The sequence below is a fragment of the Magnolia sinica genome, chromosome 19 (genome assembly GCF_029962835.1).
Source record: "Magnolia sinica isolate HGM2019 chromosome 19, MsV1, whole genome shotgun sequence".
In the NCBI taxonomy this organism is placed as follows: Eukaryota; Viridiplantae; Streptophyta; class Magnoliopsida; order Magnoliales; family Magnoliaceae; genus Magnolia; species Magnolia sinica.
This window is the reverse complement of record NC_080591.1, coordinates 51,620,943-51,765,121: the sequence shown is the minus strand read 5'-3', so window position 1 is coordinate 51,765,121 and position 144,179 is coordinate 51,620,943. Positions and strand designations below refer to the sequence as shown.

The window sequence follows — 144,179 nt, the reverse complement described above, 5'->3', positions numbered from 1 at the left end:
GTATGGTTTTTTCAGAAAATATGGGACATATGGATATTAAGCTAGGGGCGATCTGACTCCTTCCAAAATTCTATGGACTTAAATCTAAAAGTCCATATCTACACTTGAAAGAGTTTGACAAGATTATAGCCACTTTATATTTTCCTAACGTGTCTGAGGACACGGTCAGACTAAAGCTCTTTCCCTTTTCTTTGAAAGAGAGAGCTAAGATGTGGTTGTACTCATTACATCCCCGATCTATTGGCACATAAAATGACATGATAAGGGAGTTCATAAAGAAAATTTTTCCACATCATAAAACGAACACCCTTAGAAAGTCAATCATGAACTTCACCCAAAAGGAGGATGAAACATTCTTACAATGTTGAGAGCGGCTCAAGGATCTTATTAGTTCATGCCTACAATATAGTTTTGAAACGTGGTGCATTACACACTTTTTCTATGATGGTCTGACATCTTCCATGTGCCAATTGTTTGAGACAATGTGTAATGGGGAATTTATGAATAAAAATATCGATGATGTGTAGGACTACTTGGATAGACTTTGCTAAAAATGCACAATTATGGGACACATACCCAAAATCAAGTATCACTTATAGGCCCACTCAATCAAAGAAAAGGGGTGGATTATACCTTCTGAAAGAGGATGATGATATTAATGCTAAAGTGGCTAATCTCATAAGAAAATTCAAGGCCATGGAACTAAAGAAGGATAAGGTTAAGGAAACTTTCTATGGTATTTGTGCTTGCAATGTTCACGCAACTGAAAATTGTCCAACAATACCTGCCTTTCGAGAGGTGTTGAATGAGGAATATAATGCTATGAATAATTACCAAAGACCTTTCAATGGACCTACCTCCAATACATACAATCCTAGTTGGAGAAATCATCCAAATTTCAGTTGGAGGAATGGACAAACTGCTACCCCTCAAGGTTTCTTTAATCATATTCCAAATCAAGGGAGACATCAAGAAGAACCGGTTCAAAATTCCACACAAACTCAGGAGCTTACTTAAGCAATATGAGAACTTACGAAATTTATGCAAAAGATGGATTCACATTTTATGGTTATAGAAAGGGGGATGCTTCCTGCTCAACCTCTCCCCAATCCTAAATCGCAATATGAGATAAGTGATCCAAGCTCTTCAAATCAGATGAAGCAAACTAAATCTATCACCACTCTTAGGAGTGGGAAGACCGTTGACAAAACCATTCCGGTTAGGGTTGAAAAGCCTAAGGACCCGAAAGATAACAACGATGATAGATCTATCACTGCTCCACAAGAATTGGAATCGAAACTTCAATGCAAGCTGATTGCTGCATTCACCCAATAGTTGGTTGCACCAAAATCTCTTTTTAATTCTTAAGACATTCTAGAGGTGTTGAAATAAGTGAAGGTCAATATTCCTTTACTGGATGCGGTTAAACAAATACTTTCATATGCCAAAATTTTGAAAGATAAAGACTTGTGTACGACTAAAAGACTACAAAATATTCAAAAGAAAATCTTTTTAACTGAAAAAGTGAGTGCCATCCTAAAGCAAGATGTGCCACAAAATACAAAGATCTTGGTAGCCTAACCATACCTTGTGTAACGGGAATTACTGAATTGAGCACGCACTTCTTGACTTAGGAGCAAGCGTAAATCTGATTCCTTACTCGGTCTATAAATAGTTAGGTTTGGGTGAATTAAAACCCACCTTAACCACATTACAACTTGCTGATCGCTCAGTTCGTGTACTGAGAGGGCTAATTGAGGATGTATTGGTCCAAGTTGACAGATTCTACTACTCGGTGTTCATAACCCCAAGTGTGTCATGATGTAGTAATAATCTCGGTAAGACTGAGGTCGAATCCACAGGGACTGAACCTTGTACGTAATCTGAGGGTAACTAGAACTAGAAGAAGATGTAAACTAAATTAGAAGAATTTAAGAGAATAATGGTGAATTATTAAGCTAGAACTTGTAAAATTCAAAGGTGGGAAATTAGGGTTTCCAAGGATCCACTTGTAGAGATTAGGGAGATCTATGCTTGATTCATAAACACAACTAGAATTAGTGTCCCATCTTCATCCAATTGAAAGATAATTCCTTAAAATTCAATTCTGAACTTCCTTTGATTTAATTTTCAAGAGATGAGAGGTATGAGAACTAGAATTGATTCCATCACAAAACCATGCCCATGAGACAAAGCAAACAACAGAATTTAACCAATCCACAACCAATCTAAGAGAATTATGAACGTTAGGAAGGGTTCCATCATCCAACCATGTCCAGGAGATAATGGTAAACAATAGAGGTTCCTAAGTTCACAATCACAATAATGAAAAGAACATACTCAAAGCTATCGTAGATCTATTGTAATTCAAGTCACAACAAACCATTAAAAACTATGAATATTTCTTATAATCAAACCGAAATCAAAGAGAGTTTAACTTAACATGAATCAAAGCCATAGAAACATCCCATCACGCTACAAGCTTCACCTCTTAGCCCTAGCTAAGAGGTTTAGCCAACCATGATCATGATGAACTAAAATCTCTTAAAGAAAAAACATTAACAAAACTAGGAAGGGAAGAAAAACTCAGCCAATGGCTGGCCGTCCCATGCTTTTTCTCTCTCTTCTTCTCTTGATGATGATATGCTTAGGGAGATGGGGACCATGCTGAATACTGTGCCGGTACTTGAAGTTAACTAGTGGAGGCTACAATTCGAATAATTGCCCTAAATTGATGTATTGCCTCTACCGTTTAACCTTAAGGCATTGAAGCTTGACCTAAAACCTTTGCCCTTTGATTTGAAATATGTCTATTTAGGTCAAGGTGAGACATACCCGGTGGTGATTTCTTCCCACCTTGAGCAATAACAGGAGAGTATGCTCATCTCTACTCTCATTGAGCATGAAGGAGCCCTTAGATGGTCAATTGCAGACCTTAAGGGAATTGACCCTTTGATTTGTACTGACCACATTCATCTAGAGGATAATGCGAAGACCTCATGACAACCACATCATAGATTAAATCCAAACATGAAAGAAGTGGTTAAGGCTGAGGTTCTTAAACTATTGGATGTGGGTATCATATATCCTATATTTGATAGTCAATAGGTGAGTCCAACTCAGGTGGTTCCTAAGAAGTCCAGAATCACCATCGTAGCCAATGCCAACAATGAACTCGTGCTAACTAGGATTACTACTGGTTGGAGAATGTGCATTGACTGTAGGAAGTTCAATACCGTCACAAGGAAGGACTAATTTCCTTTGCCCTTTATCGATCAAATTTTGGAAAGGCTAGCTGGTCACTCTTACTATTGCTTCATCAAAGGTTATTCGGGATATAATTAGATCGAGATAGCCTTTGAAGATGAGAAAAAGACCACATTTACATGTCCTTACGGCACCTTACTTACTGAAAGATGCCATTCGGGCTATGTAATGCCCCGCCACTTTTCAGTGATGCATGTTGAGTATTTTTTCTGACATAGTGGGGCAATATTTAGAGGTCTTCATGGACGATTTCTCAGTATTTGGTCCATCATTCAGCTAATGTTTAGAAAATTTAAAAAATGTGCCCAAGTGATGCGAGGAAAGAATTTGGTACTAATTGGGAGAAGTGCCATTTCATGGTTCGTTAGGGAATTGTCCTTGGACACATCATGTCGTTAAAGGGAATTGAGGTAGATAAGGCTAAAATTGATCTTTTCTCTAACCTACCTCCACCCAAGAACGTACGAGATGTGAGATCCTTCTTAGGATACGCTGGGTTTTATAGAAAATTCATAAAGGACTTTATTCACATCTCTCGTCCTTTATGTAATCTACTTCAAAAGGATGCACCATACGAGTAGACTGAGCAATGCCAGGAAGTTTTTGCTAAGCTTAAGGGCATGTTAACCACTACACCTATTATGTAGCTACTCGACTGGAGCCTTCCTTTTGATCTTATGTACGATGCGTCTGACTCTGCTCTTGGGGCGGTTTTAGGCCAGAGAAAAGAAAAGAAGCCCTACGTTATTCATTATGCAAGTAGAACTCTAAATCCTGCCCAAGTAAATTACTAGACTACGGAAAAGGAACTCTTATTCGTAGTGTTCGCTTTGGACAAATTTAGGTCCTATTTGATCGGATCCAAGATCATCATTTACACAGATCATACGACGCTCAAGTATCTTCTTTCTAAGAATGATGTTAAGCCTCGCCTGATAAGATGGATCCTCCTACTCCAAGAATTTGATTTGAAAATAAAAGATAAAAAGGGAGTAGAGAATGTAGTGGCTGACCATCTTTCCCGCCTTGATCTCTTTGATTCCCTTGAGACGATACATATAAATGACATGTTCCTTGACAAATAATTATTTAAAGTCTCTCATTCACCTTGGTTTGCTGATATTGCTAATTATCTTGCCATAGGTTTCACACTAACACATTGGACTGCGCAAGATAAGAAAAAATTCTTTGCCGAGGTTCGTAAGTTCTTTTGGGATAATCCATATTTATTTAAATATTGTCCAGACTAAATCTTAAGGAAATGTGTGCCAGATAATGAATACCAAAGTATCATCTCCTTTTGTCACTCTTAGGCCTGTGGTGGTCACTTTTCTTCTAAAAAGACCACGGTGAAATTCCTGCAGTGTGGTTTTTAGTTGCCCACTATGTTTAAGGACAGTCATGAGTTTTGCAAAGCTTATGAGCATTGTCAGAAGTTGGGAGCATTGTCCTATCAAAATATGATGCCTCTGAACCTCATTTTAATCATTAAAGAACTTGATTGTTGGGACATTGATTTCATGAGACCATTCCCCCAATCCTTTAGGAATTTATACATTTTGCTTGCTGTAGACTATGTCACTAAATGGGTCAAAGCGATTCCGTGCTGGAACAATGACTATCAAACGGTCATTAAATTCTTAAAAGAGAATATCCTTTCCCAGTTCGGAATGCCTCGAGCCATCATTAGTGATGAGCGCTCACATTTTTATAATAGGCCATTCGCGAACTTAATGAAGAAATATGACTTCTCTTACAAGGTGAGCACTCCATACAACCTACAAACAAGTAGGCAAGCTAAGATTTTCAATAGGGAGATTAAACACATTTTAGAGAAAATGGTTAACCTTGATAGAAAGGATTGGTCAATCCGATTGACCGATGCTTTATGGGCTTACTATATTGCATTTAAGACCCCTATAGGAATGTGTCCCTTTAGACTTTTCTATGGGAAGGCCTGCCACTTGCCTGTAAAGTTAGAATATAGAGCCTACTGGGCTATTAAAAATCTGAATTTCAACTTGGACAGCGCTGGCTCGCTACGCAAACTTTAGTTAAATGAACTTGAAGAAATTCAGAATAATGTGTTCGGGAACTTGAGAATTTACAAGGACAGGATGAAGGTGTTTTATGACTAACACATTCTTTGAAAATCATTCACACTAGGTCAGAAGGTCCTTTTATATAATTCTCGGTTACATCTCTTTCTGGGCAAACTCCGATCTCGTTGGACCGACCCATTCACTATTACCAATGTTTATCCCCATGGGGCTATCGAGATTTAGAATCCAAATAATGGCAATGAATTCAAAGTAAATGGACATCGATTAAAGCCATTTGTTGAGAAATTTGATTAAGAGGACATGTCCATACCTCTAAATGATCCTGTGTACCAGGATTGATCTCTTAGTTTGATAGAGGTATAGGTAGGTTTATCGTTTTCATAAGAATAAGATAGTTTGCTTTCCGTTGTTTTAGGATAGTATGCTTTTTGTTGGTTTAACTCTTGTGCTAACCCACTTTGACGCTGAGATGCTTTGGAAAAAGCCTCAAAATTCCTTCATCAGGTACTTTCTTTCCATCACTTCTCCTTTAATTACATTGTCTCTTTTACAAATCATGCTTATTTCTTTTACATTGAGGACAATGTATATTTTAGGTTGGGGGTGGGAGATTAGGTAAACTAATCAGTGTTTTTCAGTTTTGAGTAAAATTTATAAAAATTTTAAAAATTTTCAATGTTTATTTATTTGGAAAGCGATAAGTTGTGTATTTAAGAATGTTTTGAGTATGATGATAAATTAAATTTTAAATTACTGAAGTCTAGTCATCTCAGTAATTTATCACCTAAGTTCTTGTGCTCAATTGATTAAGAGGAAGTTTGAATATCATGTTAATCTAAATCACGAGACACGTTCAAATTATTTTCTATGAATAATGCTAGAATTTTTGATTGTTAGTATGTGAATCATTGATAGATGGTGAGAATCAAGTTTGAAGAATTTTATCCACCTTAAAAGATGAAAAGAACCAGTTAAAAAATAGGAGATTGACAAAAAGGGTCATGTGTGGTGAAAAGATTAAAAAAAGTTTGAAAAAGAATGAAAAAAATCTGAAAGAAATGAGAAAAGACTGAAAAGACTGAATGAATATAAATGACCGTCGATATAAAATAAAAAACTGGAAAAAAAAAGGAAAATGGGATAAGTTCGGAATCAGTACTCGAGTTTTCAACCAATCTTAAAGTGATGAGTAGGGCTAACATGATGTAATGATAGTACCCTTATAGAAAGTAAGTTGATCTTCAGTGCGCACATTGAAAAGCTTGATATGTGAACTATGCTCTGACTTAATGGATAAAGAACTTATTTGATTGATTTCGTATGTGATTCAATTCTAAGTTTTCAAAATCTCACTTTCTCATCATTGAGTCTACTCATTCATACTTGATTACACAAAAGATTATTTTTTGAAAAAGGTTTGAACATTGCGTATTAAAGTTCATTTCACGCATACTTTGCTCGGGACTAGAAAAATGCTGGTTGGGGATTGTGTTGAGGGTCAAATATTGTATATTATCCCCCATTTAAATCTTGGTTTTATGAACATGATAACGCTTAATGTTCTATTTTGCTCATGTTTATGTTGCAAGGTGAATTTAAGAACTTGGATTGAAAAGGGTACTAAAAGCATGGATTTGATGCTCAAGAATCACCAAGGCAAGGGATGGATCTTAGAAGGCCAAGATTGAAGAATTCACATGCTAAAGATCTAAGAAAACCAAGTGAGGAATGAAGAGAATCAAATATTTGAAGTAAAGAAAAGGAATCCTGAAATTGTCCTGAAAATAAACATATTCCTGAAAGTGTCCTGAAGAAGCATATTCTGAAACTCTGGTTCATTCTGTGAAATCACGTAGAGTGAAGTCTATTTTGGGAAACTACATAAATTTGAGGCGCTTTCTAGATTTTTCCAAGTCAGTGCGAAAGAAGGTGCTGCAAAACTATAAATATGAGTCCCTAGGCATCATCTAGGGTTTGTGGAGTGGAGGAAAAGCATGGAGAAGCTGTCACTAAGAGTTTTTCTCTCCTTTCCTTAGTTGCTTTCATGCTTTTCTTAAGAGTTTTTAGTTCCATTATGTCTATGGTTGGCTAAACCTCTTAATTAGGGCGAAGAGGTGAAGCTTGTAGCATGATTGGGATGTTTTCTTTGTTTTGATTTATGTTTTATTGAACTCTCTTAGATTTTAGTTTGATTATGAAGGAATATTTTTAGTTTTTAATGGTTTGTTGTGACAAATTACAATAGATTTGCGATAACTTGATATATCTTCTTTTCTTGAATTGAGATTGTGAAATTAGGAGATCCTGTTGTTCACCATCGTCCCTTGTGCATGGTAGGATGATTGAATCCTTCCTAACCTTCACAATTTTCTTATAATTGGTTGTGTGATTGGTAGATCCTGTTGTTTACTTTGTCTCCTGGGCATGGTTAGGTGATGGAATGACTTTCAAATCATCACAACTCTCATCCATTGATGATTAGATCCATGAGAAGTTTAGAGATCTGACAAATCTCTTCATCCTTAAATCAAGCAAGGTAGCATCCTGAGAACCTACAAGTGGATCCTTGAAAACCCTAGTTTACCACCTTTGATTTTCTTAAGTTTTTCATTAAATCTCTCACAATTATTCTCAATCACTTTAGAATTAGGTTTACATCTTTTTCTAGTTCTACTTTTAGTTGCTTTTAGAATACTCACGAGATTAGTCCTTGTGGATTCGACCTCAGTCTTACCGAGATTATTACTATATCGCGACCCTACACTTGGGGTTATGAACATCGAAGGCAGTTTGCATATGGGTAACATGTGTGGGCATTTATGACAATATTAATGAAGCGTTAAACATCGCTGTCACTTTCTTTAAAAGAACAACGATGAGGGGGCCCACCTATTTTGTATTTGGGGCCCATGTGATGTATTTGAGGCCCATGTGCGGGGCCCACCTATTGTGTATTTGAAGCCCATGTGATGAGGCCCATCGTGATGTATTTGAGGCCCATGGGTTATGGCCCATTATGACGCATTTGAGGCCTAGGTGGTGCGGTCCATTATGATGTATTCGAGGACCATGGGACGTGACCCATTGTGATATATTTTCAGTCTATATGATGAGGCCTGACTTGATGTATACAAGGCATGTTGCGATGTATATTAGGCTCGTGAGATGCGACCCACTTAATGTATATGTGGCCCATGTGATGCGGCCCATTGTGATGTATTTGGTCCATGTGCCGAGGCCCATTGTGATATATATGTGGCTCATGAATGAGGCCCATAGTAATGTGTATTAGGTCCTTGTGTGAGTCCATGGGCACACAATACGTTTGACTCTATGTGGGCCACCCCTTGGGAGCAATGATGGTTAAATGTCCATATTGATGGGCGATGATAGTTAAATGTCCACATTGTAACCTTCCCTTAGGTCCTTTGTTAGGCCAATTACTGATTCCGATTGTCGATTCTGATTGTCGAGGCCGATTTCGATGGCCAATTTTGATTATCGAGGCCGATTTTGATTATCGAGCCCGATTCTGATTGTCGAGGCCGATTCCGATTGTTGAGGCCGATTCTGATTGTCGAGGCTGATTTCGATTATCGAGGCTGTTCCATTGTCGAGGTGATTGTATAGGCCGATTATCGATGCTGATTATCAGTGCCGGTTGTCGATACCGATTATGAGTATGTGACAGCATAACATCATGATACATGCCCATACGCATCATCTGCGTGTTTGTTATGAGATGTGGTTGACCATTACATATGTCATTAGGCAGGTTGTTATGAGTTTCCCTGATAGGTGAAAATTATCTCACATGAGTGCACGGTATGCGCAGGATGGATGCATGACTGGATTGTATGACTCATGCATTTTGCATTGTGTGTTGTGATTACTATACGCCCTAGCGACATCAAGGCCGTAGCCTTCATAGGCATGTCGTGGATAGCCAGATGGGATACCAAAAATTTATTATTAACATTAGGGCACCATAAATGTCCCTGGGTGAAAATTCCTAAACCTTCGTAGCTAGGAGACACCCCAACGTCTAAACCAAGTGGATTCATGAGCGCCCGAGTGCCGAATACTAATAGGCCACGTCTCCCATTATGTCATGGTCCGTTGGGAAGGGGTTGTGGCCTTACCCACCCGAGGGTAGGGGGTATAGCTAGGCTGAGTTTGACTAGATCGTAATTGGGTCCGCTATTGACGTGTTGGGTAGATATTGGCTGACTAATGGTCAGGCGGATAATGAGGTCTCTTCCACTTGCATGGTTGCGCGTTCAGTGGGTGGCGATTGCATGTAGAGTATACTAGACTCTGGTGAAGATCCCAGAGATGTACGGTTCTGATATGTGGACTTATTGAGCAGGAGTTGCATACTCACCATTTGACTCATTTATTCATTCACTATCCACTCGGGCTGGTGGTGTGCAACTAATTGTTATGTGTACCTTCACAATGACTAGGATTTTAGTTGGGGCGTGACCAATCTGAGATTAGCAGTTTACTACATTGAGTCTGACTATCCAAATTTAGGTATGAGACAGTTTGAATAGAAGTCTCTTGTGATGGATCCCATAGCCTGCAATTCTACGTATTATCATCCCGACTTCAAACTCCAGCTTGGTCATTTCGTTCGCACCGCATATTGCATTACATCCATGGCATATGGCATTCTAGGTTGATACGTTTCTACATTTATATATCTTAGATAAGGTTGACAGTATTTGTGGACTCAATATATGATATTTAACTTACTGTGTCTCCGCATTGCAGAGCTGTTCTACATTGCTTCTTCAGTATATAATATTGACTTATTATGTTTTTTTTTTTTGCATCGCATAACCTGGATAAGGCTGATGGTATCTATAGACTTTCCAGCATGTTTTCGCATTACTCTGTTATTGTACGATTTATGGATTGCTAGTATTTCCGCTTACTCTGATATCTATATGCTTGGCACGTGCATTACACACACTTACACCACCCTCTAAGCTTTATATAAGCTTATGCACGATAGTTGCGTGCAGGTGCCGTTAAGTCACAGCAGTGTTGAGCTTAGAGCGTGTAGCTGTCTTCTGGAGCTTTAATTATTATATATGTATTTCCCCTTCATGTACTGTATTCAATTATTTATATTAGTGAATATGTGATGATGATGTTGCCTTTGTGATTTGGGTATACCTGTGGTTATGCTTCTTATGATATAATGTACAGTGGAAAAAAAATCCTCCTTGTAGGATCCCATGATCGGAATCTGTCGCATAGGTGTTGGGAGCTGAGAATGGGGTACTACAGAGGCTGTCGGCACTGGATTCATCAATTGGAAATTTTGTGAGCATGGTTTCTGAGTTTGGGGTATGACAGAAGTTGGTATCATAGCATAACTTGGGAACACCTAAGGATAACTGTTTAGAATAAGAAACAAATGCGTTTTTTTTGAAAAATTTCATTCACTTGAGAATTAACAAAAGAAGACCAAGAAGACAATCACATAATTCATTTATTTTAAGTTCCTTTACATCCTTTTCTCCTTTGATTCCAAAACAAACTTATGATAATAATGGAAAATAAAGAATGGTATAAGCTAAGGCAATAATTGATGGAAGCATCATGTATTACAGATTTCCACCCAAGCTTGCTACACACCAAAATCCTTATATGTTAGGAATTCATTATGTGCCAAAATGCATTGTGCGCCAGGGGAAATGCACTGTGCGCTAGACTCATTGTGCACTCGGGTCTATTGCGCATTGACACCCTTCATGCACTAGGGCTCACTGTGCGCTGAGACCTGTTGTGAGCTGATGGTCATTGCATGGCAATGTTCGTTGCTCGCTAATGGTCATTGCGCGCCAATGTCCATTACGTGCTGTAACGCCCTAAAATTCGGGGGTCGAGCATAACTCAGCTCCCGAGTTCCAAAACATCACTTATATAACATAATTAATGATGGATGTATGTTGACTGTATTAGTGCATAAAACATGGAATAGATTAAGCCAAAACACAGATATGATTCAGGGATAAGTGAATAAAGCAAGCGGAAGACTTATAGAAAAATATGTGTACAAGTGTAAATCCCTGAAGTACATATATAAACCAGGTCGCATGAAAGTGTTACTTAACAAAATTTAAGTATCAAGTTACATCATTTAAATTCCCAAAAATAATCCCAGAGATCCCGCGCATCAGACCAAGGCCCGCTAGAACCCGTCTGAAAACTGCATATAAGAGAACGCAGCCTCATCATCATCCAGCTCCCGCTCTGCCTCAGAAGCCGCATCCACATCTGCAACATCAGAGCCTAAGACAGAGTTTGGTGGGTGTTGAACACCGCCCCAGAACATGGGAGTGAGTGATCAACTCAGTGGAACAATAAGGCACTGGTTAACATGTTATCAGTTCAATCAAACAGTAATGATAAAGCAGAGCAATTAAATAAATCCTAAGTACTCTTGTTAATGTAAGGATGTATGCAACATGATGCGTGCCCTCACGCGTACACCCTCAGCGTCTTCATCTTATGTTACGCATGACATCGCCTCAAAGTGCGCCACATCTACAAAGCACATGCAAATGCGGTGCATGAATATGATTACCAAGTTGTTATTAGTCCATTTTCACACAACAGGATTGGGAAGCTAAGATACCTTCCTCATATCACCATCCAAACAGTAATCCATACTAGGGTCGTCAATCCTAGACATCTCATACGATCATATATTTGAGGTCGTAGCAAAGGGCTCGTCACCAATCAATGCACGCCTTTCATACCTTTACTACCACAATTCGGCTCGTCACCTCCTTGCGGTATCTAGGTATGCTCGAGGTCACTACAAAGGGCCCGTCACCAATCAATGTAGGCCGATAGCACGAATATAGTGTCACATACTACCATAATCGGCTCACGAGTTTAGTTGCTCACTGGTCACTACGGGGAGGCTCGTCGCCCCAGCGTAGGCCGACAGCTCGACCACAGTGTCCCATACCACCATGTTCGGCTCATGAGTCTTAGCGGATCAAGTACCATAGTTAATAGGATTTCACTGGTAAGTTCAGTACCTTAGATTCAAGTAATAGCGTCCATACATGGTGAACATACATCGGATAATCGGGTTACTTGACGAACTCGACTAGCACGAGCGCACGTTGAGTTGAGCGACATAGAGTGCGCAAACACTCCGCGTGGCCAAACCACTGCCGACAACTCTAATACGGCTCGGGTTCGTCTCATACGTCCTACGTGGCGAAAGCAACCTCAACCACGAACATAGAGTCGATTACCGATTTCCTGGACTAAGGCATAGTCCCAAACACCTTACACTACTGCAGATACTCATATGGATTGTAAAACAGTAATGGAACAACAACTTAAATCATGGTACATACGCATCCGAAGAATATCAACTTAACATAAATGTAAGCATAGGAATGCTTGAATTTAAATAACATGGAATGTAACTTGCATAAAGGAAATCATGTACATCAATAGGAGTGTTGAGAATCACTTCTCAATGCCCGCAATTAGTGTAACAAATTACACTTTAGATCATTCATGCATTTCTACAAACACTTAGCATACATGGAACAATACACATGACGTATGTTGAAATACATGCATTTAGACAATTCCTTTTACCAAGGAGTTGTTATACATGCATCTAGCATACATACATGACAAATAATCATGACAACCACAAGTGCATATTTTGTACGTATACGGTACTTTATACATACACATAGAATACACAAATCTCAATATAACACATGCATAACAGGAAAGCAACGTACACACAACATTTGGCATGCAGGATCTCATCCATAACAAGAATAAATCATTCACTGGCATTGAAAGCCTTGAAAACCATAACCTATACACTTAAAGTCCACACCTTAAGCAAGGAAAGAACACCGAACTGATTTAGACGAGTTGTCTTCGTCAACGGCGAAAGAATACCCTAAAACAAGGATAGAAATGAGATACAACAACACCAAGTCTAATCTAAGCTCTAACACAGGTTAGGGTTAGATTAACTTACCCCAAAATGAACTCAGAACCGTCAGAATAACGATTCAAAGTGAAGGTTCAAAGATGAAGAAGAACAAAGAAGAATCCAAGATGATTCACCAACTTATCTCTCTCACTTCCTCTCTCTTTTCCACTCTCTTTCCAAGTTAGGGTTAGAGAAAATTCGTATGGAAAAGAGGGCTAGGGTTTAAGGACTATATATAAGCCTCAGAATGATGGAAATAACCCCAGGGATAAGGTATACCTAGGTTATAACCAAAACCCGCCTCTTACGATCCAACGAAGCACTTCTGGTGGGCGTAAAATCACGAAAGGTCGGACTTAAGCTCATTGACCATGGATCTAGGTCAGGCTGAGTTTTCATACCGACCGACTCTTCAGATCAGCCGTGGCAGACCACACTCAATTCAACGGTCACGGAATCTCGATTAGGTCCACAAGCATTAGGATATGCCTGGGCCAACTATCCTGATCAGAGGGTGAAATTGGGTCAGAATCCAACGGCCAGATAGCTTAAAATCATCGCGCAAGTGACACGACTCAGATTTCATAAAAACTTATTAAATTCCAATCGTTCTCACACTCTTTACTTCGAACTCAATCAAATCGACCCAGAACATCAGATGGACTTGATTTTCAAGGTGATGGTCAAGCCCAACTCGGTGATCGCAACAGCCTAAGATCATCGCCATCGGACTTTCGACGCGCGGTCCAGGTCCGATCCATATCTTCCAAAAATTCCCCAGAACAACTGGATTTAGCGATGGATCCCAGATTTCAGAGTAACGTAGCGCTAACTAATCTACAAGTTTCAAGCCATGTAGATACAATTTAAAGTGATTGATGCGAATTTCACAAGCAATCGAGTATAGCGCTAATTACCCCAAAAACAACTACTTAAGGAAAGATTAGCACAAAATTCCAAGGTCGTTACACGTGCAGATGGTGTTTGTGCACGAACAGTGTTGTGCGCCGTGCAACACCTATCCCGCACAATGAGGACAGAGCTCTACCTCTCTCTCTCTCTCTCTCTCTCCTTGATTTCTCCTTTTGCTTCTTGATTGGTTGCTTCTGACCACTTTCTGACGGGTCAAGAGTATTTATAGCCTTCTCACACATGCAAACATGCCTCGCAGTCATTGTGCGGTCCCCTTTGCGCGATCCTCCTTTGTACGGACGCCTTTGTGCGGAATCCTTTGTGCGAAATCCTTTGTATGGTCATCTATATTTCAAGTTCTATTTCCACACAACGTTCTGCACACAACACTTATTTCTGCTCAACCAATTGTGCACAACAGTTTGCGCACAAAGACTCACGTGCAACAGTTTGCGCACAACGACTCGCGCACAATGCTTTTTTCTGATACCTTTTCTCTTTATTTTTGTGCCTCAACAGATGCCCCCTTGATCCTGCATTTTGTTGTTTTTACACCTACAAAATAAACATGTAGGATCAATAACAATTCTTTCCAAATATCACTCCTGCCTTTCTTTATTGTGCGCATGACTATTTTCCCTATTGTGCGGATACCGATCTGTGCACAACAGATTCCGCACAACCTTCAACGCGCAACAATTTCAGCACAACGGCCCAAAACCGCCTATAAATACAAGACTTATCTTCATTTCAGCCATTTCTCTGTTGCTTCATACTGTTTCCTTGTCCAACCGCATCTTTATGCGCTAACCACATTGTGCTCCGCACAAGAACCTTTCCGCACAAAAACCTTTTGCGCTCAACATCTTGTCTCGCACAACACTCTGAGTTGGCAATACTCATTTGTAGTTGGCCAAAATTTTGCGCACTACAGGTAGCGTACAATGCCCTCATTCTCAGCTTTTTGCGTGCAATCAATTTACGCATAATACTCTGCGTGCAACAGATTATGCACAATACGTTGCGCACAATAGATTACACACAATACTTTTCGCGCAACAGATTACGCACAATACTTTGCATGCAACAATATAATCCAATCTTGAACATTTTATACTTCATGTTTATCTGTCCCCCCCTAACAATCTTTTATACTTCTCTTCTTAACAAACCTTTTCTTCTGACTTTAATTTTTATCAACTCTTGTATAGGTCTCAAATGGCAAGCTCAAAAAGACCTCATACTTCCCCAAGTATTGCTGGCTCGTCTGACCCACAATCTGTCGAGACTCATAATCAGAAAAGGCTCCGTTCCGACAAGAACTACAACTCCTTTTTCAAAGAGCCGACTCCTGTCATCATTAATTTAATAGACCGCATTTAACGCTTATCCGAACACATCCGCATGGCCATAGTAATGAAGGAGATAGAGGGACCCCTCCCTTTCAAGACAAGAGTCTGACTGGGATAATTGGTTGAAATGCACAACCAACTTTGACACAGATGACACTCGTCCTTCTACTGCAGAAGCTCCTCCTCCTCCAACTATTCCAAAACAAACAAGAGAAAAGAGCCAAGATGAAGCTTTCCAAGAAAAGATTCGGGAACATAATCGAAGATGCTTTCAGAATGCTTGGGATTCAGTCAAGTTAAGTACTGAAGTGATTAAATTCTGTAACCTGTATAGAGATGAGACTATTGCCCTACCTCTGCAACTTCAGCGCCATCGATCCATTCTCTAGAGTGAACCGACGAACTACATGACACAGAACAAGCTCTTGTATGTGTCCAATTGGGTGATCAAAGAGCCGCAAATTCTCGAGGGCTATGTCATAGGCAAAGTCTTAACCCAAAAGACTGGACAAGTAAGATACATGCGCTTTCTCGCATCGTGTCATGACCCTCATTCCTTATATTATACTCATTTCTTCAAGACAATTCAACAACGTTTTCATCATCGTGACTCTTTGTGGGGTAAAGATGAATTTAGAACACGGGGTCTTGGGATGGCTCATTCGTATTATAGTGCTTGGACCAAATGATTTTGTAGAAACATAAAGACGTCCTTTTTGCGGCAAGGATTTATCATGCCATAGAAGCCACATCAGAATTCTTTTAAAAAGACAGGATCATCTATAAAGGCTTTCTGAAATATTGGTCTTCTACTACGAATTCTTTCCATCTTCTGGTAGGGTAAGTGAGTATCACCTTGTGGGATTTATATAGGATGGCTGGTTTGCCTATCACTGGATCTTTTCTTGATGAATATGTTCCTTTGAACCAAGAGTTTTCCTATGTCGCATCTAATAGAGTGCCCAAAATTACAGCAATGACCATCGAGCTCTTTTGGGAAACCTCTTACTTTGCTGATGTTCATAAGATTTCTCCTCTTCAATGGCTAGCCCATTTTTCCCGATACTTAGTGTAAGCATTTTAACATTTTCCTTCTCTTTCAAACAATATTTACCATATGAATTGCTCACTAGTCTTAACCCCTTTTTTTATCGGGTTTCCCGACAGTCATTGTGCTGAACTAGAAGCTAATTGTAAAAAAATAAGAGGCCCGACCGAATTTACTGCTGAAACTGAATTAGCCGCTTTCCTAGCTTACTAGTTGAGCTTAGTTGTGCTTCCCAGTTCAAAAAGTTCAGACTTTATTCGACCGACTTTATTTGTGGCAGTGGGTGCGATGGAAGAAGGCAGAAAAAGATATTCCCTAGCTCCCCCTGTCTTATGTTCATTATACAGAGCTTTCGGTCATGCTGCAGCGCACTGCTCAAGCCCGGCGCTAGGAGTTTCATCAGCTTTCACTCCACGACATTACTTCTCCAGATGGCTCGGTATTTATTTCCCCTGGACATACAATGATCCGGAGAAAGCTTATGTCCATCCTGATCATCTACCCTTGTGGCATTTTTTGAAGCGAAAAATTATAACGAAGGGATATGAATGGATAGTGGATAAAATTGACAATATAGAATCCATTGATTTTTTTTCCCTTTTTACTTAGATTATCAACTGAAGACAGAGATGTGGAGGATAACCAAGACTTGGATCCTGTCGAAAGGACTTTCTTTCTCTATATTCATTCTTGTAGTCTTCCATTACGGGAAGGATTAGAATTCTGGCGAGAACCATATTTTCTAAATCGATTTGCCAGACAATTTGGATATGATCAGGCCATGCCCCAAGCAAATGAGGAAGTCATTAGAACAATAAGGAGTTATGGAGTCAGTCCTTATAACTGGGCTCTGATATGGAAGCAACTCTTAGCTAGAAATTTTGGTTCCCGATTTGTCCTCCTGGGGTACAATCGCAGAGTAATAGCTTCATATACCTGGATGTGATGGTGGAGTCATCATTACTATTTAGTACACAATTGTTTTTCAGTGGATCACCCTATCTGGGTCCCTCCCCCATGTTTGAGGAATTACAGACCGGAACAAGGGATTTGATATTTTTACAAGAAAGATCAAGCCGCCGTTCCAGGGCAAATTTGTCAAAAACTTTCTGTGGAAGAACCCATCAGAGAGATAAAACCTCCAAACACTTTAAAAGGTTGGATTGCTAGTGGTTGTCCTTTGTATTTGATAAATCGAGGAGAAAGATCAACCGCTCCTCATAATGAATTTGAAACTGCAGGCGGTATTCTGCCTTCTCCTACTCCCGATGGAGAAGATCAGCCTGCATGTCCTCCTCCCGTCATTCCTCTGGTTACAGAACCTATATTTTCTACAACTTCTCAGCCTGTTGAACATACAACCGGCACGGTGATCCCTACTGTGGATCTTACAGAAACCGCAGCCGATCGTACTACAACTACAACTTCCCCGGCTACGCGTCAAATTGTCATTGCTACATCTCCCATGACCCACTCTCGTGCTAAGTCACTGTCTCCTGAGGTTTTGGCACAACTAATTCCTTCTCCCTCTCAAGGTACACGTCTACTTCCTGTGAAGACTACCTATAAAGGAAAACACACCATATTGGAGGAAGACATCTCATCAGAATATTCGGCAAACACTGTAAGCGAAGATACGTCTTCTCCCACAAGTCTCAAGGATGAAGGAGATGCTTTGCTAAATGCAGATACTGATGCCGAGGTAGACATTGGAGAAGAAAATGATGTTGGAATTAAGTCCTCTCTTCCTAATGCTCTAATCGCTCACCTTGATACCTCTTTTCCAATTCTGGAAACTTCCTTAGATAATGAAGAGCAACTTGATTATGGCGAATATGGTTGTTCTCCTGGTAGGAATATCTTTCTTTCCTTTAATTCTTCGTATTCCCCTTGTATCGTGGATGCTGCTGATGTAGTTGCTCGCGGAACATCAATTACAAGAGACAGAGAGGCTCAATCATCAGAACTTCAAGCAATGATGTGGAATGTACCTCTTCTTCCTAGTCCAGAAGAAACGTTGCCACTAGTCCCTCAAACATCTGATGCTCTCATTTAGACTAGCAAATCCCCTTCTGTGTGTCCTTCCCCTATTTAGCCAGTAGCTCGAAGTTTGGAATTTCTTTCTGATCTGCCTGACGTTCCTGCTCCAAGTACTCTTGACTTAAGTACTGCGGGAGCTCAAGAACTCTCTTTTAATGCCATTATAGTTACAGAAGTCCCCAGATCTATAACACTCATAACCCATTTTGTTCCGGTTGCCCCAGATGTTGTTCCTACTCCAGGTATATATTTTCTTTTCTTATTTTATATCAGCATTGAATATGCATGTATTTTCTTTTCGAACTTATATCCCCTATTTCTTATTTTTCAGTTTCAGTCGTGCCAACCCCTAGTGGGTCTAAAGGATCTAATTTAGTGACTGCGGCTTTTGATAAATTCTCTTTGGAAAAGGTGCCACCTCTTATGTTGGGGCTCTTCAAGCATGCGATTTCCATCATTATCAGTGCTTTTAAAGATCCAACTCAATGGCCCTTTTTGGATAGTGCTCTAGCAGTTCTCGGGCATTCAGATCACTTGACACATGTTGATGTTCAGTGTCTTTACACTTCTTTGTCACAATTTTACGATTCTACGAAGAATTTAGAAGCTGAAGACACTGAAGATTTGTAGGCATTGTTTGTAAATATTCCTTTTGTGTTATGATATAAATTTTATTAGAGATATTTCAAGATAATTTGATCTTTCATAAATTTCTACACCATGAATCATTCTAAGCATATTTATCTATGCAATAGTCTCACCATGATATTTTAATGAAGACTGCTAACAAAATCTTCACATATTATGATTGTCAGTATGGGATTCCCCTATGTGATTTTTTTAAAAATTCTGATAGACGGTGCTAGGTTTCGGTTTAGTTAGATAGCCACACATAGTTTAAGCTCTTGAGTAGTGGAGTGACACAGTTTAGACTCTTGAGTAGTGGAGTTGGGTCTCACGTGATGGTCTCTGTAACTCTCATGAGTTCACTGGACTTCTCACAGCCTGGTGAGTTCACAAACCACGATCCATCAATTTATGCACAGGGTTGGCCGCAGTAACTCTTTAAAGTTCACGGGGCTCGCAAGGCAACCTTTGAGGTATCAAATTTGGGGCCGCTAGTTCATCAATGAGTAGGTTTGAGCCCTTCCTCATGAGTTACTACTGATATTAAGCCAGAGATTAGGGGGGTCTTATGCGTGGTTGGCTTATCTATGGACATGGCCAAAGAACTCACACTGCAGCCCGCGTTTTCTTCGTCTGCAAGGTCAGACCCATTCACGGGAGGGCATTTTCCTCCACTCCCCGTGACACTGTTGGGAAGCTATATAGGCGGCATTGGTATTATGCGTGACTGGCCATTGATGACTTTTTGGCCTTTTAGGGCTTTAGTTGCTTGCTCCATCTGCTGCCCGCATAGGTATGCATATGATGGCCTTCACGGGCTTTTTAGGGCCATTGGCTTCTCACTATTGCCCGAATGGCGAAAGTGATAGGTCTTATACGTACCTGGCCATTTTTAGGGCTTGACTAGGCTGCCTTAAAAGATAATAGTAGGCGGCCATTGTTGTCATAAATCTCTGCCTGAGATTGATATGTCACTACTTCTGTTAATATCTTCAATGATATTCATATGTGTTGATCATAATGCGTCAGCTTGGTGACTACCAATTATCAACAAAATTTTACAGAGTGCTTGCTTAATTCCGATAACGATGGTCTCTTTTTATAACACTTGTTAATACATAGTCTTGATGTACTTGCAAATTTCTTCTTTATTCATTCATCTGACAGTACATAGCCATGATCTTATTCATTCTTACCCCCTTTTGATATAGAATCATTATGCTGATAATATTCTGAATCAAAATCATCACTATCTTCAAGGGCGATATGTTTTAATGAAGCGAGCATTGACCGGTATACTGATACCTTGTCCATCTTAATCCACTACTCTATATGCCCCATTGGAGTATACTTCTTTTATTATGTATGGCCCATCCCATTTGGGCTCGAATTTGCCACCTGTCCTGCGGGTGACCACTATTGGTCTTTTCAACATCAGTACCATATCCCCTTTCTTAATAGAGCGATATTTGACTCGTTTATCAAAGGTGACCAATATCCTTGCCTGATACGATTGTAATCGCTGTTGAGCTGCCAGGCGTTTCCTGTCAAGAAAATCCAGCTCTTTCAGCCTTATTTTTGCATTTTCATCATCTGTAATAGATTGATGCATTGCCACCCTAAGCAATGCTACCTGTATTTTAATTGATATCACTGCTTCTACACCGTAAACCAGCGAGTATGTGTTGTTATTGTTACTATTTGGTGGGTAGTTCTATATGCGCACAATGCTTCTTGTAACTTTTCATCCCAATCACGCTTGTTTCCTATCACTGTCTTCTTCAGTATCTTGACTATTGTTTTATTAAAAGCCTCTGCTAATCCATTGGCTGGTGGATAGTAAGGTGTTGAAAACGAATGACAAATGTTGAATTTCTGACATAGCTTTTCCATGCTTCTATTTTTGAAAGGAGTGCCATTATCTGTAACAATCTTCTTTGGAATACCATGGCGGTATATTATTGCATGCCTGATGAAATTAACCACATCTTTCTCTTTAACATTGAGTAATGCGACTGCTTCTGTCCACTTAGAGAAATAATCTGTCGTTGCCAAGATATATTGCTTTCCTTTAGAAGAAGGTGGATTTATAGGACCAATGACGTCAAGTCCCCAGGCAAAAAAGGGCCAAGAGGTGACTGATTGATGCAGGTCTTCTGGAGGAATATGTATAACATCTCCATAAATCTGACATTTATGACACCGGTTTGCATAATCTATCGCATCTTTGAACATGGTAGGCCAATAATACCCCATTCGATGTATTCTATGGAATAAATTTTGACTAGCTTGATGGGCCCCACATTCTCCTGAGTGTGCTTCTCGCAATGTTTGGTCTACTTCTTGTTCGTCTAAGTAACATAGCAGCATTCTAGTGCAAGATTTTCTATCCAGTACTTCGCTGCATATGATGAATCTGCTCGACCTTTGCTTGATTTGCTGTCTCTACGCTGGATCTTTTAGCAAGATATTATATTTGAGATAATCTATGAAAGACTGACGCAAATCATTTGTCATTACATTTAAACACGATATAGGAAGTGTCTCCACAATTTCATCGATGACCTCTGAAGATGGCAAAATCTTCGTTCTTCTATAGTTACTTGGAGAGGGCTTCGATTTGGGCAGGACAGATCCGCTGCCAGGCTGGCCAAAACATCAGTTCTCGTATTTTTAGATCGCGGTATGTGCTTGATTTTGACATGACAAAACTATTCTAGCAATTGCTGTGCTTTTTGGCAGTATGGTAAAAGCTCTTGCTTTCTTATCTCGAATTCAGTTGTCAATTGGTTTATGATCAATTTAGAATCCTCGAAGATATGCAACATTTTTATCTTCATTTCCCGAGCTATTTCCATTCTAATGATGAGGGCTCTGTATTCGGCCTCATTGTTTGTGCATATAGTTCCCAATGTGAAGTTGTAAGGTAACAAATCACCTTGAGGAGTAATGAATATTACTCCTGCCCCCGCTCCTGATGCTCGAGAAGCACCATCAAAATACATCTGCCATGGGCTTTGTGACTCAGCCATTTTGTTTCGAACAAGAAACAAATGCATTTTTTTTAGAAATTTCATTCACTTGAGAATTAATAAAAGAAGACCAAGAAGACAATCACATAATTCATTTATTTTGAGTTCTTTTACATCGTTTTCTCCTTTAATTTTAAAACAAACTTATAATAATAATGGAAAATAAAGAATGGTATAAGCTAAGGCAATAATTGATGGAAGCATCATGTATTGTGGATTGCTGTCCAAGCTTACTACACACCAAAATCCTTATATGTCAGGAATTCACTATACACCAAAATGCATTGTGTGTTAGGGAAATGCGCTGTGCGCTAGACTCATTGTATGCTTGGGTCTACTACGCGTTGACACCCTTTGTCCGCTCGGGCTTGCTGTACGCTGAGGCCCGTTGTGAGCTGATGGTCATTGTGCGCCAATGTCCGTTGGGAGCTGATGGTCATTGTGTGCCAATTTCTGTTGCGCCTGATGGTTATTGTGCGCAGATGGTGTTTGTGCATGAATGGTGTTGTGCGCCGTGCAACACCTATCCTGCACAAGGAAGACGAAGCTCTACATCTCTCTCTCCTCGGATTCTCCTTCTGCTTCTTGATTGGTTGCTTCTGACCCCTTTCTGACTGGTCACTTCTGACCCCTTTCTGACTGGTCGGGATTATTTATAGCCTTCTCACATGTGCGAACATGCCTCGTAGTCATTGTGCGGTCCCCTTTGCGTGATCCTTCTTTGTGCGGACGCCTTTGTGCGGGATCCTTTATGCGGAATCCTTTGTTCGGAATCCTTTGTGCGGTCATCTATATTTCAAGTTTTATTTCCACATAGCATTTTGCACACAACACTTAATTCTGCTCAACCAATTACACACAACAGTTTACGCATAAAGACTTACACATAACGACTTGTGCACAACAGTTTGCGCACAACGACTCGTGCACAACACTTTTTTCTGCTATCTTTTCTCTTTATTTTTGTGCCTAAAAAATGACATCACTTATTTGCTAATAGCTACCCCAAACTTTATAATTGTTGAAAACTTAGAATGGTTAGATCCCCGAGTTTGAATAACTTAAGAGATTTTCTGATATAGCTCCCTACCATTGAGATTGTGAGGCTGCATAGTATTCTAGTTTCGATCATTTCTGATCCGGGATCTAAGGTCAGCATTTACAAAACCCAGGAGAAACTTTCAAATTAATCCCATCAATTAAGTATACATTACCTCACATGTCAAGTACATGTCCCATCCCCAAGCAACACTTAAAGTCAACTCTCTCTCTCTCTCTCTCTCTCTCCACCCATCAAGTACACCTATCACTCACTCACCCATCACTTCCCATCACTCCATCACCCATCCCTCTCTCTCCTTACAACCCTCTCTCTCTCTCTCTCATGTCTCACTCCATCTCCCAAGCAACAATGTTGGAACCGTCCAAGGGAGAGGAGAAAGCTAGTATGGCCCACCTTCCTACCACCCAATCCCACCATCCAAAGTCCATCTCGACCATTGAAATTCACCCTTTAGAGCTCTAGATTGCATCAGTGGAAGGAGGAGTCTAAGATCTAACGGTGGGTGTTCATAGCGCTAGATTTTTTATTTTTTATTTTGATTTAAGGTTCATACGATTTTAGGACCCATTTTCATGTATGTGATTGTAAGCAATGAGGGGCCCATAGTGGCGGGGTCCCTCCATCTCACCGCCCTATCTCTCTCTTTCTCTCTCTACTTTTCTTTTGTTGATGGTGATAATGATAAGTGGAGTGGGACCCACCATGTTGTACGTGTGAAATCCACATTGTTCAGGCCATGAGGCCATGTGATATATGTGTTTTACCCACGCTGGTCATCATCCATGGGGCCCACCTTGATGGCAGGTGGTGTCCACGCGTGTGGACCCACCAATTCTGCACCGTCCATCCGTTGGGCTGCTGGATAGCAGCTCAGCAGCATATAGCTATTTAATTGACATCAGCAAGCTCCGTGGGCTACTGTGGTGTATGTGTTTTATACACACCGTCAATTATGAGACCCACTCCACTCGTGATATAATATAATATAATATTATATATATATATATATATATATATATATATATATTATGATGGGTCCCACGTGGGACCCACCATGATGTACATATTTTATATCCTCACGTCCAGATGGATGTGAGGCAGATTCAAAACTCTGGTGGGCCACATGTGTGCAACCCACTGTGATAATGTATATATCATCCATGTCATCCATGTGGGGCCACCTTGATGTTGTGGTCCATCCACACTGACGTTCATGGCCCTCACAATGATGTATGTATTTCAGCCACGCTGTCCATCTATATGGGACCCACCTTGATGATGTGTTGTATATCCACTCTGTCCATGGCAGGTGGGACCCACCTTGATGTATATGCTCTATATCCACCCGTTCATCTGGACGAGTGGCGTGAGGCCACCATGATGTATTGTTATATCCAACCGTCCGTCCGCTTGAGGACATGGACCCCACTTGAATGTAAGTGGTTCTCCAGCTGTCCGTATGTTTAGGGTGGTGTGGGAACCCACCGTGATGTATGTTTTCACCACGCCACCCATAGGCATGTGGGGCGCACCATGATGAATATGTTTCAACCATGCTGTCCATCCGTTTTGCTAAACCATGAACTGCCCCATTTGGCCCACTTAATATATATGTGGCCCACCTGTTGTATGAGGCCCATTGTGTAGTATTTGAGGCCCAAAAATTAGACCCATGTGATGTATTTATGGCCTTTGAATGAGGCTCAATGAGATATATTTGTAGCCCATTTGATGAGGCCCATGTGATATATTTGAGGCCCATGTGATGGGGCCCACCTGTTTTGTATTTGAGGCCCATATGTGGGGCCCACCTGTTGTGTATTTGCAGCTCATTTGATGAGGCCCATGTGATATATTTGAGGCCCATGTGATGGGGCCCTCCTGTTTTGTATTTGAGGCCCATGTGATGTATTTAAGGCCCATGTGCGGGGCCCACCTGTTGTGTATTTGAAGCCCATATGATGAGGCCCATCGTGATGTATTTGAGGCTTATGGGTTATGGCCCATTGTGACGCATTCGAGGCCCAGGTGGTGCAGCCTATTGTGATGTATTCAAGGCCCATGGGACGTGGCCCATTGTGATATATTTTTAGTCCATATGATGAGGCCCGACTTGATGTATATAAGGCCTATTGTGATGTATATTAGGCTCGTGAGATGCGACCCACTTGATGTATATGTGGCCTGTGTGATGCGGCCTATGAGTGAGGCTCATGGTGATGTGTATTAGGTCCTTGTGTGAGGCCATGGGTCCACGATACGTTTGGCTCTATGTGGGCCACCCCTTGGGAGCAATGATGGTTAAATGTCTACATTGATAGGCGATGATGGTTAAATGTCCACATTGTGACCTTCCCTTAGGCCCTTTGTTAGGTCGATTACCGATTCTGATTGTCGAGGCTAATTTCAATTGTCGAGGCTGATTTTGATTATCGAGACTGATTTCGATTGTCGAGGCTGATTTCGATTGTGGAGGTCGATTATTGAGGCCGATTGTCGAGGCCGATTCCGATTGCTGATTCTAATTGTCGAAGCCAATTTCAATTATCGAAGCCGATTCCGATTGTCGAGACCAATTCTGATTGTCAAGGTCGATTTCGATTGTCGAGGCTGATTCCGATTATTATGAGATGTAGTTGACCATTGCATAAGTTATTGGGCAGGTTGTTATGAGACTCCTTGATAAGCGGAGATTATCTCACATGAGCGCACGGTATGTGTAGGATGGATGCATGACTGGATTATATGACTCATGCATCTTGCATTGTGTGTCATGATTACTATACGCCCTAGCGACATCAGGGTCGTAGCCTCCACAGGCATGTTGTGGATGGCTAGATGGGACACTAGAAATCTGTTACTAGCATCGGAGCGCCATAGATGTCCCTGGGTGAAAATCCCTAAACGTCTGTGGCTAGGAGACGCCCCAACGTCTAGACCGAGTGGATACATGAGCACATGAGTGTGAAATCAATAGGCCGCATCTCTCACTGTGTCATAGTCAATTAGGAAGGGGTTATGGCCTTACCCACCTGAGGGTAGTGGGCATAGCTAGGCTGATTTTGACTAGCTCGTAATTGGGTTCGCTATTGACATGCCAGGTATATGTTGGCTGACTACAAGTCAGGCGGATAGTGAGGTCTCTTCCACTTGCATGGTTGCACGTCCAGTGGGTGGCGATTGCATGTAGAGTGTACTAGACCCCGGTGATGATCCCAGAGATGTACAGTACTGATATGTGGACTTATTGAGCAGGAATTGCATACTCACCATTTGACTCATTCATTCATTCATTCACTATCCACTCAGGCTGGTGGTGCGCAACTAATTGTTATATGTACTTTCGTGGTAGCCAGGATTTCGGTTGGGGCGCGCGATCAATCTGAGAACAGGAGTTTACCACATCAATTCTGACTATCCAAATTTATGTATGGGATTAGTTTGGATAGTTGTAAGTGCTATGGTTTCTAGCTCCTATAATTGTCAAATTTTGTAGTGCCAAAATATCTTGGAATTTGTCTTGTGTAGCGTATCGATATATTCAAGACAGTGCAAGGACATGGTCTTTACTTCAAGAACTTCAAATGCAAGAATACATGTTCATGTTCGAGTATAACATCAAGCGTGAATTCAAAGTTTCAAGATTCATAGTTCAAGCTTCAAGTCAAGACAAAGTTCCTATACTTTGAACTTCAAGCTCACGTTTTAATGTTAGTCAAATTCTAGCTTCAAAAGGTCTCAAGTTCAAGCTTCTATATATGTCAAGATCTTAAGCTTTGTGAACTTTAAAGATCATTTATCAACCAAAGGAAAAGAAGTTTCAATGTTCATACATTTTGTGTAAGGTATGAATGACCCTAGATTGACCATAGGGTAGGTCATTTTGAATACATAATTTAATTTGGATCATTTTAAAAGTGCATAGACCTGTTTCTCGACTAGTCTTGGACTATGTTCGACTAGTCCTAGTACTGGCTCGACTAGTCCAAGAATTCCTTGACCAGTCCTAAGTTTGTTACTGATTTTCAGGAATTTTTGTTAAAGCCTTGACCAGTCCTGGAGATTGCTGGACCGGTCATATGAACAGTGCTCAACCAGTCCTGCAGGCTCGACTCAAAGTCCAGCAACTAAATTGGGTTCCACACGACTAGTCGTGGATAGGACTCGACTGGTCGAGCAGACCCTACGACCAGTCGTGGAATGACCTGATCTTATCGCACCCAAAATTTAAAAGTTTGTTGATCGTATGACCAGTCGTGCCGACCTCAGGACCAGTCGAGAGTGCGATTTCTGCAACTATAAATAGAGCATGATTTTCAGAGTTTGATATCCAATTCAAGCAAAACTATATGCCACTCTGAGAGATAAGTTAGTGATATTCTTAAGCTATTTAGTGCTCATTATATATTCTTTTTAATTATCTTTCCTTATATTTGATTTTGTATTCTGCATTCTAATTTTATTTGAAAGAGGAATTGAAGTATTCCCATTTCTTGGAATCAAAATCAAATCAAGCCAACCCAACGTGATTTAATTTAAAATCAATCTAGAACTAAGAACCATTTCATAAGTGAGTGTGGACATTGAACTTCTACGTTGAACTTCAACTCCAATTTAGTTCTTCCGGGCTGCATCAAAAGGAGAATATCCAGGTATTTTACAGCTTTGTAAATTCTTTATTTTAGTTTCATAGAGATTGTGCCAGAAAAATCTCTTTGTTTTGGTTTGTCTGAGATGATCCAGAAAACTCAGTGTGGGGTTTTTAGAATTGTGTAAGCCCACTTAAAAGACACAATTGTGAGGATTTTAGGTGAACCTTGAAAAATCTATTTTTATAGTGAACGCTAATATCCATTGTGTGGGGATATTAGGAGTGGAGTAGTTGTGTGGATGTTGTTTAACAGTTGGTGTACACACAAGCGAACCACTATAATTCTTTGTGTTTAGTGGATGTGTTGTTTATTTTCTTTATCTTTTGTGATTTAAGATTGTAGGATGTATTTGTGGATGTGAATGTTGTAATCTTTATATTTCAGCATTGTGTGGTGAATGTTGTAATAGATTAGTTTCTATTTCTTTTATTACCTCTTTAGTTTTAGTTTTTGATACTCACCCACGTTCTAGTAAGGTTGTCCTGCCATAAACCATTGGTTTTTAGTGTCAGGTTGTCCTTAGAACCAAGTTTGTATCAACCTCTCAATACTAAATTTTTGAGGTTGTTTTATATTTCCACATTGTGGATTGTTTAAGTGCTATCTTTATTTAATTGTTTAAATTCTGCTGTTAATTTTTAAAATTTGGCATAGTCCTATTCACCCCTCCCTCTAGGACTTAATAGCTCGGCCTTTTCAGAAGTCCCTTGTAATGGACCGCATAGCCTACGATACTACGTACTATCATCCCGACTTCACACTCCAGCCTGGTCATTTCATTCGCATCGCATATTACATTACATTCGCAGCACATGGTATTATGGGTTAATACGTTTCTGTATTTATATAGCCTAGATGAGGTTGACGGTATTCGTTGACTCAATATATGATATTTGGCTTACTGTGTCTCCGCATTGCAGAGCTATTTTATATTGCTTCTTCAGTATATGATATTGGCTTATTATGTTTTTTTTACATCGCATAGCCTGGATAAGGCTGATGGTATCTATAGACTTGCCAGCATGTTTCCGTATTACTCTGTTATTGTATGATTTATGGATTACCAGTATTTTCGCTTACTCTGATATCTATATGCTTGGCATGTGCATCACACATACTTACACCACCCTTTAAGCTTTCTATAAGCTTATGCACGATAGATGCTTGTAAGTGACGTTAGGTTACAGTAGCGTTGAGCTTGAGGCATGTAACTGTCTTTTGAGCTTTGATTATTGATATATGTATTTCCCCTTCATATACTATATTAAACTATTTATATTAGTGGATATGTGATGATGATGTTGCCTTTGTGATTTGGCTATACTTGTGGTTATGCTTCTTACGAGATAATGTACAATGGAAAAAAAATCCTCCTTGTAAGATCATAGGATTGAAATCTGGCGTATAGGTGCTGGGAGCCAAGAATGGGGTACTACGGAGGCTGTCGACACCGGATTCGGCAATCGAGAATTTTATGAGCCCGATTTCCGAGTTTGGGGCATGACATACTACACATTGGGCCTCACTCATGGGTCTCATATACAACACATTGGGCCTCACTCATGGGCCACATATACATCATAATGAGCCTCATCACATGGGCCACATATTTATCACAATGAGCCATAAATACATCACATTAAGGTAGGGCCCTGCACATTCCAAATGGGTCACAAATACACCCCAATGGGCCTCACCAAATGGGCTATAAATACACCACAATAGGCCTCACCAAACGGGCCATAAATGCACCACCATGGGCCTCGCCAAACGGGCTATAAATGCACCACAATGGGCCTCGCCAAATGGGCCGTAAATACATCATAATGGGCCTTATGCAAGGGCCTTATACAAATCAGATTGGGCCTTACAAATGGACCTCATACAAATCAGATTGGGCCTTACACATGGGCCTCATACAAATCAGATTGGGGTGGCCTTGCACATCCCAAATGGGCCCCATCAGATGGACGATTTGGATCAAACACGTACATTACGTGGGAGCCATGTGGATAGACAGCATGAATATACAATACATATATTACGGTCGCCCCGCGTCCCATGGGTTGGACGGAGTGGATACAACATCTTCATTAAGGTGGCCCCAATGTCCCACACTAGAAACGGATGGACGGCATGAGAGTAAAACACGTACATCATAGGTATGCTCCACCATCCAGACCCCTAGACGGTGGAAGACATGACTTAAAAAAAAATATATCATAGGTGGGTTCACACGTGTGGGACCCACCAGCTTTGATAAAGCTGATGTTTGTGTTTTCACTTCATTTAGTGTCCTATAGTACTGCACAATCCAGATGGACGGTGTAGATATAGAATATATATATATCAAGATGGGTCCCACCGTCCAGTCATCTGGACGGTGTGGATAAGACCCATACATCAACGTGGGTCCCACAAAACTTGCTGCCTCTAATACGGCAACAATATAGGTGGTGTTGGGGGGGGGGGGAGTGGGGCTACTCCAGCCAATCTGCTTTTCCCACCATCCAGAGATTGGACGGTGAGGATCAACAACATCAAGGTGGGTCCACACATGCATGGCCCACTAGAGTATCAAGCCAATATTTGTATTTTCTCACCATCCAGAATTGCTGGATGGTGAGGATTAGGCACATATATCACAGTGGAGTCCCATGTCCATCAATTGGACGGTGTGGGTACTCCACACGTGCAACATCTGAGGTCCACATTAGTGGGCCACCCCGTCTCATAGATCAAGCTGATATGTATGCTTCCTTCAAACAGGCAGCCAGCAGATGGACGGTCCTCCTACTGTTGCTGAGGTGTAGCCCACCAGATGGCTGGATCTTAACCGTTAGGTCTAGACGGCCAGGATATAGAACACATACATCAAGGTGTGGTCCATAAATGGGGGTGGGGGGGTCCACATGGCTAGAAATCCAACTTATATTGGTGTGTTCCCCACCATCCAAGCCTGTCCAAAAATGGGTAGCAAGATGGCCCTGGATGGTGGCAACAAGGTTGTCCTACTTGTGGACGGTGTAGATATCACACACATCGATGGTGGGCCATTAAACCAAGGAGAGAGAGAGAGAGAGAGAGAGAGAGAGAGAGAGAGAGAGAGAGAGAGAGAGAGAGAGACATGAGGCGGGGGAGCTTCGCCACTATGAGCTCCCCTAAGTGGGCCATATACAACACATACAACAAGATGGGTCCTAAATCATGTGGGCCCCAAAATAAAATCACGATCTAGTGATATGAACACCCACCAATTGCTAATCTTCTTGGCTCCTTCGACTCCTAAACTCCTTGGCTTTTCCTTTAATGGAAGTTGATGAAGGTTAGATGGCTAGGGTAGGAAGTGGGCCACACTTGGCTCTTCTCTCCTTAGACTTTTTCTCTCTTAGTTGCTAGGAAAAATGGTAGAGAATGAGTGAAAGATGGGAGATGTAAGGAGAGAGGGATGGTTGTTGTAAGGAAGGGATGAGTGAGAGTTGACTTTGGGAATGGGAGAGAGATGGCTGCCATTCTTTGTTAGTAAGAGAGGGATGGGTTGTGTACTTGACTTGTGATTGATTAATTAATGTGAAAGGTGGTAGAGATTCTCTTGAAATTTGCAACACATGGCTTTTTCCTTGAAATAAACACGAGCCCACATCTCCTGGCCTAGGTATTACACGGTGCGCAAGTCACGGCGTTGGAACTGTGGCGACGGCATGGTCGCAAGGGTACAAATCTCGTGCCAAGCCGACTCAGATCAACAGGATGTGACTAATGGTCGCGCACAAATGCTATCTACACATCGTAGGTCGCTGTAATTCGACCGGGAGGACCATAAGAGTCTATGGAATGGTATGGTCAGGATACGGGTCTTACACGCATCTCTGTAGAGAAGAACTGGTCCAAAGTTTCAGAGACTACCATCGAGCTTTTCAAAGAGATGGCTAATTTTTGTCGTAATGATGAGATTTTTTCCCTTAACTGGATAGCCCATTTCTCTCGAGGCCTGCAGTACATTTCTTTTCTTCTTTTTCTTTCTCTGCTTTCACCTTATATATATATATAATATTACTTGTTTAATAATCGTACCTCGACTGTCATTGTCTTGATAGCTTTATGGGCCATTATCATCAAGATCTCAAAATTCTTTGTGAGAATATTAGGAGCACTGCCGACTATAGTGCCACTTGTGAACTGGCCATTTTCCTAGCTTATTGGCTAAGCTTGCTAGTACTCCCAAGTTCAGAACGGGTGCAAATTGTCAAACTGACGCTCTTCGTGGTCACAAGCGCGATGGTAGAAGGTCGAAAATATTCATTGGCACCTTTTGTTCTTTGTTCACTGTATCACGCTTTTAGAAATATCATTTTCTGCCATGAAAGCTCAATCTCCAGACCTTCTTCAGTTTATGCTCCTTGGCATTACTTTACAGGCTGGTTAGGAGTGTACTTTCCTTAAACCTTCACCGATTCAAAGAAAGCTTACATAAATCCTCATCAACTCCCTCTCCAGTATTATCAAAGAAGAAAGATGCGAAAAATCATATGCTGGGATCGCAAAAGAAAATAGAGAATAGGGACTCTATCGACTTCTTCAAGTTCCTAGTCACTAGCTTTCCTGAAGATATAGAGATTATCGATGATGATTCTATCTTTTCTAGCGAACGTACGTTCCTTATCTCCATCAGATCTAGTACTCTTTCATTAAGAGAATGTAGCAAATTTTGGTGCGAACTGTATTATCTGAGCAGATTTGCTCGTCAATATGGTTTTGATTAGACATTACCAGAAACTTGTGATATTGTTATAAGAATGATGAGGAGCTATGGTATTGGACCATACAACTGGGCATTGATATGGAGACAACTTCTGACTATATGTACTGGATCACATTTCATGATTCCTATTTACAACTACCTGGTACATACTTCTTATTGCTAGTTACGTTGGTGGGCCCATCGATACTTCTTGGTATGCGGTTATCGTCCAGTCGATTGTGTCATATGGATTCTGCCACCACGTGTGAGAAATTATAGGACAGACCAAGACATAGGTTATATTGAAGAAACAGATCATGCCCCCATTTCTGGTCAAATTTGCACAAAGATCTCATTAGAGGACCTATTTACGAGATAAAGCCTGCCGACGCCCTTGAAGGATGGATAGCATTCAGTGTTCCTTTAGAGAATTCAGAAGATAACTCTCATACACCTGGGATGTCAAGTCGACCAGAAGGAAATGACAATTTATCTGCTCATATACAATCACAATTTTAACCTCCTCAACCCTTGCAAATTTTACAAGATAACATTCTCGCGATATGAGGAGTGAGGGTAATAAAAATTGGTCATCGTTCTCTTCAGAAGGGTAAACAAGTTATAATTGAAGATCTTGTTAAAAAGGAATTTTTAGAGGGGAATGGTAACAAAGGATCATCTATCTTTCCTGCCACTATGCCTGTCGAGACAAGAACTTCGTCCATTTCAACCTTTATACCTTTTATTCCTGCAACAAGTATACTTCATTTTATGTCACCTCTCTTATGTATAATGTCCATAATGCCAATTATCGATATCCTCATTTTCCTTATTTATCTTTGCAGCTGTCTCTTCAGCAAATGATGTAGCAAGTTCCACTGTAATAAATCCACTATCAGAAATATCTTTGTTGAAGGAGATTCCTTCTCATAAACTTGCGACAATGCAAGATGCTTTGTTGATTATAACACATACATTTTAGAATTAAGAGCAATGGTCTTTCCTTAGAGATACTTTAACAGCTTTGGATAATTTTGCGAAACAGGCCAGAATTGATATTGTAACCCTTCGTGATGCTTTAATTCATTTCTATACTTCATGGCAGCGATTAGAATCAGCTCGCAGTATGGGTGCTGCATCAAACATCCTTAATTGTCATAAAGAATCACTGCTTCTTAAAGACAAAGTCTTCGGGACGTCATCCATCATTTCTGATTACGATAAGAAGGATGCTTCTCTTCAAGAACAATTGAAGATTTTTGAGCAAACTATTGCTACTATAGATGATAAAATAGCCGTCCTCAAGGCTCAACGACATGAGGAAGAACTAAAGATGAATAAAATCAAAGATAATATTAAGGAGAATGCTGATATAGCTAATTTTGAAAGGTCATCTCTCCCAGAGGATAAGTCGTCCATTAACCTTTTGGAGTAAAAACTAGTGAACACTCCTGATCATGTTAGGCATGTGATTAATGCCGGGCTTGATACTGTTGTAGTCCAGATTCAATTTAAACAGATATTACAGCAATACATGTTAGCTTTGGGCATTCAAGAAGGAACGTAATATTTTATAAGTTGTTATACCTCAATGTTTTATATTTTTACTATCATTTTGTAGCAATTTCTAAGCATGAATATTTTACAGTAGCTAATATTTGCATATTTTTATAATGCAAGAGTTTGGCATGATGAATACATGTACATTGAATTTTCTCGCATGCTTGTTTACAATTTCAATGATTCATTTTATCATGATGAGCAACTAGCAAATATAATATATCAATAACATGTTTTTGTTAGTATTCTTTAGAGAGAGTTTATCTTTGATAGGTGGCACTAATTTTGGAGTTCAAATTAGTATAGGTGCCATAAAATTTAAGCTCTTAAGTAGTGGAGCGCACACAGTTTAGGCTCTTGAGTAGTGAAGCAGGTGGACTTATGCAAATGGTCTTTGTAACTCTTAAGAGTTCACTGAACCACTGCAGCCGGAGAATTTAAAAATAGCGATCCATCAGAGGGCCCCAGTGAAGCTACCGGGACAGTGAACTCGATAGGTTTTATGCACAAGGTTGGCCACAGTAACTCTCTAGAGTTCACGGGACGCACAGGGCTACTTGTTTATGTACTAAATTCAAAGCCGCTAGTTCGTCAATGAGGGGGTAGCTCATTTAGAGGTCAACCATTACTAAAATTGAGCCAGGAATTTGGGGAGTCTTATACATGATTGGCCTATCTATAGACAAGCTAAAGAGTGCATGCTACAACCTGCTTTTTGTACGCTTACAAGGTCTAACCCATTCATGAGAGGGCATTTTCGCTTACCTTCCCTCATAACGCTGCCAAAAGCGAAACAGATGGCATTGGTCTCACACATGATTAGCTTCATGGGTGCTCTCCGCTGCCTACATGAGTCTAAGCATGTGATTACCTTTACGGGTTTTTTAGAGACACTGGCTTTTCACTGCTGCCCTTATGATGAATCACCATTGCTGAAAATATAGTGCTTACACGTGGTTGGCCTCATAGGCGCTCTCCGCTACCATAACTGATAAATGATGATAATATTTGTAATTAGAGTAATGTATTAGCTTGACTATAGTATCAATTTGGCGATGATCGGCAGTGATAAGTGATGATAATGGGCGATAATATTTTGTTGATCTAGAGAGCTCTCTTTCGAAGAATGGTGATATGCTTGCGAATTTGTCTTTTCATTCATATATGGAGAAGAATACATAGCTTGCCATTTATTAAGGCTTTTTCATCATACTATGTGTCTTGCCCCATTTTGATTGAGATATATTTTCCTGATAATCTTTGTAATCAAAACATCTTCAATCTTCAAGGATGATATGTTTTAATGAAGCAAGCATTGACTGGTATTCTAAAGCCTTATCCATTCTGATCTATGACTCGATAGGATCCGTTCAAGTATACTTCTGTTATTACATATGGACAGTCCCATTTAGGTCAAATTTGTCCCCGGTTCTGCGAGTGACCACGATGGGTATTTTAAGCATCAATACCATATCGCCTTTCTTAAAAGAGTGATGCTTGACTTTCTTATCGAAAGTGGTGGATATTTGTGCCTGATACAATTCTAATCGTTGTTGTGCCACTAACCATTTTTCATCGAGCATATCCAGCTCCATCAGCCTTATCTTGGCATTTTCATCATCTATGATTGATTCATGCACCACTACTTTGAGTGACGTGACTTGCACCTCGATAGGGATGACAACTTCAACACCGTAGAGAGGTGAATACGGTGCAGCTGTAGTTGCGGACCAATGAGTAGTTCGATAAGCCCATAAGGCTTCTTGCAAATTTTCATCCCCATCAAGTTTATTCACCATGACAATTTTCTTCAGTATCTTGATTATTGTCTTATTGAAGGCTTCTGCCAATCCATTGGTCGAGGGATAATAAGGCATCAATAATGAATGCTGAATATTGAATTTTTTACATAATTTCTCTATGCCCTTATTTTTGAAAGTTCTACCATTATCGATAATGATTTTCTTTGGAATCCCGTGATGGTATATAATTACATGGCGAATAAAATTTACGACATCTTTTCTTTAACATTGTACAACACAATTACTTCAGTCTACTTGGAGAAATAATCTGTTGCTGCTAAAATATATTGTCATCCTTTAGATGAAGGAGGATTGGTAGGACCGATGACATCTAATCCCCAAGCTGTGAAGGGCCAGGAAATTAGTGACTAATGTAAATCTTTAGGAGGCACATGTATGATATTGCCATGCACTTGGCATTCATGACATCACTTTGTGTAAGCTATCACATATTTAAACATGGAAGGTCAATAGTATCCCATATGATGTATACAATGAAACAAATTTTGACCGGCTTGATAAGCTCCGCATTCACCTGAATGGGCTTCTTGTAATATGCGGTATTTCATTACAAGATTTCCTGTATAATACTTCGTAGCATATAATGATTTTTTTCAATCTTTGCTTGATTTTTAACCTCTATGATGAGTCTTCTGGAAGGATGTTGTATGTGATATAATCGATAAATGATTGACACCAATCATCTATGGTAATCTCTAAACACGATATTGGCAGTGCTTCAAGATTCTCATTAAGGAATTCCGGCGACAACAAAAATCTCTGCTCTTTGATTTTACTTGGAGAGGACTCCAGTCAAGGCAGGATAAAGCTGCAACTAAGCTGGCTAAAGCATTTTCCTTTATGTTCTCACATCGTGGTATGTGCTTGATTTCAACATTATGAAACCATTACAGTAACTATTATGCTCGTTGACAAAAGGTAACAATTCTTGTTTCCTTATTTCAAATTCTGTTGTTAACTAATTTATCACTAGTTTTGAGTCCCCAAATATTTGCAACGCTTTTATCTTCATATCTTGTGCTATTTCCATTCCTATGATGAGGGCAATATATTCAGCCTCATGTTGGTACATGGAGTACCTAATGTGAAGGAATATGGCAACAAATCGCCTTGAGGACTGATAAATGTTATTCCAGTGCCTGATCCTAAAGTTTGAGAAGAACCATCGAAGTACATTTGCCATGAGTTAGGCGGTTCAATTAACAATACTTGTTCATTTGGAAAGACATCTGAAATTATTTCACTATACGAAACGGCATGTACTGCCAAGAAATCTTCCACTGCTTGTCCTTTCACTTCTTTCACCGGTTCATAACAGATTCTATACTCTGAGAGGAGTAACATCCATTTAACTAGCCTCCCTAACAACATTGGCCTTGTCATTAAGAACTTTATCGACTCGCGAGATCAGGATTATGCCATGGGAAAGACATTAATGTCGTAATTTGTGTACCGCAAACACTAACGCCAAACATATCTTCTCAATAGGAGAATAATTACATTCTACACCTATTAGAGTTTGACTCAAATAGTAAAGTGTGTTTTCTTTTCCTTGTTCATTTGCTTGAGCTAGTAAAGCCCCAAGGAATTTTTCAATTGCAAAGATATACAAAATCAAAGGTTTGTCTTTTACAGGAGCTGCTAATACCGGAGATTGTTTTAGTAATTCTTTAATGGAGTCAAATGCATTCTGACATGCTTGATCCCATATGAATTCTATTCCTTTCTTCATCAGATGAGCAAATGGTTGGCACCTTCCAACCAAATTAGAGATAAAGCGTCAAATATATGCTAATTTTCCTTGCAAGCTTTTTAGTTCTTTCAATGTCTTCGGCAGTGACATGTCTTGAATAACCCTGATTTTTCCTGGATTGATTTCGATTCCTCTATGCCTGATGACAAAGATAAGGAATTTACCTGATGATATGCTGAAGTCACTTTTTGCTAGATTCATTTTCAATTGTTTCTTTCTGAGCCGACGAAAAAATGAAGACAAATGTTGACGATGTTCTTCATGATTGCCCGACTTGACTACCAAGTCATTGACATAACATTTTATATGTTTATGCATCATGTCTTGAAATATATTCTACATTGCTCTCTGATACGTAGCACTGGCATTCTTGAGACCAAAAGGCATGGCTTTATAACAATAAATTCCAAGAGAAGTTCTTAATATTGTCGCTTCTTCATCTTCGGGTGCCATTCGTGTTTGATTGTACCCGACATCCATCCATAAATGACAGGAAGGCATATTTTGTTGTGCTGTCAATCATTAATTCCATTATAGGCAATGGAGAATCGTCTTTTAGGCATGCCTCATTCAAATCTTTGAAATCGACATATATTCTGATTTGTCCACTTTTATTTTTCACCGGGATAATATTGGATATCCATTTAGGATATATGACTTCTCTTATGAAACCAACTTTGATCAGCTTGTTCACCTCTTCTTCTATTAAAGGAATCAAATCTGGGTGGAATCATCTTTGAGCTTGTTTAATTGGTTTCTTAACTTTAGAAATATTCAGTCGGCGTATCTCCACTGATGGTTCTAAGCCTGACATCTTTGCATATGTCCAAACAAACATGTCTTTGTTTTCTTTTAACAACTTAATATATTGATCGGCCTCATGTTTGAGTAAACCGGCATTTATGTATGCATGTTGTGGTTATTCTTTTGTTCCCAGATTTGCCCCTCGCAGAGTGTCGACCGTCAACTGTCCCCCATCTTTCATCTGTTTTGGAGCTATTTTAGGATGCTTGATTATTTTAGGATCTATCTCTTGACTAGTCACTGGATCGGTAGTGATCATATTTACTTATCAGTAAGAAGACGATGCTCTCAGTCCATGAGATTTCTTTTGTTTCTTTTCATTCACATCGATCGGGATCTGTATACCTTTGTCATTATTTAACCCAGTTGGTGCTTTACAATCAAAGCCCATATTTTGCATAATTTTCCTACTGATTGGATTGTATCTCTTCAAATCTTCTGACGTTAACCTGTCACAATCCACCTTGTCATCAATCTTATATACTTCTATTCCTTTTTCCAGAGGGGCATAGAATTCAATTGGTTCGGGATCTATGAGCAGGACTTTGCGTAAAACCGTTTTGGCATGATGGGAAATGACCAATTTCTTTCGGCACATGGTATCGGCACTGTATAATTCGACTACAGAATCTCTAACTGTTACAACGATAATAATGTTAAAGGGGGTTGCCTAAGCTGTCTTAAATGTTTTAGAACAAAATATAATTTCTTTTTCTTGTCTGTTTTCCCAGACAATTCCATTTTTACAACTTTGTTCTTTATTGTCCTTATTCATTGTCTTTTATTGCCATGTCTCCATCACTTCCTTTCTTGTCCTTTGTCACGAATCCATCATAACAGCTTGCATCTGCGAAAAAGGATTCTGCCTCTGTATACGGCTTTGTGTCGGCCTTCACTTTATACTGAATTCCATTCTTGCAATATTTGAAGAATTGGTGTAGAGTAGATGATATGATGTCATACTAATGCATCCATAGCCTACTAAGGAGGAGATTATATGTCGTCACCATGTTAATAACATGACATATGACATTCATACTCGATTCTCCTATTTCTAATGTCAACGTGATTTTCCCCTATGCTCACTGTCTATCCTGATTGAACCCCTGAATCATCATCCCGCTACGACGTAAATGAGAATGGCAATATCTGAGCTCGTTTAATACTTTCAATGGTAATAAATTCATTGCAGAACCATTATCTAGCATTATTCGCTTGACCTGTATAAGTGTTATAATGTTTAAAGCACACTTCACACTCTGGTTGTCAAATTTCGTTTAGTCAAAACATCTTATCAAGTGATCTTTAAGTATGATTCAAGATCAAGCTTAAGATAAAGTTAAAGATCAAGCTCGAAAGATAACATGAAGTAGTCAATATGAAATCAAGTTCTACCAATGTTCTAGTAGAAGATCAAGCTCCTTAGAGAAGTTCAAGTCTCTAATCTACTTCAAGACAATGAAGTTCAGTCCATACAGGTATTATAAACCCTAGAAAGACCTTAGATTTAGTTGCTTTCAAAATATATTTAAAATTGGGTTTTTTTTCTTGTATTTGGTTGAGTTTCGACCAGCCTAAGTTCTGGCTCGACCAACCTAAGATTTTCTCGACCAATCTAAGTACAAGCCGAAGTGAAACGAAAATTCTGTTGTACCTTCGACCAGTCGATGGACACTCTTTGACCAGTCAAGAGTTTCTTGGCTCGAAGTCCAGCAACTAAATCAGTTCAGATTTTGGCATCCTCGACCAGTCGAAGATTCGTTAGATCTTATCCTACTCAAATATGAAAATCCGTTGGAACTGAATTCAGAGCTTGGGCCAGTCGAGGACTGCCTTAGGTCAGTCGAATGAACAACTTTTTTGCCTATAAATTGAGGTTCTTTCTCAATCTGAAAATGCATTCAAGTCTATTAAAATCCTTTTGCACGAGAGAAAGAAGCCACAGTTATTGTCAAGCTATTGAATGGTATTTATAGATCATTTTTTTTTGGCTTTTTTATTTAATTCCTAAATCTCAAACTCTGTCATTCTGATTCTAAAAAGAGAGTGAATACTCTTCTTATTGAGATTTAAAGGAATTAATATAAGTAGCCATTGGTTTAAATTTAATTAAAATCAATAAAACCCTGGACCTTTTCTATCAGAATGAACATTTAACATTCGACATTCAAGAAAAGCGGTTCTTCGGCTACAACTTCTCTTATAGTGAAGATAAGTATACATTTATATTTTGTATTTGATTTTTCTGAGATAGCTAGAAAATCCCAGTGTTAGTTTTTCTGAGATAGCTAGAAAATCCCAGTGTTAGTTTTTCTGAGATAAGCTAGAAAATCTCAGTGAGGGGTTTCTTTGTTTGTAATAGCTCGGTAAAATCACAATTATATTAGGTTTTAAGGTGATTGTTGTGAAAACCTTATTCATAGTGAAAGCTAAGATTACATAGATAGTAATTTTAGGAGTGGAGTAGGTGTGGTTATTTGAGAACAGTTGTTGACATACCGAACCACTATAATTCCTGGTATTATGGTGAATACTTTTATTATTTTTATGGTGAATGGTTGTAATTTCAGTTTAGTACAAGTGGTGAAAGTTTGTAATAATTAGTTTTATTTACTCTTGCTTAGTTTGTAATTTTGATTCTTATCACATTTGTGAAATAAGGTTGTCCTACCTAAACTTGTTTGGGTGAAGGTTGTCCTGCGAATCAGTTTGAATCAACATTTCAATATTAGTGCAATTCAGATTTTTGATTTTTTTTACTTATTTAACACTTTATTCAATTATTTGGCATAGTCCTATTCACCCCCCTCTAGGACTTCTTAAGCTCTCCTTTTCAAGTGGTATCAGAGTGGGTTGCTCTATTTTATTATGGATTACTTCCTTGAGTTTAGATCTAAAGCTTTATTATGTCAAATTTCAATAGTTTATCTATTACCAGGCCACCTCCTTTTGATAGCTCTAATTATTCATGCTGGAAAGCCAGAATGAGGATTTTTCTAAAATCCTTAGATGAAAGTGTGTGGCAAGCCACTATGACCAAATGGAAATCACCTATGACTGAAGTATTAGGCAGTGATGAAACTAAATCTATGAGAGAAATTGCATTCTACTTATGGACTGCAACTCAGAAAAGTGAAAGTAGTGCTAATGTTAAAGCCTTAAATGCCATAACTTGTGCTCTATCACCTGATAAATTCAAAAGAATTATTTTATGCGATACAACTAAGTAAGCATGGGATATTCTCGAAATGACACATGAAGGAAATACTATAGTCAAGAAATCAAAAGTTCAAATCCTCATTACCAGATTTAAGAAAATCTGTATGAAAGAAAATGAAACTTTCATAGACTTCTATACGAAACTAAATGACATAGTAAATTCTATTTGGGGTCTAGGAGATGGAATTCCAAAAAGAAAGGTTTGTGTAAAAATACTACTATTCAGGAATTAAGAGATACTGATCTTATGAAGGTTGAGGAGTTAGTTGGTTCTCTTTAAACATATGAGTTCAATTTTAAGGCTCCTAAAGCTAAGTCTATTGCTCTTAATTCTGTTTCAAAGAAAATAGTTCTAATTTTGATTTTGAAGAAAATGAAGATGATATGGTGATGTTGGCTAAGAAATTTTATAGAATTTTCAAAAACAAGAAAAGATCAGATTTTCAAAAATCAATTGATAAAAGAAAAGAAAAATATAATTCTTAAAATCCTAAAACCAAGGACAGTCAATGTTTCAACTGTCATGAATATGGGTACTTAACAAATAAATGTCTTAAAAAGGATAGGTAAAAAAGAAACGGAATGATAGCTACTTGGGATGAATCAACTGACACTGAAAGCACTTCTGAGTCTAATGAATCAAAACAAGAAAATGTAAATGCAAATGATGTGAAAGCTCTTATGACTATAACCAGAGTCACTTCCTCTGATAGCTGTAATATATCTAACCTGATATATCTGACCATGAAAATCTCAGGAGTGACCTTGAAAATGAAAATGAAGACGATCTTCAAGATGCCGACAATGCCTTATATAGAGAAAGTTGTAAAATTGAAAATTTAAAAAGAAAAATATGCTAAACTAAAAGAAGAACTTGGAAACACAGTTTTAAAAAAAATCTCATTTTTTAGATTGTCTTGAAAAATCAAAATTAGATTTAAATTTAAATCTTCTAAATTGAAAATTCTCAAAACTGAAAATGAGAAACTAAAACTTGAAGTTTCTTCCCTTTTGAGTTCAAAGGACACTTGGAAATATGTCATTGGTGACTAAAAGCTTGAAAAATTGTTAACTTCATCAAGACGATGTGGTGACAAATTTGGTCTAGGTTATATTAAAGATAATTCTTTGAAATCCAAGGATTCTACTCTTATTATCATAAGAGGAGAATCTTTGAATTCTAAAGGTAAGACTTTAAGAGATTTTAATCGTAATGATTTCAAAAAATTAGAACCCTTTCAAGTTCCTAAAAATAATAATACCATCAGCTATAAACATCAAAGGAATAATAAATCTCCCTTAGCTAAAAAAATTGTAGACTTGCTTAAATAGCTTCTAAAATCTAACTCAGATGAAAATGGAGTTTATAGAAAAAGGAGAAATCCTAACTCCCAAATGCATCGAAAATCAAGAGACACTCTAAACCTAGAACCGTAATGAAATGGGTTCCAAAGGTTAAGTGTCTTGTTGTCCACACAGCTTTTAAAGCCATTAGCGACTCAAAATGGTACCTGGATAGTGGATGCTCAAGACATATGACAGGTGACAAGGTGACATTCATGAATATCAAAGAAGTAAATGGTGGCTCAGTTACTTTCAATGATGGAAGTAACTGCAAAATAATAGGCCAAGGTACTGTACAACTTTTGAACTTACCTCTCTTTAAAAATGTGCTTTATGTTGAAGGTTTAAAACATAACCTCTTAAGAATATCTCAAATCTGTGATAATAAACATAGTGTGAAATTTTCTGATCATAGATGTGAGATAATGGATGATAAGGGTAATGTAATATTAAATGGTCATAGGACCTCTGAAAATTTCTATATTATTGATAACTCTTGCTCATCTAATCACTCATGTTACATGGTCCAAACAGACGAGACTGATCTATGGCATAAACGCCTTGGACATGTAAACTATAAAGACCTTTATAAGCTGAGCAAAAGAGATCACTTATGTGGCTTACCCAAGCTGAAAATGATAGAAAAAGTATGTAGCGCATGTCAAATTGGCAAACAGATCAGGATTAGTCACAAGAAAGTGAACTCTTTAGCCATGACCAAACCTCTAGAACTACTCCACATGGATCTAGTAGGACCAACTAGAATGGAGAGTAGAGGTGGAAAGAAGTATTTTCTGGTCATTGTTGATGATTGCACTAGATATATATGGGTAGCCTTTTTAAGACAGAAATTAGATACTCTCGATGAAGTCAGAAAAATTTTAAAGCATATTCAGACTGAAAAAGAGATATTTGTGATCAAATATAGAAGTGACATTGGCACTGAATTCGAGAATAGCAATTTTGAGAAGTATTGTAATGATCATGGTATATTGCATGAGGTCTTTACTCCCAAAACACGTCAACAAAATGGAATTGTTGAAAGGAACAACAGAGTTTTACAGGACATGGCTAGTCTAATGCTAAATAGTATGAAACTACCAAAAAATTTATGGGCTGAGGCTATTAATACTGCTTACCATATTATAAATTGTGTTTATATTAGAAAAGTAAAAAATAAAACAGCTTATGAACTATGGTTTAATAAAAATCCCACTGTTAAATATTTTTAAACTTTTTAAAGTAAATGTTTTATTTTACGCGACTGAGAAAATTTAGAAAAATTCGAATCTAAGAGTGATGAGGGAATTTTTCTAGGCTATGCTCTAAATAGCTGTGCTTATCGGGTTCTTACTAAAATAACTGGGGTGATTTAGGAATCAATAAATGTAGTAATTAATGATCATCAAATCACACCCACTCCAAGTCAAGATGATGATAAATTCAATATTATTAATATACCTAACTCTTTATCCAAATTAGTTAATACTGAATTAAGATCAGTCAAGGACCATTCGACTGATCAAAACTTGGTAACCCACATACTGTCGTACTAGTGTTCAGACAAGAAGACAATTAGAAAATATCTGTAATTATGTCTGCTTTACTTCCCAAATTGAACCGGCCAATGTAAATGAAACACTTGCCGATGAAAGTTGGATAATTGGCATACAAGAAAAATTAAATTAATTTGTCAGAAATGATGTATGGTACTTGGTTTCTAGACCTACTGATAAACATGTAATTGGAACCAAATGGATTTTTAAGAATAAAACTGACGAATTAGGTAATATTATCATAAATAAGGCTCGACTGGTTGTACAAGGGTACACTCAGATAGAAGGTATTGATTATGATAAAACCTTTGCAGTAGTTGCACACCTTGAATCCATAAGATTATTTATTTTGATTGCATGTCATAAGAAATTCAAAATATATCAAATAGATGTCAAAAGTGCGTTTCTGAATGGGGAGTTACATGAGGAAGTATATGTTGAACAACTTAAGGGTTTTGAGAATCCCAAACTTCTAAATCATGTGTACCATATTAAAAAGACACTTTATGGTTTGAAATAGGCTCCCAGGGCTTCATGAGAATTGTACGGTCAAGGTCGTTTGTCATTTACTCGGCCTTTGTAATGATATCCCTTTTCTTTTCTTGATTAACGACATTTGTTATTAACCTACTCGACCCTCTTTGGCTTGTTTCAATTTGAAATGCGGGAATCCTCTTGGTCATCATATCAAGTGCATGGGCTTTTGTGGCGAGATCATGAAAAGTCTATAAGTCAGCACTTGTTAAGCCGAACACAATTCCTGTTTTCATTTAATTTAGGCATATTTTTACTTGTTCTTTCTCTTCAGGTAATTGTCTACACGATGCCCCCAGAGTCTTCCACCAATTGACGAACTTTTCTACCAGTTTATTTTTTGTTTATTGTACGGAAGCTAACTCGGTGATGCTAACATCTTGATCAGACGATAAGAAATTTTTCATGAAAGCGTCTTGCATCTGGTCCCAAGTACGTATAGATTTCAGAGTTAAACTAGAGTACCATTGGAATGCTTTCCCTGTAAATGAATATTTGAACAGCCATAGGCAATATTACAGAACTATGGAAAAATTACCCATGGTTATGACAAAATGCATGAGGTGCTCTTCTGGAGATCCATCTCTGTTGAATTTTTGAAAGTCCGGATACTTGAAATTTGCAGGGAATGGCAAATCCTCTACCTCTCGAGGATATGGTGTTCTGAATTTGAATCTTCCCGGATGGTCCCGCTCCCTTTCGGTTCTGACGACCTATGTTATTACCTGCCATATCTCATCTTGTGTTATTACCCTTGCTGTAGGAGCCGATCCATGTGATCCTATTCTTGGTGGCTGTGAACCTTCTGGCTATTGCTCATGGTCATTTATAGTGGCCATCACAGGAGGAGCAATGAATTGGGTAACATTGTGAGTAAGAGTAGATGGTGCTTCTCGAAGGCTTCTGCATTCCTCCATTAAAGCTATTTGTGCACGAGCCCTTTCGGCTATGCGTTCGTCTGTAGATAGTAATGGATTTTGACTTATCTCTGCCATGCTTACAGCAACTTCTCCACTCCCTCATTGTGTTGTTGTTGGAGTAGGGCAAGGGTATGTTGTCATGGGAGGACTTAACGGGAATGAACTTCTATTGGATCCTTTAACACTTTCATAGGATCATGATGATCTTGGCACAACAACTTGCGGAGACATCATTTGCGATGGTGTGGTGAATTTTGGAGAAAACAATTCATTTTCCATGGGCGACTTGCATTTATCCTTTCTGGTCCATCATGTGGTTGCAACAGGGAGGGCCAGAAAGTTTTGTGGAGTGAAGAGTTGGAAGATCTTCCTGGGTATAGCGAAGGGGGAGCGAGTGCAGGGTTCCGCTTCATAGCATTACGTGTAATCGGTACCTTGATCATTTGTAACAGAGCTGAATTAACGACTGCACCAGATTAGGTCTTTGTTTTCTTTGGAGGCACCACGATCCACTCTTCATCATTGTTATCAATGATGCGAAAATCACTCCGGTCATAGCTTGCGGTGCGCTATTTATGGTCGAAACTGACTAGCTCTTTCAATTTAGAGATTTATCATGAGCATACTAAACGACAAATCTAGTAAAAATTTACAATTCCTGTGAAAGATAATAATGTATTAATAATAGGGATTTAAATAAATTTACGCTTACTTTGGAGATGAAGGCGAGGATGTTCCCATTGAGAGTCGCCATTTTGGCATTAGTACGACGCCAAACAATGATAAAAGTTCTCTAAATAATTTCTAAGTTAATATTGAATAAAATCGATTCCCCAATAGGGTCGCCATTTTGTTTTAATGAGAAACGAATGTATTTTGATAAGGGATTATTATTTAATAATTAACAAAGAAAGAATGAGAGAACAATCATCATGAAATGTTTTATTAATTCTAGAATTCATTTACATCCTTGTATTTCCCTTGATTCCAAAATAAAGTATATAGTTACAAAAACACAATAATCAAATATGTTCAAATATCGATTTCAGTAACATTTTAATTCGTGGCATGATCTTCCGAATGTAGAAACTATTGTGCAAAAATAATGTGTCGTAAATGATATCTCCTTGTCGATCTTTTTTATCCTTCAAAAGTTCTTTTTCTTTCAAATTAGCCAAATTCTTGGAAGAATCACAAAGGTACAAATCATGAACAAGAGGTCATTATGCGTGCAACAACCTTGTTACACACCATACAATGAATACTAGGTCCATCATTGTGCGACCACCCTATTGCGCACCGCGGAACATGTTTCCTCAAATACCTTTTGAAATCTGGAGAACTTTCTAGTCTTTTGCTAGCTCCTAGGGTCTTTGTATGTTGCAAACGAAGAGAGAGGAGGGGTATTTATAGGCAACCTCACGTGTGAACCCTAATTTCCGCACAACAACTCCTTGTTGTGCAAATCTCAAAACCCATTGCACCCCGTGCAATGGTCCACCATCAGTACCCTGATGCACGATCAATATATCTTCATTTCGTGGGGCGTAATGGACTATTATTAATACTTTGTTGCCCACCGCGCAACCAAAGCACATCGATTCTCAATTACTTCCTGTTTTCTCCTTAAATTTATGCTCCAACAGTTGGTATGAGATGAAATTTTCCTCATGCATTCCTCTTATATTTATTGCTTTAATCCAATCATTTGGATCCTTCTCATGTTCTGACAGTTGCCATAACCGTTCGCGATAACTTAAATTCCTTTATTTCCTCCTTTGTCATCTGTCTTGTAACCATTTCTTCACGATTGCTTCTTCATTAGCCACTTAGGTATTGATATGGCACTATTTGATATGTTCCAGCCGCTGTTTGCTAACAATTCTCTCCAAATCTCCTAATACATTACGCAGATTTTATATAAATTATACGTAATCTACTCTAATTGGCTCTTTAGAGGAATGACAATAATGGAGATGAACATTTCCCCCCACCTCGCTTCGCCTTTGGAAAAAGGTGAAAGCGACGTGTGATCCCTCATTAATGCAGCATTTATTTTCTACACATGGCAGTGAGTTGATAACTGTATTTGGCCGATTCAGTGTAACATGTTAGTGACGGTTGCACTTTATCGACATAAGGGACAAAGCTTGCATTGACACGTATTCTTACATCATTTCCAACAAAATATTAATGATGCCATAATAAATGCTTCCTTCCCTCAGCTAATATAAACCTCATTTCAAATTCTTTTTCATTCTACACTTTCATGTCTTACTCTTTCTTCTAAACTACTCTGAATTCCAACTCTCTCTTGAGAAATGGCTGCCTTTTCATCTTCCACCTCATCATTCCATCAAAATGATCTAGTTATAGTGATGGATGCACTTGATAATAAGTGCATCGACGAGACAATCTTTCAATCGACCATCGGTGATTACTACTGCTTGGGTCCGACGTTCACCCCATCAACAGAAGTTAAGGAAGTTAGCATGATGGATCCTTATTTCCTCTCTGCCCTAGTGAGACACTACTGATGCAGTTTGATTTTGTCCCTGATCTTACCAATGCCTTAAAGAATCCTTAGTCATGGCCGAAACCACTCTCAGAATGGGATACTTGGTTTGCGTGTGTCTCATCTTAACACGAGGCATCATGGAGAGCATCAGGCATCTATGAGTGTATCAAGCTCTCTATTTTTTTTATCCATTAGATCCAGCTCTTCTCCTTGCAGCTTCAACCTTCTGGAGCTCCTCAACCAATACATTTTTTTTTTCAATTGTGGCCTTATGAGTCTAACTATTTTTTATATTACAGCTCTAACCTAGCTTCTCCCCTTTGTTGAAGTCGTTTATCCTAGTTTCATATAGAAAAACACTAAGCACTTCTCGAACAAGGCTGGCAAAGCCTATTCTCATTCCATACAGCCCTACTGTAATGAAAACAGACTTGTCAATTATGAAAAACACACTTCTTTTTGTTGATTTAGATCTGCCACCACTTGCTTTGTGTGAATGCCATGTAGATAACCACCGAGTACGTTTCTCTGGATGAGGCCCTTGTCCAAGGTCGAAAGCTTGCCTTAGTGCTTTATGTACTCAGCCATTTATATAGAGGGATCTATGAAGTCACCACCAAGGGTTTGTATCTAGGAGGAGGACCATTGTGGCTTCTTCAGATGTGGATTTATGAGTATTTTTTTCCTTCTCTTGTACATCACTCCATTCATTCCGTCTATGGCAAGCACATCACCAACTCTCCTCAAGAAGTTAACTCCTTTTCGGTGTATATGGATATATTGTTCTCTTTAGGTAAAAGCAGACAGAATCAGTTGTTCATTCCATTCCATGATGGAGAGTATGGTCCTGGTTGGTTTACTGGCCGATACAAGTAGAAGAACGATCATGAGGTATCCCAGACGCATCTGGCTTGGGAGAGCTACATCATTGGTTGAGACCTTGCATATGGAGGTTCAATCGAGCCTGGCAAGAATGTCAAGGTCGTGATTGAATAGTATTGCCCGAATCTACTTACTTAACAATTTGGTTTGGTTTAATGTATCCCTTATCCATTCACCTAGAAGACTTGAAACCAGCCCCCCTTCAATCGGTCGGTTACCGATAAAATTAAACTCTATCAGTCTCTCCATTCTTCTTTTCAAGAGGCTAGTCTGGCTCTTGATCTTCCTTTCTATCTAAATCAACCATAGGCAATGGACATGTTTGTTACCTAGTGGGAAAGCCATTACCATCGATTGCTAAATAAATCTCCAAAGGATATAATAGCTCAAATTTCTGCAAAGCTTAAGCCTAAAAGAAAGAAGAGGGCAGCACCCTTATCGGCCAGTACACCGAGCTAAAAAAAATAAGCTAAAGACAAGATCGGCCACTCAATCTCCCCCTCAAACCTTGCCAACTGAAGTGGTAGCTGCTCCTTCCAAGCGCTAAAAGGTTATGGTGAGGATCCCTGCTGCTCCAGTAGCTCCATCGATCTGTAAATCTTCACCAGTTCCAAAGAGGATTCTTGACTTGGGAGCTCCGCTTGGTCCTCCTTTGAAGCCTCTAGTCTTGGTTCCCCGGCGTGGCGACCCATCTCCTCAAACAACAACTGTGGATCGATCGTTAATAGTTTCATTAAAGTCGTGATGAACACCAGGTACTTCCTCGGCCGAGGCCATATCTTCCTTTGAAAAATACTTCAAAATTAAGTACTGGCTAGGTCTCTCCATCACCGATTACTTAAAAGAAATCTAGGAAGGCTTGAAACGTCACCAAGAGGCTCATTATAACAAATGCTTGAACAAATGCTGATAGGATAGGGAGAAATTAAATAATCATGATCTTCCTTTCGATGAAAAATATCTTACTCCTTATCATCACAATCTGCCACCATTCCCTACTCTAAGACGAGCACTGGCAATAATTATATATAAAAAAATCCTCGGATCATGGACACACGATCCATCACTTATTGTAACGCCACGAATTTTTGCTACCTAGGAGTTGGACATCCTTGGACGTTCCCTTTCATTTATTGACTTGATTGCATGTTCGTGCATACATTTACACGTGTTTGGGACCAAAATGAGTGATCTTAGATCCACCAAAACCGCCCGACCGAGTGAAATTTGACAATTTTGAAGGACATGGATAGAAAGGTTTGGTTGAACCGAGTGGAACTCGGTTGCACCAGGCAAACTGGGAAAACAATGCTTGGTTTCACCGAGTAAACATTGAGCAACTGAGCAAATATGGATAGTAGGGTTCAATTACACCAAGTGGGGCTCGGTTGAACCGAGTAACCCTGTTCAACAATATTCTACATGTTCGGATTTTGATAGTTTCAGTGTACTGACTTAAAAAAGTCATATATTTTTCTACAACTCTGATTAAGGTGATTCAAAAGGCAGATTGAAGCTTGATAATATAGTTTTATGAAAAAATAAATAAATAATAAAAAAACTGAAAGGAGGTTAATTTATAGATTTTTGGAAATTATACCAAAATCATTTGTTTCAGACACCTGGTACTCCTAGAAATTTTTAATTTTTTTAATAACTCAAAATGAGATGAAATATGGTGGGGATGAAGAAGACTTGATGATATATTATTAAAAATTAATAAAATTAATCTAATAACTGAAAATTTTAAAAATATTATATGAAATAGACGTATCGATGGACCACACATATCTTTTCCATCTTAGGGTTTTTATATTTGGTATCTTCTTAGGATTTTCTTATAATTATTATCAAAATCATCCTATATGATTAAATTAAGATTTTCTATTTTTAGTACATTGTACAAATTTGGGTAGCTTCTAGTAGAGTTGAATTAGGGTTCTTGATTAGGGTGATTAGAGTCGAATCACCATTTTCGCTAATTGAAAATAAGCCACAGTATGAATTTATCTAATCCAAACCCCAATCATCGTGCATGAGAAATCTCATTGCCCAATTCATCCTAAAAATGTCCAGATTCACCGGATTAGATATAGATTACACATTAACTCGAAACTATAGAATAATAACCATCTTACTAGGCTTGACGTCCATTGCAGATGTTGAGCTGGGATAGTGTCTAAAATCTCTCAACTTGGGCTGAAGTTCGGGTGCATGGGATGTGCAAATGCCCTAAGCAGAAACCTGAAATTTAAGTGAATTGAGCGCTCTGCTCTTTTGCGAAGTTATGGCTTTTGGACTATTAGATGATGACCAAATTTAGGGCACCAAGCAAGATTACTACCCTTCTCACATCCGTATAGTTATAGACTAGATTAACGCTAGGTGACCGTTGATATGGGTTTAGTCCTCAGTTGATGGGCATGTCCAATCCTCGAATGGTTGTGTCTAAACATAGATCACCTAGTTGGACACTTATTACATGGCTTAGATTGACCCATGCACCTCCTGGTGGGTCCCATTGGTTGGAAACAACCCTCTCCAGGGTTAGTATAATGAATAAAAAGGCCATTAGAGCCATTCCTACCAATTTTAGGTCTATAAAAGGGGCTCATTTGGACTCACCCTCTCCCCATACGAATTTTTTTCTAAGTCAAGGAGAGAAAGAAGAAGAGAGAGGAAGAGAGAGAAGAGGGAAATGGTGGAGCCCGGTGTTAGACCTCGTCGTTCGATCGTCGTACTCACCGAATCTTATAAGATCTTTCATTTATGCTCGGTTTCATGCTTTTCACAGCAAAAATCCAATGAGTTTGGGATAGATTCTTCATCCCTTCTAGGTAAAATATTTCTTAGTTGTCTTTCCCTCTCTTCCTTTCATTTTCTACTTTTTTTAGCCATTAGGATTGGAAAACCTCTTTCATTTTCGTCATTTCTCAAAAATCCTAACACTAGGGTTCGATCATGCTAGGACTTAGGGTCTCAAAAATTGATTAGGAGCGGATCATGCTATTGTGAGGGCCGTATTTGGGCATGGCCCCATGTGGATGCTATATTACGCCAATCCCGGGCCTCGACTCGTCGAATCGAGTTGAGATTTGCTCGAACTAAGTTAGGTAAAAGCCTTGACCCTTAGTTAAAACTTAATTATATTAAAATTCACATTACTAATGATGAAATTGTTGATGAATTAAGGCTTAGAGTGTTTTCACCAAATTTCTGATGCTAGGGCCGCATCCGAGTCGAGGATTTTAACTTTAAGGTGAAGATCTTCCCCTAAGTTTCTAGTTGGTATTTTAGAATAATTAAATGTATTTATTTGCTATTTGATTAATAACATGCTCAATGAAATACTTGAATGACATGAAACTCATTATTATAAAATTCTTGGATATTGAATGCTTAGAAACACTAAGATGATTGAATTGTGTTGTTACGGTAGATCGAGCTTCACAAATTATCTAAATATGCAGATAGACCATTTTAGAGAGGCTATCACAGGCTTATATGGCTGACCAGAGTTAAACATGAATGATCGACAATAGTTGGAGCTACACGGGATGCTTTGCACCCAATGCTAGTTTGCCCGAGGTCTTCCGTAGTCGATCACATCAGTCTAATGCAAGCTCGATCATTCCTATGCGTAGTGATTGTATAACATTCAATAGAATTTGGGATATCACCGTTACCATTGATTTAGTCTACTCATAGCAATTAGTACATTATGATCCCCAAAGACTCATGAGCCGAGTATGGTGGTATGGGACACTGTGTTTGAGTTATCGACCTATGCTGGGGTGATGAGCCTCCCCATAGTGACCATTGAGTACTGATAGAAGTGATAGAATATTGTTCGAACGACCTCCATCAAATTACTCGGCTGATGGTTCTATGCTAGAGTACCGTTCGAACGATCGGGTGTGAGTGCAGTTAGGTGACAAGCCCCTTTCCTTTGCATTTATTTAGTTTTGAGTGACAAGCCCGCACCTCTGAATTGATGGTCTATACTCAGTATTGGGTGATGACCCGTACCTTGTTGATGCCTTAATTTAAATCAAGGGACACTAGTGAAGAGCCACCACGTGATCAGATAATGACTCGTGATATAATGGCGGTATCCTAGCTTCACCAATCTGCTGTGTGAACTAGGACTAATAATCACTTGGCTAATCATACATTAGAATAGGATGTTGCAATTTGGTGTTGGAGTTGCTTGTGAGGGAGTGTTGACATTTGTGAAATAGGCATTAACGTTGCTTGTGAGGGAGTGTTAGATTGTGACAAGCATGCATCATTTCATCATGACATTAATATACTTACCAAATAGATTAGGAAACCATTTGTTTATTATACCATTATTATTTATGCTCTATTGTGTTGGTAACATGTGTAACTTGTTTAGTAGTTGTGCATTAAAGATAATATGCTTGAGCGTATTACATGTATTAATATATATTTGTTGTAAACCTACTAATCACTAAAATGTCCCAAGTAACAATCTTGGGGATATTTCGTCACTATGTTGGCGATTGACGTCTCCTATTTGACATATGCAGATAACTTAGGAATAGGACTAGTCGATGGTGTGCTTGGGGCGAGTAGATCCCTAGCTTCTTCCCACTTGGTAGTTGTTCTTCTGTTCTTATTGTAATTGTTGTGATTTGTATAATTTTTACATGGGTGGTCGCCACTTTTAGAACTGTAACTTTTAGGTGTTAGCCCTATATTGTTGGATCTTGCTATCTCTACCTCACTTTGTTTCCGCTAAATTGAATGCGTTACTCTAATTATTTATGTGTAAAATAAATATGAATTTAAATAAGGACATATGTGAATTTCATTAAGTTAACACCCAAAAACTCGGGATCAGAGTCTATGTACTTGTGTGCCGATTTTTGGGATTTTACACTTACACCATTTGTTCTGACTTGGTTGGAAATTATTTACCTATATGTAAAATTATCTTTAGTTTTTCTTACTCTTCATGATAACTTACTATGCCTTTTCCTTACAGTTACTTAGGAACTATCAGCCGTCAACAAATAAATCATCATGGTGAACCATTGCAACTACTCCCACTAGCGACTGATGCCCCTGAGATTGTCGATATCTAGACTGTGGATTTTGAGGGCATGGTCTACGCCAAGGCTATCCCATCTCATAGCCCCTTTGAAGTTATAAATCTTCCTTTGGTGTCCAAGTATATGATCGACATACCTCAACACCTCCTTCTCAGTCGATTAGGGAGAACATGAGGAAGAAACAGAAGGAGAAGCGCCCCTCTTCTACCAGTCGGGCAAGAAATCTTCCTAGCTACCAGTTCCTTTACTCAATGAACCAATTCCTCCAATAGTTGAAGAGCCTTCAATTAATGAGGGAACTGACGAAGTGGCCAAGGAAGCTATGGCGATCGACAGAGCATGACTTGCATCTATCATCCACTCTTATACCAACAATGGTGCATGATGCCCCAACTCTCATCGCTCTTGATGAAGATGAACTTATGGTCGAAGATATCATTTCTTCATTCGAGAGAGCCCTTACTGAGGATATTGTGATGGCCGAGTCACCTTCTCTCTCTAGCAATCTGCAAAACATCAAAGCAGAAATTCAAGTCCTCTTGCAAATGGGATCATTTGAATCTCTGTCACCCAATATGGTCAATAAATTCGAATGGGTAGTCGAGTCATATCGTGTGTGCTCTTAGTCAAATCCCAGCCTAATAGACAAATTATCAATACTTTAGGAGTTTTGGGGATCATTAAAGTACACAACCATGTACATGCCATCATCGACCGAATCAAAGTGGAACACTCTACAACTGAGTCCCAAATGACTTCTGCCAAGAATATTGTCAAGGGTCTCGCAACTGGGACCGATGGACTAAAAACCTTTGGGAGCAAGCTCGAGGACATGGAGGTCAGAATTACAACTCTGGAGGTAGAGCTAGTAATGCTAAAGAGGGATTATGCGTGCGGAGACGCACACAAAACTTATTCACCGGAAGGTGATGGTCAAACGATTGGCAGCGTCTGTTAAGACTCAAACAACCACCATCAATTAACTCCGTCGATCGTTGATCAAGTAGGTGGTGACTTTACAGCTAGCGAAAGGCCAATTGGAGATGATAATCTCATCACTTTAGCGCTTCTCTTCTATTTGTATTGACGATTATTTATCAATGCAATTGGCCATCGACCCCGTTTTGTTCTTTCTATGGCTTAGTTTTTTTTATTCTCTTGTGTTTACAACTAATTGCTGAGCTGGCCCTTAAAATTTGGAACATCATGGGCTTACTCTGAATTTAAAGCCTCAATCACTACACGTCCTTGGTTGATCAGGACATGCATCGATTCCTTTGCTATAATCACCTTGGATCGTGGGTGCCAAAATCACCTATTTAAATTGAACCAAGCCTCATTCGAATTTAAACTAACCTCATCTTTATAGCCGTGTTTTGATCCCATGGCTTCCAACCCTTCTTTCATCACTGGTGATGAGAGTTATCTGAAAGAGATCTTCCAGTGGGGTTTGACGAAGTTTTCTCAATCCTCACTACTCTTTGATGTGAATTACTTTGTCAAAGAGGCTTCGATAGCAACCGAATTAGAGGCTGCTCTCAAGGAACTACTTCAAAAACTGAAACATCTGTATACTATGGGATGTCATTATATTGAGCTTACGTTTGACACTGAAGTGGTCTCTGGATACCTTCATTAACAAGCATCAACCAAGGAGGACTCCGTAAAAATGAGTAAGACTCATGAATTGGATTGGCATGATCGATTACGCTAGGTTTAAACGTACTAATTCAATTGCACCATGCTCTGTGCTTTACAATCTTATCGCACTGGACTAATGGAAGAACTCAAGGAACAGGAACATTTCTTCTTTGCAAAAGACGTGATCATCCTAGAAGATCTCTCATTTCTGGATGAACATATTGCTATCTACCATATGTGGTAAAAAATAAACCTCAATGCGAAGAGAGCAACCGAGAATAAGGTTTCCTCAAGCAGCATTTATGTTGACTAGCTGCTTCACTCCTACCTATCATCATCGAGAAGGGGGCAAGTTGGGCACCGACGCAAGAGAAGAATGAGACCAAGACACAAGCTCTCCTCGAGGAGTTCGAGGGAATGGAGATCTGAATCAATCGGCTACTTTAAGTTTTCCCTTACCATTTCTCTTTCCTGCATTTGTAATGCGGTTAATGACCTATAATGTTATTAAAAAATCTTCCCTCTTTATCAATAAAATTGATACTCTGGCATAAATGGGATGTCTTCCTTTGAAGTATTAAAACTTCGACCATTGGTCATGAATGGAGATGTTCAGAAGGTCCGAACAGTATTCCCTTAGTCGACCAAGTTTCTTTATCACTAGTTGGCCATTCAACAATTAGTCATTTTCCCACTTACATATGCTTTATCATATGTTGATTCGGTGGGAATAAATGTGCAACGTTCCTCAAGGAGTCTCATTTATTTCGTTGCATTCCCCCATATTCTCGGAAACGAACGACTAACCCAACCGTCTTCTTTGGGTTCCTAACCATCAAACTCTATTCATCGCATGTATTAATCACTCCTCATGGCTTTATAAAAAGCACTCTCATTTCATATTTGTAGCACACCACAAACAGGAACCCTTGTTAGCAAACATTGACGCCATGATTTCTTCTTCATTTTCTCCCAATCCTTAAAAGTTCTTGAGCAAATTTTCAGGGAGGGAGTCGACTCCTTTTCCCATTCCTCTCTCCTTCATGATCCATATCCCTTTCTCAGGGATGCAACTAAAGCATTCGAGACTGATGGACCTCTTCAAGAGGTCCTTAAGATCATTTTGGAACTCCAACGACTTGGAGAGGCGTACTCTAAGGCCGACTTTGAGCTCGAATGATGCACTACCCCGTTAATGAAACTCTCGGCCCTTTGCACTAAGTTTGTAGCTCTTTTAGCTCACTATGATGTAGCTTGGAAGAATCAGCTGCACTAGATTCATCAACACCGCTTCGACAAAGAGATGTTATGATCGATGGATGTTTTACTTGGCAACTTCTTCGCTGACCTCTCCGAGGCCCAACGGCACTACCTAGACCGTGATTGGACACACAATCAGGGACTGGGAAACTTCATTGAGTCCCAAATAGAACTCTATTGGGCTCATAAAGAGTCCAACAATTTCGAAAGGTTGCAAGCTGAGAAGGAATATGCAGTCGTCAACCATTATATTGATCAAGTCATCAACCTTCTTTACAAACTCACGGACCAACAAATTTTATGGAGAAGTAAGAGTGCATTGGCTATAAAGGCCAAGGAATCGGCCGTCAAGAGATTTGAAGAACTTCAGGCAACTCACTTGTAACTCGGCCGATTAGTTGAGAATATACTTTTTTTCTCTCCCTCTTTTTTTTTTTTTTTAATTTTTGTAATTAAATGGCCTCTATTTCTTAGCTTTTATATTTAAAGAAACATATCACTTCTTTTATCCTTTAACTTTACTTGTCCTATTCCTTGACAACTTCCCATAATGAGGGGAAGTGAGGCTTTAGGAATTGGTTGTTTATTGGAGCCTTCCAAATCTTTCTATTCACATCCCTTAAAACATATGCTCCTCCTTTGAGAACTTAAATGACAATGTATGGTCCATCCCATGTGGAAGACCATTTCTTACCTAGAGCACGGTCTTTTTGACTAATAGGTAGTATTAACTTCCATACTATATCTCATGTCCCAAAGGATTTCCTTCTCACCCTTTTGTTATAAGCACAAGCAACGACCACTTTGTGGGCAATGATCGAGTCATGGGCTTTCTTTCGAACTTCATCTAACCCTTCGAACTCAGCCAACGTAACTTTTTTAAACTCAAGAGGGGTTAATCTGGCTTGATAAGTGATCCATGAAGATGACACATTAACCCCCAAAGGTACCACTACATCATGCTCATATGTCAATGCAAATGGACTCATCCCAAGTCCTTGTACGGGGTGAATTTCTATAGGCTCAGAGAGCTTCCGATAACTTAGTGTGTCATTCTTGAGAATTCTCTTTGATCATTTTCCTTATAATATTTTTTATTACCTTGTTACTAGCCTTGGCCTGGCCATTAGCTTGTGCATTATATGGTGTTGAATGTAAAAATTTTATTCCATAGTTATCGGCCATTGTCGGCACTTCCTTGACTGAGAATGTTGCGCCTCGATCCATCATAATAGATTTTGTGATTTCAAATCGATGGATAATATTATTCTCAATGAATTCAATGATTTCTCGGTGACCAACCCCTTTCATTGGCTTTACCTTTACCCATTTAGTGAAGTAATCGGTCGCAACAATTATAAACAAATCCATCCACGATAAAGGTGGGTGGATTTGTCTTATTAAGTTGATTTCCCAACCTTGGAATGGCCAGAGCTTTATTATAGAAAGCATTTCTACGGTGGGTTTATGTTGGATTGGCCCATTCCTTTGACAAGCCTCACAAACCTTAGCATACTTAACACAATCAGCCATTATTGTCCGCCAAAAGTATCCATAAGATCTGAGTGTTAGCCTCATTTTTCTTCCAACTTGTTGAGCCCCACATATTCCTTGGTGGACTTCTCACATTGTTAACATAACTTCTTTCTTGGACAGGCATCAGAGTAAGTCACCATCAACCCATTTATGTTATAATTCACTGTCGATCATGACATAATTGGCAATTGATCTCCTCACGTTCCTATCAGTCTTGGTACATGGGGTCCGTAGATAACCCATGAGAGGGGCCCTCCAATCTTCTTCTTCTAATTCTATCTAGCATATTTTCATAATATTTTCTCTCTCAAAGATAAATAACATGGACCTTCTTGGAATAGTAATCGTCCACTCGGCTGGTCCTCTCAGGGCATCGATCGTCATAGCGAGATGCATTGGCGTTAGCCTTATGTTCCGTAGTCACATGTATAAATTCCTCTTCTTTGAAATGGTCCAACATTTGGGTTGCTAAGGCATAATATGGCAACAAAGTTGTGCTAGGAAATCTTAATAACTCTGTCATTTGATTGATCGCTAACTTTGAATTACCTATAACAGTTGTGGTCCTTGTGCCCAATTCCACCAACAATTCAAGGCCGATTATCATGGCCTCATACTTGGCCTAGTTATTGGTGCAGTTAAATTCCAAATGGAATATAAATTCCAAATGAATGAATATAGTCCCTCCCTAATAAAGCATTATAGCTTGATGAGGTATTGACCATGAAAAATGGTGTTAATACTATCTTAGTCCCAACAGTCAGATCAACTGGTAAGACATCATGAGTATTCGTGACATGACTAGTGAAATTACTGATGGTCACCTCCGATCGAATCAAATTGGTTGGGGTTTTTCCCAATTTAGCCATCATCCTCAATGGCAAAAGGTTGATGACAGCTCCATTGTCGGCCAAGATTATGATAACAAATAATCCTTCAAGGTGAGTCGATATGTACAATGGCTTGAGGTGTTGCATCATGTCGTGGGTAGGTTTATCGATGATCACCCTTTCAGACGTAGTCGCTGCCTTTACTATGATAGTGTTAACACGAGGGGCTTCATCAACCTTGGATTCGTTTCTAACATCTTCTTCGAATGGGAAAGAAGCATGTCGTATTATTACTAGAGGTATATTCTTCCACATCACCTGCCATCCTATTTGGCTCGATTGGTCTAACTTGGAAACCAGTAGACAATGTGAAAACCATGTTGCAATGGAACATAAGTGGTGGTAATGTCCGAAACACAATTCCATAACTTGGACATTGCCCCCTTAGTGTTTCAAGGTCTGCTTCCTTTCTGATATCTTCTGTTTGACTAACGTATTCATCGGACGTAAGTTCGGCTAAGGCATTTGCTGGTGAGATGATTTTCAATGCTTCAACGATCGACGTTAGCTCATTCATATGCCAGGAAACACTCATTGCTGAGGTAGTCTGACAGGTTACCACATTTATCTTCCTCTTTAGGACTCGTCGACCAATTAGTTCAGCTGAGAACAATTTAGTTTTGGTTTTATAACACGGGAGTGAGTACTGCTCCTACTATTTTTATAGCCACATGGTCTTTAAGGACTGAGATTCTCCAGAAAGGGCTGGGTAGAGCTATTTCTGACCGAGGAGGTCTTGCATCTCTTCTGACTTCCTTCTTGTCATGGCCTGATGTCTTTGACATCAATGCTTTTGAGTCTAGGTTAGCGCTTGTAGCACTACTGGAAATTTTAGATGTGTGACCTACTTTCATATTCCTTCTCGAGTCATTGGGGGTTTGACCATGTAACGTCTCGAAAAAATCTGTACTAAGACCCAAGTATCACCTCAGGCAGAAGTATCTAAGGACTGTACCTTGTCAAAATTTAGCCAAAAATTGATTAAGTGTTAAATTAAATAATCAGTGGATTTATCTTAGGCCACCATTTTCACAAATGAGAAGACCTAAAACCATTAATACTACTGACTTAACACTACATAAAGACCTAGGAAAATTCCCAAGAGCCTGTCGATCTCAGGAGTACATTGAAACCCCGTTTCGGACCTGGACCGCACGTCAAGAATCTGATGATAGTGAAATTATAGGGCTATGTCCATCCTACTAGGCTTGGCAACCATCGCGGGAGTCAAGCCTAGATAGTGTCTAGAAATGCACAACTTGAACCCTGAACGAAGTGTGTGAGAAACATGAATAACCTTAGAAAATGTAATGGAACTTAAGTGACTTGGGCCATTCACTCACACGTAAAATTGAGGATTTTGGACCGTCAGTTTTTGACCAAGCTTCACCATGAAAAAGGAAAATTTCCCTACACATATCCTTATACTTGTGGCCCGAATCAAGTAAGTGCGATCGTTGATCTGACATAGGTCCCCCATGGTCGATCTGCTTATCTGATCACACCGAAATCACATCCTGGCATAGATCCATTTTTAGGGAACTTACACTATGACGTAGGTGAGTTATGGGCCTCCCTATGTGCCCCATTTGTCAAAAACAATCGCCCTTTGGATATAACAGAAGTATACCAGGGACCTGGGGCCATTTGCATCACTTCTGGGCCTATATATAGCCCTTATACCACCCCATCTCTCTCTCATACAAATTTCTCCAAACCCTATGAGAGAGAAGAGAGAGAAGAAGAGAAAAGAGTAAGGAGGGGAGAAATCTTGGGAGATCATTGCTGTGATTCCCTCCCACAACTCCACGCCTCGAATCACCTTCCCATTTCGTTACACCATTGGTTTCAGCTACAATTTGGGTAAGAAATCCTAACCTTAATACCATATTTGAGATCCAGAATGGTTGTTTGTCAACCTAGCTAACCGATTTCACCATTTAGGTACTCGACGTTCTGTTTTCAAGAACGTAGAATTCGAACCGAGTCCGAATCGAGTATTCCGATAAAAGGTGCAGACTATAAATGTTTATTTTATGGTTTTCAATGATTTCAATGTCAACTAATGATTTATGTCTGACTTGATTTCTACCATATCATATTAGACACGCTGATTTCGATATATTTTACATATATAAACTATGTTGAACAAAATATGCATCCCATGTGTTTGTTGAAATGTTTGAATGAACATGTAAATATGATTTGTGCCTGCCATGACTACCAACCTAGTATTCATCGTTGTTATATGCATACTGACCTCTATGTATAAGGATTTGCTGAAACATACGTTGTAACTAACCTAGTCTGCATATTTGGTGAAGTGTAGCCTAAGTGTTTGATAAATTGTCTGAATGAGAAAATGTTGATGATTTGTATTTATTAAGGGTATTGAGATAGGATTCTCAATTACTTATTCATATGTATAGTTTCCTTTATGTAACCTTAATTGCGTCTATGCGATTTGTGGATAAATTGCAAGTGCTAAGAAATATGATTAATGTGTATGATGAAATGCTCAAATGAGGAATTTATTTGGATTGTTTCTTAAATGCTGAGATTATTATTACATGTGCTTACCTACTGCATCTAAGTAAGATTGGGGCTACAACGTAGTCCAAGCAATCAATAACAGTCCCTGTTTGAGTGGCTGAATTTATCTCGCCACATTGGATATATTTGATGAATCCGAGTCGCACGACAATTGTCGACAGTGGTTAGGCCATGAGGGGTGCTCATGCGCTCCATGTTGATTAAGTCAGCGTACGCTCGTACCAATCAGACTTGTCTAATAAATCAATTAGCCTATTGTATGTTTACCATGTATGGACACTACTGTTTGAATCTAAGGTACCCCTACTAATGTAAAGGCCCACTTTAATCATGGTACCATGATCCGCTAAGACTTATGAGCTAGGCATGGTGGTGTATGGGACACCATGTTCGAGCTGTCGACTTATGCTGGGGTGACGAGCCTCCCCATAGTGACTAGTGAGCAACCCCAACTCGTGAACCAGGCATGGTGGTGTATGGGACACCGTGTTCGAGCTATCGGCCTACACTGAGGTGACGAGCCACCTGTAGTGACCGCGAGTATAAACTTTGAACTTACCTATCGACTGCTTTTTATTAGGTGTGATGCCCTACAACTTGCCTATCGTATGTGATTAATTAGGATTGACGACCCTGGATGGATCCTTCAATTTAGGTAATGATATAAAGGAAGGTACCTTAGCTTCCCCAACCTGCTGTATGAATAAGCTTAATTAAGTACTCGGCTAACACGGCCATGCATTGCATTGCATTAGCTAGGATGTGCTTTTGGCGAGGAAGGTGCACTTTAGGGAGTGTTGACATATGCGAAATTGGTTGTCAGAGTCGCTTTTGAGGGAGCTTTGTGCGAGGGCATACATCATTACTTGCATTCCATTCCTGCATTAACATGAGTAGCTAGGAAGCGATTATTATATTGCCTTATCATTACTGCTTTATTGAATTAATAACATATTAACCTTTGCCTTATAGTACCACTAAGTTGATCATCCACTCCTACCCAGGGATAGTGTTTTAAAACACCAATCAGACCCTGGTTTAGATGCTGGCGATGATGAAGTCTATGCGATGGAGCTGAACTTCATGGATGAAGAGGAAGAGTTCTCCTATGTTTAGCTCTCGGGCAGGTCTATGTAGATCTTGTACCGATGCGCAGGGACTACAGGGTTTTTTGGGCTTAGTTGAACACATTTACTTTCTGTATTTTATATATTTGAAACTACACATGTATTTATTCAGCCCGGTTACATACTCATACTCCGGAGGTTGTGAAACGCTTTCATATTTAACTACATATGCTTCAGACATCCGCTTTCTTGATTTAATTGTATCTGGAGTATGATATGATGTTTTGGTATAATCTCACTCATGTTTAACTAATAAATATGGATAAAATCTGAACATCATTATCCATGTTGCATAAGTGATGTGCCGGATCTAGGGAGTCGAGCTTTACTCGACCCTCGAAATTTAGGGCGTTATAGACCATCCTTTGGTATGTGGCTCCATTTGCTGGTGGTAAGTGGGAGCCATCTGTTGCGGTCAATGATGGTCATTGTTTCTACTTAGCCGAGGGGCCACGTAATGCCCTCTCCCTCTTGGCTCGGGAGGGTTCCCCCATCCTGGAATAGTTCTTCGAGCACACTGATCACATAGTTGAGAGCCATGTCTGGCTCATCTAACAGCATCTGATCGATCATCATTTGAATGAGAGGGCTAGCACTGCTCTCGTACTAGTTGTTGTGACACTTCTCCTTAGTCACTAAGGTCAAGATTGACCTTTAAACGTGGTTGATTCCTCAAATTAGTCACGACCATGTTGACCTTGAAGTTGAATGGGAACGGGTTTGTATCGATTAGAATTTCAAAAATTTTTGGTTGAGCTATGACCAGTCCTGGAGTCTGCTCGACCGATTGTGTGAACAGTGCACGACTCGTTCACGACCAATCCAGCAACTACGAATCAAACTCCAGCAATGAATTCTGATTTCTGACGACTAGTCGTGGGCAAGTCACGACCAGTTGTGGAAGTCTCACGACCGGTCGTGAGGTGCCTACGACTGTCGTGGAACAGTTTTATCTGATTGCGCTCAAAATTTCAAAATGCTATTGGTCCTACGACCAGCCGTAGTGTCCACAGGACCAGTTGTAGATGCGATTTCTGCAACTATAAATAGAGCACAAATTTCAGATTTTTATATCCAATTAAAGTAAAATCAAGACATCACTCTGAGAGATAAGTTTATGTTCTTTTTAAGCTACAGTGTGCATATTTAATATTCTCTTTTATTAGCTTTTTATATTTGATTTTGTTTCTGCATTCCAATCCGATTTAAAAGAGGAATTGTGATATTCCACTTCTTGGAATCAAAATCAAATAGAGCTAGCCCAACTTAATTTAATTTAAAATCAATTAGAACCTAGAACCATTTCAAAGTGAGTATTGGACATTGAACTTCTACTCCGACATAGTTCTTTCGGACTGCTACAAAAGGAGAAATCCAGGTATTTTACATTTGTGTAAATCTTCTATGCTTTTGGTTTCTTTGAGATTAAGCCAGAAAAATCTCTAAGTGTTGGTTATCTGAGGAGAGTCAGAAAACTCAGAGTGTGGGGTTTTTGAATTGTGTAAGCCTATTAGAAAGACGCAATTGTGAGGGTTTTAGGTGAACCTGAGAAAGACCTAGTTTCATAGTGAACTCTAATATCCCCTGTGTGAGGATATTAGGAGTGGAGTAGCAAACTGTGTGGCTCTTGTTTAACAGTTGGTGAACACATAGGTGAACCACTATAATTCTTTTTTCTTGTGATTTGAATGTTTGTTTATTTGCTATATCTTTTATCATTCAAAGTTGTGGGATGTATGTTTGGATGTGAATGTTGTAATATTTACATTTCAAGCATTGTGGGGAATGTTGTAATAGTTTCGACTTCCATTCCTTCTATTTACTTTTTATTCCTCTTCATTTTAAGATATTGATACTTAAACTGTTCTAGTAAGGTTGTCCTGCCATAAACACTTGGTTTTTATGATGCAAGGTTGTCCTTAGAACAACATTTATATCAACCTCTCAAGACTTAAATTTTGAGGTTGCTTTACATTTTCGTATTGTGATTTGTTTAAAGTGTTATCTTTTCTTTATTCATTTAAATTCCATTATTAAAGATTTAATTTGGCATAGTCCTATTCACCCCCCCTCTAGGACATATAGCTTGGCCTTTTCAGGCTTCCTCACCTTTCTTAGAAAACTTCAGTAATCCACTGTCGATGTGATCTTAGATAACGTTCCTGAACACAATGCATTTGTTAGTTAAATGAGACTGAGTTTCGTGCCGTTTGCAATATTTCATCTTTTGTAACCCGTTGGCTGAGGTGAATCATAAGATATTTTGATAAATTTCCCAGCCAACAGCTCTAGTGATGTCAAAGGTGTAAACCTTTTGAGCCTTTTGCGTGATCGATGCGGTTGACTCCACTTTGACTAATGCAGAGCATACTAGTAGCTTCTTAGCCACCACCTCAGCAATTGCGATCTCATAATTCGGGTCGTTGTAATATGTCCCTAATGACTTCCTCTTTTGCCTGGTTCCTTCTTGCATGAGTTCCTCATAATGAGAGACCTTCTTAGTTAGATCATATAAATCTATGAACTCTATGCCTATGAACTTCTTACGCAATTTATACTAAAATCCATCTTGTGCAAGTTGTACAAATTCGGCTTCAGTCATGCCTTATAGCGACTTTTTACCTGCTTAAACCATGTGATATAGCTCTCACACGTCTCTCCAGGCAGCTGCCGAAAATGGGCGAGAACTGAGCATGGAACTTCTCTTCCATCTCTTGTCAAGTGTGTATTAAGTCTAACAATAAGTTTGAATACCATGTGAAGGGTGCTGATGTTACCGAATGACCAAATAACTGCAATTTATGATAATCATTGTTGGCCAATTATCCACATTGCATTGTAAATCGGCCAACATGTTCGATTGACTAGGTTCACTTGAAAATAAGGTAAGTCCGATCGATAGTTCCTTGGTAATGGGTGTTGTTGATCTATTCACTCGGGTATGGTTTAAGATACATCGGGATAGTGTTGCGGCCGAGTTCTTGACTAACAACTTCTTAGATGATTTGCACAATCTGGTCCCAATCCATCGTGATGGGTCGGGGACACATCTATTCAAATTATCTTGGAATCCGAGGAATTGTTAGGGATTGAATCCTCTTAGCAATCCCTGATTCCGATTCTCAGGTATAAAGTTCCTAGCCTCTCGCTTTGGTCACCTAACTTCCATAGGAGGTGGAACATTTCTTATCTCCTGGACAGGGACCGATGGTGGATTCATTATAAAGGAGGTATGGATGGTAGCGCAACTGCATCACCGATAGAACTTCCCTTTACATTGTATTGCATTACTGATGGCGTTTGCATAGCCATCATATCTAGCAATTGAAGCATGGCTTCAGTCTGGCTAGCCATGTATCTATTAGTATATTCGGCTTGAATATGGAACTGCTCTTTGTGGGCCCTTTCATATTTATGCATAAGCTGAATGCTCAACTGTACATCTCAGAGCACGACAATTACCTCATCTAGAAGAATAGTTTGAGAAATTGATGCTCCTTCCTGATCTCCAATACCAGGCGTTGGACTATTGTTCAAATTCAACACCTCAAGGGCTGTTGGAACCGACATGTCCTCGACTGGAGGTGTGGCAGTTGGTGTAAAGGAATCGACCTCAGTAATATAAGCACTTCTTCTATTCATAATTCGCAATATTACACCAGTAAGTTAGAGACAGGGTCCCACCGAGCATACAAAAAATTGTTCGCGTGTTGTTTATTCAGTTTTCGGCTTTAAGTGTGCGAGCGTGCTAGAATTGAAATTGTGGCTTCAATTCAAACCAAGTAACTATGACCCCAAGCGCCAAGATAGGTAGACACGTAGTGTATGACCAATATCTAGTGAGATCGGTCGCCTATTCAACCACTCGCTCGATGTGTAAAAAAGATTAGGCAATATTCCGAGGGTGGGGTTCATCCTTTGATGATGGGTCACACCTTTGCCTTCATACAAAAGGACTTTTTTATAAAAATAAAGTAAAATGAGGAAAGGATTCTTATAGTCGGTCATGAAGTTCATCTGTAAAACACCTTTTTGAGTGATGAACTTAATCTAGCATATAAGCGTAGATTCAAATTACATCTAAATTTTCCAGCTGCTTGATTAATATTATTGATTAAACTATGAAATGTAAACAGCAGGCTAAAATAAAGAATTACACTAAGAAATGTATTTTACTTGGCATTAAAAGTAAATGATTACACTATGGAATGTAAATTGACTGATAATTTAAAGGATAATTGAAAGATAGATTTGGTTTGTTTGGGTTGGTATGATTCTAAATTTTTCTCTTACATTCATCTTATATTTATGGCTTTAATCTGGTCATTTGGATCCTTCTCACGTTTCGACGGTTGCCATAACCGTTCGCCACTACTTGAATTCCTCTATTTCCCCCTTTGCCATCCATCTATCCTATAATCATTTCTTCATCAGCCACTTAGGTAATACATGGCATTGTTTGATACGTTCCAGCTGTTGTTTACTAAGAAATCTCTCAAAATCTTTACGTACATTATGCAGATTTTATACAAATAATAAGTAATCTACACTGATTGGCTCTTAAGAGGAATGACAATAATGGAGATGAACAGTCTTGATTTAATAATTGCAACCTTCGGATTTGTTGCCTACAAATAAAAAGAGGAATAAAACATTGGTCAAAATTCAACCAAAAAAGGTCCTCATATTAGGTGATTGGATCTTTCAACTTGAGAAGTTTTTTTTAGTTCATACTCTATACACCGTGGGATTCAGTGGACAAATTGTCTGTATTACCCATTACTACAACATGGCCCCCACTTGTCAGATAAACTCTGCAAAGCAATGCGGATCAGGTGGCGTTGGCAAAATCACCCCAGCTAAGGGTGTCAATGTAACGGGCTCGGGTCTGAAAATTAGAATTTTAAATAGAGACGTCCTAAAAACCCAACCTAAAACAGCTTAAAATTCAGGCCGAGACCTACCTAGGCCTAGCTAGCTAACAACCCTATCCCCTGCGGTGGTGTGTGGATGTGGGACACGGTTTACGTCCAACCCCGCCAATCTCTAGCCACGAATGGGTAGTTCTGTGGGTGGGCCAACCGTTATGTATCTATTTATCCACACCGGCCATCCCTTCTCTGGGATCATTTTAATGTATGTGCACAAAACTGAATCAGATCCAACACTCACGTAGAACACATTGCAAATGGCTCTTGCATTTAATGTTGTGTGCATTTAATGTAACCCAAGCTTATTATTTGGTGTGGTCCACTTAAGCGTTGGATATTTATGTACACATATTTTAAAATGATAAGAGAAAAGGGATGAAGAGAGTGGATAAAGGAATACATCACGATAGGCCCACCCACAGAACTACCTATTCGTGGGTGGAGAGGGGCGAGAGGGACAAAATCCGCGTTCGTAGATATGGTGGGCGTTGTAGGGACCAACGTGATTCATGTGTTTTTTTAATCTATACCTCCATCTGTTTTGCCTCACCGAAGATCAAGTGGAATGCATGGTAGGAAACAGTGGTGATTGAAAGCCCACCATTAAAAACTTTTCGGGGGTCACAAAAGTTTAAATCAACAGGTCGATGTTCACAACCCCAAGTGTAGGGTCATGATGTAGTAATAATCTCAGTAAGACCGAGGTCAAATCCACAGGGACTAATCTCATGTGTTCTCTAAGAGTAACTAGAAGTAGAACTAGAAGAAGATGTAAATCTAAATATGGGAATAAAGGTGGTAATTATGAGGGATTTAACTAAAACTTATAAATTTAAAGGTGAGAACTAGGGTTTCCAGGGGTCCACTTGTAGTTATTAGGATGTTTCCTTATTTGATTCAAGACACTCAATTGGAATTGGAGTGCTACCCTATCCAATTGGAAGATATTCAATACTCTGAGATCTGAACTTCCATTGACCGAATTCTCAATGAATGAAAGCTGTAAGGATTGGAAGTGATTCCATCACCTAACATGCCCAGGAGACTATGGTAGACAACAAGATATACCAATCCAACAACCAACATGGGAGAATTGTGAAGAATAGAAGGGATTCCATCACTCAGCCATGCCCAAAGGATAATGGAGAACAACAAGATTTCCTATTTTCATAAACTCCAAATAGAAAAAGAAGATACTTCAAACTATTGTAGATCTATTGTAATTTAAGTCACAAAAAACCATTAAAAACTAAAAGTATTTCTTAAATATCAAACTAGAATCAAAAGAGTTCAATAATAATAAGTAATCAAACAATAAAAACATCCCAACCATGCTATAAGCTTCCCCACTTAGGCCTAGCTAAGGGATCTAGCCAACCATAGACATGATTGGATTAAAAACCCTAGAAAAAAGCATTAAAAACTAAGAAGAATGGAAGAAAAACTCTTGGGAAGTGGCTCCATCCTTTTATTCCACTTCTCTAAACCCTAGATCTCCTAGAAAGACAAGGAAACCCCTATTTATAAGCCAAGTTCCGCAAAATCACAAAATTGGATCAAATTTACACAGTCCGCGTAAACACTGTGTAACCAGTTCGATGTCATTGAACGGGTTTAAATCCAAAAATCACGCCTTTTCACTCTTTTATACTGCGTAAGTCTCTGTGTCATCGAACCGTCCTTTGATGTCATCAAGCGAAGCTTTGATTCATCGAACAGGTCTTCGAGCCAACGAGAATGTGTCCAAAACAGTCCAACGGGTTGCTTTAATTTCTTCAATAAATTCGATGTCATCAAACAATCTTCGTTGTTATCGAGCACCTTCCTTCAAGTCATCGAACATGTCTTCGATTGATTGAGAAAAGCACCGAATATGTCCATCAACCAACTTAATTTTCCCTCATAAATTTGATGTCATCGACCAGTGTTAGATGTCATCGAACGGATCTTCGATGGCATCGAATGGTTCTCGATGGAACAGTCTTTGTGATTTATGCACTTGTTCTTTCAACTTCATTCTCCACTTAGTTTTCTTGGATCTTGGGACCTTGAAATCTTCAATCTTGGTCTCCACAGGTTCATTCTTTGCCTTGGTGACTTTTAAGCACTAAATCCATGCTTTTAGCATTCTTTTCAATACAAGCTCTTAAATTCACCTTGCAACACAAACACATGTAAAATATACCATTAAGCCATATTATGTTTGTAAAACCAAGAGATAAATGGGGGATAATATGTAATATTTGACCCTCAACACAACTCCCAATGAGCATTTTACTACTCCTGAGCAAAATATGTGAAAAATAATCTTCAATCTCAAGTTCAAAACCCTTTTTCAGAAAATAATATTTTGTACCATCAAGTATGGATGAGTAGAATTAAGATGAGAAAGTTAGATTTTGAAAACTTAGAGCCGAATTAAACATGTAATTAGTCAAGTAAGTTCTTTATCAATTAAATCAGCATGGAAGTTCAAATATCAAGTTTTTCTATGTGCTTAGTGAAAAGTAATTTTACTTCTCAGAGGACTACTTTTGTTTCGCGATGTTAGCCATGTTCATCATATCAAGATTAGTTAAAAACTCAAGTACTGATTCTGAACTAGTCCCCCTTTTCTTCCTTTCCAGTTTTTGATTTTATATAAATGGTCACCATTATTTATTCTTCTTTACAGACATTACAACCTTTTTAACCTTTCTCATTATCCTCAAAGATGTCATTTTTTCATTCTTTTCATGACCTTTTTGTCGATCTCCTATTTTTTAACTAGTTTTTTTTCATCTTTTAAGGTGGACAAAATCCTCAAACTAAATTCTCAACCTCTATCAATGATCCACATACTAACCATTAGAAATTCAAGCACTTCCTTGGAGGGCAAATTGATCATGTCTTGTGGTTTAGGTTAACATGATATTCAAACTTTTTCCTAATCAATTTGAATGTAAGAACTGTGAGTGATATTTTTCTTAGATGATCAAGCTCCAACAATTTAAAATCCAATCTCTCTTCTCATTATACTCAAATCATTCTTAAATACACAATTTCTTGTTTTCCAAACAGATTTCAACTCAAAACCTTGAGAAATTTTCAAATTTTTTTTACTCAAAACAGTGAAAAAGACTGATTAGTTTACCTAATTCCCCACAACCCCCACAAAAAATATACATTATCCTCAATGTAAAAGAAAGAAGCATCTAATGCAAATGAGGCAACGAAAAGAAAGGAAATGGTGATAGGAAGATAATAGCTGGAGGAAGGAAATTTGAAGCTTTTCTACAAATCTTAGCATAAAATGGGTTAGCACACAATGAAACTCAATAGAGTATAAGCAAACTATCCTAAACATAACATGAAGGCATTAAACCTAACTATACCTCCATCGGACTAGGAAGTCAATCCTGGTATATAGGATCAATCGGAGGTATTGACATGTCCTCTGAATCAAATTTTTCAACAAATGACTTTAATCGATGTTCATTTACTTTGAATTCATTGCCATTGTTTGGATTTCTTATCTTAACAGCCTCATGAGGATAAACATTAGTAATAGTAAAGGGGTTAATCCAACGAGATCGAAGCTTACCCAAAAAGAGATGTAACCGAGAGTTGTACAAGAGAACCTTCTAACTTAGTGTGAATGATTTCCAAAGAATGTGTTGGTTATGAAACATCTTCATCTTGTCCTTGTAAATTCTCAAGTTCTTGTACGCATCATTCCGGATTTCTTCAAGTTCATTCAACTGAAGTTTGCATAGCGAGCCAGCGTTGTCCAGATTGAAATTCAGATTTTTAGTAGCCCAGTAGGCTCTATGTTCCAACTCCACAGGCAAGTGGTAAGCCTTCCCATAGACAAGTTTAAAGGGCGACATTCCAATAGGGGTTTTGAATGCAGTACGGTAAGCCCATAAGGCATCGATCAATTGAATCGACCAATCCTTATGGTCAGGGTTAACCATTTTTTTCAAGATGTGTTTAATTTTCCTATTGAAAATCTCAGGTATGGAGTGCTCACTTTGTGGGAGATGTCATATTTTTTCATTAAGTTTACAAATGGTCTATTGTAAAAATGTGAGCCTCCATCACTAATGATAGCCCGAGGTATTCCGAACCAGGAAAGAATGTTCTCTTTTAAAAACTTAATGACCGTCTGATGCTCACTGTTCCAGCATGGGATCGCTTCGACCCATTTAGTGACATAATCTATGGCTAATAGAATATACAAATTTCCATGACATTGGGGGAATGGTCCCATGAAATTGATGCCCCAGCAATCAAATGCTTCGATTATGAGAATGGGGTTCAAGGCATCATATTTCGATGGGATAATGTTTCTAAATTTTGACAACGCTCACAAGCTTTGTAAAACTCTTGAGTGTCCTTAAACATAGTGGGCCAATAGAAGCTGCACTGCAGAATTTTGGCCATGGTCTTTTTGGCAGAAAAGTGACCACCATAGGCCTAAGTGTGACAGAAGGAGATGACACTTTGGTGTTAATTGTCTAGCACACATCTCCTTAAAATTTGATATAGGCAATATTTGAATAAATACGGATCATCCCAGAAGAATTTACGTACCTCAGCGAAAATTTTCTTCTTATCTTGCGCAGTTTAATGTGTCGGCGTGAAACCTATGGCAAGATAATTGGCAATATCAATGAACCAAGGTCAATGGGAGACTTTAAACAATTTTTTGTTAGGGAACATGTCATTTATAGGTGTCGTCTCAAGGGAATCAGAGAGGTCAAGCCTCGAAAGGTGGTCAGCCACTATGTTTTCTACTCCCTTTTATCTTTTATTTCCAAATCAAATTCCTGGAGTAGGAGGATCCATCTTATCAAGAAAAGCTTAACATCATTCTTTGAAAGAAGATACTTGAACGCCGTATGATCGGTGTAGATAATAATCTTAGATCCAATCAAGTAAGATCTAAATCTGTCCAATGCGAATACCATGACCAAGAGTTCCTTTTCCATAGTAGAGTAATTTACTTAGCCAGAATTTAAAATCTTACTTGTATAATGTATAACATAGGGCTTCTTTTCTTTTCTCTAGCCTAACACCGCCTTAATAGCATAGTTAGATGCATCACACATAAGTTTAAAAGGAATGTTCCAATTGAGTGGCTGTGTGATAGGTGCAGTAGTCAACATGCCCTTGAGCTTAGAAAAAGCTTCTTAGCATTGCTCAGTCTACTCATATGGAATATCCTTTTGAAGTAGATTGCATAAGGACAAGAGATTGACTAAAGTCCTTTATGAATCTTCTATAAAATTCAGCGTGTCCTACGAAGGATCGCACATCTCGTATGCTTTTGGGTAGGAGTATGATAAAGATAGATCAATTTTAGCTTTATCTACCTCAATGACTATTCCCTTATAAACCACATGAAATGACACTTCTCCCAATTAAGTACCAAATTCTTTTTTTTCACATCTTTTTAATACACATTTAAGATTTTTCAAGCACTCGCTGAAAGATGGACCAAAGACAGAGAGGTCGTCCATGAAGACCTCTAGATATTGCCCCACCATGTCAAAAAAGATACTTAACATGCATCACTGAAAAGTGGTGGGGGCATTACATAGTCTGAATGGCATCCTTCGGTAAGCAAAGGTGCTAAAGGGACATGTGAATATGCTCTTTTCTTGATCTTCAAGGGCTATCTCTATCTAGTTGTAGCCTGAATACCTATCCAAGAAGCAGTAGTAGGAGTGACCAGCTAGCCTTTCTAAGATTTAATCAATGAATGGGAAAGGAAAGCGGTCCCTCCTAGTAACGGTATTCAATTTCCTGTAGTTGATGCACATTCTCCAACCAGTAGTAACTCTAGTTGGCACGAGTTCTTTGTCGGCATTAACCACTATGGTACTTCCGGACTTCTTGGGAACCACCTAAGTTGGACTCACCCATTGGCTATCGGATATAGGGTATGTGATACCCACATCCAATAGTTTAAGAACCTCGGCTTTAACCATTTCCTTCGTGTTTGGATTTAATCTACATTGTGGTTACTAAGAGGTCTTCGCATTATCCTCAGATAAATTTAGTGAGTACAAATCGAAGGGTCAATTCCCTTGAGGTTTGCAATTGACCATCCAAGGACTCCCTTGTGCTCAATAAGAGTAGAGAAGAGCATACTCTCTTGTTCTTGCTCGAGTTGGGAAGAAATCACCACCGGGTATGTCTCATCTTGACCTAAATAGATATATTTCAAATAAGAGGGTAAAGGTTTTAAGTCAAGCTTCGGTGCCTTGAGGTTAGACGATAGAGGCACTAAATCAGTTTGGGGAAATTCTTCGAATTGTGGCCTCCACCGGTTAAGTTCAAGTATTGGCACAATATCCAACATGGTCCTCAACTCTCTAATTATGTCATCATCAAAATCATGGGAATGGACCAGGAACGTCTCTAGAGGGTCAGATGATAAGGTCAGAAGTGTTCTATCTTCCATGAAAGAATCAATCAGGTTAATATCATGGGAATTATCTTCATCCTCTAACTATTTACCTATGTTGAAAAAGATATTCAACTCCAATGTCATATTCCTGAAAGATATACTCATGACTCCATTCTTGCAATTAATGATTGTGTTTGAAGTGGCAAGGAATGGGCGACCAAGAATGATGGGAATTTTAGTGCTCATGTCCACGATGGGTTTAGTATCCAAGATGATAAAATCTACTGGATGGAAAAATTTGTCAACCTGGACTAACAAATCCTTGATTATCCCTCTCGGTACACGAACTGAGAGATCAGCAAGTTGTAACATGGTCCAGGTGGGTTTTAATTCACCTAGATCCAGTTGCTCATAGACTGAGTACGGGATCAGATTCACGCTCACTCCTAAGTCAAGAAGTGCATGCTCAATCCGATAGTTCCTAATTCCGCAAGCGATGGTTGAGCTATCAGGATCTTTGTACTTTTGTGTCACATCTTGCTTTATGATGACACTCACTTTTTTAGTTAAAAAGATTTTCTTTTAGATACTATGTCATGTTTTGGTTGTACACAAGTCTTTCAGAAATTTGAGGAACATTAACCTTTTCTTGCTTAAGCACCTCTAAAATGTCTTAAGAGTTAGAAAGAGGTTTTAGTGCTATCAACTGTTGGGGAAATGAGGCAATCGGCTTACCTTAAAGTTCCGGTTCTAACTCTTGTGGAGTGTTGCTAGGTCTATCAATTTCATCTACTTCCGGATCCTTAGACTTTTCAGCCCTTACTGGAATAGATTTGTCAATTATCTTCCCACTCCTAAAAATCATGATAGACTTAGCTTGCTCCATTTGATTTGAAGAGCTTGAATCACTTATTTCGTATTGTGGCTTAGGATTGGGGAAAGGTTGAGCTGGAAGAAACCCTTTTTTCCCAATTGAATTTTTTGTTTCAAGCCCTTATATGGCCTTTGAACGGTCTTGAAGGGTTTGCAATATACTCTGATTGATAAGATCTTCGTTTTAAATATGTTTCTAAACCGAATCCTCTTAAGGTTTCCCTTAATTCAAGAATGGGTTAGGGATTCCTTGAGAAGTAGTAGTTTGTCCATTCCTCCAACTAAAGTTCGAATGATTTTTCCAACTAGGATTGTATGTGTTCAAGATGGGTCCACTAAAAGGTCTTTGGTAGTTGTTCATGGCATTCGATTGCTCATTTAGAGCCTCTTGAAAAGTAGGTATCGTTGGGTAATTTTCAGTCGTATGTATGTTGTAAGCACAGATCCCGCAAACAACTTCCTTAGCCTTATCCTTCTTAAGTTCCATAGCCTTGACCTTCCTTGCGAGACTGACCACTTTAACATTTATCTCATCATCCTCTTTCAGCAAGTATATCCCACCTCTCTCCCTTGCTTGAATACGCTTAGATGTGGTACTCAGTTTTGGGGAGATGTCCCATGATTGTGTGGTTTCAGCAAGTTTGTCAAAATAATCCCACACCTCATCAACATTTTTTTTTATGAACTCACCATTGCACATCATCTTGACGAATTAGCACATGAAAGATGTCAGTCCATCGTGGAAGAAAGTTGTTATGTGCCACATTTCAAAACCGTGTTGCGGGCATGAACTGACGGGATCCTTGAACCATTCCCAACATTAGAAGAATGTTTCATCTTCCTTTTAGGCAAAGTTCATGATCAACTTCCTGATGGTGTTCATCTTATGATATGGAAAGAAATTTTTTATGAACTCCATCATGTCATTCCATGTGCCAATAGATCACGGATGTAGTGGGTGCAACCATGTCTTAGCTTTTTCTTTCAAGGAGAAAGGAAAGAGTTTCAGCCTGACCGTGTCCTCAGTCACATTAGGAAAGTATAAAGTGGCTTTAACCTTCGCAAATTCTTGCAAGTGCAGGTATAGACTTTCAGATTCAAGTCCAAGGAACATTGGAAGGAGTTGGATCACTCCAGACTTGATATCCATGTTTTCCATATTTTCTGGAAAAACCATATATGAGGGTGTGCTCACCCTCGCTGGTTGTAAGTAATCTCGTAAAGTACAAGGCGGGGTGCATGGTGCACCTCATTTTTATTCTGGACTTTCGCAACTCAAGGTTACGGCTTATTCAATGGTTAATTTGTAGCCATAACCTCAACTAACTCTGAGGATCTCGAATGGTGTCTAATCCTGTGATGGATAGATAACCCCTCAACTAATCCTCCTTCACTTAAAAGACGTCGAGTGTTGTCACGGACCCACTTGGGTATGAAACACTCTCAGCCCTCAATTTCAGATTCTAACCTTAAACTTAAAAGAAAGAAGGAAAATAGAAATCTAGAATTAGAAGGAAGTTACCAAATTGGAAGTTCCTAATTTAAGATCCTGCAAAACAAAACAATAGAAATCAGTTTCTAAAAACAGAAATTCCAAAATTAGAAAGTTTCTAAAAATAGAAATAGGGAGATGAGTTAGTTCTTAAAAAAAAAATCTGAGAATTAGAAAGTCTCTAAAAACAGAAAACAAACCCTAATCTAGAAATAGAAAGAAAGAAAAATTAGAAAGAGATTACCAAATTAGAAGTATCTATATTAGGATTCTACAAAATAGGAAAGTTAAGTTAGTTTATAAAAAAATCTAGAGAAACCCTAATCATAAAAATAGAAAGTAAATAAATCTCAATCTTAACCTACTTTGAAAACTAATTAATCTCAGAAAAACACAACCGTTAGTCCCCAGCAATGGCACCAAAAACTTGTTCACAACTCCAAGTGTAGGGTCGCGATGTAGTAATAATCTCAATAAGATCGAGGTCGAATCAACAAGGACTAATCTCGTGTGTTCTCTAAGAGCAACTAGAAGTAGAACTAGAAGAAGATGTAAATCTAAATCTGGGAATAAAGGGAGTAATTATGAGGGATTTAACTAAAACTTATAAATTTAAAGGTGGGAACTAGGCTTTCTAGGGGTCCACTTGCAGCTATTAAGATGTTTCCTTATTTGATTCAAGACACTCAAATGGAATTGGAGACCTACCCTATCCAATTGGAAGATATTCAATACTCTCATATCTGAACTTCCATTGACCTAATTCTCAAGGAATGGAAGTTGTGAGGATTGGAAGTGATTCCATCACCTAACATGCCCAGGAGACTATGGTAGATGTTCACAACCCCAAGTGTAGGGTTGCGATGTAGTAATAATCTCGGTAAGATTGAGGTTGAATCCATAGGGACTGAAACTTGTACATTTCTGAAATTAACTAGAAGTGGAATTAGAAGAAGATGTAAAATTAATTATGAAGTGATTGAGAGAGTAATTGTGAGTTAAGTAATTAAAACTAAGAATTTAAAGGTGGGAACTAGGGTGTCAAGGATCCACTTGTAGTGATCAAGGAACCCTCTTGCTTGATTCAAGTAAAACAATTAGAATTGGAGTCCTATCTTATCCAATTGGAAAATATATCGACAAAACCAAATTTGAACTTTCATTGACCTAATTCTCAATGAAGGAGAACTATGATAATTGGCAGGGATTCCATCACCAAACCATGCCCAGGAGATAATGGAAAACAATAAGATTTACCAATCCCATAATCTCAAAGCAGGAGAATTGTGAAGATTAAGAAGGATTCCATCACCCTACCATGCCCCAGGGATAATGGTGAAAAATAGGACATACTAATTTCACAATCTCAAATCAGGAAAAGAAGATACTCAAAGTTATTACAGATCTACTATAATTTGAGTCACAATAAACCATTAAAAACTGAAAGTATTCCTTAAATATCAAATTAGAATCTATGGAATTCAATATAAACATGAATCAAAGTAATAGAAACATCCCATCATACTACAAGCTTCACCTGTTAGCCCTAGCTAAGAGGTTTAGCCAACCATAAACATGATTAGATCTAAAACCCTAGGAAAAAGCAAGAAAAAAACTAAGGAAGAAGAAGAAGAACTCTTGGCGACAGCTTCTCCACCCTTTTGCTCCACTCGTTAAACCCTAGAAGATGCCTAGTGTAAGGCCCGTATCTTAGACCGTATCATTCCTTAGACTTCCATGATCCTCCCCGTTGAGTTTTGGCAACCCGCGACCTATAGTCGGCATTTGTGCGCAACCCTAAGTAAGACCCATAGATTTAAGTCGACTCTACTCGAGACCTATACCCTAGCGACTGCACCATCGCCATGGTTCCAACGCCACGTCTTATGCACCAATGCGATACTCGGGCTAGGAGTAGTGGGCCCGCGTATATTTCGAGGAAACGCCGCATGTTATGAATCTTGAGAGAATCTCTACACAATCCATCACATCAATCAATTAAGCGCAAGTCAAGTACAACCCATCACACCCATCCCTCTCTTGCACAAGCCATCCCCAAAGTCACTCTCTCTTACACACACCCATCCCTCTCTTACACAACCCATCCCTTATCATCCCATCATATCCCCTTTTCCCTCTCATTCTCTCTACCATTTCCAAGCAACCAAAGAGAGCAACCGTCCAAGCAAAAGAAGCTCTAAGGATAGCCAAGTGTATGACCCACTTCTTACCCCAAATCTCTCATCCCAACCCTTCAATCTTCATTATCATACATCAAAGAAGAAGCCTAGGAGCTAAGAGAAGAAGATTCAACGGTGGGCAATCTTAGGTTTAGTTGTATATTCTTGTTCATAGGATAAGTGGGGCTTACCGGTTGATGGTAGGGATCTCACTTTGGGTCTTATGTGTGGCCAATGGCCACCATGATGCATATATGAATTCCATGATGGGGCCATTCTCCATGGACCTCATCATGATGTTTATTTTGATATTCATTGAAGAAGGTCATCTAGACCTTGCATTTGTTGATGGGAAAGGAATCTCCACCATTGATTCTTGTGATTTGAGGGGCTATATATGGTGGGACCCATTTGATGTATGTATTGTATTCTAAGGGAGCGCTTATAATGGTGCAACTCCTCCCCTCCACACGTTTCTCTCTCTCTCTCTCTCTCTCTCTCTCTCTCTCTCTCTCTCTCTCTGGTTTGATGGCCCACCATTGATGCTGTATGATGATTCAGACCGTCTAGATAGTGGGACATCTAGTGTTCTGCAAATGGGGCCACTAGCTAGCCATTTTGGGCCTGTGTGACTTGTCGCTCACACAAGCTCTGATGAAGGGAAATCGCACAGATTTCATCTGGTCTAGGGCCATGTGGCCCACCCCTATGAACCCTGCCATGATGTATGGGTTTTATCCCCACCATCCAACCCTAATCGTCCAGGCAATGGGGCAAATGGACAACGTTTTGCTGGGCAGACTGATGTCCAGCAACAACCCCTAACGTGTGAAAAACACAAATATCACCCCAATTTTAATGTTGGTGGACCACACTGATGTGTACCCCACCTTGCTATATGTGGTCTGCAGCCACACCGTCCATCAGTTGCTCGCCAGAGCATGGCCAGGTGGGCTAGATTCAACCGGACCTGCTACTATCCAACAGTAGGCCCTGTCATAGAGGGAAACATGAATATCATTTTGTTTCAAAACTGGTGGGCCACACTGATGTGGACCTCACCTTGTTGTATGTGTGGGTTACATCTAAACTGTCCATCCAGCTGGCGTGGCCTTAATTAGGGTGGGCCAGATGGGCTAGGAGCTGCTAGACGGGCTATTGTCCAGACAGTCCAAAAGGCTTGGACTCAAGTAAAACATAAATATCAGCTTGTTTCTAAAGCGGGTGGGCCACACTCACGTGGACCCCACCTTGATGTGTGTTATATCTACACCGTCCATTCGTAATGGCCTAGACCCAGTGGTCATATGGGCCACCCCACTGTAGCAGCAGGGCCTGCCTGCCTATCCAACAGCAGCAAGCCCACCTCCGATGTATGTGTTGTTAGCGCCCTGCCTAGCAGTTTTTGGGTGGGGATGGGGGTCCGCCCAGCCATTGAGTGGCCCATGTGTTAGTGGGACCCACCATGATTTATGTGTTTTTATCGACAGCAGGGGTCCAACCTGTTGGATGCTGTCTAACAGGTGGGGCCTCCCTGTCCATCCGTTGGGCCCCCTGTGATCCCACGTGATGTATATGTTATATATCCCCCTCATTGTGGGCCCACTGTGATGTTGGTTTGGAGCCCAGCTAAGGGGCTATGGAACCCACTGATGAGGCCCACCTTTTATTGCATATGAATCATCTAAGCCATTCAAATGCTGGACATCCAGTAGGCCCAGATGGGCTGGATGTCCATCCGGTTGTGCCCACCATGATATATGTGTTGTATTTAGGTTGTCCATCCTTTCTTTAGGCCATGGGCTGCCCCATGAGGCCCACCATGATGTATGGGTTATATGCACACCGTTTGACCATTTTTTTCAGGTCGTGGGCTGCTCCATGAGGCCCACTTTGATGTATGTGTTACACACACTATCCACCCATTTTTTTCCTAGGCCATGGGCTATTTTATGAGGCCCGTTATGATGTATGTGTTACATATATGCTGCCCATCCACTTCTCCAAATAGTATAAGGGTCGTGGGCCCTATTGTGAGTTAGATTCTAATCCCAAATGGGCCGCACCTTAAGAGCAATAGTGGTTAAAGGTCCACCGTTGTAAACCTCCTTAGGGCCCATTGATGATACCCATCTCACCTTTTTGGGTTAACCCAAACCATTGGGCCCCATTGATGCTAGTGCCTTCCACCTTGCCTTATAGGATTATCCTAGCCTCGAGGCCCACCTTGTTCATATCGGGCCTCCATATGGAAGCCCAGTTCATGGCATGATAGAGTGGATGAGGAAACCCGCTTATTATACTTAGGCTCATCTTCTTGACTCCCTTTGTTGTATGCCCATTAGATTCACCCCATAAGGTCTATCCCCATTGATGTTAGTGTTACTCATCTCACCATATTGGGCTATCCCAAACTGTTGGGCTCCCATTTGATAATGGTGTTTTCCACCATGCCCTGTAGTACTACCTAAACCTTGAAGCCCACCTTATGTTCACACCAGGCCTTCCATAGGAAGTGTGGCCCATCTAGATACTTTTGCTTGCCCAAGTTTAGTGATCATACCCAAGGTCCGCTTAGATATTAAGCGGGCTACCCAATTCATTTGGAAGGACACATAGTCCTAGATGTATGGACCCCACCAAGGCCCACTTTATATACGTATTGGGCCCCAAAGAAAGCCCAGTTTATTCATGATAAGAGATTGGGAAAGCACAATTGTTTACCCTCCTAGCTCACCCTGTGAACTCACCTCGTTGTATACCCACTTGACTCACCACGGGTGATGTATCCTACCCTTGTACACCATTTTTTAGGACCTCATAACATGTACATATCATCCACACCATTCATTTACTTATTAAGACGAGTGTGAGGTCCACCCTTGTCATTAGTCTATCATCTAGGCCATTCATTGTTTAGTACATCATCACCCTTTGTCATAGATGGCAGAATATGTGGTATTAGATTTGGTATAACCATTGTTTAGTACATCATCACCCTTTGTCGTATATGGTAGAATATGTGGTATCAGATTTGGTATAACCATTGTTTAGTACATCATCACCCCTTACCGTAGATGGAAGAATATGTGGTATCAGATTTGGTATATTCACCAATTAGAGCATATCTTAATTCATGGGTTAGATCCACCGTCCTTACAGGGGACCATGCCTTAGGTTGTGATAGTCTAACGTGGACCATTCCATATGTCTAGTAGGGCGTATCGTTCAACCCCTATTCTTGTAAGTGACATACCGATTAAGGCCGATCATCGCTTGCTATATCTGATAATCATGCTAGTGTACTTAGTCTAGTAGGACATACTAAGAACATGCGTAGTATATCATCATGATACATGCTTATATGCATCATTGGTATGCCTGTTATGAGGAATGATTGTTATAGCATATGTCATTGGGTTGAGATGTTTATGGGACTCCTTGTGAGATGGAGTTGCCCCATATGATTACGCGATACGTGCAGGTTTGATGCATGACTGGATGATATGACTCATATTTTGTGTGACATAATGACTTTGTGCCCTAGCAACATAAGGGCTGTGGCTTCCATAGGTATATTGTGAATGGCTAGATGGGACACTAAAAATATTTGGTTCTAGCATATGGGCACTTTGGATGTCCGTAGGTGAAAATCCCTAAACCTCCATGGCCAGGGGATACTCCAACGTCTACACCAATTGGATACATGAGCACTTGAGTACCGAATACTAGTAGGTTGCGTCTCCCACTGTGTCGTGGTCGGTTGGAAGGAGGTGTGGCCTTATCTGCCCGAGTGAGGGGGCTATAAGCTCAGCTAAGTTTAAACAGCTCACAAATAGGTCCGCTATCGACGAGCCGGGTAGGCATTTATATATTGCTGGCAGGTGGGTAGTTAGGTCTTTTCCTCTTGCATGGTTGTGCATCTAGATGGGGCGGCAGTCTGGTGTGGAGTGTACCCCAGTGATATCCCAGAGATGTACAGTACTAATATTATGACGCCCCGTCACTGTTACACACTTGGGCGGACGTTAATGTGGGCGGGGCCTAAGGGCCTAGGTGAGCTACCAGTGGTTGGCAGGCTACTCTACATACAGTGCGGCAGAACCTTGTCCTACATCGAAAGCGCTGTGGCGGTCATATGTGGACTTGCTAAGCAGGAGTTGCATACTCAGCACTTGACTCATTCATCCATTCGTTCATTCACTATCCACTCGGGTTAGTGGTGCGTAACCAAATCATTATGTGTACCTTCATAATGGCTAGGATTTCAGTTGGGCGCGCGACCAAACTGAGATTAGGAGTTTACCACAATGAGTCTGGCTATCCAAATTTAGCTATGGGACTGGTTTGGATAGAAGTCCCTTGTGATGGACCCCACAGCTTGCGACATCACGTACTATCATCCCGACTACACACTCCATCATTGTCGCTTCTTATGCATTGCATCCTCAGCTTATGGCATTTGGTTTATTATGTTTTTGCATTATGCGACCTAAAAAAGGTTGTTGGTATTCGTGGACCCATCAGGATTTACATATTACATCCTCAACATATGACATCTAGCTTATTATATCTTTGCATCGCATAGTCTGGATAAGGCTGACGGTATTTATGGATTGTTAGTATTTTCACTTACTCTGATATTTGTGTGCTTAGCACATGTATTGCGCACACACGCACCACCCTCTAAGCTTCATAGTAAGCTTATGCACGACCATTGTGTGCAAGTGACGTTAGGTCGTAACAACGTTGAGGCAGGAGCTTATGGAAGATCGTTTCAGAAATTTTGTTATTTATGTATTTCCCTTTCAGCACTGTATTCTAATATTTATATTAGTGGATATGTGGTGATGTAACGCCCTGAAAATCGGGGGTCGAGTAGAAGCTCAGCTCCCGAGTTCTAATGCATCACTTATGCAACATAGATAATGATGATTAAATGGTGTCCGTATTAGTGCATTAAACATGAATGAGATTTCACTAAATCAGCATATCATACTCCAGAGATAATTAGATTACACAAGCAGAAGACTATGATAGATATATAAAGCATAGAAGTGGTTGTAAGTCCCCAGAGTATGAACATGTCGCCAGGTTAAATAATTACATGTATAATTCCAAAATTGACAAAATGATACAATGTAATGTTCGACTAGTTTGTATCCCTATAGTCCCGTCGACATTACTCCAAGTCTATATAGACCCACCAGAGAGTTACATGTACGAGAACTCCTCTTTATCATAAAAGTCAAGCTCCGCTTCATAAGCATCATTGTCATCTGCAGCTAAAACAGAGTATTGTTAGTGTTTTAAAACACCGTCGCAGAGTGGGAGTGAGTGATCAACTCAGTAGAACTATAAGGCAAAGGTTAACATGTTATCAATTTAGTCAAGCAGTAATGATAAAGCAGTACAACAATCATTTCCTAAGCACTCTTGTTAAAGCAGGAATGGTATGGGTAATGATGCATGCCCTCGCCTGCACTCCCTCAGCGACATCATCTCACGATCGCTCATGGAAAACTCTCGAAACGTTCGCTTCCTCACCAAAGCACATGCAATGCGGTGCATGGTCGTGTTAGCCAAGTAATTTATTTAGGCTTATTTATACAGCAGATTTAGGAAGCTAAGGTACCACCCTTTATATCATTTACCCAAATGATGATCCATCTAAGGTCGTCAATCCCAGTAAATCACATATGATAGGCAAGTTATAGGGAAACGTCACCCCTGATTTAGAAGCAGTGGACAGGCAAGTTCAGGTCACTACAGGAGGCTCGTCACCTCGGCATAGGCCTACTTTATACTCGAGGTCACTATGGGAAAGGCTTATCACCTTAGCGTAGGCTGAAAGCTCGAATACAGCGTCCCATACCACCGTATTTGGCTCACAAGTTTGGGTTGGTCACTGGTCACTAAAAGGAGGCTCGTCACCCCAGCGTAGGCCGACAGCTTAACCACGGTGTCCCATACCACCATGCCTAGCTCATGAGTTTTAGCGGATCGTGGTGCCAAGGTTAAACGGGCTTTTCAGTGGTAAGTGGTACCTTAGATTCAAGCAGTAGCATCCATACATGGTGAACATACATTAGGCCAATCGGGTTATTTGACAAGCTCGACTGGTTCGAGCGCACGTTGAATTTATCAACATGGAGCGCATACGCACTCCTCGTGGCCTAACCACTGTCAATATCACCATACGACTCTGATTAATTAAATGTATCCGTTGTGGCGAACTAGTTCAGCCACTGATCGTAAACCGTTACCGATTGTTTGGACTATATATTAGTCCCAATCATACTCAAACACAATAGGCATTCATATGTGATAGTCAAATAGCATGCGGCAACCAATTCCAATATAAATCTTATTTGAGAATTTTAACAAACATATCGACACATATTATCATACATAGACATTTCATCCATAAATCACATAGTAACAAGATAGGTTATTGAGAATCTCATCTCAACACCCTCATTAAATACATTTCAACAAACATTTTCTCATTCAAGCATTTTGTTAAATACTTAGACTACACATATCAACATATATGTAATAAATTTATTATAACCTACATTATTGCAAATCTTTTCACAAAGGAGTTGTCACACATACAAAGATGTATTCTCAATCAATAATCATGACAAACACACATCATAATTCCATATTCATTCAAACATTTCAACAAACACATGGAATGCATTATTTTTAACATAGTTCATATATATGTGTAATACACAAAAAACATCGCATCTAAGCACATATGACAGCAATCAAGTCAATCATAAACCATTAACTGACATTGAAAGCCTTAAAAATCGTAACCTAAACATTTATAGTCCGCACCTTTCGTCTGTACGCCGATTACGACTCGTTTCGTACACTACGCCTTTGTTTACAGCACAACGGTTACCTATAGCATGAAATAAGTTAGCTATTTCATTGATCTACCTATTTGGATACCTAAAATAGATTAGGGTTAGGATTCTTTACCCAAAAATGGAGTCGCAATTGTCGGTATAGCAACACGGAAGAGGGGATTCAGCACGTGGAGTGACGGGAATGAATCCCAGCAACAACCCACAACACTCTCTCACTTCTCCTCACCTTCTCCTTCTCTTTTCTCTCTTCTCTCTCCTAGGGTTATGAAATTCATATGGAATGAGAGAGGGGTGGGTTTAGGGTCTTATATAAGCCCAAAACTGATGTCAATGGCCCCAAGGCCATGGTATACTTAGGTTATAGCTAAAAGTCATCCGTTTCGGGCCAACGGAGCCCATATGGAGGTCCATACCTTACATACAATCTAGAGAGAGTTCCCAGACAATGAATCTATGCCAGGTTAAAGTTTCGGTCCGATCGAATTTATGGATCGACCGTGGAGGACAAGTTTCAATTCAACGACCATCGTCACTCGATCAGGGCTACAAGTACACTAACATGTGTAGGAAAATTTTCCTGATCCAAGGGTTTAGTTGGGTCAGAATCTGATGGTCTGAAACCTTAAATTTGGCCTGCAAGTGAATGGTCCAATTCACTTAAGTTCGAGTTCATTTTCTAAAGATATTCGTGTTTCTCACTCACTTCGTTTCAGGCTTAAGTTGTACGTTTCTGGATACTATTTGGACTTGATTCCTGCGATGCTTGTCAAGCCTAGTAAGGCGGTCATAACCATATAGTTTCGTGATAATCAGACTTTCGACATGCTGTCCACGTCCGATACGGAGTTTCAGTGTGCTCCCAAGAGCAACTGGGTTTTGAGATTTCTCCTAGGTTTTTAGGTAATGTAGAGTTAGCGATTCTATTAGTTTTGGGTCTTGTAGTTCGTATAGAAAGTAGTTCAAACTAATCTACTAATTAATTCAGTTTAGTACTTAATTAATTCCCGTCTAATTTCTACATAATTTGATCCTTAGCGATTTCTGCTTGAGGTGGTACTCAGGCCTTTGTACGGATTTTTTCGAGACGTTACAGGTGATGATGTTATTCTTGTGATTTGGGTATACTTATGGTTATGCTTCTTTACAAAGAAAATTTCACTGAAAATCCTCCTTGTAGGATCCCAGGAACGGAATCTGGCGTATGGGCATTGGGAGTAAAAAATGGGGTATTATGGAGGCTATCAGCACCGGATTCGGTGATCAGGAATTTTGTGAGCCGGATTCCCGAGTTTGGGGCATGACACGTAGGAACATCCCAAGGAGTCCTATTTATAGTTGTGGAACTCCGACTTTCAAACCTAGTTGGAAAACTCTAGAAACCGCCTCAAATTTACTTAGTTTATTAAAATAGACTTCACTGTACGTAGTTTCACAAAATAGACTTCACCCTGCACAATTTCACAAAATGACCCAGATTTTAGAATATGCTTTTTTAGGACGATTTCAGGATTCCTTTTCTTCACTTCAAACTTTGATTCTCTTCATTCCTCACTCGGTTTTCTTGGATCTTTGGCACGTGAATTCTTCAATCTTAGTCTCATGGGATCCATCCAATGCCTTGGTGATTCTTAAGCATCAAATTCATGCTTTTAGCACCCTTTTCAATCTAAGCACTTAAATTCACCTTACAATACAAACATGAGTAAAATAGAACATTAAGCATTATCATGTTCATAAAACCAAAATATAAATGGGGGATAATATGCAATACTTGACCCTCAATAGTAGACAACAGGATATACCAATCCAACAGCTAACATGGGAGAATTGTGAGGAATAGAAGAGATTTCATCACTCAGCCATGCCCAAGGGGACAATGGAGAATAACATGATTTTCTATTTTCACAAACTCCAAACAGAAAAAGAAGATACTTCAAGCTATTGTAGAACTATTATAATTTAAGTCACAACAAACTATTAAAAAGTAAAAGTATCCCTTAAATATCAAACAATCAAAAGAGTTCAACATTAACAAGTAATCAAAAAAGAAAAACATCCCAACCATGCTACAAGCTTTCCCCCTTTTCCCTAGCTAAGGGATATAGCCAACCATAGACATGATTGGTTTAAAAACCCTAGAAGAAAGCATTGAAAACTAAGAAGGGAAGAAGAACTCTTGGGAAGCGGCTTCACCCTTTTACTCCCCTTCTCCAAACCCTAGATCTCCTAGAAAGAGTTAGGAAACCCCTATTTATAAGCCAAGTTCTTAAAAATCATAAAATTGGATCAAATTTACGCAATCCCCGTAAACACTGCGTAACCAGTTTGATGTCATCGAACACCCTTTGATGTCATCGAAGGAGTTTGAATCTGGAAATCACGCCTTTCTGTTCTTTCACGTTGCATAAGTCTCTGTATCATCGAACCGTCCTTTGATGTCATCGAGCAAAGCTTCGATTCATCGAACAGGTCTTCGAGTTATCGAGAATGTGTCCAAAATAGTCCAACGAGTTGCTTCAATTTCTTCAATAAATTTAATGCCATCGAACAGTCTTCAATGTCATCGAGCACCTTCCTTCGAGTCATCGAACATGTCTTCGATTGATCGAGAAAAGCACCCAATATATCTAGCAACCAACTCAATTTTCCCAAATAAATTTGATGTCATCGACCAGTGTTCAATGTCATCGAACAGATCTTCGATGTCATCGAATGGTTCGTGATAGCATAATCTTTGTGATTTCTGCGCTTGTTCTTTCGACTTCTTTCCTTCTCCACTTGGTTTTCTTGGATCTTGGGACCTTGAAATCTTCAATCTTGATCTTCATAGGTTCATTCTTTGCCTTTGTGACTTTTGAGCACTAAATCCATGCTTTTAGCATTCTTTTTAATCCAAGCTCTTAAATTCACCTTGCAACACAAACACATGTAAAATATACCGTTAAGCCATATTATTTTTATAAAACCAAGAGATAAATGGGGGATAATATGCAATATTTGACCCTCAATAGTCGGGTGACAAATAAACATTATGGCGGGGCCTAGAACTAGAAAGGTTTCTATAGTGGGTGTCATTATACTCACTGTTGATTTCCACTTAGGAACATTTTAAGAATCTTTAATACACCTTCATCCTCCTTAATCCTGATTATACCCGATATATATACTATCATAATTGGAATAGGAAATAAATTGTGCACTTACGCAATTTTGTGCATAATTTTGATGAGACATTCGATGACATCGACATCCCTTGAAGACAAAGAAAACATTTAAAACAACACATTGACTAACATGAATTTATTCTAATTTTCTCGATGGGATCAAGCAACTCGATAAACTCTGTTACTAACAGTTTTAAGACATCAACAACAATCTCTACCATGTCTTCAATCTTCAAGTCCATAGCTCTTTAGCCTTCACCATCTCTAATTTGCCTTCCATCATAGCTTCATTGTCGCTTCTTGTGCACACTATGTCCTTCATTAAGCCATTGTCAAGCCCAAAGAAGTTACACAAAACTTGAACTTTTCTGCGGGAACCACCTTAGTAAGCATGCCAGCTGGATTGACTCTTGTATGGATCTTCTCTAGAGTCATGCTTCCTTCCTCAAGCACCTATCAGATAAAATGATGATGCACATCAATATATTTAGTATATGAGTGATAAATAGAATTCTTAGACAAATTGATCGAGCTTTCATTGTTACAATTGACTGGTATAGCCTCCTGCTGAATCCCCTACTAATTTATCATTCCCATTAACCAAACACCTTCCTTGAATGTTTGTCACTGCCATATACTCATCTTTGGTTGTGGAAAGAGCTACCATAGACTAAAGCTTCGACTTCCAACTGATCGCTCCATCCGCTAGCACAAACAAGTAACAGGAAGTTGATCTTCTATTATCCATACTACGCACATAATTTGAATCCCCATATCCTACTAACTTGTCCCCTAAAATTTTAAATGTCAAGATGTAGTCCTTCGTACTTCGAATATATCGAAGTATCCATTTCATTACTTCGCAATGTTTCTTATCGGGGTTAGACATATATCCGCTAACAAAACCCACTGCATGTGAAAGATATGGTCTCATACAGACCATGGTATACATCAAGTTGTCAACTACACTTGAATGAGTCACATGAGACATGACCTATTTTTATTCATCTGTTTCAGGTCACTATTTAGAAGAAAGCTTAAAATGAGTCACGTGGGGAACACCAACTGGCTTTGCCTTGTCCATCTCATACTTCAACAATACCTTCTAAAGGTACTCTACCTAAGATAACCATAGTATTCTCCTCTTCCTGTCTCAATGTATGTCAATGTCGAGAATCCTCTTTGCAGACCCCTGATCTTTTATCTCAAATGTCCCTGATAGTTGAGTCTTTAGTATATTAATTTTAGACATGTTATAACTGGCGATAAGCATGTCATCAGTATGTAGTATCAAAATAATGAACTTCTCATCACTCAGTATCTTGTAATAAACACAATAATAATACTCACTCCTGGTAAACCTCTGACTCATCATGAAAGATCAAATTTCTTGTACCATTACCTATGCGACTATTTCATGCCGTACAACGACCTCTTCAACCTACAAACCTTGTTCTTATAAGTGCTATATTGAAAATTTAGCACCTAGATTTGTCAAATTTTGCTGTGCCAAACCATTTAGAATCTGTATCATGTTTTAATAAGTTGGAAAGATCATCTTCATGCATTTTAAGTGGTCCACGTCATCGTCGAACTTTTCTACATATTTAAGTTGAAGAATGTCAACAAAGTTTAAGTCTACAAGCTCAAGTATAAGAATAGAAGTTCAAAGCTCAAGCCAAAGTTCAAGATTACTACCTTAAGTCTAGCTTAAGTTCAACACTTCAAGGACAAGCTTTATGTACTTCAAGTAATTGAAAGCGATCGATGTTTCAAACGCACAAACATCGTATAGATGACCCTAGATTGACCATAGGATAGGTCATATTGATTGCATATTGAATTTGGGTCATTTTATAAGTTTATAGGCTTTTCTTCGACTAGTCATAGCCTTTGTTCGACTACTCCCAGTACTAGCTAGATCAGTCCAAGAAGTTTCTCAATCAGTCCAAGATTTGTTGAGAATTTTTGAGAATTTTTTGTTATGGCTTGACCAATCGTGGACACTGCTCGACCAGTCGAGTGAACAGTCTCGACCAGTCGTGCAGTGCTCGACTCAAAGTCTAGCAAGATTTTCTGGTCCCACTTGGCCAGTCGAGTGCATTGCTCGACCAGTCGAGTAATGGGTTTATCTTATGGCGCCAGAAATTTTAAAAATTGGTTGGTGCTTCGACCAGTCAAACCAACCCTTAGACCAGTCGAGGAAACATAATTTTAACTTATAAATAGAGGATGAATCTTAGAGTTTTCCATTAATTCCAAGCCTAATCAAGCCATCACTCTAAGAGATAAGTTCCTGCAAATTCTGAAGCTATTAATTATTCATTTTAGTTTCTATTTATAGCTTTTTGTATTTGATTTTGTGATCTCTATTCAACTTAATTGTATTAAAAAGGGGAATTGTGATTTACCCTTTTGAGATCAAAATCAAATCAAGCTAGCCCCAGGTTGATTTAATTTAAAAATCATTTATATTTAGAACCCTTTCATTTGTGAGATTGGACATTGAATATCTATGTCTATATCGAATTGGTTCTACCGAGCTACATCAGAATCTTCAGATAAATATTTCATTTTCTATAATTTTGCTTTATGAGATTCAGCTAGGAAAAACTCATTGTGGGGTTTTTGTAATTGTGTAAGCCCATTTAAAAGACACAATTATGAAGGTTTTAAGGTGAACCTTGGAAAATCTTATTTCATAGTGAAAGCCAATATCCCATGGGTGTGGATATTGGGAGTGGAGTAGTTATGTGGCTGTTTGCTAATAGTTGGTGTACACACACGAACCACTCTAATTCCTAGTGTTTGGTTGATGTTGATGGTGATATATGTGCGGTGAATGTTGTAATTTCCTTTTATGCACTTGTGGTGAATGTTGTAATAATTTAGTTTATTTCCTTTGCCTCTTTCTAAGTTTGAGTTTTTGATACTTACAAAAGTTCTAAGAATCAGGTTGTCCTACCATAAACCTTGGTTTTTGGTGTAAGGTTATCCTTAGAACTCAGTTTGTATTAACCTCTCTAGACTTATGCGTTTGAGATTACTTTTATTTGTGCTATTTATCTTTGTATTCCGCATTTATTTTTTAATTTGGCATAATTCTATTCACCCCCCCCCCCCTTCTAGGACTTAGAGCTCGGTCTTTTTAATTAGTATCAAAGCCTAATAACTCATTTATTATTTGGATTCATTTCCTGAGCTATCCAATCTCGAGCTTATAATATGTTAAATTTTGATAGCCTCTTTATTACTAGGCATCTACCTTTTGATGGCTCCAATTATGCTTATTGGAAAGCCAGGATGAGGATCTTTTTGAGGTCCATCGATGAGAGCTTGTGGTAAGCCATTGTGACTAGATGGAACTCACCCACTTCTGAAGTTCTAGGCACTGATGGAACTAAATCTGTTAAAGTTATACCTTATTATTCATGGACCACTCTTCAGAAAAATGAGAGTTGTGCCAATGCCAAAGCTTTAAATGCAATCACTTGCGTACTATCACCAGAAGAACTCAAAAGAATTATATCTTGTGATACTGCAAAGCAAGCCTGGGATATCTTAGAAAGGACACATGAGGGTACGATTATACTCAAGAAATCTAAACTTCAAATCTTCACCACTAGGTTTAAGGAAATATGTATGGAAGAAAGTGAAGCATTCATGGACTTCTATACTAAATTGAATGATATAGTCAACTCAATGTAGGGTCCTAGAGATGACATCCTAGAAAGTAAAGTTTGTGCAAAGATACTCCGCTCATTGCCTAAAAGGTTCGATTCTAAAGTTACTGTCATTCAGGAACTTCGTGATATGGATAATATGAGAGTTGAAGAGCTTGTTAGTTCTTTACAAACCTACAAGTTAAATTTCAAGGCTCTTAAAGGTAAGTCCATAACCCTTTAGTCATCTAAATGTATTTCCCAAAATAATTCTAGTAATTCTGATTGCAAAAATTCAGAGGATGACATGACACTATTAGTCAAGAAGTTTTATAAAATTTTCAAAAGCAAAAGAGAGTTGATTTTTAAAAACCCTCTGAGAAGAAAAAGGGTAGATCTAAAAATTGAAAATCACTTAAAGACAACCAATTTTTCAACTACCATGAATACGAGCATTTGGCAAATAAGTGTCCAAAAAAGGGATAAGCCAAAGAGAAAAGGCATGTTGGCCACATGGGATGAATCGTCTTGCTCTGAAGCTTCTTCTGAGTCAAATGATTCTGAAATCGAATCTTCTAATGAGGTCAAGGCCTTAATGACTCTAGCAAGAGTCACTTCCTCAAAGAGTTGTGATTCAACTTATGATGAAAATTTGAGGAGTGACCCTAAAAACGATGAAGATTTACAAGATGCCCTATACAGGGAAAGTTGTAAGATAGCTGTAAAACTTAAACTTCAAAGAGAAAATTTTTTTAGGTTAAAAGAAGATTTTGAAAACCTAGTTCTAGAAAAATTGCATCTTTCTGATTGTTTTGAAAAGACTAAATGTGATTTAGATTTCAAAACGTCCCGAGTTGAAAATCTAAAATTAGAAAATGAAAAAACTAAAACTAGAAGTCTCTTCTCTCTTGAGTTTGAAGGATACTTGGAGGTATGCCCAGGGTAATCCTAGACTAGAAAAATTGCTAACTAGATCAAGGAAATGTAGAGATAGATCTAGTCTGGGCTATGATAAGAATACGCCTCTAAAATGTAAGTCTACTCCTCCTAAGTTTGTTAAAAGGGAGTCCTCCAACTTAAAAAGGAAAAGTCTTAATCAAAATGGTTTTAAAAATCCTAAAACTTTTCAAGCTACAAAACCTAAAAATGACCATATCAATTTTAAAAATCAGAATTATAACCCCTTAGCTGAGAAAATTATGGATCTACTCAAGGAGCTTCTGAAATTTAACTCTAATGGTAGAATGTATAACAACTATAAGCATAGAAAAACCAACATTGCTCCAAAACTCAAAACAGTAATGAAATGGGTCCCTAAGGTTACTTGTTTGGTTGCCCACACTGCTTTTAAGGCTTCAAGTCAATCAAAGTGGTACCTAGATAGTGGTTGCTCTAGACACATGACAGGTGACAAAGATTTGTTTACCAACCTTAAAGATATGACTGATGGTTTAGTCACATTTGGTGATGGTAGTAACTGTAAAATAATTAACCAAGGTATAGTTCAACTCTTTAATCTTCCTCCTTTTAAGAATGTTTTGTTTGTAGAAGATCTTAAACATAATCTCTTAAGTATTTCTCAAATTTGTGATAATAAACATAGCGTCAAATTCACTAATCAAGGGTGGGAAATTTCTAATGAGAAAGGTTCTATAATATTAACTGGTTGCAGAACATTTGAAAATTGCTATATAGTTAGTGATTTGAGCTCATCTAAGTTATCGTGTTACATGGTCCAGACCAATGAGACTGACTTATGGCATAAACACCTAGGACATATATGCCACCGTAATCTTTATCGACTGAGCAAAGGCGAATTAATAAGAGGTCTATCCAAGTTAAATAAAATGGATAAAATTTATGGCGAATGTCAGATTGGGAAACAAACTAGGAGTACTCACAAGAAAGTGAACTTTAGTGCCACATCCAAACCCCTTGAACTCATTCACATGGATCTTGTTGGACCTACTAGAACGGAGAGTCGAGGTAGTAAGAAATACATTCCGGTACTAGTGGATGACTTTACCAGGTATACATGGGTAACTTTCATGGGACAGAAGTCTAAAACTCTCAATGAAGTGAAAAGGATACTCAAGTATATCCAAACTGAGAAGGAATCAAATGTTTCAAAAATCCAAAGTGACCATGGATCGGAATTTGCTAAGAATAATTTTGAGAAGTTCTGTAGTGATCATGGGATATTGCATGAATTTTCTGCACCTAAGACACCTCAACAAAATGGGGTTGTTGAAAGGAAAATTTGTGTCCTTCAAGAAATGGCCAATATTATGTTAAATAACATGAAATTACTTAAAAATCTATGGGCTGAAGCTGTGAGAACTGCATGCTATATAATAAACTATTTTTATACTAGAAAATCAAATGATAAGACTGCATGTGAACTGTGGTTCTATAAGAAGCCCCCAATCAAATACTTTCAAGTTTTTGGCAAGAAATTCTATATTTTGCGTGACCGTGAAAATTTAGGGAAGTTCGACACTAAAAGTGACGAAGGTATTTTTCTAGGGTATGCTCTAAATAGTTGAGTGTATCGAGTTCTCAACAAGAGAACCAGTGTCATTTAAGAGTCCATTAATGTGGTTATAGATGATCACTTGAATACACCTATCTCTAGTTCAGAAGATGATGAAGTCTCTATAGTTGATAAACTAGACTCTTCATCTAGTCAAAATGACACTGAACTGCGGTCAATTAAAGACCATCCAACTGATCAAATTCTTGGGAACCCTCTCACTGTTATTTACACTCGAAGACAATTAGAAAACATATGTAATTATGTGTGCTTCACTTCCCAGATTGAGCCGGTGAATGTAAAAGAAGCGCTTACTGATGAAAACTGGATAGTAGCCATGCAAGATGAACCGAATCAATTTGTAAGGAATAATGTGTGGTATCTAATTCCTAGACCTAATGATAAACATATAATTGGAACTAAGTGGATCTTTAAAAATAAATCTGATGAATTAGGAAATATTATAAGAAACAAGGCAAGACTGGTTGTACAAGGGTACACTTAGATAAAAGGCATCGATTATGATGAAACATTTGCCCCAGTAGCTCGTCTTGAATCTATCAAATTATTCATATCCATTACTTGTTTTAAAAAGTTCAAAATTTATTAAATGGATGTCAAGAGTGCTTTCCTCAATGGTGATTTACATGAGGAAATATATGTAGAACAACCTAAGGGTTTTGAAGACCCTAAACACACTGATCATGTTTATCACCTGAAAAAGGCACTCTATGGTTTAAAACAAGCTCCCAAGGCATGGTATGAGAAGCTGACTAAGTTTTTACTAAGTCATAAATTTATAATGGGGAGTGTTGATAAGACATTATTTGTAAAGAAACACAATGATCACATACTCATAATACATATATATGTTGATAATATTATTTATGGTTCTACATGTTCTAACCTATCTATTGAGTTTGCAGAATTAATGAAGTCCAAGTTTGAAATGAGCATGGTTGGAGAACTGAACTACTTTTTAGGTTTATAAGTGAAACAACTTGAGGATGAGATTTTTATTTCTCAAACCAAGTATGCACTAAACTTGGTGAAGAAGTTTGGATTTGAGAGCGGCAAAAACTTCGATAGTCCTATGAGTACAACTCTTAAGCTCTCTAAGGATGCAACAGGTAAAAGTGTAGATCCTAGGTTGTATTGCAATATGATTGGTAGCTTATTATATTTAATTGTGAGCCGACCTGATATAGCATTCAGCGTAGGTATCTGTGCTAGTTATCAATTAGATCCTAAAGAATCTCACCTGATTACTATCAAATAAACTATGAGATATGTCACAAGTTTGACCAATCTTGGCCTTTGGTATCCATATGATGCTAATGTTCAATTAGCTGGTTATACAGATGCTGACTGGGCTGGGAATATAGATGATCGAAAGTCTACTAACGGTGAATGTTTTTATGTCGGGAACTATTTAGTTTTATGGCATAGCAAGAAACAAAGTTCTGTTTCGCTATCCACAGCTGAGGCTGAATATATTGCAGCTGGAAATGCATGCACTCAACTTGTGTGGATGAAAAGGATGCTATATGACTATGGATTTGCGCAAGATACTATGGTTCTTTATTGCGATAACTCTATCGCTATCAACATCTCTAAAAATCTCATCCAGCATTTACGAACTAAGCATATTGACATTACATATCATTATATTCATGAATTAGTGGAAGATAAAATTATTTCATTAGATTATGTTCAAAGTGAAAATCAACTTGTAGATATTTTCACAAAGCCACTTGACAGAAATAGGTTTGCTAAATTGAAATTGGATATTGGTATGTGTAATGTGGTTTGAGATTATTGTGTCTTCTTGTATCATATTGTATATTGCTATTTTTGCAAATTGATTGGATTTCAAAAATTAATAAAAATTACACATTTTTTATCTACTCGACCAATCGTGGTACGACCGGTCGAGTATGTACACGACCAGTCGAGTAGCACGTGTAAGGTGCTTTTAAATGAGTAAAACCACTTTTTCTTCACTCTTTTCATCTTCTCCAACAGCCCCTTTCACGACCGGTCAAACCAACCTTCAATTGCAACTTAGTTAGTGCATCTTTTCCATTTTCCGTTCGAATTTTGGTTCTTTGCACTTCTATTTGCTTGATTCTGAGGTTTATTTCAAGATTTCTAGTAGTTTCTTTGCATTTCTAGCAAAAAATCTGATTTTTGTGAAACTCTTAAATCCTTCTTGCATTTTATTTTTGTTTCTTGCAATGGAAGGTGGATATAAGAAGAGAACCACTCCTGGTCCTTCTTCCCGTTCCACACCGATTTCGTTGTGTACTCTTCAACCACCCAAAGAGGACCCAGAATATGTGCGGGATATTCGTCTCCGCAACGTCATTGTTGAGCGGACTGTCAATTCCAACTATTTGAGTCCTTTCAATATCATTCCCCTCCTTGAGGCTGTAGGATGGGCTAACATATTGAATTGGGGTAGACCCACATATCATTCCATTGCCCAGGCCATGTATGCATGTATTAGTAATGTGTCTATTGAAGATTTAACCTTCATTATTACGTTTAGAGAAGGTACATTTTCAGTAGATCATCGATTGATTTCTAACTTGATGGATATTCTTGTTAATGAAGAAGGAATACCAATATTTACATTGGTTACGAGATTGACAGAATCTGAAAAATGAATGTTAACCAGAGATTTATACAACATGAACTCAGATTGAAATTTCAAGATTGTACTCCGATCCAATCATATGTTACCTAGATACAGAGTTCTTCATTGTATCTTTATCTCGAATGTTTACCCGAGATCTAGTAACAAGACTGAATTAACTTCTTTCCTAGTGTGCATTCCTCACTCTATTATTTCTGGTACTCAAGTGTGTCTTCCATCTCTAATTTGTTATATGATATTTCAATTTCGTCTCCATCCGGGCCATATTGATATACATTTCGCTTACTTAATAACTACCCTTGTTACTCATTGTCTTGTGGTCATGCCTATTGGAGAAGCTCCTATTTTCCATCTTCCCTTCAACAATTTCAGCATTAACAAGATGAATCTCAAGTTGGCTCTTAGCCAAGTTGATAGGGATGCTGGAGGAGCTACTAAAGAAGCTTGAGAGGAAGAAGCACTACCCCCTGATGATGTGACTATGGATAATATTTTTGATGAATTAGAATCTGATTCTGAGGCTGATCATGATTATCATCCATTTGATTTTGATGAGCGGTTGAGAACCTTAGAGGAAAAGGTGGAAGGTTTACATGTATTCCAAGAGACTCAATTCAAATACATGCACAACCTTTGATGCATTAACAAGGGATTACATCAAATTGATCCATCTATTCCTGCTCCATCTTCTGGTTCTGACTAGTTGTCATTCATGTTGGGTTTGTAGTAACTCTTAACTTTTCTTATGCTTGAATAGCACTTGGACATATTTGGTTTATGCTTCATGATGATATTTTGATACTAATTTATAGACATGTTTATGCTATTCACTCTCTTAAACCATACTCTTCTCTTATTTTTTTTTTTATCCTCTCTTTCATTTTCTTTCCTTTGTCATATTGTGACAAAAAGGGGGAGAAATGTGGTATGATTCTTGATGGTATATGTATATGCTGATCATTGGGGATGTGTGATTGTGGAGATATATGGAGATATTTTTTTTGGATATGTATTTGATTAATACAAGTACTCTATGGATCACTTCACCTAAATTGAGGGAGAGTATTAGATTGTAGGGGAGTTGTAGTGAGTTGTAGAAGCATTACTGGTGCATCATTCTTTATTGAACTGGTGCATGATTCTTTAGTTAGTTTTATCACAAATTTGACAAAGGGGGAGATTCTAAGTGCTATATTGGAAATCCAGCAACCAGATTTGTTAAATTTTGTTGTGCCAAACCATTTAAAATCTGTATCATGTTTTGATAAGTTGGAAAGATCATCTTCATACATTTTAAGTTGTCTACGTCATCATCGAACTTTTCTATATATTTAAGTTGAAGAATGTTGACAAAGTTCAAGTCCACAAGCTCAAATACAAGAGCAGAAGCTCGAAGGTCAAGGTAAAGTTCAAGATTACTACCTTAAGTCTAACTCAAGTTCAAGGACAAACTTTATGTACTTCAAGTAATCAAAAGTGATCAATGTTTTGATGTTTCAAACTCACAAACAAGATATGGATGACCCTAGATTGACCATAGGATAGGTCATATTGATTGTATATTGAATTTGGGTCATTATATAAGTTTATAGGCTTTTCTTCGACTAGTCCTAGCCTTTGTTTGACTAGTCCAAGCACCGGCTCAACCAGTCCAAGAAGTTTCTCGACCAGTCCAAGATTTGTTGAGAATTTTCGAGAATTTTTTATTATGGCTCGACTAGTCACGGACACTATAAGGCTCGTATCCTAGACCGTACCGTTCCTTAGGCTTCCATGGTCCTCCCGGTCGAATTCCGGCAACTCGAGACCTGTAATCGAGTTTACCCACGACCCTAAGTCACATCCTGTATATCTATGTCGACTTGACTCGAAACTTGTATCTTAGCGACCGTGCTGTCGTCGTGGTTCCAACGCCACGTCTCGCACACTAATGTAATACCCATGTCAAGAGTTGTGGGCCGACGTATATTCTGAAGAAACTGAAAAGGCCAAGCTATATGTCCTAGAGGGGGGGTGAATAGGACTATGCCAAATTTAAACTTTAACAGCGGAATAGAAGAATATGATAGCCAAATAAAAGAAATCAATTCACAATGCTGAAATGAAAAGCAGCCTCAATAATCAAGTATTGAGAGGTTTGATACAAATGTTGTTCTAAGGACAACCTTACACCATAAAAACCAAGGGTTTATGGTAGGACAACCTTATTTCTAGAAAGTTCTTTGTATCAAAAACTCAAACTGAAAAGGAATAAATAAATAACAAGGAATTGAAATTTTAAACTATTACAACATTCCCCACAATGCTTGAAATGTAAATATTACAGCATTCACATCCACACATACATCTCACAAACTTGAATGATAAAAGATAGAAAAAATAAATCATACATCCATAAAACACAAGGAGTTATAGTGGTTCACCTATGTGTTCACCAACTGTTAAACAACAGCCACATAGCTTGCTACTCCACTCTTAATATCCTCACACAGTGGATATTAGCATTCCCTATGAAAATGAGTTTCTCAGGTTCACCTAAAACCTTCACAATTGTGTCTTTCAAATGGGCTTACACAATTTAAAAAAACCCACTTTTGAGTTTTCTGGCTCTCCTCAGATAACCATTACAATGAGATTTTTCTAGTTTAATCTCAAAAGAAACCAAAATAAAGGAAATTTACACAAATGTAAAATACCTGGATTTCTCCTTTTGTAGCAGCCCGGAAGAACCAATCGGAGTAGAAGTTCGAATATAGAAGTTCAATGTCCAATACTCACTTTGAAATAGTTCTAAGTTCTAATTGATTTTAAATTAAACCAGTTGGGCTAGCTCTATTTGATTTTGATTCAAAGAAGAAGGAATACCACAATTCCTCTTTTCAATTCAGATTGGACTATAAATACAAAATCAAATCTATAAAGCTAACAAAAGAGAACATTAAATATGCACAAATTAGCTTTAAAATAAACACAAACTTATCTCAGAGTGATGCCTTAATTTTACTTGAATTGAGTTATGTAACTTTGAAATTCGTGCTCAATTTATAATAGCAGAAATCACACCTTCAACTGGTCCTGTGGACACTACAACTGGTCGTATGACCAACAACATTTTAAAATTTTAAGCGCGATCGGATCAGACTGTTCCACGACTGGTCGAAGGTAGTCTACGATCGGTTGTGATCCCTCCACGACTGGTCGTAACCACCCTACGACTAGTCGTGAGGCACCAAATTTAATTATTGTAGTTTGAGTTGTAGATCCAGGACTGATCGTAGGATGAGTCGGCACTGTTCACACAACCGGTCAAACAGAGTCCAGGACTGGTCGTGGATGAACAGAAATTTTAAAAAAATTGCAACAACCTTAGGACTGGTCATGGAATTTCTTGGACTGGTCGAGGTAGTGCTAAGACTAGTCGAATAGGGTTCAGGACTAGTCTTAGAACAGCCCAAATACATGTAAAGTAATTCAATTTGAATTATGTATACAAAATGACCTACCCTTAGGTCAATCTAAGGTTAATCATACCTTGAAAGTGATATATGAACATCGAGACTTCATTTTCTTCATATGATAGTTGACCTTAGAAGATTGTGAAGCTTGAGATCTCTTTACATGATGAAGCATAGAACTTGAGATCTTCTAGAGCTTGAATTACACTTCATCTTGAGTTGTATACAAACTTGAGTCTTGAACAAGATCACTTATTTTGTTGTAGCTTGAACTTGCATTTCTTGAAATGAATTGAAGTAGATCTTTGTTCTTGACTTAAGGCAAAGTTTTTTAAAGAGATGATGCAATGTCTTGAACATATATAACAATGAGCTACACAAGACATAGATTGAGGTTTTGACACCACAAAATTTGACAACCAAAGGATCATAAAAGCATAGCACTTATAGAAACACTACGCGTTGCAAATCCCAAGAGAATCTCTATAACCCATCACATTAATCAATCAAGTACACATCCTATCACAAGTACAAGCAACCCATACCCTACCCATCTCTCTCCCATTCCCAAAGTCAACTCTCTCTCTCTCTCTCTCTCCACCCATCCCTTCCTTACACCCATCACCCATCACTCCATCACCTTTTCATCCCATCACTTCTCTCTCTCTCTCTCTCTCTCTCTCTCTCTCTCTCTCTCATTCTCTCTCTTCACTCCCAAGCAACCAAGAGACCAATCATCCAAGCCTCTGAGGGAGAAGCTAGGTATGGCCCACGTCCCTACCCCAAAAACTCTCATCTTCACCATTCAAACTTCATCATCCACCATCAAAGGTTGAGCATAGGAGCTAAGGAAGCCAAGGGACCAGGAAGGAGTGTAATAGGTGGGTGATCTTGGAATTTTCTCCGTTGATTTCTATTTATGGGCCCACTTATGTTGGGACCCATTTGATGTATGCTTTGTATTGAGTGTAGGGAGGGCCCATAGTGGCGAGGTCTCTCCCTTTCACACGTCTCTCTATCTCTCTCTCTCTATTTTTAAAATTGTGGCCCACCTTGGAGAATGGAGTAGATCCACATCATCCATCAGTGGCAGCACCTTGCTGTCCACCTGCTGTTGTTTTGGACAGGCCCAAATGAAGGGAAAAACACAAAGATCAGATGACGCTGAGCAGGTGGGCCACACGTGCATGTGGGTCCACCAGATGTATGGGTTTCATCAACACCAACTGTCCATCTGGATGGTGGTCAGTAGACTTGGACGCTATTCATTAATATATATATATGGTGGGTCCCATGTGGAACCCAACTCTTGGAAAGTAGATTAGCTGGTGTGTCTCACACCAACTGTATAGCTGCTAGTGACGTCACCAAGTTCCATGGGACCCACCTGTGTGTGCATTTCATCCACACCATCTATCCATCTGGACCGGACCCACCCGATGTGTGGATGGAATCCACACCGTCTGTCCATTTGAATGGAGCCCACCCTGATATATGTGTGCATCCACACCGTCCAGACAGTTGGGATGGTGGGACCACATGGTATATGTGTTATATCAACCATCCATCCAGCAGCAATATAGCTACTAGATTGACCATCTATCAGGTGGACCACGCTGTATAATCAGTGAGGGATTAACGTCTGCCATTGAAATCTGTTTAGATCACAGAAGTTCTGATCAATATGAAATTTGTTTTCCTCCTAATTTAGGTCTTTATGACCTTATGAACAGATTGGATGGAAATAAATGCTATGGTTGGCCATGGCCCCTGGGAATTGTTTGGCCATGGCCCATTCTGGTCCAGATGATCTTTCGATATGATTCAATTTTGGGGATGTGTGAGGCCCATGCATATGAGGCCCACTTGATGTATATGAAGCCCATTGTTAAGGCCCATGTGATGTGGCCCACCTTGATGTATTTGTGGCCCATTCATGAGGCCCACCTTGATGTATTTATGGCTCATCCATGAGGCCCACCTTGATGTATTTATGGCCCATCCATGAGGCCCACCTTGATGTATTTATAGCCCATCCATGAAGCCCACCTTGATGTATTTGTGGCCCATCTGTTAAGGCCCACCTTGATGCAATTACGGCCCATTTGATGAGGCCCAATGTGATATATATTGGCCCATATGATGAAGCCCAATATGATGTATATGCGGCCCATGAGTGAGGCCCAATATGATGTATATGTGGCCCTTGAGTAAGGCCCATTGTGATGTATATTAGGCCCTTGTGTGAGGTCGTGGGCCCACTATACGCTTGGCTCTATGTGGGCCATCCCTTGGGAGTAATGTTGGTTAAAGGTCCACATTGATGGGCAATATGGTTGAATGTCCACATTGTGAACTTCCCTTAGGCCTTGTTAGGCCCATTCTCGCCATTCTCTAAGTGGGTCAACCCAAATCATTAGGCCCCATTGATATTGCATGATCCATCCATTCGTTGGGATAACCCAATATGATTGGCACCCATTGGTTATTAGTAGTGTTATTCCTTTTATTTTAGAATCCATCTAGGACTTGTTTTGGGCCCCTAGGGCATCTAGTGGGCCATGAAATAGTATGGTGAAGGAACCCTTTTTCGGATCCTTAGGTTATAGGTAGGCCAGTTAGGCCCAACCTTAATAGGGGGGATTATATCATTTCAAACTAGATCCATGGTCCTTCTGTGGACTTCGCCCTGCATATAAGCCAATTATCGATGCCAGTTATCGATACCAATTATCGATACCTATTATGAGTATGTGACAGCATAGCATCATGATACATGCCCATACGCATCATCTGCATACTCGTGATGAGATGTAGTTGACCGTTTCATATGCCTTTGAGCAAGTTATTTATGGGACTCCCTAATAGGCAGATTCGTCCCTCATGAGTACACGGTATACGCAGGATTAATGCATGGCTAGATTGTATGACTCATGCATCTTACATTATATGATATGGTTATTATACGCCCCAGTGATATCAGGGTCGTGGCCTACATAGGCACATCGTGGAGAGCCGGATTGGATACCTAAAATACTGTTACTAGCATCGGGGTGTCATAATTATCCTTAGGTGAAAATTTCTAAACCCGATGGTACTAGAGGATAACTCCAACGTCGTGACCAAGTGGATACATGAGCGCAAGAGGGCCGAATACCAGGAGATCGCGTCTCCCACTGTGTTGTGGTCGGTTGAATGGGGGTGTGGACTAACCTGCCCGAAAGTAGGGGGCAATTGCTAGGCTGAGTATGACTAGCTCATAAATGGGTCTACTATCAATGTGCTGGATAGGTATTGGCAGGCTATTGGTCAGGCAGATAGTGAGGTTTCTTATGCTCGCTTGGACTACGTGCCTGGGAAAGAGGCAGTGTAATTTGGAGTGTATTAAATCCCGGTGATTATCCAGAGTGAAAAATGTACTGATATTTGATGTTCTAGTGATGAGCTGCATTGATATGTGGATTCGGATGAGGACTGGTATGCTTAAGTTGTATTTCGCATTACATGGCCAGGGTAGAGCCGACATCATTCACACCTTGCATCGCATGGTCTTGATATGGCCAATAGCATTCATAGTTTGCATCACATAGCCTTGGTACGGCTGATAGTATTCTTAGATTCACCAGCATATTCCGTATTACTTTGATATTGCATTCTGAGCACGCTTATATTGCTCACATACTCTCACCACCCTCTAAGCTTTCTATAAGCTTATGCACGACCATTGCGTGTAGGTGACGCTAGGACATCGCAGCAGCAATGAGCTTGTGTAAGTGTTATGGTTTCTAGCTCCTATAATTGTCAAATTTTGTAATGCCAAAACCTCTCTTAGAATATGTGTCTTATGTAGTTCATCTACATAATGAAGTCTGTGCATCTCTCGAGGACAATGGTCTTTAGTTCAAGAACTTCAAAGGCAAGATTACTTGTTCATGTTTATTGGAAGAAAATGAAACCTTCATGGACTTCTATACAAGATTGAATGACATTGTAAACTCTATGTGGGGTCTCGATGATAAAATCCCAGAAAGTAAAGTCTGTGCAAAGATACCACACTCACTAGCTGAACGGTTCAATTCAAAGGTGACTGCGATCCAGGAACTTCGTAATATGGACAATATGAGGGTAGAAGAATTAGTTAAGTCATTACAGACCTATGAGTTAAACATTAAAGCTCCATAAGGTAAATCCATCACCCTTAAATCTTCTAAATGTATTTCTCAAGAAAATAGTAATTCTGATTTAGAAAATTTTGAAGATGATATGACCCTTCTAGCTAAAAAGTTTTATAAGATTTTTAAAAGTAAAAAGAGGGTTGATTTTAAAAATCCTAATGATAAGAAAAGATCTAAATCTAAAACTTAGAAATCTTTAAAAGATAGTCAATGTTACAACTGCCATGAATATGGGCATTTAAAGAACAGGTGTCCTAAAAAGGACAAACCTAAAAAGAAAAGTATGTTGGCTACTTGGGATGAATCTTCTGGCACTGAAGCCTTTTCTGAATTAGAAGATTCTGAAATTGAGTCGGGTAATGAAGTTAAAGCCCTTATGACTTTAGCCAAGCTCACATTTTCAGATAATGATAATTCAACTAGTGAAGAAAATCTGAATAGTGATCATGAAAATAAAGAAGATCTTCAAGATGCTTACAATGCCCTATATAAGGAAAGTTGTAAAATTGTGGTAAAACTAAAACTTTAGAAAGAAAAGTTTTTGAAACTTAAACAAAAATTTGATACTCTTGTTTTAGAAAAATCCCACAATTCAGATTCTTTTGAAAAAACTAAATACGATTTAGATTTCAAAACCTCTTATTGAAAATCTAAAATCTGAAAATGAAAAACTAAAACTTGAAGTCTCTTCTCTTTTGAGTGTAAAACATACATGGAGGTATGCCCAAGGTGATCCTAAGTTAGAAAAACTATTATCTGGATGCAAAAAATGTGGTGACTGATCCGATTAGGGCTACGACAAAAATATTCCTCCCAAACATAAAAATACTCCTCTTAAGTTTGTGAAAGGAGAGTCTTCAAACTCAAAAGGAAAAAGTTCAAATTAAAATAATTCTAAAAATGCTAAAACTTTTCAATCCTTAAAACCTAAAAGCAACCATATCAACTATAAAAATCAGAATCGTAATCCTTTAGCTGAGAAAATTGTTGATTTACTTAAGGAGATCCTAAAATCTAACTCAAAGGGTTAATCTTATATCAACTACAAACACAAGAAGACCAACTATACTCCTAAACCCAAAAGTGTAATGAAATGGGTTCCTAAGGTTACTTGCTTGGTTGCCCACACGGCTTTCAAAGCTTTAAGCCATTCAAAGTGGTACCTAGACAGTGGATGCTCCAGGCACATAACTGGTGACAAAGGTCTATTCACCAATCTTAAAGACATGATTGATGGTTCAGTCACATTTGATGATGGTAGCAACTGCAGGATTATTGGCTAAGGTATGGTTCAACTTTCTAATCTCCCTTTATTTGAGAATGTTTTATATGTAGAAGGTTTAAAACACAACTTATTAAGCATTTCTCAAATATGCGATAAAAATCATAGCATAAAATTTTCTAACCTAAGGTGTGAAATTTTAAATAAAAACGGTTCTGTAATATTTACTGGTCGCAGAACTTCTGAAAACTATTATTTGTAAGTGATACTAGCTCATCTAATCTATCGTGTTATATGGTCCATACCGATGAGACCGAGTTATGGCATAAATGCCTTGGACATGTACACTACTGTAACTTGTATAGATTGAGCAAAAGAGAGTTAGTAAGAGGCCTACCCAAAATACAAAAAGTAGATAAAATATGTGGCGAATGCCAGATTGGCAAGCAAACTAGGAGTTCTCACAAAAAAGTGGACTCCAATGCCATATCTAAACTGCTTAAACTCCTCCATATGGATCTTATTGGACTAACTAGAATGGAGAGTTGAGGTGGCAAAAAGTATATTCTGGCAATCGTTGATAACTTTACCAGATATACTTGGGTAGTCTTCTTAAGAGACAAATCAAAAATGCTCAATGAAGTTAAAAGGGTACTTAGACGTATCCAAACTCAAAAAGAGACTCAAGTCTGTAAGATCTGTAGCGATCATGGATCAGAATTTGAGAATAGCGATTTTGAGAAGTTTTGCAGTGATCAGGGAATATCACATGAATTCTCTATGCCCAAAACACCACAACAAAATGATATAGTAGAAAGAAAAAATAAAGTTCTTCAAGAAATGGCAAATATAATGTTAAACAGTATGAAGCTCCCTAAAAATCTTTGGGCCGAAGCCGTAAATACTGCATATTATATAATTAACTGTGTTTATACTAGAAAATTAAACGGTAAAATAGCTTATGAAATATGGTTTGATAAGAAGCCTACTGTCAAATACTTTTGAGTTTTTGGCAGCAAGTGCTACATTTTACGTGACCGAGAAAATCTGAGTAAGTTTGACACCAAAAGTGATGAAGGGGTATTTTTAGGGTATGCTCTGAATAGTCGAGCATATTGGGTTCTTATTAAGAGAACCGATGTAATTCAAGAATTCATTAATGTGGTTATTAATGATCACTTGAATACACCTGTCTCAAGTTCAGATAATGATGAAGTACTTCTAATTGATAAACCAGATTCTTCATCAAGTCAAAATAACTCTGAACTGAGAACTGTTAAAGACCATCCAACTAATCAAATTCTTGAAAACCCTCTCACTAGTGTACACACTCGTAGGCAATTAGAAGATGTGTGTAACTACGTGTACTTTACATCCCAGATAGAACCGGCTAACGTAAAAGAAGCTCTTACTGACGAAAACTGGATAGTTGCGATGCAAGAAGAGCTTAATCAATTTGTTAGAAATGATGTTTAGTACTTAGTTCCTAGACCAAAATATAAACATATTATTGGAACTAAGTGGATTTTCAAAAATAAGTATGATAAACTTGGTTATATAATTCGAAACAAGGCTAGACTAGTTGTACATGGGTACACTCAAATTGAAGGCATCGATTATGATGAAACCTTTACCCTAGTAGCTCGTCTTGAATCAATCAGACTATTTATATCTAATACTTGTTTTAAAAAGTTTAAAATTTATCAAATGGATGTAAAGAGTGTTTTTTTAAATGGCGATTTGCATGAAGAAGTGTATGTTGAACAACCAACGGCTTTTGAAGATCCTAAGAATACTGATCATGTCTATCGCCTAAAAAAGGCTCTCTATGGTTTAAAACAAGCTCCCAGGGCATGATATGAAAAATTGACAAAGTTTTTACTAAATCATAACTTTATAATGGGAAGTGTTATAAGACTTTGTTTGTAAAGAAACATAATGATCACATTTTAATAGTACAAATTTATGTTAATGATATTATTTATGGATCTACTTGTGCTAACATGACTGTTGAGTTTGCAGAACTTATGAAGTCTAAGTTCAAAATGAGAATGGTTGGGGATTTGAATTATTTCCTAAGGTTGCAAGTTAGACAACAACCTGATGGTTTCTTTATTTCTCAAACCAAATATGCTCTGAACTTAGTTAAAAAGTTCAGATTTGAGAATAGGAAAATTTTTTATTCTCCTATGAGTATGACTCTAAAACTCTCAAAGGACTCTATAAGTAAGAAAATGGATCCTAAATTGTATCATAGTATGATAGGTAGTTTGTTGTATTTAACTGCGAGTAGACCTAATATTACATTTAGCGTAGGGATTTGTACAAGATATCAATTTGACCCTAAAGAGTCACATTTAACTGCTGTTAAGTGGATTTTGCGATATGTCACAAGTTTAGCTAATCTGGGTCTCTGGTATCCACATGATACTAGTGTTCAATTAGCTGGTTTCACTGATACTGATTGGGCTGGTAACATTAATGATAGAAAATCAACCAGTGGTGGTTGTTTTTATGTTGGAAACTATTTAGTTTCTTGGCAGAGTAAGAAATAAAGTTTCGTATCGCTCTCTACTGCTGAGGCTGAATACATTGCAACAGGTAATGCATGCACTCAGCTTGTATGGATGAAAAGAATGTTAAGCAATTACAGAATTTCACAGGACTATGATTTTATATTATGATAATTTCAGTGCAATTAATATATCTAAAAATCTAATCTAGCATTTACAAACCAAGCACATTGACATTAGATATCACTACATTCGTGAGTTAGTGAAAGAAAAGACAATTACTTTGGAATACATTCCGACCGAGACTCAACTTGCTAACATATTCACAAAATCGCTCGACAAAAGCAGGTTTTTTGAATTGAAATTTAATCTTGGTATGTGCAATTTAAATTGATTATTCATGTATTTCTATATTATAATGTATAGATTTGTTAGTTTGAATGTTTAAATTTTAAATTTTAATGAAAAATGCACATTTTTTATTGTGCACAACTAGTCGAGTACATACTCGACCAGTCGTGGCACAACCGGTCGAGCATGTACACGACCAGTCATATAGCACAGGTTTGACCTTTATTTGGGGGAAAAAACCTTTTTTTCTTCATTTGGGTGTCTTCTCCTATGTGCGGGATTTAAGGTTGTGCAATGTTATAGTTGAACAACTTGCTCATGTTGAACATATTGCTCCATTTGAAATCCTTCCTCTTCTCCAATCTGTAGGATGGGCTAACATTTTACATTGGGGTGGGCCGACATATTGGTCTATTGCGCAAGCTATGTATGCATGTATTTCTAATTTTTCAACTGAAAATTTAACTTTTATTATAACAACTAGAGAGGTCCATATGAAGTAGACAGACATCTGATTTTTGGCCTAATGGACATACCTATCAATGATGAAGGTATTCCAATTAGCACTCTAGTAGCTAAACCATCTAAATCAGAAAAATATATGCTTATTAGAGCATTTTGCAATATAGATGCGTAAGGGAGTCAAAATGGGAATGCGCTTGCTTCAAAGTATTTGTTACCCAGATAAAGGGTCCTTCACAAGATATTTATTTCAAATCTTTATCCACGTTTTGGTAACAGAACTGAACTCACCACTTTCGTGGTTCAGATTCTGCATTCCATCAATTCTGGTACTAATGTATGTCTTCCTTCTTTAATATGTCATTCTATCATATAATTCCGTCTCCATCCTAAACACAATGATATCCCTTTTGTATATCTTATAACCGTGTTGGTCACCCATATGTTAGTGGCTATGCTTGTTGGAGAGGCTCCCATTCAACGCCTCATCTTCAACAACTCCAATATAAATAAAATGAATCTAAGGTTGGCCGCTGGCCAAATCAATGTGGGTGTTGGTGGAGCTAAAGGAGTAAATGAAGAAGAAGGCGATTTACCTCCAGAAGACATTAACATGGACGATATCTTTGATGAGATCGAATCAGATTCTGAGGCTGACCCTGATTATCAGCCTTCTGATTTTGTTGAGAGGTTGAATACTCTTGAGGAACAGGTGGCTCAAATTTGTGAAACCCAGGATTCGCAATTTGTGTATATGCGTAAATATTTGAGGCGCACTAATAAGGGTTTACATCAGATTGATCCATCTATTCCTGCTCCCTCTTCAGGATCTAATTAGTATTTTCTAATCTTGGTTTGTAATAGCTTTAATGATAATTGGATTTCTCTTGTCTTGTGAGGTTATACTTGACTTAACTTGGTAGTACTTGGTTGAACTTGGTTAATTATGCTTGAATATGACTTGCTTATGGATTTAATATGTTCATTATCTTGATCATTCATTCCTAAATACTCTTTTTATTCTTCCTTCATATATAATTCCACTTCTATTTCTTGATTCCTTCCTTTGTCATATTTTGACAAAAAGGGGGAGAATTTTAGCATGCTTTATATATGGTGATTGTGGTATATTGGTATATGGCATGTGGATTATGGATGAATTGATTGTGAATGATTCATGCTTTATATATGGTGATTGTAGTATATTGGTATATGGCAAGTGGATTATAGATGAATTGATTGTGAATGATTCATTCTATTTTGTGAATGGGAGTTATAAGGGGGAGTATTGTTGGTGGAATTGATGCGAATTGATGCTTTGTTTTTAAATGGTGCATGATTCTTTAACCAGGTTGTAACTGGTGCATGATTCTTTATGGATATAATACTTATGTTTTGTATGGAGTGTGTTTTGTCACAAATTTGACAAAGGGGGAGATTGTAAGTGTTATAGTTTCTAGCTCCTATAATTGTCAAATTTTGTAGTGCTTAAACCTCTCTTGGAATATGTTTCTTTTGTAGTTCATCTACATAATGAAGTCTGTGCATATCTTGAGGACAATGGTCTTTAGTTCAAGAACTTCAAAGGCAAGATTACTTGTTCATGTTCATGTACAACATCAATTGTGAATTCAAGCTTTCAAGCTTCAAGATTTTCAAAGCTGCGTATAAGTCAAGACAATGTTCCTAGATTTTGATACTCAAGTTCAAGCTTCAACGTTAGTCAATTTCAAGGTTCAAGAGACTTAAGTTCAAACTTCATCCTATGACAAGATCTCAAGCTTTGTGAACTTTAAAGAACGACTATCACCTGAAGAAAAAGAAGTTTCAATGTCCATACATCATGTATAAGGTATGAATGACCCTAAATTGATCATAGGGTAGGTCATTTTGAATACATAATTTAATAAGCTCATTTTATAAGTGAATAGACTGTTTCTCGACTAGTCTTGGACTCTGTTTGACTAGTCCTAGCACTGGCTCGACTAGTCCAAGAAATTCCTCTACTAGTCCTAAGTTTGTTGCAAATTTTTAAAATTTTTTGTTAAGCCTCGACTAGTCCTGGAGACTGCTCGACCGGTCGTGTGAACAGTGCTCGACTCGTTCTCAACCAGTCCTGCAGCCTCGACTCAAAGTCTAACAAGTAAATCTGGTTCCACACGACTAGTCGTGGACAGGTCCTGACCAGTCGTGGAGGTCCCTCAACCAGTCATGAAGGGCATACGACCAGTCGTGGAACGACTTTATCATATCACGCTCAAAATTTTAAAAATCTGTTGGTCCTACGATCAGTCATGGTGTCCTCAGGACCAGTCATGAACGTGATTTCTTCACTTATAAATAGAGCACAAATTTCAGAGTTTGGTATTCAATTCAAGCTAAATCAATACACCACTCCAAGAGATAAGTTAGTGATCTTTTTAAGCTATATTGTGCTTATTTAATATTCTCTTAATTTAGCTTTATTATATTTGATTTTTTATTCTTTATTCCAATCAATTTGAAGAAGGGATTGAGTCTTGCCCTTTGCTTGGAATCAAAATCAAATAGAGCTAGCCCAACTTGATTTAATTTAAAATCAATTTAGAATCTAGAACCATTTCTTAAGTGAGTTTGGACATTGAACTTCAACGTTGAACTTCTACTCCGATTTGGTTCTTTCGGGCTTCATCAAAAAGAGAATATCAAGGTATTTTACATTATTGTAAATTTCTATATTTGGTTTCATTGAGATTGTGCCAGAAAAATCTCTCTGTTTTGGTTTGTCTGAAGTGTTCCAGAAAACTCAGAGTGTGGGGTTTTTAAATTGTGTAAGCCCACTTGAAAGACACAATTGTGAGGATTTTAAGTGAACCTTGAAAAACCTATTTTCATAGTGAACGTTAATATCGACTGTGTGAGGATATTAGGAGTGGAGTAGTTATGTGGCTGTTTTTCTAAATAGTTGGTTTACACACAAGCGAACCACTATAATTTCAGGTCTTATAGATTGAATGTTTATTTCTTTTTGTGGATGGTTGTAATTTCCTTTTTTGCATTGTGGAGAATGTTGTAATAGCATAGATTTTATTCTTTGCCATTTATTTCTTTATTCCTCTGTATCAGTTTGATTTTTTAATACACAAACCATTCTAGTAAGGTTGTCCTGCCATAAACCCTTGGTTTTTATGGTATAAGGTTGTCCTTAGAACAACATCTGTATCAACCTCTCAATACTCGTACATTTGAGGTTGTTTTCAATTTTAGCATTGTGGGATTGTCTATTGCTATCTGTATTTAATTTATTTAAAATTCATTGTTATTTTTTAATTTGGCATAGTCCTTTTCACCCCCCCCCCCCCCCCTTCTAGGACATATAGCTCGGCCTTTTCAGCTTGGAGCATACAGCCAACTTCTTGAGCTTTTAATTATTGATATTCTATTTCCCTTACGTATTATACTCAAAGTTTTTATCATAGTGGATTTGTGATGATGTTGTTAGTTGTTATTTGTGGGTTATGCTTGTTATGAAATAAATTCATACTGAAAAATCCTCCTTGTAGGATCCTAGGATCAGAACCTGGTATATGGGTGCGGGGAGCCGAGAATGGGGTACTACAGAGGCTGTCGGCGTCGGATTCGACAATCAAAAATTTTTTGAGCCCGGTTTCTGAGTTTGGGGCGTGACAGATGTTAGTATCAGAGCATAACTTGGGAATAACTGAAAACAACATCACATCTCTGCTATGAGTTTAAAATGATTGGGTCCCGAGTTCAGATAACTTAGCAATCTTCTGTTATAAATCTTTAACGTGCATGCCTTCGAGAGTTCTCAAGGTTGATAGGCACCTTTGTTCTTCTCTATAAGACATGCTGCCCAGGAGAGCGACCCAAGCGATTCCCGATCCACCACCTATGACTCCCACTCTACCACCTACAACTCCCACTTCACCACTAGAGATCCCTACTCCCCAGCTTAAGGATGTCACTCCTCCACCTGAGACTGATGCGGATCTGACTGTACCCGAGAGTGCCTCCCAGTAACAAATGTTGCAGGTTGTGACGGCTGCCCTTTAGGGGCATGACCAACACTTCGTTGTTTCGCCAGCCAGGGCAGAGCAGGAGTACGCAAGCACCCTTCTTCCAGAGTTCCGACAGCTCGATCCCCCCACATTTCTAGGGCAAGCCAGATTCGACAGTAGCCGAGAGATGGCGCTCAGAGGTGGAGAATATTTTTGATACAATGGCATGTACGACTCAGCAGCGGGTTCGGTTAGCTGTATTTCTCCTCCAGGGTGAGGCCGAGCACTGGTGGACCTCTATTACCCGTGTTGTAGGGCCTGATTTCGTTTGGAAATGGGAGGATTTCCTAGACCAATTCGACCAGTAGTACTTTCCTGACTACATTCGTCAACAAGGAGCGTTAGAGTTCGAGACCTTGGTGCAGGGAGACATGTCTGTGGCACAGTATGCATCTCATTTTGTGGCACTATCGAGGTTCCTGCCTTTAACACCCCGTACCTTCGGTACTTGGGTGCTACCAAGTAACCCTACTTAGTATAAGCACAAACGTAGCTCGAGCGAATGCTCACATTCATTCCAGTCAAAATCTGACCATTGAAGAATGGTTCCCATCCATACACAGGCTATCCATCCGTTATTTTCGAGACAGACCATCACATCATCAGCACAACTTGTCGTTAGGACTTTAGTCACTGCGATAGATGAATTAAACCATCTAGTAATATTTAATAAGTATATTTTCTTTATTTACTATATTATAAATGTTACATAAACATAAATCAAAAAAATTATTATAGATGTATTTTGATAATCTATTTATCATACAGAAATGTTTGAAAATGTTTTGTAATAGAGTGATACGTATATATCTAATGTGTATAAAATATTACAAAAATAATATTATATTAACTAAACGTAGTGGATAATAATTTTGCAATATATAATTGAATTATAAATATTAACGTAGTATTAAATATTTTTTTTAAATGTGTATATAAAATTTATTAGATATTTTAATAAGATGGTATATTATTTAACAATGTGATTTTAAAACATGATATTGTACACGTAGTGGATAATAATTTTGCAATATATAATTGAATTATAAAAATTAATGTAGTATTAAATATTTTTTGAAAATGTGTATATAAAATTTATTAGATATTTTAATAAGATGGTATATTATTTAACAATGTGATTTTGAAACATGATATTGTACAATTTTCAATTCATATATATGTAAATTATGATATTGTATATTATGAATGATATATTAATAAATATGTGATTAATAGCATGTATATAGTAATATGTTAATATTAGAAGTTATATTTATATATATATATATATATATATATATATATATATATATATATATATATATATATATATATATATATGTATGAGATTTTAATTATTTTAATTACAAGTAATATACAAAAGTAATGAAATATATTAATATTAATATTGGCCAATAATTTATGATGAAAGCCTTACAAATGGCCCCCTTTAGGACTTTTAATTGTTGACGTTCGATTTCAAGATGATCCGACCGTTAGATCGACGAGAATCCCCAAGTAGGACCCTAAACCAAGATGTATGGCCCACCCAAAACCTTGAATCTACCCCACCTTCGATTGAATGTCCTAGCAGGACCCAAGAGACTCAATGGACGGAGTGTATTCTCACAAACATCACGGTGGACCTCATACTGATGTGGCATGTGTACCACGGGGGATTCAACCGCCATGCATATGACTAGTTGTAGCGGTCAACACTCCATTGACCGAGCCTTCTCTAAAAAGAGAAAGTCTCTCTCTCTTACGGTCTCTGCCAGTGGACGATCTGACGTCCCTTTCTTCAATTGGTGGCCCACCTACGCTGGCCGTTAGGACGATCTGAACCGTCCATTTAGTGAAGACGCTCTGTCTAACCAAACTCATGCAGCTTCCACTCGCATCTGCCCATGTGTTGGTGCACAAACTCGAGTGAAAGGTGAGTTATGTGTGGTTGAAAATTTTTGAAAATGGAAATTATGTCCTACTATTGTCAGACTGGTAATCTAGGTGCGTTACTCCCTTTCACTTACAATTGTTAGATGCAAAGCATCTCGACCATCTATCTTGCTTAGGGTTTTCCAAACGAAACCATGGTCGGTTTCGGCCGATTCCAATTGTCAAGGCTGGTTGTCAAGGCCAATTTCAATTGTCGATTCTGATTATCGAGGCCGATTTCGATTGTCGAGGCTGATTGTCAAGGCCGATTCCAATTTTCGAAGCTGATTGTCAAGGCCGATTCCGATTGTCAAGGCCAATTGTCGAGGCCGATTCCGATCGTCGATTATGATTATCGAGGTCAATTTTTGAGGCCGATTCTAATTGTCGAGGCCGATTTCGATTGTTAAAGATTAATGTGATGTATATTAGGCCTATGTGATGAGGCCCATTATGGTGCATTTGAGGGTCAGGCGATGGAGCCTATTGTGATGTATCTTAGATCCATGTGAGAGGCCCATCGTGATGTGTATTAAGCTCTTGAGTAAGGCCCATGGTGTTGTATGTTAGGCCCTTGTGCGAAGTCATGGGTCTACTATATGTTAGGCTTTATGTGGGCCATTCCTTGGGGCAATGTTGGTTAAATGTCCACATTATCGAGGTCGATTGTTGATGTCGATTATTGATACCGATTATGAGTATGTGACAGCATAGCATTATGATGCATGCCCATACGCATCATCTATATGTTTGTTATGAGATGTGGTTGACCATTGCATATGTCATTGGGTAGGTTGTTATGAGACTCTCTGATAGGCGGAGGTTATCTCACATGAGCGCATGGTATGTTCAGGATTGATGCATGACTGGATTGTATGACTCATGCATCTTACATTGTATGTTGTGATTACTGTACACCCTAGCGACATCAGGGCTGTAGTCTCCACAGTCATGTCATGGATGGCCAGATGGGACACCAAAAAATCTATTACTAGTATTAGGCTGCCATAAATGGCCCTAGGTGAAAATCTCTAAACCCTTTTGGTACCAGAGGACACCCCAACGTCGAGACCGAGTGGATATATATGAGCGCATGAAGGCCGTCTACCTATAGGCCGCGTCTCCCACTGTGTCGTAGTCGGTTGGGAGGGGGTGTGGCCTTAGCCTTACCCGCCTGAGAGAGTAGGCATAGCTAGGCTAAGTTTGACTAGCTCGTGAATGGGTCCGCTATCGACTTGCCAGGTAAATATTGGTAACTACTGGCCAGACGGATAGTGAGGTCTCTTCCACTTACCCAGTTGTGCACTTGATGGGGCGGCAAGCTGGTGTAGAGTATACTAGACCCTGGTGATGATCCCAGAGATATACAGTACTGATTTGTGGAGCAAGAGTTGTATACTCATTCATTCACTATCCACTCAGGTTGGTGGTGCGTAACTATTTGTTATGTGTACTTTCGCAATGGCCAGGATTTCAGTTGGGGCACGCAACTAACCTGAGATCAGGAGTTTACCACCTTGAGTCTGACTATCCAAATTAGGTATGAGACTGGTTTGGATAGAAGTCCCTTGTGATGGACCCCATAGCCTGTGATACTACGTACTATCATCCCGACTTCACATTCCAACATAGTCATTCTATTCGCACTGCATATTACATTACATCCGTAGCATATGGCATTTTGGGTTACTGTGTTTCTGCATTTATATGGTATGGCTGACAATATTCGTGAACTCATCAAGAATTATATATTACATTGCATCCTCGGCATCTGATATTTGGCTCTTTATGACTCCTCATTTGCATAGTTGATTTGTATTGCGTACTTTAATATCGTTTGACTCATGTTCTTGTCAATATTTTCATTTCCTCTGATATTGTATGATTCATGATCTTACTAGTATTTCCGATATTGTATAATTATGGCATTGTATTGAATACTTGGCATTTACCTTGTGCACACACTTACACCACCTTCTAAGCTTTCTATAAGCTTATCCATGATAGATGCGTGCAGGTGATGTTAGGTTGCAACAACATGGAGCTTGGAACATGTAGCTGACTTTTGGAGCTTTAACTTAGTAGGGGTGTAATGATTCTACCATCATAATGATTATAATGATTCTACCATCATAATGATTATTATTACCATCATAATACACATCATAATGATTATTATTACCATAATGAGCTAATATTAATTATACCACTACTATTAGTAATTATGTTATAGTCATTAAATTTACATGGTAGCTAATTTTACATCAACTAGCATGCAAATCCTAACATCTAACCTATACCTAAACTTTAGGTTGAAATCCTTCACCTGAGTGGTCAAAACTCTAGGTTAATATCCTAAACGTAGATAGTATGCTAGATTTGGATCTAATTATAGGATTTCATAATTCATGGTAGATCATAGTATCTATTATCATGACTAGATTCATTATTTATAGTTATGATTATTTTCATTGGGGGATATTATCATTTTCCTTATGAGATTAGTGTAGTTCTTGTAATATGATGATTATCATTAGTCGTTATCATTTTACTATTAGTTGATGTGCACTCATACATCCATGCATTTAATAAGACTGCATCATGTATTGTTTTGTATGCCTGGTATGTTTTCATAATTATTCTTACCTAATGCGGTGGTGTGTAATCTTGAGGAGAATTCACAATGAGTTGGCCACTCATCCATGAAATATATAACCATACAGGTATCACAGGTGGCTTAAGTGATTTTCAGGTTCAAACTGATGAGGTACCGAGTAAATGGCCAAAGATGCATGGTTGTATTGTCATGAGCTGCGGGGTCTTACGGCTCAGATATATATACTTCTTTTTATTTCTCATGTATTAAATTATGAAAATCTTATAATTGTTAATTTCAGAGACATTGGTTTGTATAAGTCATTATGGGCAGCCTCTTCTATATTCTAAATATAAATACAAATTTCCCTTTATGTTGTTTTGTCCATTCTATGCTAAACTGCTAACTCTGATGAAAGAAAAATAAAATTACATGGAATATGGCTCTCTATAGGATAACACTCAGGTTTTTGGGAAACGGGTCACATACTTAGGTCCTGAGAACACGAGGCATTATAGTTGGTATCAGAGCATAGTTTGGACAAACTTGGCCTTGGAAAATTATCTTATACAGACTTTAAATGTCTCAAGTTAGAATGATTGAACTTAGAAATTTAAATTAGACTTACGAAGATTTGAGAACGTAGAAATCCAAACTTAGGTTCCCTTAGAAATTGTTAAGATAATCATTTGAATTGATGTGGAGTCTCACTAAGGTTAAGAGAAATTGAGAATATAGGAACTCAAAATTTTAGGCCCCTAGGAATTGTTTGGAGAACTAAAGAACTTAGAAATAAGCTTAGGCCTCTTTGAACATTTTAGGTTTAGTCACTTGAACATAGGTGAAATTCCCTTACAATAAGGAAAAATCGAAGACATAGAGACTTCAAACTTTAAGGGCCCCTTAAAATTTCTAGCTTAGATCTTTAGACTTTCACTAATGAAGAAATCCCTTAGAATTGGGAAGAAATGAGAATGTAGAAACTCAATGTTAGGCTCCTTGAAAAAAAAAATGTTTGGATAACTATAAGACTTAGAAATGATCTTAGGTTCCTTTGAAAAAAAAAATATTCAATATTCTAGGTCCCTTAGAGAGTTGTTTGGATAATCTTAGAAATTACGAACTGAATTTAAGTCCCTTGAAAATTTTAGGTTGAGTCATCTGAACTTAGAAACAAAAACTTTGCTTCCCCTATAAACCACTAGAACAGTTGTTTGAAACTTGAAATAAAAATTTTAATTCCCTTGCAAACTATCAGGATAATTGTCTAAACATAGAAACTAAGCTTAAGCATCGTAGGGGAACAAGCACCCACTGTGATGTGATTGATATTATTAAGAACGTCCCTTATACTTGACTTCTAAGTAAACAATTTTGTCTTTCTTTAGAAATGTAGGATCTAAATTTTCCAAAAATTTCATCAGTTAAGAGTAATATGTCACAATATTCAGTAAATAAAATGAACTTAGGCATATGGGAAATCCCTTGCTACCACATTGTAGATTAGATCAAACATAAGTATTCTCTAAACTTAAGAATCGCACAAAGAATTGTAGCTTGGATTCCCTAATACGTCTCCTTACTTAGAAATAACATTTCCCACAGTTCCACCACGTGAAATTTATTAGAGGTAGAATTATAGGATTTTAGGTGAATTTTCAACTTTAGACTAAGCATATTGGAATTTGATTTGAAATCAGATAGATTTAGCAAAACTTTAAACTTAAGTACCATGTAGGGATCCCGGACCTGAAATTTTCAAGTAGTGCTTAGGTAATCAGAGTGCGCGCTGGAAGCGTGATGGTCGTTTGCGTCTATTCATGTAAATTTCAGGTGCTCTCATTTAAGAAGTTAAAAGATTACATGATATTTCCCATGTGTCTGGAATAATCGGGGTCACAGATTGATGAAACCACATTCACGTGATGTGTACGCGGTTTGACCCGAATTCTAAGTCCTAGCAAATCTCAACGATCTCATTGCCCTGATCAAGCAAAGGATCGAGATTTATCAGGATTATGAATTGATACCAAAATCCTCTGTTTTGCAGGCAGGTGATCGATGTATCGAGCTCAAACCTACTACAACCATTTATTCGTGTTACCCTGAACACTGAAGATTGAAATTTGTAATATACTTTAGACAGCTGGGAACTATCGTTAATAGTCAGAGAAAATAAAGAGGAAGGTATAAAATTCTTAGATATCATCTAAAGGAACTTGTAATCCTAGAAAATACTATAGAAAATTCTTATGTTGGCAAACATTAAAATAATTCCCTAGTCTTGGTTAGCACTGGAATGTTTTCTAACCTTTAGAGATATCTAAACACATTAGTTGATATGATAGACTAGAAGTTTAAGAGTCATAGTTAGTTTAGATGTAACTTGTTAAGGATGTATATAAGGTGATTTCGCACTTAGACATATATGAAATAGGATACACCTATAAGATAATGCTACTACTTGGATGGACAAGGATTGCGATGAGAGTTATCGAATTTCAAATACGAGATCTTCTCTAAGGGGTGAAGATTGTAATAACCCTAGTTTTTATAATTAATTGTATAAATTTGTACAAACACGCAACCTTTATGGGGAAAATACTGAATGCCTAGACACATTGTAAATTAGATTGTCATCATTCATATCCATGGCAGAAGTGTTGAATTTCAAGGGTGAAATTCTCTTTAAGGGGGGTAGATTGTAACACCCCGTACCTTCGGTACTCGAGTGCTACCGAGTAACCCTACTTAGTATATGTACAAACCTAACTCGAGTGAACGTTCACATGCATTCCAGTCAAAATCTGACCTCGAAGAATTGTTCCCATCCATACACATGCTATCCATCCGTTATTTTCGAGACAGACCATCACATCATCAGCACAACCTGTCGTTAGGACTTTAGTCACTGCGATAGATGAATTAAACCATCTAGTAATATTTAATAAGTATATTTACTTTATTTACTATATTATAAACGTTACAAGTGAGGCCCGTATCCTAGCCCATACCGTTCTATATGCCTCTGCGGTCCTCTCGGTCGAATTCCGGTGACCCGCGATTTATTATCAGCGTTTGCACGTGATCCTGAATCATGTCCCATATTCCAGAGTCAGCTCGACCTAAGACTTGTACCCTTGCGACCCCGCTGTCACCGCGATTCCAATGCCACATCTCACGTGCCAATGCGATACCTAGGCCAGGAGATGTGGGTCCGCATTCAGTTTGAGAAAAATATCACGCGTTGCGAATACCAAGAGAATCTCTACTACCTATCAAATCAATCAATCAAATCAAATCAATCAAGTACAAAGCAACCCAACCCATCCCTCTCTTACACAACCTTACCCAAAGTCAACTCTCTCTCTCTCTCTCCACCCATCCCTCTCTCACCCAAAATTTAACCAAGCCCATCCCTCTTCTTACACACCCATCACTCTCTCCCTACATCACTCATCTCTCTCTCTCTCTCATTTCTCTCTTACTCCAAGTAATTCCCAAGAGAGATCCAACGTCCAAGCTCTCCATGAGAAGAGCTAGTATGGCCCACTTCCTACCACTCAATCCCACCCTCCAAGCTTCATCTCGACCGTTGAAATGCGTTCCATGGAGCTCTAGATCACATCGGTGGAAGGAGGAGTCCATGATCAAAGGCGGGTGTTCTTATAGGTTTAGATCTCGTTTTGATGATGGGCCAAGTGAGGCTTACCGATTGATAGTATTGATCCCACTTTAGGCCCTAGGTGTGGCCGATGGCCCATCATGATTCATATATCCATCCTATGATGGGGCCATTCTCCATGGACCCCATCATGATGTTTAAATTTTCTTATGAAAAAAGGATCATCTAGACCTTTCATCTTGTTGGAGAAGAGATCTCCACCATTGATTTTGATTCGATGGGCCCACATGTAATGGGACCCACTTGATGTATGTTATATGCATGGAAGGGAGGGCCCATAGTGTCGGGGCCCCTCCATCACACCGTTTCTCTCTCTCTCTCTCTCTCTCTCTCTCTCTCTCTCTCTCTCTCTCTCTCTCTTTCATTATTGATGGCCCACCCGATGGTTTGCATATTTTATCCATGTTCTCCATTTAGTGGATTGCACCACAGTCCACTTGTGGGACCCACCCTGCTGCCTGTCCATATGGACAGGCCTTGATGAAGGAAATAACAAATATCAGCTTTATTTCAAAGCTATGGTGGGCCACACGTGTGGACCCACCTTGATGAATGGGTCTCATCCTCACTATCCAACTGCTGGATGGTGGGACTCCACCATGCTGCAAGTGTTGCATTCATACTGCCTACCCACTGCAATGTACGTGTTTTATCAATACCGTCCATGTGGGACGCACCTAAGATGTATGTGTTTGTCGTACTGGACGGGGACATGGGTTCCACATGCCATTAATTTTATCCGTACCGTCCCTCCATGGGACCAACGTGATGTGTATACTTCACATCCTCACCGTCTAGGTATTTGGATGGTAGGAACACATCGAGATGTAGGTGTTTTAACCGTCCGTCCAGCAGCAAGGGGCTGCCGTATCTAACGTCAATTTTGACGGTACCAGGAGGTAGTGTTATATCCTGACCATCCATATGTTTTGGGTGTGGGCCCACCCCACATGTGGCACATGTGGGGGTGGGACCCACTTTAATGTATTCATTTTATATCCACACCGTCCACTGCTTGGACGGTGGAAACCCACCTGGGTATATGTGTTATATACATACCGTCCACCCACTCTCTTTGGATGCGGGTCCCACCTCACACACGTGGCACGTGTGAGGGTGGGGCCACCTTATGCATATATTCTGCATCCGCACCGTCCAATACTCTGGACGGCGGGACGCTTCCAACCTTGATGTATGTATATACATACCATCCAGCCATTCTTCATATGGTGTGAGACCTACCCACACGTGTGACACGTGTGGGGTGGGACCCCTTGTTGAATGCATATCTACAGCTTCCATTTTGGACGGTGGGTTAGTACTGAAGCGGCAGCAAGTTATGTGGGTCTGACCGTGGAGCTTGCATTGAATCCACACTGCCATTCCATGTTGAACCCACACGTGTTGTATGTGTTTTATATCTACAGCGTCCGATGATCCAGACAGTAGGGACCACCTAGACGTATGGATCCACATCGTCCACCTGTTCTACACTCATGCCATCCATCTGTTTTACATCAACCATCCAATCAGGTGGGACGCTATTGGTTGAATTTCATCTTTACCGTCCACACCACAGAACAATGGGACCCATGTAGCTGGCAGCTGCTGCGATGTCAGCAAGTTCTGTGGGTCCCATGCATGATGTATGTGTTGTTGATCTACATTGTCCACATGCGTGGACCCCACCGTGAGGTATGGGTTTTATCCAAGCCGTCCCGCTGTAGGACCCCACCTCTATGCATGTATCGTATTGACACTGTTCATCTGTGCTAGACGCACGATGTACGTGCTCCATCCACCACCATCCATATGGACGGTGGATCCTTGACTTGATGTATTATTATATTTGCTCCGTCCATCTATGCTGGGTAGTTTGGATGGTGCCGTGCCACCCCACCGTGATACATTTGTTCATCCACACCATTCAGATGATCTGGACGGTGCTGAACATGTTTGGATGATGATGACTCCACCATGATGTTTGTATTTTATGTCCACGTTGTCCTTCTACCGGTCCCACCTTGATGGATGTGATCCATCCACACCGCCTGGCAATGTGATAGGGCCCACCTGTGATGTATGCTTAAGGCATCTGTAATATATTTAAGTATATTTGAGGTCCATATGTGAGGTCTAATGTGGTGTACAAGTGATGGGACCCATTATTATGTATAAGGCCCATGTGCAGGGCCCACCTGTTGTGTATTTATGGCTCATTGATGTAGCCCACTTGATATGTATGAGGCCCATTAGTATGGCCCATTGATGTAGCCCACTTGATGTGTATGAGGCCCATTAGTGAGGCCCATTAATGTAGCCCACTTAATGTGTATGAGGCTCATTAGTGTGGCCCATTAATGTAGCTAACTTGATGTATATTAGGCCGTGTGATGAGGCCAATTGTGATGTATTTTTGGCCCATATGATGAGGCCCATTGTGATGTATTTTTGGCCCATTGATGCGGCCCATTGTGATGTGTATTAGGCCCAAGTATGCGGCCCATTGCGATGTGTATTGTGATGTATATAAGCGGCCCATTGTGATGTATTTCTGGCCTATGGTTATGGCCCATTATGATGTATTTGAGGCCCATGTGATATGGTCCATTGTGATGTATATGAGGCCCATGCTATGTGGCCCACTTGATGTATATATGGCCCTTGTGTAAGGCCATGAGCCCACTATAAATTTAGCCCTATGTGGACCACTCCTTGGGAGCAATGTTTATTCAATGTCCACATTGATGGGCAATGATGGTTAAATGTCCACATTGTGACCTTCCATTAAGCCTTGTTAGGCCCATTCTCACCGAATCCGACTCTGATTGTCGAGGCTGAGTCTAATTGACGAGGCCGATTCTGTCAGTTGAGGCCAATTGTTGAGGGTAATTTCGATTATCGATTCCGATTGTCGATTCTAATCGTTGAGGCCGAGTCTGACGACGAGGCCGATTCCATATGTCGAGGCCAATTGTCAAGGCCAATTCTGATTGTCGAGGCTGATTTTCAAGGCCGATTCCGATTGTTAAGGTTGATTGTCAAGGCCGATTTTAATTGTCAAGGCTGGATGTCGAGGCCAATTCCGATTGTCGATTCTGATTATCGAGGCCAATTTCGATTATCGAGGCTGATTATCAAGGCCGATTCTGATTGTTGATTCCGATTGTCGAGGCCGATTCCGATTGTCAAGGCCGATTGTTGAGGCCGATTCCAATTGTCGATTCTGATTATCGAGGCCGATTCTGATTGTCGAGGCCAATTTCGATTGTTAAAGCTTAATGTGATGTATATTAGGCGTATGTGATGAGGACCATTATGGTGCATTTGAGGGTCAGGCAATGGAGTCCATTGTGATGTATCTTAGACCCATGTGAGAGGCCCATCGTAATGTGTATTGAGCTCTTGAGTAGGGCCCATGGTGTTGTATGTTAGGCCCTTTTGCGAAGCCATGGGTCCACTATATGTTAGGATCTATGTGGGTCATTCCTTGAGGCAATGTTAGTTAAATGTCCACATTGTCGAGGCCGATTGTTGATGTCGATTATTGATACCGATTATGAGTATGTGACAGGGTAGCATCATGATGCATGCCCATACTCATCATCTGTATGTTTGTTATGAGATGTGGTTGACCATTGCATATGTCATTGGGTAGGTTGATATGAGACTCCCTGATAGGCAGAGGTTATCTCACATGATTGCATGGTATGCGCAGGATTGATGCATGACTGGATTGTATGACTCATGCATCTTACATTGTATGTTATGATTACTGTACGCCCTAGGGACATCAGGGCCGTAGTCTCCACAGTCATGTCGTAAGTGGTCAGATGGAACACCAAAAAATCTGTTACTAGCATCGGGCTACCATAGATGGCCCTGGGTGAAAATCTCTAAACCCTCTTGGTATCAGAGGACGCCCCAACGTCAAGACCGAGTGGATATATATGAGCGCATGAGAGCCGTATACATGTAGGCCACGTCTCCCACTGTGTCGTTGTCAGTTGGGAGGGGGTGTGGCCTTACCCGCCTGAGGGAGTAGCTATAGCTAGGCTGAGTTTGACTAGCTCGTGAATGGGTCCGCTATCAACCTGCCAGGTAGATATTGGCTGACTACTAGCCAGGCAGATAGTGAGGTCTCTTTCACTTATCCAATTGTGCACTTCATGGGGCCGCAAGCTAGTGTAGAGTATGTTAGACCCCAATGATGATCTCAGAGATATACAGTACTAATTTGTGGAGTAGGAGTTGTATACTTATTCATTCATTCATTCACTATCCTCTCGGGCTGGTGGTGCGCAACTATTTGTTACGTGTACTTTCGCAATGGCCAGGATTTTGGTTGGGGCACGCTACTAACCTGAGATCAGGAGTTTACCACATTGAGTCTGACTATCCAAATTAGGTATGGGACTGGTTTGGATAGAAGTCCCTTGTGATGGACCCCATAGCCTGCGATACTACATACTATCATCCCGACTTCACATTCCAGTATAGTCATTCCATTCGCACCTCATATTACATTACATCCGTAACATATGGCATTTTGGGTTACTGTGTTTCTACATTTATATGGTCTAGATATAGCTGACGGTATTCGTGAACTCATCAGGAATTATATATTACATTGCATCGTCGGCATCTGATATTTGGCTCTTTATGACTCTTCATTTGCATAGCTGATCTGTATTGCATACTCTGATATTGTTTGACTCATGGACTTGTCAGTATTTTCGTTTCCTCTAATATTGTATGATTCATGATTTTACCAGTATTTCTGATATTGTATGATTATTGCATTGTTTTGAATACTTGGCACTTACCTTGTGCACACACTTACACCACCCTCTAAACTTTCTATAAGCTTATCCACGATAGATACGTGCAGGTAATGTTAGGTTGCAGTAGCATGGAGCTTGGAGCATGTAGCTGATTTTTGGAGCTTTGACTTTGACATATGTATTTCCCTTTCAGCATTGTATTCAAATGTTTATATTAGTGGATAAGTGATGATGATGGTGCCTTTGTGATTTGGGTAAACTTGAGTTATGCTATTACGAGATAAATGTACATTGAAAAAAAATCCTCCTTGTAGCATCCTAGGATCGGAATCTGGCATATAAGTGCTGGGAGCCGAGAATGGGGTACTACGAAGGCTATCGGCACGGGATTCGGTGATCGAGATTCCTGTGAGTCCGATCTATAGAGGTGAGTTGTTGGTGAGTTGTTATTGCGTTTGGATCGAGTCAAGAGGCAAGGTTCGTCTCCAAGCCACATCAAAACACACCAACTCGAGCTGTTGGATCGACTAACGTAAGTCAACTTCCCTCCTCAAAATAGATTATCTTGGTTTATTATTACCATTTGTATTACCATGATTATCATGATTATTAAACATGATTAGCTACTAGCGAATTTCTCATAGTAGTATTAGTTATTATAAATGAAACTACAATTATTAGGCATTAGAATTCTACTCACCATTCCTAAATATTATCATTAATAGTAGGGGTGTATTGACTCTACCATCATAATGATTATTATTACCATAACGAGCTAATATTAATTATACCATTAATGTTAGTAATTATGTTATAGTTATTAAATTTACATGGTAGCAATTTGACATCAACTAGCATGCAAATCCTAACATCTAACCTAGACCTAAACTTTAGGTTAAAATCCTTGACCTGAGTGGTCAAAACTCTATGTTAATATCCTAAATGTAGATAGTGTGCTAGGTTTGGATCTAATTATAGGATCTCATAATTCATTATTTATAGTTATGATCATAGTTGATCATAGTATCTATTATCATGACTAGATTCATTATTTATAGTTATGATTATTATCATTGGGGGATATTATCATTTTCCTTATGAGATTAGTGTAGTTCTTGTAATATGATGATTATCATTAGTCGTTATCATTTTACTGTTAGTAAATATTCTATATTTATTTCCTCTACTATTTAATAGATTATTAGTCATTATAAAAACATTAGATATTACATATATAAGTATAAACTTGTGAATTGTCATTTGATGGATTAATACTCCTATTACGAGTATTAATTGATCAATTGTACAGTAATAATAGTAATAATAACTTAGGATTAAAATTCTAGAATCTAAGCATCAAACTAAACTTTAAGATAAAACTCTATCCCTACATTAAAACCCTAAAGATAAATAACTAAAACCCTAGTCTGTGATATTAAACCCTAGGTAGTGTGTAAAATTTGGATCTAATTGTACAAGTTCCTGATTTATGGTAGGATTCAATTCTAAGGGAACGCACATTCCCTAGTGATGCTGGTAGGTGATGCGAACTATGTGGTGATGATTTCTTCCCCTTGAGCTTTCCATTTCCCCATCAGCTTAAGTGATAGTTTTATTTTAATTTCAATTGATAATTGATATCTTCACTTTGTAATCACATGTATAATTGTTGAAATTGAATTGCTAGATTACATGCTTAATATTTATCCTACATATTTTCTCATGCTTGTGAATTACTTGTGGATTGCTTATGGAACTTAACTAGTATATCAATGGAAAACCCCCACTTATAAAATGTACACCCATACTTGGGATGTAACTTGATTAATTGTGATTGTAATGGACCTTCAACTTGGTGGTTATTAAATGGTGGTTTAAATTGAATATTGATGTGGGCCTGCCATCCAGGGGTTGCTAGGTTAAGTGATTTTTTAGGATAGTATTTTATTGTATATTTTTTATAATTGCCCTATGTGGCTTAGTTTTGATATTCGCCCTATGTGGTTTGTTTTGGTATTTTCCTTATATGGGTTCGAAGTTTTATATTGTGCAACCCTGCGATGGCAAGCCCCTTATACTAAATATGATTGGCCACTAGTCGATGAGTTCCATTAAACATCCTAAGGTGGTAGTCCCATGAGCCAGGGATGGTGGAATGGGATGCTATGCCTGAGCTGTCGGCCTACGCTAGGTGATGAACCCCCTATAGTGACCTTTGAGCTTATTAAACTGGCTGTTTTAAATGAAATAATAACGAATGGGTTAATCATGCATTCATAGCATTCGGGTGATGACGGGTGGCTAATTCTGGATGTTGTAGCATGTGCCCAGTAGGATTTAGTTAGAGTATCGTTTCGCTAGCTCCCAGACCATCGACTATCGACCCACCTTTGGTGAGTTTGGCACTACGCATGTACTATATACTTTCACTTGTGACTGGCCACATTGCATGGGTTTTGCTCAAAAGCCAACTGGATGAGCATCCCCAATTGATGTGCACTCATACATGCATGCATTTAATAAGACTGCATCATGTATTGTTTTATATGCCTGGTATGCTTTCATAACTATGCTTATTTAATGCGGCAGTGTGTAATCTTGAAGGGAATTCACACTGAGTTGGCCACTCATCCATGAAATTCACCTGTGCTAATTGTACAGGTAGCACAGGTGGCTTAAGTGATTTTCAGGTTCAGACTAATGAGGTACCGGGTAAATGGCCAGTGATGCATGGCTGTATTATCAGGAGGAGTTGTGGGGTCTTGCAACTCATATTTATATACTTCTTTTTATTTCTCATATATTAAATCATGAATCTTGTAATTGTTAATTTTAGAGACATTGGTTTGTATAAGTCATTATGGGTAGCCTCTTGTATATTCTAAATGTAAATGCAAATTTTTCTTTATGTTGCTTTGACCATCTACGCTAAAAAACTGACTCTGATGAAAGAAAAAAATTACATGAAATGTGGCTCTCTATAGGATAACACTCGGGTTTTTGGGAAATGGGTCACATACTCAGGTCCTGAAAACACAGGGCATTACAACGCTGTATTTGGTTGATGATGAGGAAAGGAAGGCCCGCCATTTCGAGAACGGCTTGCGTTATGGTATTTGAGGCCATGTTGTTGGGCATGAGCTCCTGACTTTACAGGCAGTAGTATGGAGGGCTCAAATTTATGGGACTAATTGGGCCAGCACACAGAGCGATCAAGATCAAAGGAGAGACCAAAAGAGGCAAGCCCCCTCCAGTAGCTCCCATCAACATCGGCGGCCGCAAAGGCACAGGTGCCACCCATCCACCAGAGCACCAGCGGCACCTCCATCGCCACCCCAACGGCCATTTACAGGGACATATTTTAGATGTAGTGCGACAGGGCACCACGTGCATAAGTGGCCTCGCCCTCAGCAGCAGCAACAGCTGAGAGGGCCACAGTAGCCTCCACCACAACAGCGACCGCAGCATCAACGACATAAGCCACCTCAGCCGCCGAGGCCCAAACAGCAGTAGAGACAACAGTATAAGCCACCCCAGTGGCAGTAGAAGGACTTGCAATCCTTTGGAGGAGTCATCGAGTGTATACTTCTAGTCTCTGCATGCATTGCCCGAGTTTTGTTTGATTCTGGTGCTTCGCACTTGTTTATGTCCGAGGATTCTTGTCATTCAACTGGGTTGCCAATAGAGTCTGCTCATGAGGGGTTGACCGTATCGATGCCCTTAGGGAAGACTATAGTATTAGGCTACTTCTGAACGTCTTACCCCATTCTGGTTAGTGATATCTTTTTGCCTGCTAATCTGTTCGTGTTATCGATGTCTGAGTTTGATGTCATCTTGGGTATGGATTGGCTTGTCGAGTATCACGCTATCTTAGACTGCTCCGCGAGGACAGTCACATCCTGTATACCAGGTTTGTCGTAACTCCAGTTCATTGTCGAGCCCAAAGGAGAGCCATTGTCTTGTTTGATGTCCTACGCCGTTGAGGAACCCGTTGCTTTGTGTATCGACCAGCTGTCGGTCGTTTGTGGCTTTCCCAATGTATTTCAGGAGATTCCAGGGTTGCCGCCGCTTCAGCATATTGAGTTCCAGATTGATCTTGTGCCTGGTACTCGCCTATCTCGAAGGCTCCATATCGTAAGGCACCGATGGAGTTGCGAGAGCTATAGCGGCAATCGGACGAGTTGCGAGAGTTAGGCTTCATCCGTCCGAGCAGTTCACCATGGGGAGCATCCATACTCTTCGTCAGGAAGAAGGATGGCACATTGAGGCTTTGCGTGGATTACCGCGAGCTCAACTGGGTCACGATTAAGAACAAGTATCTACTCCCGAGGATCAATGACTTATTTGATCAGCTGCAGGGTGCACAGTTGTTTTCGAAGATTGACCTACGTTCCAGTTATCATCAGATTCGGGTCCAAGAGGAGGACATCCCGAAGACAGCTTTACTATGGTCATTTTGAGTTCCAAGTCATGTCCTTCGAACTGACTAATGTGCCCGCAGTCTTTATGCAGTTGATGAATGAGGTCTTCCGTCCATATCTCGATCAGTTTATTATGGTATTCATCGATGAAATTCTGATATATTCAAGGATCCATGAGGAGCATGTGTAGCATTTGGAGATTGCATTGTAGACCCTCTATGCCCACCAATTGTATGCGAAGCTAGAGAAGTGCGAGTTTTGGCAGGAGGAGGTAAAGTTCCTCGATCACGCGGTGACGAGGGAGGGCGTCGCAGTGAACCCCTTGAAGATAGATGCAATGTGTTAGTGGGACCAGTCCACAAACACATCCGATATCTGTAGTTTTCTTAGTTTGGCAGGCTAATACCAGTGTTTCATTGGGGGCTTCTCCCATATTATAGCCCCGTTGACTAAGTTGACTTGGAAGCGCGCATAATTTGTTTGGAGCGACGCATGTGAACGAGCATTTATGGAGTTGAAGGACCACCTCATATCTGCTCCTGTCATCACTCTTCTCTCTGGGAGTGATGGACTTGTTGTATTCACCGATGCCTCGCATATTGGTTTGGGTCCTGTCCTGATGCAGCACGGGAGGCCAATGGCTTATGCGTCTCGCCAGCTCAAGGTCCCTGAGCTGAACTACCCCACACATGATCTAGAGCTAGCAGCAGTCATCTTCATACTGAAGGTGTGGAGGCACTATCTCTATAGGATTAGGTTCAAGCTCTTCTCCGACCACAAGAGCTTGAAGTACCTATTCTCTCAGTCTGAGCTGAACATGAGGCAGAGACGTTGGATGGAGCTTCTAGAGGACTATGATTTTGATCTCCAGTACCACCCAGGTAAGGTAAATGTGGTGGCGGATGCCCTCAGCCGTCAGTCATGAGGCTTGCTGGCACACATGATGGTTAGGAGTGGAAGATGCTTGAGGATATAGTAGAGTATGACTTCGAGTTTGGTCTGCAGTCTTCTATCCTTCAGCTATTGAGCCTGTCAATTCAACCCTCTCTTGTTATAAGGGTGATCGAGGCTCAGTAAGCAAACGAGTTGTTACAAGGTTACTAAGCAGAGGCAATATCTGAGAGTCAGTCAGATTGGCAGATTGGTTCTAATGATGGACTTCGCTTCAGAAGCCGATTATGTGTCTCGGATATTCCTGAGTTGCACAGAGATCTTATGACCGAGGCACATCAATTACGGTTTTCTATCCATCCTGGCTTGACGAAGACGTATCGAGATATGAGGCAACAATATTTTTGGGCGGGGATGAAGTGTCAGATCGTCAGTTTTATGGCCGAGTGTGACACATACCAGCGTGTCAAGGCTGATCATCAGAGACCCCCTGGTCCATTGTAGCCGTTGAGTGTCCCAACGTGAAAGTGAAAGCATGTGTCTACAAATTTCATTATGGGCATGCCGAGGACTCAGCGTGGTCATGATGCCACCTGGGTTGTCATTGATCATCTAACAAAGTTAGCACATTTTCTTGTGATTCATACAACCTAGTCTTTGGACCGGCTTACGAGATTATTCATCGAGGAGATTATGAGACTGCATGGTATTCCAGTCTCAATCATTTCTGACCGAGACCCGAGGTTCACGTCTCAGTTTTAGGGGAGTTTTCAGAGAGCGATGGGGTTTGTTTTATAGCTCAGTACCGCATATCATCCGTAGACCGAGAGGGTCAACCAGATCCTTGAGGATATGCTTCAGGCTTGGATGATTAACTTTGGGGGTAGCTGGGATGAGCATCTATAATTGGCTAAGTTCGCATATGATAACAGATATCTGGCGACCATTGGCATGGCTCCTTTTGAGGTATTATATGTCAGACTGTGTAGATCTCTGAGTTACTGGACTGAGGTTGGAGAATGGCATCTCTTACATCCTAAGATTGTGTAGAAGATGTCAGAGGCTATCGATATCATCAAGCAGAGGATGCGCACAACTTAGAGCCAGCGAAGAGTTTTACTGATTATCGGTGTCATCCATTGGAGTTTGCTATTGGGGATAAAGTGTATCTCAATGTCTCGCCCATGAAGGGCATGGTTCGATTTGGAGCGAAGGGCAAACTTGCCCTGAGATTTATAAGACCTTTTAAGATCACTGGACGCGATGGCACCATGGCCTATCGGCTTGCCTTACCATCTTAGTTATTTGGTATCCACAACATTTTCCATGTATCTACATTGTGGAACTGTGGATCAGATGTAGTTTCTGTTATTGATTGGCAATCATTGGAGGTTCGTGAGGACGCTTCTTACATTGAGCAGCTAGTTTGTATCTTTAATCGGAAGGAGTAGGTCTTTCAGACCAAGGTCATTCCTTTGGTAAAGGTTCAGTGGGGTCGCCATTCTGTTGATAAGGCGTCTTGGAGAGCGAGCTAAGATTTGAAAGCGCTATCCCCATCTCTTTGATGATTGATTATGTGTTGTATTTTGTATGTTGTCTCTGATTATATATGATGTTATGTTTCCTCTCTCCTTATGAGTTATGTCTAGTTGCGATGATTGTGTAAATTTTACGGATGAAATTTTTATAAGGAGGGGAGAGGTGTAAGGCCCATATCCTAGACCGTACTATTCCGTAGGCTTCCGCGGTCCTCTCGGTCGAATTCTGGCAACCTGCGACCTGTAATCGGCATTTGCACGTGACCCTAAGTTACATCCTGTATATCTATGTCAACTCAACTCGAACTTGTATCTTAGCGACCGCGCCATCGCCATGGTTCCAACACCGCGTCTCGGGCCCCAATGCGATACCCATGCCAGGAGTTGCCGGCCCGTGTATATTCTGAAGAAATGTCGCATATTGCAAATCCCAAGAGAATCTCTATAACCCATCACATCAATCTATCAAGTACATATCCTATCACAAGTACAAGCAACCCATACCCTACGCATCTCTCTCCCATTCCCAAAGTCAACTCTCTCTCTCCACCCATCTCTTCCTTACACCCATCACCCATCACTCCATCACATTTTCATTCCATCACTTCTCTCTCTCATTCTCTCTCTTCACTCCCAAGCAACCATGACACCAATTGTCCAGGCCTCTCAAGGAGAAGTTAGGTGTGGTCCACTTCCCTACCCCAAAAACTCTCATCTCCACCATCCAAACTTCATCATCCACCATCAAAGGTTGAGCATAGGAGCTAAGGATGACAAGGGACTAAGAAGGAGTGCAATAAGTGGGTGATCTTGGAATTTCCTCCGTTGACTTTTATTTGTGGGCCTACTTATGGTGGGACCCATTTGATGTATGCTTTGTATTAAGTGTAGGGGTGTACACGAGTCGATCCGAGTCAAACTGGGCTCAACCCAGCCCGGCCCGGTCACCAGCGACACCCAGCCCTAACCCGGCTCGGCCTGGCCCGGTCACCGGGCCAACATGTCCAGCTCGAACCCGTCCCGTTCAGCAATCGGGCGAGTTCGGGCAGAGTTCGGGCCACTTTCAAACCTTATAGCAAGTTCATGGGAAGGGCTTTGGCAGGTAATCTGCGTCCCATTACAAAGCCCTTAAGTATTCCTTTTTGTATTTGGATGAATCTAGGCCGTTCAAGTCATACGTCTATGCAGTGGATGAGTCACTATCACTTCAAAGATGGGCAGTGAACTATCCTAGAAGGGTAAAGGGGAAAGGGATGGGTAGGGTTTTGAAATACATATATACATCACTTGACCGAGTCGGGCCGAATCGGGCCAAGTCGAGTCGGGTTTCGGGCTGGGTCGGGCCAAACTAAGACCTATCCGAACACGGCCCGAACTCAGTTTCGGGCTAAAGAAAATGGGCCATCCCGACCCAAACTCAATTCCTGGTCAGGCCGAGTCGAGCGAGTTAACTGGGCTAACCCGGTTCGTGTATAACCCTAATTAAGTGTAGGGAGGGCCCATAGTGGTGGGGTCCCTCCCCTTCGCATGTCTCTCTATCTCTCTCTACTTTTTTAAATTGTGGCCCACCTTGGAGAATGGAGTAGATCCACACCGTCCATTAGTGGCAGCCACCTTGCTGTCCACCTGCTGCTCATTTTGGGCAGGGCCGAATGAAGAGAAAAACATAAAGATCAGCTGACGCTGAGCAGGTGGGCCACACGTGCACGTGGGTCCACCAGATGTATGGGTTTCATCCACGCCAACTGTCCATCTGGACAATGGCCAGTAGGCCTAGACGCTATTGATTAAAAAATAATAAATATAATAATAGTAATAATAATAATAACATATATATTATATATGTATATATGTTACATATATAATATAATATATAATAACCTCTTAGAAAGTAGATTTGCTAGTGCGTCTCACACCAGCTATATAGCTGCTAGTGACGTCACCAAGTTCCGTGGGACCAACCTCTGTGTGGATTTCATCCACACAGTCCATCCATCTGGACGGGACCCACATGATGTGTGGATGAATCCACGCCATCTGTCCATTTGAATGGAGCCCACCGTGATATATGTGTTCATCCACACTGTCCAGACAGTTGGGACGTTGGGACCACATGGTATATGTGTTATATCAACCATCCATCCAACAGCAATATAGCTGCTGGCTTGACCGTCTATCAGGTGGACCACGCTACTAATCGGTGAGGGATTAACGTCTGCCATTGGAATTCATTTGGATCATAAAAGTTCTGATCAATATGAAATTTATTTTCCTCCTAATTCAGGTCTTTGTGACCTTATGAATAGATTGGATGGAAATAAACGCTATGGTGGGCCCTGGCCCTGGGAATTGTTTAGCAATGAAAATCATTATCTCCACTGCTAGATGTAGTATGGTCTAGATGATCTTTTGATATGATTCATTTTTGGGGATGTGTGAGGCCCATGTATATGAGGCCCACTTGATGTATATGAGGCCCATTGTTGAGGCCAATGTGATGCGGCCCACCTTGATGTATTTGTGGCCCATTCATGAGGCCCACCTTGATGTATTTATGGCCCATCCATGAGGGCCACCTTGATGTATTGATGGCCCATCCATGAAGGCCACCTTGATGTATTGATGGCCCATCCATGAAGCCCACCTTGATGTATTTGTGGCCCATCCGTTAAGGCCCACTTTGATGCAATTGTGGCCCATTTGATGAGGCCCAATGTGATATATATTGGCCCATATGATGAAGCCCAATATGATGTATATGAGACCCATGAGTGAGGCCCGATATGATGTATATGTGGCCCTTAAGTAAGGCCCATTGTGATGTATATTAGGCGCTTGTGTAAGGCCGTGGGCCCACTATACGCTTGGCTCTATGTGGGCCAGCCCTTGGGATCAATGTTGGTTAAAGGTCCACATTGATGGGCAATGATGGTTGAATGTCCACATTATGACCTTCCCTTAGGCCTTATTAGGCCCATTCTCGTCATTCTCTAAGTGGGTCAACCTAAATCACTGGGCCCTGTTGATATTGCATGATCCATCCATTCGTTGGGATAACCCAAGATGATAGGTACTCATTGGTTATTAGTAGGGTTATTCCTTTTATTTTAGAATCCATCTAGGACTTGTTTTGGGCCCCCTGGGGCATGTAGTAGGCTATGAAATAGTATGGGGAAGGAACCCTTTCTCGGATCCTTAGGTTATAGGTAGGCCACTTAGGCCCAATCTTGATATTGGGGGAGTATATCACTTCAGACTAGATCCACGGTCCTTCTGTGGACTCTTCCTTGCTTATAGGCCAATTATCGATGCCAGTTATCAATGTCGATTATCGATGCTAATTATCGATACCTATTATGAGTATGTGATAGCATGGCATCATGATACATGCCCATACGCATCATCTGCATGCTTATGATGAGATGTGGTTGATCATTTCATATGCCTTTGAGCAGGTTGTTTATAAGACTCCCTGATAGGCAGAGTCGTCCCTCATGAGTGCACGGTACGTGCAGGATTGATGCATGACTAGATTGTATGACTCATGCATCTTACATTATATGATATGGTTACACTATGCCCTAGCGATATCAGGGCCATGGCCTCTACAGGCACATCGTGGAGAGCCAGATTGGATACTAAAAATACTATTACTAGTATCTGGGCACCATAGAAGTCCCTGCGTAAAAATCCCTAAACCCAATAGTACCAGAGGATGACTCTAACGTCAAGACCGAGTGGATACATGAGCGCATGAGGGCCTAATACCAGGAGGTCGCGTCTCTTTTTATGTCGTAGTCGGTTGAAAGGGGGTGTAGTCTTACCCACCTAAGGGTAGGGGGCAATTGCTGGCTAAGTATGACCAGCTCGTAAATGGGTCCACTATCAACATGCTGGATAGGTATTAGCAGGCTACTAGCCAAGCGGATAGTGGGTTTCTTACGCTCACTCGTACTACTCACTTGGGAAAGGGGCAGTGCCATTTAGAGTGTACTAAACCTCAGTGATTATCTAGAGTGAAAATTGTACTAATATTTGATGCTTTAGTGATGAGCTACATTGATATGTGGATTTAGATGAGGACTGGTATGCTTGAGTTGCATCTCGCATCATATGGCCTTGGTATGGCCGACATCATTCACGCGTTACATTGCATGGTCATGGCCGATAACATTCATGCCTTACATCGCATAGCCTTGGTGTGGCTGATAGTATTCTTGGATTCGCCAGCATATTCCACCTTACTCTAATATTACATTCTAAGCAAGCTTATATTGTGCACACACTCTCACCACCCTCTAAGCTTTCTATAAGCTTATGCACGACCGTCGCGTGCAGGTGATGCTAGGACGCCAAGTGGCATTAAGCTTGGAGCTTACAACTGACTTCTAGAGCTTTTAATTATCAATATTATATTTCCCTTACGCATTGTAGTCAGTTTTTTATCATAGTGGATTTGTGATGATGTTGTTGGTTGTTGTTTATGGTTTACGCTTATGGTTATGCTTGTTACGAAATAAATTCATGCTGAAAAATCCTCCTTTTAGGATCTCAGGATTGGAACCTGTTATATGGGTGTTGGGAGCCGAGAATGGGGTACTACGGAGGCTGTTGGTACTGAATTTGGTGATCGAGAATTTTGTGAGTCCGGTTTAGGAGTTTGGGGCATGACAGACACTGCTTGACCAGTCGAGTGAACAGTCTCGACCAGTCGTGTAGTGCTCGACTTAAAGTCCAGCAAGCTTTTCTGGTCACACTCAACCAGTCAAGTGCATTGCTTGACCAGTCAAGCAAGCCACTCGTTTATCTTATCACGCCAGAAATTTTAAAAATTGGTTGGTGCTTCGACCAGTCGAACCAACCCTTAGACTAGTTGAGAGAACAGAATTTTAACCTATAAATAGAGGACGAATCGCTGAGTTTTTCATTAATTCCAAGTCTAATCAAGCCATCACTCTGAGAGATAAGTTTTTGATACTTATAAAAGTTCTAGAAATCTGGTTGTCCTACCATAAACCTTGGTTTTTAGTGTAAGGTTGTCCTGGGAACTCAGTTTGTATCAACCTCTCAAGACTCATGCATTTGAGGTTGCTTTTATTTGTGTTATCTATCTTTGTGTTCCGCATTTATTTTTTAATTTGGCACAGTCCTATTCATCCCCCCCCATAGGACTTAGAGCTCGACCTTTTCAGTTCTCTACCCCTTATATTTCGAAACCTTTTGGTTGCTTAATGTAAATTTGCTCTTCCAATTTTCCATGCAGGAAAGCAATATTCACATCCAACTGTTCTAGCTCGAGATCATATTGGGCAACCAGTACCAACATGAACCTGATAAATACTTATTTCACCACGGATGCGAAGATCTCAGTGAAGTCAATGCCTTTTCTCTAAGTGTATCCCTTTGCTACCAACCTTGCTATATATTTATCATGTTTCTTCTTGAAGATCCACTTACACCCGATCACTTTACAACTGATGGGAAGCTCCTCCAACTCCCACGTCTCATTCTTGTACAGAGAGTTCATCCCATCATGCATTGCTGCTTTCCATTTTTCGGCATCTACATCATCAAGCCTCTCCTAAAAAGTAGACAGATCCCCATCATCCGTAATGAGGACAAATGCAACATTCGAGTCGTCCCTGTATATCATCAGTAACCTACAATCCCTTGGCAGATTCCTTCTCACAGGTGGTCGCTTCACCTGCTCATATACCTATGTATGCATCTCAGTAATAGCATGTGTCTCATCTCTATCTAAACATTTACAACCAACTTTTCTGATTCCTTGTGTTCGTCTTTACGGAACAAGGATCCTTCATCGAACCTGACGTCACGACTAAGGATAATTTTCCAAGTGACCCAGTCATATATCTTATACCTTTTCACGTCATTTCTATAACAAATAAAGACATACTTTTTAGCCCTTTTTGTCCAACTTATCTCTCTCAATTGATGGTACATTAGAGTAAGCATCGTAACTAAATACTCGCAGCCCTAAGTAGTCTACCTGTCGACCACTGCACACTTCCTCTGGAATCTTACAATCAATAGTTGTAGAAGGAAACCGATTCACCAAGTAACAAGTCGTGCTAATGGCCTCAATCTACATTTTCTTGCCCAACCCAGCATTGCTCATCATGCATCAGGCCCTCTCCAATAGAGTCTGATCTAGTCGCTCAATCATACCATTCTACTTAGGTGTGTGACACACTGTGTTTTGCCTCATAATCCCTTCATCTTTATGAAATCGATTAAATTCCCTAAAAGTGAATTCCCCACCGTTATCTGTCCTCAATACTTTCACCTTCCACAATAACTATTTTTCAACCATTGCCTACCATTGTTAAAGTTAGTGAAAACATCCAATTTATTTTTCATAAAATAAACTCATACTTTTTTATGAATAATCGTCAATGGATGTAACAAACCATGATGACCCTTTACTAGAAATTACGGGTGACAACCCCCATACATCAGAATGCACATAATCTAGAACCCTTCTACAAATATGTTTCCTAAATTTAAAAGACAATGTGAACTATTTACTATATATATAATGCTCGCATATACTAAAATTAATACTTTTAAAAATTAGATTTAAATAATGATTAGAAAGTACCTTTATGCCCTACTCGCTCATGTGACCCAAGTGTGCATGCTACATACGTGCAAACAAGGAATCTGCTACGGATGCTGCAACTCCACCCGATGCAGTACTCTCGATCAACCTATAAAGGTTTTTATTCCTTTATGCCTTTATGCCTATGAGTGACCCTTTTAAAACTTTGAGGACACAATCGACCCCTATAAACTTACACCCAAATGTCTTGAGTGCACCTAGACTTATCAGTGTCACGCCCTAAATCCGGGGACGGACAGCTTCCGTGATGCCCCGAATCTGGTACTCGGCTTCCATACACCAAGTCCCGAGTTCGGCACACCACAAGGAAGATTTTCAACTAAATTTTTTTTAATTATTATAATAATACATGAGCATGAAGCTCTATGATCAAAATACCAAGCAACACTCTCCATTATAAATATTGATGGTTACAAGTATATGCTTTACAAAAGGTACATAACGTCAACATTGCCAAATCAAAAAATAGATGCAATGCATCGAAAGAGCTAAGTCTTCCAAGCTACTCCAGCCTTGAAAAAAAATGTGAAATAGGAAGCTTAGGCAAAAAGCCTAGTGAGTAAACACGTGTGTACAGTGTGTCCTACATGCAAGCAAGATAAATATGCTGAAAGGAAATCATATATGTGAAAGGGGTGTAGCACGTAAGGTATGATGTCAATGCCATTGCAATGCATATGCATCATAGTAATACTCTGAGTCAATGCTACCAGCATCACCAAGTCATGTTTTCATTTCTTCTTTACCACAGCCATAACCGTATTACACGCATCTATAATCATATCATCATCATCATATTGTCATACCATATCATAATTGTATATCTCGGGAAGCACTATAGTCGACACCCATACACTAGACACTAGTAATTGACTTCGCATACCTGCCCTGTGGTGGACTTCCACCAACTGTATATCATGGGAAACACCGTGGTCGACACCTATGCACCAGATACTAGTAATCGACCTCACATACCCGTCCTGTGGTGGACTTCCACTCGGCATGCCAGTAGTGGACTTCATTCGCGCTTCTCCTCATTGGCGAGTCAGACCGGTCCTTATTTGCACCTCAGCCCTTAAGCAGGTTGGACACTACGTGAAAAATGAAAAAAAAAAAAGGAAGAATTTAGAGACAGTTTTGGACTGTCTCTAAAAATGCTTGGTTTAAAGACGCTTTAGAGACGGTCATAAACCGTCTCTAAAATTTTAGACGGCCCCTGACCGTCTTTAATATTGTCTTAAAAATTTGAACATCCACAAATCATTTAAGACGGTCGTTGACCGTCTTATATGGGTCATCTGAGACGGTCATTGACCGTTCGCATTAGAGACGATCCTTGACCGTCTTATATGCAGTCATTTAAGACGGTCATTGGCCGTCTACATTAGAGACAGTCATTGGCCGTCTTTTACTAGCAATCTGAGACTGTTAAAGACTGTCTCTATTAGAGACGGTCCTTAGCCATCTCACAGCCCTGTCAAAAACCGCCTCTATTAAAGACTGTCAAAGATCGTCTCTATTAGAGACGGTGAAGGACCGTCTCTATTAGAGACTGTCACGGACCATCTCTATTAGAGACGGTCCTAAACCATCTTATAGCCCTATCAAAGAGTGTCTCTATTAGAGACGGTCCTAAACCGTCTCTAATGCTCAATTAAGCTATTCGAAAAAATTATGAATTTCAAAAAAAAATAGTTAAGAAACTTAGAAAAATAATTAACAATGCTTAAGAAAAATTTAAATTTTGAAAAAAAAAAAAAAAACTACTGATAATTTTGAAAAAAAAAAAGATTTCGATAAAAAAATGATATTTTGAAAAAGAAAATTTTAAAAATTAAACAAAATTGTGAAAATTTTGACAAATTGAAAAAAATATATATTTTAAAAAAAAGAAAACTAGATTTTGTATTTTGACAGGAAAAATTGAAAAGTTATATATAACAAAAGTGAGATTAAAAAAATGATATTTTAAAAAAGAAAATTTAAGAAATTAAACAAAATTGTGAAAAAATTGACAAATTGTAAAAAAAAATATATTTTTTAAAAAAGAAAACTAAATTTTGTATTTTGATAAGAAAAATTGAAAAGTTGGATAACAAAAGTGAGATTTCGATAAAAAAAAATGATATTTTGAAAAATAAAATTTTAAAAAATAAACAAAATTGTGAAAAAATTGTCAAATTGTAAAAAAAAAAAGTATTTTTTAAAAAAGAAAACTAGATTTTGTATTTTGACAAGAAAAATTGAAAAGTTATATAACGAAAATGAGATTTTGATGATGTGTTGTATATCCTTGCCGCCCATACGTTTCTCCAACCCATTTTTTGGCCGAGTTTAAAAAATTATGTAGATTTAAATCTTAAGTGGACCACACCACGGGAAAGAATGATAATACAGTACTTCACTATTAAAAATTATAAAGAGCCCATCGTAAGGTTTTAGTAATGTTTATTTGCAATCCAACTTGTTGATAATGTAAAGAAGATCTAGATGAAGGTAAACTACAAAGATCATATTGATCCAAAACTTTTGTGGCCTTCAAGAGGTTTTTAATGGTTATTCATCATATTATTTTGATTGGTATGGCCCACCTAAGATTATTTAGTTCTTATGATTTAAAATCACATCCTAAAATATGATGGAAAAATATATGGACGATGTCGATATACATAAAATATATTAAAGTGGGCCCTACATGGTTAGAGTAGCACCCATGAAAGACCTAAAATAGTGAAATGGTACTATAAGGTCACCTCATGGGAACTTCCCATGATGTTAATCTGTGTGCGCCCCACCATGAAGTATGTAGAACATCAACACCATGCATTTGATGTGTCCCCTTTAAGTCCAAAAATCAATCATATACGAAACTCAGGTAGGC

At 39.2% G+C, this 144,179-nt stretch overlaps 1 non-coding gene across 1 annotated transcript; it reads right to left on the bottom strand.

Annotated features, from left to right (window-relative positions):
• Window positions 1-305: 305 nt before the first annotated feature.
• LOC131235925 (small nucleolar RNA R71) lies at window positions 306-412 on the bottom strand. The gene has a single exon (XR_009166438.1). It is a non-coding gene; the product is annotated as a small nucleolar RNA R71 (small nucleolar RNA).
• Window positions 413-144,179: the final 143,767 nt, after the last annotated feature.